This window comes from Cetorhinus maximus, chromosome 6 (genome assembly GCF_964194155.1).
Source record: "Cetorhinus maximus chromosome 6, sCetMax3.hap1.1, whole genome shotgun sequence".
NCBI classification, from domain to species: domain Eukaryota; kingdom Metazoa; phylum Chordata; class Chondrichthyes; order Lamniformes; family Cetorhinidae; genus Cetorhinus; species Cetorhinus maximus.
The window spans coordinates 7,434,751-7,578,929 of NC_135884.1; the positions used below are offsets into that span (position 1 = coordinate 7,434,751).

The 144,179-nt window shown below is 47.4% G+C and overlaps 2 protein-coding genes across 2 annotated transcripts in view; one reads left to right on the forward strand and one right to left on the reverse strand.

The window, feature by feature from the left end:
- Positions 1-51,774: 51,774 nt before the first annotated feature.
- Positions 51,775-109,207, reverse strand: LOC144681501 (uncharacterized). The gene is made up of 14 exons (XM_078543133.1): positions 109,085-109,207; positions 107,375-107,723; positions 102,854-102,935; positions 95,431-95,497; positions 94,882-95,166; positions 92,954-93,016; positions 91,297-91,332; positions 86,735-87,136; positions 80,812-81,108; positions 78,973-79,491; positions 74,762-75,274; positions 66,855-66,944; positions 60,687-60,971; positions 51,775-52,268 (listed from the first exon to the last, which is right to left on the reverse strand). The coding sequence occupies exons 4-14, from the start codon at positions 95,474-95,476 to the stop codon at positions 51,871-51,873; spliced, it is 2,934 nt and encodes a 977-aa protein (XP_078399259.1). The 5' UTR covers positions 95,477-95,497; positions 102,854-102,935; positions 107,375-107,723; positions 109,085-109,207; the 3' UTR covers positions 51,775-51,870.
- A 21,766-nt stretch (positions 109,208-130,973) lies between these two features.
- The window catches only part of hmces (5-hydroxymethylcytosine binding, ES cell specific), a 22,102-nt gene continuing 8,896 nt past the window's right edge, over positions 130,974-144,179 (forward strand). The window contains exons 1-4 of the mRNA XM_078543028.1: positions 130,974-131,201; positions 133,462-133,605; positions 135,117-135,239; positions 137,895-138,047. Coding sequence (XP_078399154.1) covers positions 131,013-131,201; positions 133,462-133,605; positions 135,117-135,239; positions 137,895-138,047 — 609 coding nt within the window. The 5' untranslated portion in view covers positions 130,974-131,012. The remainder of the gene's footprint in view (positions 131,202-133,461; positions 133,606-135,116; positions 135,240-137,894; positions 138,048-144,179) is intronic.

The following is a 144,179-nucleotide window of genomic DNA, read 5'->3' on the forward strand; positions in this document are numbered from 1 at the left end:
CAAGTCCTGTACACTGGACTGAACAAAATGTGCATTGGAACAGGTAAACCTGGGGTCAGCAACAGAATCTCTGTCACATTGTATATTCACTTTGAAATGCATTTATTTCAAATCTCTTTGAGCTAAGAAGCACTTAGCTGTATCAATTAAGACGCTTTGAGGAATCTTAACTATTTTTAAAGCTATAATTAGTGTAATCTGGAGAAAGGATTCAGCTTCCAGTAAAGCATTTACAATCTCAAAATATTCAGTCAACTGACACTGGTTTTATATTGTGAGTGAAATACCCCCACTGTAGAGGAGGATGACAGCGATGTTATGGGAATATTCTCACTTCCGCCTTCCCTCCCAGGCTATACCTCACCCCGATTTGGATATATTTCCTCATTCTTTCATTGTTACTGGGCTGAAACCCTGGAATTCTCTATTTAAAATCAATGTGGGTGTAGTGTTCAATTGTACAATTGTTTGGCGTTTGATTACATGTCTGGTATCTGTTCTCTCTTAAGCCGGGTCTGGTGACTGAGAGAAAGAAATTAAATTCTGGGTGAGCTGTTATAAGCATGAAAGCAGGCATTTTAAAGCATTGGATCAACTCCTGTTGCACACATATGTTATGGAGTGTATCATCTCTGCGTATCTCCAAGACATAAAATATAGCAGTGAGGGCACCATCAGCTTAAGGATTCATGGAGAATTAGGAAAACTATGGATGGGCAATAAATGCCAGCTTTTCTAGCGTCACTCTCAACCCAAGAACGTGTTTTGAAAAGAGTTTCTTTTTCTTTATTATTTCATGGGATGTGGGCATCACTGGAAAGGCCAACATTTATTGCCCATCCCTAATTGCCCTTGAACTGTATGGCTTGCGAGGCCATTTCAGAGGGAGGTTAAGAGTCAACATGGCTGTGGGTCTGGAGTCACATGTAGGCCAATCGGGTAAGGACGGCAGGTTTCCTTCCCTGAAGGACCTTAGTGAACCAGGTGGGTTTTTGTAACAATTGAGGATAGTTGCCATGGTCACCAGCTTTCAGTTCCAGATTTTTTTTTTTTTGGTGAATTGAATTTAAATTCAGCCAGCTGCAATGGTGGGATTTGAACCCACATTCCCAGAGCATTAGCCTGGGCCTCCGGATTGATTCCTCATTCCAATGACGTTACCGCTATGCAACCATCTCCACCCACCCGTGAAGCTGTAATGCTGTTAAGCTGTAAGGCAGTTTTAGGTTTAACCCAGTGGTTCTGTCTCTTGGACACAGGCCAGAAGCAGATGTGATGGTCCATAAAGTCCTCATTCCTGCCTCTAAATCTTCCCCCCTCCCCCCCCAACTTCCCCCATGGCTTTGCCATAAGCTATCTGTACAATCTCCTCCAGCTCTTTGCTGTCTCCTAGATACCCTGCTACCCTGGTTCTGGCCCTAATGAGCAGCTCTTCTCCTCCCTTTGCCCCACTATTGGTGGCAGGCCTTTCACCACCTTAGCCCTGTTCTCTGGAATTCCCTCACTCTTAAGTCTTCCCCCTCACCTTAAAAATCTTTCTCACCATCACCTTTCTCACTCTGTTGATCGCTTTTCATGGTCCCACCTTTTTCTGGTTTCAGCACCCGAAACCTAATTTCTTTCCATTTTTTGAAGCACCTTGGACTGGGTTTTTTTTTTGTTAATGAGATGCAAGTTACTGTTGTTTGCAACAACACTGAGGTATATTGGGCAGCCAAAGGTCTGGAAGCTGTGAGTTTGCTCTTGGCTGCAGTTTTGTTTTTAAACTTAGATTCACCGATGTAGATGTCAGCGTTCAATCTCTGATCTGTGCTGAGTTTGCTAAAGTTAACCGGCATGATAGAGGAGGCATTAAAATTGGGTTCAGTGTATCAAGCGGTAGGGGCAAAAGAAAATTCGGGGAGGGCTCCTACCATTGAGCGTTATCCAATCAGCCCTGCGGTGATTGATGCAGGTCCTGTAGATGTATGGGTGTTGGGCGTGAGTAAGACTAGATCTCTCTGTGATGCCTTTCATTGTTAAATAGCCTGCTGACATTCACTATATTTTTTTAATTCCTTCATGGGACATGGGGCCTCGCTGGCTGGGCCAGCATTTTTATTGCCCATCCTGAATTGCCTTTGAGAAGGTGGTGGTGAGCCGCCTTCTTGAACCGCTGCAGTCCATGTGGTGTAGGTACACCCACAGTGCTGTTAGGGAGGGAGTTCCAGGATTTTGACCCAGCGACAGTGAAGGAACGGCCGATATATTTCCAAGTCAGGATGGTGAGTGACTTGGAGGGGAACTTGCAGGTGGCGGTGTTCCCATCGATCTGCTGCCCCTGTCCTTCTGGATGGTAGAGACCGCAGGATTGAAAGGTGTGGTCGAAGGAGCCTTGGCGAGTATATGTTTACTTAGATTACGTATGAATGGTCACATAGGAGAAGCAATGGAGGGTTGCCGACCTCGAAGGGACTGTCCAATTCAGTAAAGGAGCAAAGAAAACCCTGAGAGAAGAAGAGGGCATTTTGAATTTGTCATATTGAGATTGTGAATTGTTTGAAATTTGGCACTCTTGTGTCTGTCCTGAGGAGCGCAAGATGAAAAACTTCGGCAACATGTCTCACCTTGCAGCAATATTTTAATAGATTTAATAGATAAAGAATGTAACCAGCAGCCTATTCAGTCGATTTGACAGTTAAGTATGTTTCATCAATAGTGTTTCCTGAACGAAAGGGAATGAAATGGGTTCCGCTGTTTCTCTCCTTATTCTGCTGTGACTCATCTTTGAGAACAGACGCATTCTTGTTTGTGTTGCATTGAATAATGAAACGACTGGGGGGAAAGACAGGAATTTTGTATTGTGAAATTACATTCAGATTGACACAAAGCGTTTTTTTGGTTAAAAAAAGGTTATGATCCAACACTGCCACCTAGTGCCATGCATAGCCCAGCTTCATGAGAGGGTTTCTTACTTATTCCATGTCAGCAGGTGCTGTGAATTTCAGGAGGGGTGGAAGGTTGAATGTGCCTGCCTGCTTGAAAACTGGCATTAGATTTGCCATCGGTGCCCACAGTGCTCATGACTAAAGCTTTAGGGACTTTTGTCAAAATGTAGAAACTTCAGTACAGCTGTTAGAAAACTTGGTTTCTGATACTTTGCCTTTCTGATTTTTCTCTCTTGAATCTACATAAATTTTTTAAATTCATTTTGGATTGCGCCGTGTTTTATATCTCTTATCCCGGAGCTATACAGAGATGACGCGCCTGTTCTATGTTCGTACGAACTTTAGTCAGAGTGTTTGAAAATACCTGCTTTCCCATGCTTCTAGCAACTTCTAGCAGATAGGCTTCCAGCCTTGCTTATGTTTCCCTGAATCCATACCAGGCTTAACCAGTCAAGGCACAGTGAGCATCAATAGTAAACAGAACAATTGAACACTACAGCCAAGGCAAATATTTATGGCCATCTCTAATTTCCCTTGAGGAGATGGTGGTGAGCTGCTGCAGTCCATCTGGTACTGATAGGAATGTAATTCCAGGATTTTGAATCAGCAATAGTGAAGAAACAGCAATATAGTTCCAAGTCAGGATGGTGTTTGACTTGGAAGGGAACTTGCAGAGGATGGTGTTCCCATGCATCTGCTGCCCTTGTCCTTCTATGGTAGAGGTCACAGGTTTGGAAGGCGCTGTTAAAGGAGCCTTGGTGAGTTGCTGCAGTGCATCTTGTAGATGCACACTGCTGCCACTGTGTATTAGTGGTGGAGGGAGTGAATGTTTAAGGTGTAGATGAGGTGCCAGTCAAGTTGGTTTGCTTTAACCCTGAATGGTGTCAAGTTTATTAGTGCTGTTTAGTTTCAACACTAAACAGAGTATTCCGTCACAAACCTGACTTGTACCTTGTAGATGGTGGACAGGCTTTGGGGAGTTAGGTGGTGAGTTACTCATCACAGGATTCCAAGTCTCTGACTTGCTTTTGTAGCCACAGTATTTATTTGGTTGGTCCAGTTCAGTTTCTGGTCCATGGTAACCCCCCAGGGTGTTGACAGTGGCATATTCAGCAATTGTAATACCATTGAACATCACAAGGAGATGGTTAGGCTCTATCTTGTTGGAGATGGTCACTGCCTTGGATGTGGGTGTCGTTGGCCAGGCCAGCATTTATTGCCCATCCGATCCCTAATTGCCCTTCCCCAGAGAGCATTTTTAAGAGTCAACCACTTTGCCATGAGTCTGGAGTCACATGTAGGCCAGGCCAGGTAAGGACAGGAGATTTCCTTCCCTAAAGTGACATTAGTGAATCAGATGGGTCTCTTGACCCAGGGTAATGCTCTGGGGACAGGGTTCAAATCCCACCATAGCAGATGGTAAAATTTGAATCCAATTAAAAATCTGGAATTAAAAGCCTGATGATGACCACGAAACTATAGCCGATTGTTGTAAAAACCCATCTGGTTCACTAATGCCACTTTAGGGAAAGAAATCTGCTGCCCTTAGCTGGTCTACAAAAATAGTAAAAGTATAAAACTAAAGGCTCTGTATCTAAAGGCATGTAACATTCGAAACAAAACAGATGAACTGATAACGCAAATAGAAATAAATAAGTGATCTGATAGCCATTTTTGAGACATGGCTCCAGGATGACATGGATTGGGACCTGAATATTGAAGGGTATGTGACATTTAGGAAGGACAGGAAGTTAGGGGAAGTTGGAGGGGTGGCTCTGTTAATTAATGATGGTATTAGCACATTAGAGGGGGATGATCTAAGTTCAGGAAACCAGGATATAGAAGTGGTTTGGGTTGAGATAAGGAATGATAAAGGCAAGAAGTCACTTGTGGGAGTGGTGTACAGATCCCCTAATTGAAACTATACAGTAGGACAAAGTATGAAGGATGAGATAATGGGAGCTTGCCAGAAAGGTACAGCAACAATCATGGGGGATTTTAATGCACATATAGACTGGAAAAATCAGATGGGCAAAGGTAACGTAGATGAGGAGTTCATAGAATGTTTTTGGGACAGTTTCTTAGAACAGCACATCTGGAACCAACCAGAGAGCAGGCTATACTAGACCTGATATTGAACAACGAGATAGGATTAATTGGTAACCTCCTAGTGAAACTCTTTCGAGTTATCAACAGTCACAGATTGCAACTCTTTTGAGTACAATCACAGTTCTTGGTTTCCAGGAGTGGGACATGAACCCACAACCCTCTGATTCAAAGGCGAGGGTGCTATGAACTGAGCCACAGCTGACACCTCCAACCTCCTAGTGAAGGTACCCATAGGTAGCAGCGATCATAACATGATTGAATTATAGATTCCTTTTGAGGGAGAAACAAGTGCATCCATTTTAAACTTAAATAAGGGCAATTAAGAGGGAATGAAAGCAGAGCTAGCTAAAGTGAACTGGCAAATGAGGTTAAAGGATAGGTTAATAGCGGTTCAGTGGCATGCATTTAAAGGGATATTTCAGAATACACAGAATATATAGATTCCAATGAGAAAGAAAAATTCCAAAGGGAGGGCCCATCATCCGTGGTTAACTGAAAAAGTTAAAGGCAATATCAAACTTAAAGAAAAAGCGTATAATTACACAAAAACAGATGGCAGGTCAGAAGATTGGAAAGCATATAAAGAACAGCAAAGAATGACAAAAAGATTAATAAGGAGGGAAAAATTAGATAAAGGCAAAATACTGTAGATGCTGGAAATCTGAAACAAAAACAAAAATTGCTGGAAAAACTCAGCAGGTCTGACAGTATCTGTGGAGAGGAAGACAGAGTTAACGTTTCGAGTCCGTATGGCTCTTCATCAGAACTAAAGAGAAATAGAAATGTGGTGAAATATAAGTTGTTAAAAGGGAGGTGGGACAGGTGGAGCTGGATAAAAGGCCAGTGATAGGTGGAGGCAAAGGAGAGATTGCCAAAGATGTCATAGACAAAAGGCCAAAGGGGTGTTGACGGTGGTGATATTATCTAAGGAATGTGCTAATGGTGACATTAAGGGTAGAAAGCAGGACAAGCAAGTGACAGATGGACCTAGTAGGTGTGGGGTGGGAGGAAGGGATCAAAATAGGCTAAAAGATGGAGATAAAACAATAAATGGAAATACATTTTAAAAATAATAATAGAAATAGGTGAGAAAAGAAAAAAATATATATAAAAACATATATAATAATTGTTAGAAAGAAGGAGATCAAAAAGGGGTGGGGATGGAGGAGAGAGTTCATGGTCTGAAGTTGTTGAACTCAATGTTAAGTCGGAAAGGCTGTAAAGTGCCTAGTTGGAAGATGAGGTGCTGTTCCTCCAGTTTGCTGGGACATTGCTGCAGGCCAAGGGCGGACATGTGGGCATGAGAGCAGGGTGGAGTGTTGAAATGGCAAGCGACAGGGAGGTCTGGGTCATGCTTGTGGACAGACCGAAGGTGTTCTGCAAAGCAGTCACCCAGTCTGCGTTTGGTCTCTCCAATGTAGAGGAGACCACATTGGGAGCAGCGAATGCAGTAGACTAAATTGAGGGAAGTGCAAATGAAGTACTGCTTCACTTGAAAGGAGTGTTTGGGCCCTTGGATGGTGAGGAGGGGGGAAGTAAAGGGGCAGGTGTTGCACCTTCTGCGGTTGAATGGGAAGGTGCCGTGGGAGGGGGTTGAGGTGTAAGGGGTGATGGAGGAGTGGACCAGGGTGTCCCAGAGGGAATGGTTCCTATGGAACGCCGACAGAGGGGGGTGAAGGGAAGATGTGTTTGGTGGTGGCATCATGCTGGAGTTGGCGGAAATGTTGGAGGATGATCCTTTGAATGTGGAAAAATTAGAGTATGAGAGAAAACTAGCTAGTGATATAAAGACAGATAGTAAGAGTTTATGTAGATATTTAAATAAGAAAATAGTTGATAAAGTGAGCATTGGTCCTATAGAGAGTGCATCTAGGGAATTGATAATGGAAAGTTGGGAGATGGCGGATGAACTGAACAGGTATTTTGTTTCAGTCTTCACTATAGAGGACACAAGTAACATCCTGGAAATAGCTGTAAATCAAGAAAAGGAAAGGAGGGAGGAACTCGGGAAAATTAAAATCACCAGGGAAGTGGTATTGAGAAAATTTTTGGGGCTGTGGGTTCACAAATCCCCAGGTCCAGGTGGACTTTACCCTAATGTCTTGAGAGAAGCGGCTGGTGAGATAGTTGATGCATTGGATTAAATTTTCCAAAATTCCCTAGATTCAGGGAAGGTTCCATTAGATTGGAAAATAGCAAATGTAATTCCTTTATTCAGAAAGGGAGGGAGACAGAAAGCAGGAAACTATAGGCCAGTGAGCCTAACGTCTGTCACAGGAAAAATGTTAGAAGCTATTATTAAAGATGTTATAACAGGGCACTTAGAAAAATTCAAGGCAATCAGGCAGAGTCAACATGGTTTTGTAAAAGGGAAATCATGTTTAACCAATTTATTAGAGTTCTTTGAAGGAGTCACATGTGCTGTGGATAAAGGGGAACCAGTGGATGTACTGTACTTAGATTTCCAGAAGGCATTTGATAAGGTGCCACATCAAAGGTTATTGCAGAAAATAAAAGCTCATAGTGTAGGAGGTAACATATTGGCATGGATAGAAGGTTGGCTAGCTAACAGGAAGAAGGGAGTAGCCATAAATTGGTCTTTTTCTGGTTGGCAGGATGTGACGAGTGGTGTGCCACAGGGATCAGTGCTGGGGCCTCAACTCTTTACAATTAATGTAAATGACTTGCATGAAGGGGCTGAAGGAATGGTGGCTAAATTTGCTGATGACACAAAGATAGCTAGGTAGCAAATTGTGAAGAGGATATAAGGAGGCTGCAAAGTGACATATATAGGTTAAGTGAGTGGGCAAAGATCTGGCAAATGGAGTATAATGTGGGCAAATGTGAAATCATCCATTTTGGCAGGAAGAATAAAAAAGATTATTATCTAAATGGTGAGAGATTGAGGAGCTCTGAGATTCTGGGTGTCCTAGTGCATGAATCACAAAAGGTTAGTGTGCAGGTACAGCAGGTATTTAGGAAAGCTAATAGAATGTTATCATTTATTGTGAGGGGAATTGATAACAAAAGTAGGGAGGTTATGCTTCAGTTGTACAGGGCATTGGTGAGATCACATCTGGAGTATTTTTGCACAGTACTTGTCTCATTTAAAGAAAGATGTGAATGCGTTAGAAACAGTTCAGAGGCAGTTTACTAGACTAATACCAGGAATGGGTGGGTTGTCTTATGAGGAAAGGCTGGGCAGGTTAAGCTTGTATCCACTGGAATTTAGAAGAGTAAGAGGTGACTTAATTGAAACCTTTAAGATCCTGAGGAGTCTTGACAGGGTGAGTGTGGAGAGGATGTTTCCTCCTGTGGGAGAATCTAGAACTAGGAGTCACTGTTTAAATATAAAAGGTCACTCATTTAAGACAGAGATGGGGAGAAAGGGTTGTGAGTATTTTGAACTCTCTTCCTCAAAAGGCAGTGGAAGTAGGGTCTTTGAATATTTTTAAGGCAGAGCTAGATAGATTCTTGATTAACAGGGGGGTGAAAGGTTATCGGGGGTAGGCAGGAATGTGGGGTTGAGGTTACAATCAGATCAGCCATGATCTTATTCAATGGCGGAGCAGGCTTGAGGGGCTGAGTGTGCTACTCCTGCTCCTAGCTCATATGTTCATATGGTTTGGCCTACATATGACTCCAGACCCTTAGGGATGGGCAATAAATGCTGGCCTAGCCAAAGACACCCACAGCCCATGAACAAATATTAAAAAATGTATAAGGTGTATTAAGGGGGGGTCTCATTGTACAGCGGGTAGTGTCCCTGCCTCTGAGCCAGAAGCTCCAGGTTCAAGTCCCACCCCAGGACTTGATGGACAAACAGGTTGATTGTCAACCTGCATATCCTTCCAACACACACCAATGGCAACAGCAGAAGAGATTCCTGGTCAGCCATGTGATCGGAATTACCTTGGAGCCTCTACCATCACTATCCCTTGCTCCAAACAACAATATGCGGGTAAAAGTGCATGTTGCCACAGCCACTCGAACTACCTGAGTGAACTGGTGTTTTGGCATCTTCAGCCAGTTGTAGAAGAGCAAGGCATGTCTCCTAAGGAACAACAGAAGATAGAAAATGAAAAGGAGGCTCTTGGTTTATCTCTCTCAGATGGACCTCCAGCCTCAATGTCACATACAATGGCAACGATAAACCTCCAATGTAGCAAATGACTATAATTTTCCAAAGTAGCAGTGCTGTAAGGTTTAGCAGTCATTCAAAGGTGTAGAATATCCATAGGTCAAAAAAATTATTTTTTAATATATATTTCGATCTGTCTCGAGCTAGAATCTGTTTCACAAACAGAAGTTTGCCTTTGATAGTCTGAGCTTTGTTTCCTAATTGTTCTGTCTCTTTCAAACAATCTCCGAACCAAGGATTTTTCACGTTGTTTGGAAGTCATTGATTTTACACTGTCTGCTATCTGTACAATTTTTAATTTGCTATGATTGAGGCAGTTTCAATCGCTTCTGGCAATCGTGCTTGTCCATGACTATCTGCACCCAATCTCCCTGAACCTCTCCTGTCCTTGGGCTGTATCGCAGATCAAAGCCAATTCTTTCTTTTGATTTTACATCTTTTTACCGAAATATCCTTGACTGTTCGCCTCTGAATCAATCTGATAATTGCAACGTGCTGCTCTTTTTTCCAAACTTGCTTAGCCTGTTCTTTGTCTCTCTAGTGGTCACTGACATCAACTGTTTTGTGCGCTGGACGTTTAGTTTGTCCATGTTTCTCCTGTGTTTGAATCTCCTTTACCAATTGCATTCTAAAGGTTTTATTATGTGCTCTCTCTCTGGTTGTAAACACTCTCTGCCCTGACTTTACTCCTTTGAAATGTTGCCTCTGAGCAGGTGGCAAGTTTAAGAACATCACAAGGAATATAATTTAAGAAGATATTAGAAATTACATACAACTACATAGAAATACAGTGTACAGTTTTGGTCTCCTTATTTGAAAAAATAGCCATAATTACGCCAGAAGTGGTTCAGAGAAGGTTCACTCGACTCATTCTTGGAACGAGGGGCTTATCTTATAAAGAAAGGTTGAACAGGCTGGGCCAGTATCCATTGGAGTTTTGAAGAATGAGAGGTGATCTTATTGAAACATATAAGATCCAGAGAGGATTTGATCGGGTAGATACCAGGAGTGCAGCTCCCACAACACTCAAGAAGCTCAGCATCATCCAGGGCAAAGTAGCCCTGCTTGATTGGCACTTCATCCACAAACATTCACTCTCTCCACCACCGACGCACAGTAGCAAAAGTGTGTACCATCTACAAGATGCACTGCAGGAATTCACCAAGGCTCCTCTGACAGCACCTTCCAAACCCATGATCACTACCATCTAGAAGGACAAGAGCAGCAGATAGATGGGAACACCACCACCTGGAAGTTCCCCTCCAAGTCACTCACCACCCTGACTTGGAAATATATCGCCGTTCCTTCACTATCGCTGGGTCAAAGTCATGGAACTCCCTCCCTAACAGCACTGTGGGTGTACCTACACCACATGGGCTGCAGCGGTTCAAGAAGGCAGCTCACCACCACCTTCTCAAGGGCAACTAGGGATGGGCAATAAATGCTGGCCCAGTCACTGAAGCCCACATCCCATCAATGAATAAAAAAAGGATGGTTCCACTTGTGGGAGAGACTAGGGACACAGTTTAAGATTAAAAAGTCTACCGTTTAAGACAGAGCTGAGGAGAATTTTTTTCTCTCAAAGGGTCATTAGTCTGTGGAATTCTCTTCCTCAGTAAGCAGTGGAGGCTGGGTAACTGAATTTATTCAAGGCAGAGTTAAATAGATTTTTGATAGACAACGGAGTCAAGGGTTATGGGGGACAGACCATAAGATCAGTCATGATCTTATTGAATGGCAGAGCAGGCTTGAAGGGCTGAAGGGCCTACTTCTTCTCCTGAGGCCTATGTTACTATGTTCCTATGTACTATACAGCACAGTGATAGGCCCTTTGGCCCAACTAGTCTCTGATGGTGTTTTATGCTCCACATGCATCTCATCCCATTCTATCTTCGTCATCTCCTCCTTTCAGCATATCTTTCTATTCTCTTTTTCCTCACATACTCATTTCCTTTTGAAAGCCTCTAAGTTAGTTACCTGTAGTAGTGAGTTCCACATTTTCACCACTCTCTGAATTAGCCTTATTTCCCTATTGGATTTATTAGTAACTGTCTTGTTAGTGTTTGGAATTCTCTCCCCCCAGCGAGCAGTGGAGGCTGGCTCATTCATTATATTCAAGGCTGAGTGGGACAGATTTTTGATCGATAAGGGAGTCAAGGGTTATGGGGGATGGGCTGGAAAGTGGAGTGAAGGCCACAGACAACTCAGCCATGATCTTATTGAATAGTGGAGCATGCTCGAGGGGCCGAATGGCCTACTCCTGCTTCTATTCCTTATGTTTTTATGTTCTTAGTACCGGGACCCTAGTTTTAGATTCTCCATGTGGGGGCACTGGGCTGGATTTTCCCTCCGGGGGAGGGGGAACTGGGGGTGGGTGGGCGTGGAAACAGAAGGTGGGGCTGTTTCTGGGTTCTGAACTTGCAACGGCGAGAGGGAAACAGTCACTCATTGGCATTGGCATGGGGCACTCCCTTGATTGACACGGAGACAGGTTCAATCAGAGGCCTTCAAGCTTGAGAGGCTGCAATGGAAGGTAAGTAACAGAGAGGGTGCTTCAAAATGGAGGCACCAGGCAAGATGTAATGCCCTTCCCTGAGGTGATTTTGGAGGCAGGGGAACATTTAATTGGGTGGGAGTGTTGCGGGTGGAGACTACACTGCCTTCACGCCTCTGCCTCGATTAAGTCTGGAGTGGATAAGTTTTGTTAATGGCCTTTCTGCCCCAACACCAATTGATGCCCTAATTAACCCAGCAGAGGCTGGGCAGTCATCAGACAGGAAGCCCAAAAAGCAAACCAACCACTGGCCAGCAGGGCTAATATTTGGTCTCATCTGCCTTCGTTCCCGTCAATGGCAAGAGCTGAAGATCCAGCCCATTGTCTCCACATGTACCCTCTCCAATCCATTCATTACTTAAAAGGTTCCTATCAGATCTCTCCTAAGTTTTCTCTCTTCTAAGGAGAAGAATCCCAACCTGTTCAATCTTTCCTGATAGCTGATGTAATCTCCCAGTCCCTTTGGGTACATTCCTTGAAAACCTTTTATGCACTTTCTCCAGTACTTCTTTACTCTTTCTCATCACGTGGAGACTAGAACAGGGCACTATACTCCAGGACTGCACTACAAGTTTAACATGACTTGAATCATTTTGAAGTTTACATCACTAAAAATAAACCCCAGTGTTCCCTCAGCCATTTTTTTATGCAGAGAAATGCGATTCCCAACAGCAAGCTGGTGTTGAGGTATAGATTCTTCGACAAGGAAATCAAATAGTTTCCTGGCTAGGTCCTGAGTTTTAATCTCCAGGGACATGTGTCTTTAGGTGGGGGTGGGAGGTTAAAACTGGCACATCAGGAAACTGGCTCTAACCCACCAACTTCCGCAATTCAATGCAGTGTAATAGACTACCAGTGGGCAATGCAGGTTGGCATTTATTAATGTGATAGTGACAAGGGGTGTGGGGAAGCAAGTTTCCCAGGCTCACTGGAACTCGCCAGTGAAAGCAAGGTGAACGGCAACTGGGATGGTGAGGGAGGGGGTGTGCGTGTGCTGAAGCCATGCCAGGGAAATGTGCAACAGGCTTTCAGTCCTCACAGCTGCCTTCTTACCTGCTTGTGGGAAAGGGTTTGTTCACAGTCCTTATGCTGAGAGGTTTCTTCAGCGCTTTGAAGGTTTGGAGGTCTGATCTATCAGTTGAGCCTCAGAGCAGCTTTCACTGCCTGACATTGGACCTCAGAAGAGAACAGAGATGAGCTGCAGCAGCACCAGCAACAAGACCTCTAACTCCACGGGTGCAGCAGAGAGGCAGTGTAGCCCAAAGGAGGCCATAGTGGACATACAGAGCCTACAATGAGGGGAGGCGACGATGCAGTGGTATTGTCGCTGGACTAGTAATGCTTTGGGGACCCTGGGTTGAATCCCGCCATGACAGATACTGGAATTTGAATTCAATAAAAATCTAGAACTAAAAGTCTAATGATGACCACGAAATCATTATCGATTGTTGTAAAAACCCATCTGGCTCACTAATGCCCCTTTAGGGAAGGAAATCTGCCACCCTTACCTGGTCTGGCCTACATGTGACTCTAGACCCACAGCAATATGGTTGACTCTTAAATGCCCTCTGAACTCAGGATGGGTAATAAACGCTGGCCTGGCCGGTGATACCCACATCCCATGAACGAATAAAAAAGAAACAAGCAGAGGATCTGTTTCCCCCACATGTCTGAACAACAGTGTCCCAGGAGACTCAGGGCATTGAGTCAGGTGGTAGCGGGCATTTCCTGGCTACTGGAACAAGACAAGCTGCAAACCTTGCTTCACCAGTGACTACCAAAGTCACCACTACCATCAACTTTATTACTGTACCTCTGGATCCTTCCAGGACCCCAGTGGAGACATTTGCAGAATCTCCCAGTTGGCAACACATAAATGCATGATGACTTCTTTGCCAGGCCTGCCAATTATGTCAACTCTGTCCACGATGATGTGAGTCAGAATGAGTGGGCGCTTGAGTTTCTGGCTCCCTACAACTGAAGGGCATCGTCGACTGCACGCATGCAGCAATGAAGGCATCCATCAAGCACCCACGGGTGCTGAGCCATAAACCTGCAGCGAGTGTGCAAGAAAGATCTTTAGGAAGGATTTATGAAAGGCTCCCAGGCAGCTGCTACAATGTTTACTCCCTGCGACAGTTTAGCCTCCGAGATGCCTTTCAACCTTGAGTCACCGCTGGCTGCCCAAAGACAAGGGATAGCCCTTAAAATGTAGTTGATGACACTTTACAGAAACCTGAGGAAAGAGGCCCAGGTGAGCTATATAATGAGTATTATTCCACCATCAGGTTGTGTTGTTGAACAAGCTATTGTTTGTTTTTATTTATTCTTTCATGGGGTGTGGGTGTCACTGGCAAGGCCAGCATTTATTGCCCATCCCTAATTGCCCTTGAACTGAGTGGGTGGCTGGGCCATTTCAGAGGGGCAGTTAAGAGTCAACCACATTGCTGTGAGTCTGAAGTCACATGTAGTCCAGACCGGGTAAGGACAGCAGATTTCCAACCTTAAAGGACATTAGTGAACCAGATGGGTTTTTATGACAATCAGCAATAGTTTCATGGCCACTATTACTGAGACTAGCTTTTAATTCCATATTTTATTAACTGAATTTAAATTCCACCAGTTTCATGGTGCGATTTGAACCTGTATCCCCAGGCTATTAGTCTGGGCCTCTGGATTGCTAGTCCAGTGATGTTATCCTTACTCCACTGTCTGTATTGGTGTGTGGAAGATGCCTGGACATCTCTGGAGACTCCTTACTGCACGCACTGGACAGGGTGTCCAGACTGGTCATGGTGTGTTGCACTCCGCACAGCATTAAGCCGCAGGTGGTTTGGAGCTGTCGGAGGAACAAGTCACAGAACACAGAGAATGTTCAAAGGAATCTGGGGAGGGGGAAAACAATAAGGAGGAGCTGGACAAGGAGGCAGAAGGTGCTGTGAGCATTGCACCATTGGTTGCTCCCCCAGAAGTCCTGATTATTGCACAGTTGACGAGTACATCCAACTAATAGCCACATGCCAAAGCCACTGTTGCCACTCCCCGCCACCACCCACTCACCCCAGCCCTCACCAGTGCCACTAACACGAAAGAGGAGTCCTGCAAAAAAACCAAACATTCCTTTTGTAGTCCAACATTGGTCACTGTCAATTCAAGTCTTCCCATTCCCCCTGACAGGCCCTCCAGTTTCGAGAGCCCGCACGCCACCCTTAATCAGGCAGGGAACCTGCCTCCAACACAATTAAAGGGGCCAACTGGTCAAAAATGTTTAGTTGTGCCGATTGAAGTCCAGACAAATATACCTTGGTAGGTCCCCCTGTCCCCTCATGGAATTTAACCCTTTATTTTATTCCCCCTTTCAATGTAGTGGGGAAGCCGCGCTGTCTCCCTGACTTCGGGCTTCTGCAAGGCATTCTCCGGGGGGCACTCTCTGCACGGGCCTGGACACCGGTCGCCATGATGGCCGTCGGCCAGGTCAGGTGCGACTCCGCCAGCTGGTGGCGGTAGCGCTGGAAGGCACGCGGCGAGTGGACTTTTCTGTGCCCGGGGTTCCCTCGGTGGACTCGCTGTGGGGGAGGGGAGGGAGGGAGGGGGCAGGGCCATTGTTGGGGGGTGCGAAAGCAGACAAGCGGGCCGGCTCTGAACTGTTTGGATTGGGAGGGGCGTGGGGAGGAGCGGTGAGCTCTCAACATGTTTGATTTTCTTTTTGTGCCCTGAAAATAACTTTTTTTTAAACTTAATTATTGGGCCGGAGCTTCCTCGGAGCGGCACTCTGCGTTCGGGTTGCCACTCCAGGCCCAATTGCTTACCTCAATTTTCCTTTGACCCTATCTCGCCCGACATTCCAGCTCAGGCCGGGCAAGATCCAGGCAGAGCAGCGCGTCCCCGGGGCCCAGCGTCAAAGTGCAGCATCGTTGAAGTAAAGGAGGCCACACACCCCTTTTTTTACTGAACCAGCTGCGGTAAACCAGGTAAATTTAAAGGTCCTTGACAGGCCCAGCAGTGTCTAAGGTAAGCAGATAGAATTTTAGGGGTGTGGGGGATCAGAGGTCGGGGGGTGGGGGATGGGGTCGGATGTCGGGGGTGGGTGGGTTCAGAGGTCTGAGGGTCTGAGGTCAGGGGGGGGTGGTGTTGTCAGGCCTCAGGTCGGGCCTGGGGGGGGTGGGGGGGGTGAGGTGGTGGTTGTTGGGCCTCAGCGTGGGGTGGGTGTTGGGCCTAGGGGGGATGTCGGACCCCAGGGTGAGGGGTTGTTGCGCCTTGGTTCGAGCCTGCAGTGGGGGGGAGGGGTGGGGGAGGCAGTGAGGGAAAGTGTGTTGGGCCTCAGGAGTGGGGGGGGCGGGGCCGAGCCTGAGAGGGAGGGTCGGGCCTTGCGGGGGGAGGCGGGGCTCGGGCCTCGGGTCTTGGGTCCTGTCCAGTCAGGCCTGAGGGTAAGGGGTGGGGGTGGGGGTGAGAGTCGGGCCTGCCGGGTGGGGGGGAGGAATCCTATGTGGGTGGGGGTTGTAGTGGGTAACCCCGGGGGAGGTGGGGGGGTGGTGAGGGGACTCCTGTTGGGAGGCTGTAGTCAGGGAGTGGAATGAGTCCCTTGGGGAGCATTGGGGATGTGGACTCCCATGGGTGGGATAGACAGGGGGTGAGGGAGACCCCTGGGGGGTTGGGGGTGTGGAGGTGGGGGTGCCCCCTGGGAGGTCGGGGATGTGGAGGGGGGGGTGCCCCCTGGGAGGTCGGGGGTGTGGGGGGGGGGGGTGCCCCCTGGGAGGTCGGGGGTGTGGGGGGAGTCCCACGGTGGGGTTGGTGTGGGTCTGTACAATAGTTACCCAGAAGTTAGAAGTAGTTTCAATTCTTCTCACTTTTTCCGGATAACTATTGATGTAACCCAGTTGGAACCATCCAAAGTTTGCGATTTAAATCACATTTCCGTGTGGTTCCCAGTGCAGGGCAATTGCCTAAGGGAAGTTTTCACTTCTGGGCAACTGCCAGGCAAACCCTACCAGTGAGCCTCCGGGGAGGGTTCCCCAGCTCATCCTTGGGGTACCCCCCAGTCCGACGCCAGGGAGCCAGGAAGTGAAGGCCCTTTATGTTTAGTACCAGTGCAATAGCCAATGAATTGGAACATTCATGCGTTCATTCTGCTTTTTCCTGTGTTAAATCTAGGGCATTTTACATCTCCATTCATTACTGTTGCAGCTCCCACGCTGGTATCTTCCCTGTCACAAAGACCAACTGATGGATTCAGGTTATTATAATTAGTGTACACTAGTTTTCCAAAAAAGACTCTTGACCCTAAACACTTGACTTATTCCTCTCCGTTTATAGTCTTCTTGCCGTCTCTATCATTAGCACAATCAGCTATGGCTTGGTGGGTAGCATTCCTATCTGTGTGTTCAAGCCAAGGGTTCAAACCTCACTCCAGAGACTCGAGCACCAAGCCGACACTGTTAATCCAGTGTTTTGAGGGAGTGCTGCATGTCGAAGGTGCTGTCTTTCGGATGAGATGTTAATGCAGAGCAACCACTTGGCAAACTGAGCAGTGTGATCCTAGCTGATGTTACCACTGGACAAGTCCAAACCCTGGGTGAAACCTGGCTTGATAGATCCTAACTTTTACTTTTGTTTAGAAACATGGAGGATGGCAACTGAACAGAGTCACAGAATCTGCTTATATACATTAACAAAAGAATAAAACATTTATTAAAGAAGAAAAATATTAACTATATTACACTACTCCTTCACGCACAACCATACCTTTAAAGATATACACAGGTTTGGAAGAATAACACAAGCTACAAAAAAATCTGTCTTATACGCTAATGTTCACAGTAAGTAGACAGTCCGTGTAAACCAATAGGTGATCTGTGGTCAGACGCACCACACTCTGAAACCAAGTGACAGGTGCCACCCAAAAGGAGATGCTATGGATTTCTCATCAGCTCTCCCCAGATGCTCATCACACTGTGAGACAATTGGTCCCATGGATACTCTGTCTTTCACACAGGGGCTTCCAATCTCCACTCTCAAAGAACTTGCCTTGGAATCTTCTCCCAAGCGATGCTTTCTCTCGGATGTCTCCAACAAGAATCCAACTCCAGGCTTCAATCTCTCCCTCCGATGTTCCTCTCCCTAGAGTCGCCACGTCCATTCAAGCTTTGCCTTTCACGCACCCTCTCAGACACTCAGCCGTGCCAGCAGAACCACCAGGGCTTCACCGGCCCATGGAAAGGAGTCACCAACCTTTGGCCATCTCCTCAGATCTTCTGGCTTCTCGCAAGCCCTCTCCGCCTTAATTCTGCTCCCGGCAGCTTTCTCTCTTTAATTTGGAGCCTTTTCCTCTGCTCCTTACTTTAACTTGACTGAACAGGATCTGATTCTGATTCCTGTTCCTGTTCCTTGACTTAACTGCCTTCCTCGGGCCTTCTTCTATCCCGCTCCCTGGTTTCTGGGACTTTCCACTTTTCTCCTGGGAAATCTGCTCTCTGCAGCTCCCACTCATGTGTCCAGCTTCTTCTGTGCCTCTCTGTGTAGTGGCATTTTTCTTCTGAGTCCTCTGATCTTCTTTATTCCTTGTTCCGCTTTTGTTTGTGTTTCTTTTTCTGCACATCCTGCGCTATGTGGGAAATCCTCGACGCTCCTGGTGGTCTGGATGACCGTGTGTACAGGAGGTGCCTCCAACTGGAGCAACTGGAGCTTGAGCAGCAGCTGGGGGCACCACGGTGCATTCACGAGGCTGAGAGGTTGGTGGAGAGCACGTTCCAGGACGTGGTCACCCCGCAGCTTAAGGAAGTGCGAGCAGAGAGGGAATGGGCGACCGCCAGACAGAAGAAGGGGACCAGGCAGGTCGTGAGGGAATCCCCCCGAGTGCATCTCCCTCGTACACCAGTTCTTGGCCTTGGAAAATGGTGAGAGTGACGGTTCCTCTGTGGAGGCCAACCAGAGCCAAGGCCATGGCACTGTGGGTGGCCCAGCTGCTCAAGGCAGGAGGAAGAAGTGTGGAAGAGCAATGGTGATAGGGGATTCATTCGTGGGGGGAGTAGACAGGCGCTTCTGCGGCCATAGACGTGACTCCGGGATGGTATGTTGCCTCCCGGGTGCCAGGGTCAAGGATGTTACAGAACACCTGCAGGACATTCTGAAGGGGGAGGGTGAACAGCCAGAGGTTGTGGTCCATGTTGGGACCAATGACATAGGAAGAAAGAGAAATGAGGTCCTGCAAGCAGACTTTAGGGAGTTAGGTAGGAAATTGAAAAGCAGGACTTCAAAGGTAGTGATCTCCAGATAACTCCCAGGGCCATGCAGTAGTGAGTATAGGAACAGAAGGATAGACCCAGGGCCACGCAGTAGGAACAGAAGGATAGAGCAGATGAATGCATGGCTGGAGAGATGGTACAGGAGGGAGGGCTTTTGATTCCTGGGGCATTGGGACCGTTTCTGGGGAGGGTGGGACCTGTACAAGTTGCAGCTTTACAGGTTACATCTGAATAGGAATGGGAACAACATCCTCGCGGGGAGGTTTGCCAATGCTGTTGGGGCTGATTTAAACTAAATTGGCAGGGGGATGGGATCCTGAAAAGTAGCTCAGTGGGGAGAGAAGCTGAGATGGAACTGGAAGTTAAAACGCTAATAATTGAGTCTGGAAGGCAGAGGAAACATAGGCTAAATAAGAAAGAAGTGAGTTTAGCAAGGCTAAATGGAATATATTTTAATGCAAGGAGCTTGAGGAATAAGACAGACAAGCTGGGGGCACAGATAGGCATGTGGGAGTATGACATCATGGCTATGGCCGAGACTTGGCTAAAAGAAGGGCAGGATTGGCAGCTCAACATTCCTGGTTATAGGGTATTCAGACAAAATAAAGAGGGGGTTAGAAGAGGAGGGCTGGTTTACAATATTGATCAAGGAATCAATTATAGCAGTGGGGATGGATGATATCTTGGAAGCATCATCAAATGAAGCCATATGGGTAGAAGTAAAACACACAGAAAGGGCACACACATGCTGTTGGGTGTGTACTATAGGCCCCCAAACAGTCAGGGAGAGCTAGAGGATCAAATATGCAATCAAATTTCAGAGAAGTGTAAGAATAATAGTGCAGTAATAGTGGGGGATTTTAGCTACTCAAATATTAACTGGGATAGTTTTAGTGTGCAAGGAGGGAGGAAGCAAATTCTTAAGTTGCATCCAGGAGAACATTTTTAGCTAGTACATAGAAAGTCCAAAAAGGGAGGGGGCAGTTCTGGGCCTAATATTCGGAAATTACCCTGGGCAGGTGGAAGGCGTATCAGTCGATGAGCATTTTGGAAATAGTGACCATAAGTCCATTAGATTTAGGATAGTTCTGGAAAAGGATAAGGTTGGGCCGGGAATAAAAGTTCTAAACTGGGGAAAGGCTAAATTTACTAAGATGAGATGTGTTTTGGCCCAAGTGGACTGGGAGCAGCTACTTGCAGATAAAACTGTCAGAGCAGTGGGAGGAATTCCAGGAGGAAATAGTGAGAGTTTGGGGCAAATGTGGTCCCGTAAAGACAAAGGGGGGGGGACCAAGTCCGGAGAACCCCGGACATCAAGGGACATAAAGGTTAGGATTAAGCAAAAAAGAGAAGCCTTTGGCAGATACCGAGGGCTCAATATGGCAGAGTCCCTAGAGGAGTATAAAAAGTGCAGAGGGGAACTTAAAAAGGAAATTAGGAAAGCTAAGAGAGTGCATGAGAAAGCATTGGTGGGTAGAATAAAGGAAAACCCAAAGGGTTTTTTAAAATATATAAAGAGCAAGGGAATAACTAGGGGAAGAGTAGGGCCAATTAGGGACCATAGAGGTAATCTTTGTGTGGACCCAGAAGACGTGGGTACAGTCCTCAATGAATACTTTGCACCGGTCTTCACAATGGAAAAGGGTGATGCAGGTATAGACATCAGGGTGGAGGGCTGTGAAATATTAGAGGAAATTAACATAGAGAGAGAGGAGGTACTAGTGGGGTTAGTGGCCTTAAAAGCAGATAAATGATGAGATGTATCCCAAGCTGTTGGGGAAGGTAAGGGAAGAGATATCAGGGGACCTGGCAGTAATTTTCAAATCCTCCCTGGCCACTGGAGAAGTGCCGGAGGACTGGAGGACGGCTAACGGTGTCCCATTATTAAGGAAGGGAGGAAGGGATAAACCAGGAAATTACAGGCCAGTTAGTCTAACCTCAGTGGTGGGGAAGTTACTAGAAAGAATTCTGAGGGACAGAATATATCTACACTTGGAGAGACACAGATTAGTCAGGGACAGTCAGCATGGATTTGTTGAGGGAAGGTTGTGTTTGACAAATTTGATTGAGTTTTTTGAGGAGGAAACCAGGAGTGTTGATGAGGGTAATGCATTTGATGTGGCCTACATGGACTTTAGCAAGGCTTTTGATAAGGTCCCTCATGGCAGACTGGTCAAGGAAGTAGGAGCCCATGGGATCCAAGGCAAAGTGGCACGTTGGATCCAAAATTGGCTGAGAGGGTGACGGTAGAGGGATGTTTCTGTGACTGGAAGTCTGTTTCCAGTGGGGTTCCATAGGGCTCGGGGCTGTTTGTGGTGTACATGAACGACTTGGACTTAAATGTAGGGGGTATGATCAAGAAGTTCGTGGATGACATGAAAATTGGTAGGGTGGTAAATAGTGAGGAGGATAGCCGTAAACTGCAGGAGGATATCAATGGACTGGTCAGGTGGGCAGAGCAGTGGCAAATGGAATTCAACCTGGAAAAGTGTGAGGTAATGCAGTTGGAGAGGGCTAACAAGGCAAGGGATTACACTATGAATGGTAGGACCCTGGAAAGTACTGAAGATTAGAGGGACCTTGGTGTACATATCCATAGATCCCTGAAGATAGCAGGGCAGGTAGTTAAGGTGGTTAAGAAAGCACATGGGATACTTGCCTGTATTAGCCAAGGCTTAGAATACAAGAGCAGGGAGATTATGCTGAAACTGTTTAAAACACTGGTTAGGCCACAACTGGAGCACAGTTCATCACATTATAGGAAGGATGTGATTGCACTGGAGAGGGGGCATTACCTGGATGTTGCCTGGGCTGGAGGGCCTGAGCTATGAGGAAAGGTTGGATAGGCTGGGGTTGTTTTCCTTGGAGCAGCGAAGGTTGAGAGGGGACCTGATAGAGGTGTATAAGATTATGAGAGGCATAGATAGGGTGGATAGGAAGGTAATTTTTCCATTAGTAGAGGGGTCAATAACCAGGGGGCATAGATTTAAGGTAAGAGGTAAAAGGCTAAGAGGGGAGTTGAGGAGAAACTTTTTCACCCAGAGGGTGTTGGGAGTCTGGGACTCACTACCTGAAAGGATGGTTGAGTCAGAAACTCTCATAACATTTAAGAAGTATTTAGATATTCACTTGCGTTGCCATAGCCTCCAGGGCTATTGGCCAAGCGCTGGAAAATGGGATTAGTGTAGTCAGATCTTTGTTGACCTGTGTGGACACGATGGGCCGAATGGCCTATGCTGTAGACGTCTATGAGTCTAAATCTACTGATATACATCCATATATACTGACATATGTATACATTTCCGTGTATTTACATTGCAGTCTTTCCCAAAATTTCATATTATATTCCTCACTCTGTTTATGTGACTGTTTTACAAATCTGTACATCTCCATGATTATTCCAAAACAGTGAACCAGTAAATAATATCAAAGAATGTAGTTTAATCCAGTCCACTCTATAATGATTATTGATAGTGTAAATTGCGTATAAAATCATCTAGTAACGGTTGCAGGTACACACAGCATTACGTCATGTGAGCCATATCACACATTATAACGCGCACTTTTTCTAGTACGACTCCTGTGAAAAGCGTAGAGCGATGAGAATGTACAATCAGTATCATAATATTCTCCTTTATCATGTAAAATAAATCTGTAATTATAAATGCAGAGTTATACCAATGCACACTATTCATTTTCGAAAGTTAATTGAGGATGTCGGGGCTGGTGCAAGGCTGAAGATTCGCCTAGGGTGCCTATCACTACTGCACTGACCCCGGTTAATGGGGTATGGATAATGTAAACGATCACATGGCACTAGTCAAAGAAGGGCAGGGCAGGTCTCTGGTGCCTTAGTCAGTGTTCATCTCTCAATCAACATCACTAAAAACAGTTTAATTAGTCACTTATCTCATTACTGTGTGTGAAAATTGACTGCCACTTCACCCTACACTGCAACAGTGGCTGCATTTCAAAAACTACTTCATTGGCTGTGAAACACTTTGGGACGACCTGTTCTTGTGAAAGTTTCTACATAGAGCCAGGGAGTTATTACGGCACAGAAGAAGGCCATTCAGCCCATCAAGCTGGCTCTCTTCAGAGCAATGCAGCCAGCCCCATCCCCTGCTCTATCGCCGTCGTCCTTATCTAAGTGCCATGCAGAGTATAGCAGGCGACTATGGTCTTCCAGCCTTTCTGATCATTGCAACAGTGGATGACCTGGTTGTTGGAGTTCTGGTTAACCCAGTCTTTAATGTTGCCTAGCTGCTTCCTTCACTGTTGGTCTCTACCTCTTCTTCCATTAACCCTTCCAGTGGTAATTATGCACTCCAACCCTTCTGCATGGATAACATGCCCGAAGAGCTCCATTTGCCTTCTTGTTACATTATTTAAGAGTTCGCTTGCTCTTCTGGCTTTATTCCATACTTCTTCATTAGTTCTGTTCTCCACCCAGCTTACCCTTAGGATCCTTCTTAAGCATCACATTTCAAAGCTGTTAATTTTCTTTCCTTCCTCTTTCCCAATGGGCTTCACATCCATAATTCATTACTGACCAGACATAACATTTCAGCACATGGATTCCAGCCCTGTAGCCGGTCAAGTTTACTTCCCTCAATTTTCTTTTGAAATCATTGATTTCCAGGTTTCCACCACCATCCTCCGCGGCAAGTTCACAGCCATTACCACGAGCTGCGTAAAAGAGTTGCTCCTCACATTTCCCCTGCATTTCACACCCAAAATGTTAAACCTGTTTCCCCTTAGCACCTTGTACCATCAATTCATGGGAACAGTTTTCTATCGTCTACCTTGTCTAAATCTGCCACGATCTTGTATATAAATGCAAGTTCTTTCTATGGTAAGAACTATCTCATTCACACTATTGTTAAGTCTCTTTTTGTGACCTTCTGCTCTTCACTAAGCCTGTGAAGAAACACACTGCCTGAGGATATCGTTGTTACTTCTGCTTTCATTACCATTTTGATTTCTCCATTCTGCCCATTTCGGGCACGGTGATTCTCCCTGCAGGAGTGTCAATTCTGACTGAAAGTAGGGTGATTCTGTTGGTCAAGCTCAGAGCTACACTGAGTCACCCTTTATTCTTTTCATGTGCTATGTCCATTTTGCACTGCCTTGTTTATCACTGCATCCACCATGGCATCTTATATTTAAACTAAAGTGCTGGCTTTTCATTGTCTTCATTCAGCCTGCCTGCTTGTGACTTTGACGGTGCACAAAAGTCTACTTTCTATTTGAGCCTCAAGCCCCTTTGGTAAAGAAAACCTGAGCTCAAATTGTGTTCTTATGTATCCAGCCTGCAGTACAATCCCACTTGGGCTCCAAACTCACTTTCTCTTTTCAAGGCGATGACATATTCATTAAAAGTCTCACCCGAGCCTTGGTATCGTGCATTGAAGTGCAGCCCTTCACAGATTCGCCTCGTTACTGGTTTTAGCAGTCTTCATTCGTTCTAATTGTATCTGCTTCATATTCTGAAATTTGCTCACTTACCACCAAATGTCATTTCTCAGATTACGTGGGGGATTATGAAGGTTTGGATTATGACTTCTCTGCTGTTCTTGTGCTGTGTGGAGCTCAGAACCATGTTTGGAATCACTCCAGTCCTCTGACAGGTTACCTTCTGGACATGATAGAGTTGGTAGTTTCAGCTGATTCATTCCTGTGGCATTTGCACCAATTCCTTCTAACACCTTGTAATCTTCACAGGGAGTGGAGGGATTCCATCTGTTTTCAGTTTCAATCCAATTTCATTGCATTGGTTACAGTACTCGATAGCTTTTAAACAGTTACATTCATTATTCTTGATAAGGCTACATGACCTTACAGTTTTTTGTTATTATGTCATGCCGGGCACGGTGGTGCAGTGGTGTCAATGCTGGACTAGAAACCCAGTGGTCATAAATTCATGGCAAATTGTTTAATTGAAGTCAATATATCTGGTTACTTGTGAGCTCCTACTGAGAGCAAATAGACCAACACAGCTGTTGGATTGTACAAAGTCCACAACTGGTTCACTAATGTTGCTCAGGGAAGGGAATGTACCCCTCGTACTCAATCTAACTCCAGTCGCGCACCACATAGTTGATGCCTAATGCCCTCTGAAATGGCCTGGAAAGCCATTTAGTTGCCCTGCCAGTATCACCCATATCCTGAGAACATATTCTGAAAGGAACCTTAACTATGAGCCAAATTTGCCATTTGAATAAATTATATAGTAAAATCAGTTGGAACAACGTCTTTTTCAATGTCTTGAATCTCAATATAAACAGGCAAGATGGAAACCTTTTCTATCTCATTGACGTCAAGCTGGCAATGGTAAATTGGTTTGGCCATTCTTAATTGGATTTCTAATGATCATTAGTGACCAAGAAAAGAACTGTACTTAACTTGATAAAAGCAAAAAACTGCGGATGCTAGAAATCCAAAACAAAAGCAAAAATAAAAATACCTGGACAAACTCAGCAGGTCTGGCAGCATCTGCGGAGAGGAACACAGTTAACGTTTCGAGTCCGTATGACTCTTCAACAGAACTAAGGAAAAATAGAAAAGAGGTGAAATATAAGCTGGTTTAAGGGGGGGTGGGACAAGTAGAGCTGGATAGAGGGCCAGTGATTGGTGGAGATAGCCAAAAGATGTCATAGACAAAAGAACAAAGAGGTGTTGACGGTGGTGATATTAGCTAAGAAATGTGCTAATAGGTGACATTAAGGGTAGAAAGCAGGATGAGCAAGGTACAGATAGCCCTAGTGGGGGTGGGGTGGGGGGAAGGGATCAAAATAGTCTAAAAGGTAGAGATAAAACAATGGATGGAAATAACATTTAAAACATAATGGAAATAGATGAGAAAAGAAAGATCTATATAAATTATTGGAAAAAAGGGGGATCGGAAAGGGGATGGGGATGGAGGAGAGAGTTCATGATCTAAAATTGTTGAACTCAATATTCAGTCCAGAAGGCTGTAAAGTGCCTAGTCGGAAGATGAGGTGCTGTTCCTCCAGTTTGCGTTGAGCTTCACTGGAGCATTGCAGCAGGCCAAGGACGGACATGTGGGCATGACTTCGTTTTGAGAAAAGCCACCAACAGAGCTGGTCTCAGAAGTGGACAGTTCAAACTGAGGCAGTGAGAACAGAATTGAAGCACATTGACCAGGTAATACGCAGGTAATGCTGAACTACATTTAGACTGTGCTATACCTGACATGGGAGTGATAAGCATTTGCATCATACCAAAAACATTCCATGCTCTTAACACTGGCATTTAAATAAGCAGAAAATTCATTTCAGACTGCAGAGAAATAAGGACATGTGGGGGGGAAAATATTTCCAGTCAAGGAGTTTAAAAGTGCACAGATCCTGAATATACTGCCTGAAAAATTGGCCGAAGCAGATTCAATGGTGATATTCAAAATAGAATTGTATAAATACTTGGAAGAAAATAATTTACAGGACTTTGGGAAAAGGGGGAGGAGAATGCAGTTAAGGTCTCATTAGAAGCTGTAAGGCCATATAAAAGTAAAAAGTATTTATATTGTACACCTGTCAATCTTCCACATAAATACAGTCAGTAAGTATTGTAAGAAAATGAAAGATAGTAGTGAGGAGAAAACTGGTGAAGAGGGAAGAAGCTGGTCATTATGACTTGCAAATTATTCTAAATGGTTACAGCATTATCTTTTTGCTTAACTTATGTTTCTTCCACAAAGAAAAAACAATGATAGTTCATGTAAATATTTGGACAGGTTTTGGACAGACTGTGGTGATTTAAATATACATGTAAGCAGAGAATACTTTGGTAACAACAGGTGCTGTTACAGGAAAAGAAGGGAAGATGAAAATTTGTTTGCTTTTTTAAGTTTTATATATTTCATAACATCTACTATAAAATCCTTACCCTGAAGCAATGGACATAAAACAAATCAACGGCTGCTTTTCCAATATAACATAATATGAGATCATCGTAAACTTACACAGGGCAGAAGTAGGTCATTTGGCCAATTCTTCCTGTGCCAATTCTTTGGTAGATGGAGGGGCCATTTGACCTGCAATTTTTTTTATTGAAAGAATAGCTGACACAGTCTTGCATGGTCTCTGAATTCCCAAACATTGTAAATGTAGGTTTGCTAATTTGCATGTTCAGTTGCAATTGGATCAAACTTCGTAGCTGTTATTAATTTGGGGCGATAAGTGTCAAGTAACTTACAAACTATATGGGTCCGAGGAAGTGACCATCTCCAACAAGACAGGGTCTAACCGCCTCCCCGTGACATTCCATGGCATTATCATTGCCATCAGCACCCCGGAGGTCACCATTGATCAGAAACTTAACTAAACCAGCCATGTAAGTAATAAAAACAGAAATAGTTAGCAGGTCAGGCAGCAAATGCGGAGAGAGAAACAGAGTTAACATCTCAGAACAGCCATTTAAGTGCCATGGCTAATAGTACTGGTCAGAAGTTGGATATTCTGAGGCACGGGGATTATCTCCTGACTCCCTAAAGCCTCTCCAAGGCACAAATTACTCTCCAATTGCTTGGTTGGGTGCAACATCATCTGAGAAAAAGCAGTACATGGACTCGATGGGTTGAATGGTCTCCTTCTCTGCCGTAGCAACTCTATGACTTGGTTGGAATCCGCTCCACTGGCTTAAATGTCTACTCCCTCCGCCATCTTTGTACAGTGGCTGGAGTGTGTACCATCTACAGGAGGCGCTGCAACAATTCCCAAGGCATGTTCAACAACATCTCCCAAACCCATGACCTCCACCACCCAGTAGGGAAAGGGCAGCAGGCGCATAGGAACACCATCAGCTCAGAGTTCCTCTCCAGGTGACACACATCCTGCTGAATCGCACATATACTGTCCCATCATCATCACTGAGTCAAACTCCTAGAAATCCTTTTCTAATAGCACTTTGGGGGCATCGGCAAAAACAAGGCCCACTACCATCTTCTCAAGTACAACTCAGGATGGGCAATAAATGTTGTCCTTATTGATGATGCCCATGTTGCTAAAATGAATAAAACTTCTGAGAGGCAACAGTGACAAATCAGGTGCAAATGTGATAGAAATTTTCATATAAACAGAGGTTACACCTAAAAACTTAATATCCTTAAAGATGAGGGTTATCTGTATTGAAGTGAACAAAAAGGGAGAGAGACAAAAAACAGGTAACTATAGGCCAGTTAGCTTAACATCCATCATTGGGAAAATGTTAGAGTCTATAATGAAGGATGTAATAGCAGAGCATTTAGAAATGCATAATCTCATCAAGCAGAGTCAGCATGTCTTCATGAAGGGGAAATCATGCCTGACAAATTTATTAGAATTCTTTGAGAAGGCAACAAGCAGGATAGATAAAGGGGAACCAGTAGATGTAATATATTTGGATTTCCAAAAGGCATTCGATAAGGTACCGTACATAACGTAATAAGATAAGAGCCCATGGTGTTGGGGGTAGTATATTAGCATGGATAGCGGATTGGCTAACCAATAGAAGACAGAGAGTTGGGATAAGGGTGGTATTTTCAGGATGGCAGTGTGTAACTAGTGGAGTGCCACAGGGATCAGTGCTGGGGCCACAATTATTTACAATATGTATTAATGACTTGGATGAGGGAAATGAATGTACTATCACCAAGTTTGCAGATGACACAAAAATAGGTGGGAAGGCAAGTATTGAGGATGACACAAAGAGTCTACAGAGGGATATAGACAGGTTAAGTGAGTGGGCAAAAACCTGGCAGATGGAATATAGGATGACACAATGGGCCGGATTTTCTGCACCCACCCGCCGCCAGGATCTACCGGTCCTGCCGCAAGTCAATGGACTTCTGGTTGGGGCATCACCTCGCCCGCAGCGGGTCTCGCCCGCAGCGGGTCCCACCCGCGATGGGGCAAGAAAATCCTGGCCAAAGAGTCTACAGACGGATATAGACAGGTTAAGTGAGTGGGCAAAAACTTGGCAGATGGAATATAATGTGGGAAAATGTGAGATTATGCACTTTGGCAGGAAGAATAGAAGAGCTGAATATTATTTAAATGGAGAAAGACTGCAGAAAGCTGCAGCACAGAGAGATTTGGGAGTCCTTGTGCATGAATCCCAAAAAGGCAAATGGAATGTTGGCCTTTATTTCAAAAGGAATGAAGAGTATAAAAATAGGGAATTCTTGCTAAAACTATACAAAGCACTAGTTAGACCACACCTAGAATACTGTGAACAGTTTTGGTCCCATTGTCTAAGGAAAGATATACTGGCATTGGAGGCAGTCCAGAGAAGGTTCACTAGGTTGATCCCGGGTATGGGGGGATTTTCTTATGAGGAGAGGTTGAGTAGGTTGGGCCAGTCCCCATTGGAGTTTAGAAGAATGAGAGGCGATCTTATTGAAACATATAAGATTCTTAGGGGGCTTGACAGGGTAGATGCTGAGAGGTTGTTTCCCCTAGTGGAAGAGTCTAGGACCAGAGGGCATAATCTCAGAGTAAGGGGGCACCCATTTAAAACAGAGATGAGGAGGGATTTCATTTCTCAGAGGGTAGTGAATCTGTGGAATTCTTTACCGCAGAGGGACGTAGGGGCTGGGTCGTTAAGTATATTCAAGGCTGAGATAGACAGATTTTTAATCAGTGAGGGAATCAAGGGTTATGGGGAATAGTCAGGAAAGTGGAGCTGATGGTTATCAGATCAGCCATGATCTCATTGAATGGCGGAGCAGACTGGATGGGCCGAATGGTCTACTTCTACTCCTACGTCTTATGGGTCTTATGGTTCCACTTTTGACATCCATTGTCAGCATCAAGGGATTACTTGAGGGAAGTAAAGCTCTTTTTCTTGTTGTAGCAACAGAGGGACCGATTCTGACACCCACATTCTCTTTGATGTCACAATGTGTACCACATACTCAATGAACGCTATATTAATACATCAAGCTAACATAATCCTTCCAATGTTCACTGAAAATACAACATTATGAAAAACACAATAGGGAATTATAATACCAAAAAATTTTGACACAACTTGTTTGGAATCAAATAGTGAACACACATTTGTGGATAAGGCTTCCCTAAAAATTTCCAAGCAACAGCATAAATTCCGATTTTATCACGATCAACCTGCCCCTACTCCCGGTCGGAGGATCACGCTGTTTTTTTGAGAGGGATTAAAGCCGAAGGGCATTTTGAGTTTTAAGCATAACAGAATCCGCTTTGAGCCTTGGTTAACGCTTCGAGTCCATGTGACTCTTCTTCAGAGCTCTGAAGAAGAGTCACATCGCCTCGAAATGTTGGGCAGAATTTCGCCCATGTCGGGTGGGCTGAGTGGGCGGGCAGGGGCAGTGGGGAAGCCGACCGCCGACCGCCGCCCGCGATCAGGGCCAGACCAGGATTTCACGCTCTCGAGCAGCAGCGCTCAGCGCTGCCTGTGTGGGCCGGGGGAGTGCGAGCGGGGGGGCGAGGGTGAACTTTACGCCTTCACGCGAGTGCGCACTTCACAATCTCCCTGAGGCACAGAGCTGCCTCAGGGAGACGATGAGTTATAAAAAAAAAAGTAAAGAAAATAAAAATGTCACGAAACATGTCCCCTCATGTGACTCTGTCACACGAGCAGGGACATGTTATTAATTAGGCTTTAAAATCTTTACTTTAGTTTTATTTGCTTTCGGAAACCTCATCCCGCCTGTGGATGAGGTTTCCTAAAAAGTGCAAAGGCCTCTTGGCCTTTACACCTCCCTGCCAACTGGAAGGTTGGACAGGTACTGAAAAATTAAATTTTGATTGAATTTAATTGATAATTTAATGGCCTTAACAGGCCTTTTAATTGTCGGCGGGTGTGCTGCCAACTCCGGCATGCGCCCGCCGAATGAAATATCATGCGACAGCGCGTTGACATCGGGATGCTTACCCAATGTCAACACGTGTCATTTTACGCTTGAGTGGGTCGGGAGCGCACCTGCCCGCCGAGTTAAAATTTTGCCCATTAACTCTGTTTCTCTCTCTACACCTGCTGAGTTTTTCCAGTGTATTTTGCTTTTACCGCTTTGAGTCTTGTTTTACCATGACAAAATTTCAATTTTTTTAAAAATTGGGCTGGGCTGCAAGGGCATCTTCTTACGAGCAGCCCCCCAAGTCAAACCCCTTCTAACCTGTGATGAATACCACCAAATTTGATTTCAGAGAATAACACCAGGTCTGATTTCAAAGAATACCACCGAATCTGATTTCAGAGAATACCACCGAATCTGATTTCAGCGAATATCACCGCATCTGATTTCAGAGAATACCACCAAATCTGATTTCAGAGAATACCACTGAATCTGATTTCAGAGAATACCACCGAATCTGATTTCAGGGAATACAAGTTCAGAAAATGATCAAATGAGCTAAAACATTAATCTTTCTTATTTCTGACAGAGAAAAATACGTGGAATATAATACCCACTCAATCATACTAGAGGAATTATTATCAATGATTTATCAGTATGTAGATTAAGAGATTAAAAATAGAGATTTGCAGAAATGCACTAAAAGTAGCCAGAGGATCAAGTATTATTAATAACTCACAGATATGAAGGAAAAAAACCAACCACTGATACATTTGTCTCAAAGTTAAATGTAGGCATTTAAGGATGTCTTTCTGCATTAATGAGTTCCAATATACATTTTTAACATTCCCTATCACTATCCTCTGTGTGATATTTTGAAAAAGCTTCTTCGTGCCTTCACCACCTTGATGTGGTGGAGAGGCTTGTGTGCTCTGACCATCCTTGGAGCGATGTCATTGGGAGCTTTGTTGCGAGCTCCTTACTCCTGGTAGGGCCACCCATGGGAGGTGCCAGACAAAGTCCTCAACGGCAAAACAGGCAAAGGAAGACCGTGCGTCTCACCGGCTGCAAAGGTGGTAGAAGGCTGCAGAGGCAAGGCGGTTCCGGCCATTGTGGTTTGACTCATCACCAAAATCTGACCACCAACCCGTCAAGACCGAGTGGACAATGACAGTGGCCCAATATCCCCACGTTAAACAAAGTCACGCACAGTCCATTTACCAAGTCCTATGGAATGGGTGACAGAGACAAGGCTGTAAAGCTTGGAGTCCCTAGTCAAGGATCTGCACACAGGCAACAGATGCAAGAAGGTGGTTGGATACCTGAGCTGGGAAAGAGGTGTTCTTGTGCAGCAGCACTTGTGACTGAGCAGCCCTCTTCAGGATACCCTCTGTTGATCCCAAATGAGGAGAGGCTAGAGAAGGTGCCCTAAAAATAGGCTGTCCTACTCTCTCCTGACTGGGGAACCATACCCTGTGGGATCACCATCCTTCTGACCAGAGAAAGAAAACTTTAAATTTTGCAACCTGGAATGTTGGAACACACATGGATAACCTCAAGAGCGACCGTCCGGGAAGAAGAGCTGCAATCGTATCACGTGAGCTATTGAGACCCAAATTGACATCGCCGCCCTCAGTGAGACCCACCTTCCTGGGGAAGGGGCAGTTGAAGGAACAAGCAGGGGGATACACCTTCTACTGGAAAGGAAAGATCGACAGTGACCCTGTTGTCCATAGAGTCGGTTTTGGCATCTGAAATAGGATCTTGGATGCACTGCCAAAACTCCCCAGTTGTGTAAATGAAAGACTCATGGCGCCTTGCCAACAGCTCAGCTGTAATCAATATGCCGCCATCATCAGCGCTTACGCCCCGACCCTTGGCTCCGCTAAAGATGGAAAGAAAAGTTCCAACCTGACCTTGATGAAGTCCTCAATGCCATCCCAAAGAAGGAAAAATGATCCTTCTGGGGCACATTAATGACAGGGTTGGCTGTGGCACTAATGTCTGGAGCAGAACCATTGGGAAAACTGGATGGGACAAGGCAATGCAAATGGCATCGTCCAGCTACCAAAATACACTGAGCTGAGCATGGCCTCATTATAACAGAGGCATCCTAGGCACTGGCATCTCCTGGATCGCTCAGCATCTAAGTGATGTCTGCATCACTCAATCCATGCAGTGGACTGATGCCTGCTGGGCAGATAATCAACTTGTCCGATTGGTGACATCACAAGGCCCAAAAGTCCAAGGGGAAGAAGATTGATGTGTCGACCCTAAAGCAGCGTGACCAAACGAAAGTACGAATTAGGAGCAGGAGTAGGCCCTTGAATCTGCTCTGCCATTCAATGAGATCATAGCTGATCTGATTTTAACCTCCCTCAACTCCACATTCTCACCTATCCCTGATAACCTTTCACCCCCTTATCAAGAATCTAACTCGCTCTGCCTTAAAAAGATTCAAAGACTGCTAGACTAATACTTGGAATGGGAGGGTTGTCTTATGAGGAAAGATTGGACAGGCTAGGCTGCAGTTTAGAAGAGTAAAAGGAGACTTGATTGAAATATATAAGATCCTGAGGGGTCTTGACAGGGTGGAACCATTTTCCCTGCCAGGTCCTGTTTTCTCAACTCTCAAATGGCCAATGTTCCCGGGGAGGGCAAAGAAAACGCTTCAAAGACACTCTGACGCTCTCCTTGGAGCATGGTAGCATTGGCATTTAAGATCGAGTGGAGCTTGCTACCAATCGTTCAGAATGGCGAGAATTTGTCCATCAGGCTGCATCACATTTTGAGTCACAAGGCCTTAATGATGAGGTGGGGCAGCAGCAGAGAAGGAAAGAAAAGGAAGCAAATCCTGCACTCTGGATCCCACAATAGACAAGGATGACCTAAGTTGAGGAAACCAGGGTGTGGAAACGGTTTGGGTAGAGGTGAGAAATGGTAAAGGCAAGAGGTCACTTGTGGGAGTTATGTACCGGCCCCCTAATGGTAACCACAGGGTAGGGCTGAGCATAAAGAAAGAATAATCGGAGCTTGTCAGAAAGGCATGGCAATAATCATGGGAGATTTTAATTTACATATAGACTGGAAAAATCAGATGGGCAAAGATAGCCTAGATGAGGAGTACGTTGAATGTTTTCAGGATAGATTCTTGGAACAGCATGTTCTGGAGCTAACCAGAGAGCAGGCTACACTAGACCTGGTATTGTGCAATGAGATGGGAGCAATTAATGATCTCATAGTGAAGACGCCCTAAGTAGCAGCAAGCATAATCAGTTTGAGGGAGAGAGGAGTGGGTCTGAGACTAAGTTTTTAAACTTAAATAAGAGCAATTATGGGGGCATGAAAAGTGAGCTGGTGAAAGTGAATTGGAAAATTAGGTTAAGGGGTAGGTCAATAGAGATGTAATGGCAAATATTTAAGGGGATATTTCAGAATGCACAGAATAGATACATTCCGATGAGTAAGAATAAGTCCAAGGGACTGACATACCATCCGTGATTAACTAGAAAGGTTAAAGATAGTATCAAAATTAAAGAAAAAGCATATAATTGTGTAAATATAGGTAGAAGGCCAAAAGATTGGGCAGAATATAAGGAACAGAATAGAATGACTAAAAGACTAATCAGGAGGGAAAAATTAGAGTATGAGAGAAAGCTAGCCAGAAATATAAAAACAGAGAGTAAGGGGAGAATTTTCTCCCCATCGGGGGAGGCTGGGCAGGAGCGGGCGCGGGCGGGCGTGCAGCCAATCACCGCCCGTGATCAGCTGCGTGCCACCATTTTAGGTGTGCGGGCCAATTAAGGCCCGCCCAGCGTGACACGCACCCGAAAGCGCTTGAGCACTCCCTGTTGTGGGCGGGGGGAGTAGGCTGAGTTGGGGCCAGCGCTCTTTCGCGCATGCACTTGGAAGAGACCAGATTGATTTTTAAAAATTTAAATAAAGAAAGGAAAAAATTTTTAAGACATGTCCCCTCATGTGACAGTGTCACAGGAGCTGGGACACATCTATGAATTTTATTTAAATTTTTTATTGAAGTTTAAAAACCCTCATGAAGTCCCTGCCACCACCTGCTGTGGATCAGACAGGGCGATGTGCTCACCAGATTGTGATCCCGGGGCTACTCTAAAGCTACGTACCACTGAGGTGTGAGTGTCTCTGCACGGGGGGGAGGGTGTGGGTGAGCGTTGTGACGGGACTTCAAGGAGGGTGACTCCAGATTCCTCTTCAGAGGTTTCTTCGGGTCTTGATTGGAGGCCCTGAGTCATGGACTCTGTCGGCTGTTTCCCAGATGTGCCTGGGAAAGCAAGGAGAGATAATTAGTGCCTGGCAGTGGCCTGTGAAACAGGACACATCACTCACAGCCTGGTTATCTGATGGATGTTGCACTGCTGGATCCTGGCTTGGTAGAGCAGCGCCGACCTCACCGTCAGCACAGGACCGGTCCAGATCCTCGCCGGCCAGCTGGATGGCTCTGTTTTCAAAGTCCGTGAGGACATTGATTTTGGGCATTCTGCCACCGGTCTGCAACCTCTCCCTCTTGTTGTGTGCCAGCTTCCTGCATGGATATAGATGCAGAAAGTGTAAGCAGGATGCCTGCCAGGCCAGATGATAAGTATCCTTACCTGCGTGGTCCCATGGACGGGATGAGAACAATGAAGGTGAGTGTGAGAGAGTGAATGGTGATGCCCCTTGAGCTGGCAGCGAGTGAGGGCCCTGTGGATCACACATGAGTTTGTGAGTGCGTGAGTTGAGAGTGATGAGATGAGTGACTTACCCTGGGGGAACGGAGGAGATCATTCATCCTTTTGCAGCACTGGGTGGCTGTCCTCTTTTTCAGGGCGTTGGCACTGACCACCGCTGCCAATGTCTCCCAAGCCAGGTTAGTGCTGTTGCTGCCCATCCTGCAGCCAGAGCTAGGTTAGAGGGCATGCTGGTGGGCCTCCATGGCATCCAAACGTTGCTCGAGAGACACGTCGCTGAACCTGGGGGCTGCAATCTTCTTCAGTTTCAGGGCCATGTTGTCCGTGCAGCAGTGGTGAGCTAGAAGCACTGAGATGTGTTCTTGTGGCTGGACTTTAAACACGGTGCCCAGGGTGTTACAGCGGCGGAGTGATGGCAGGCGGGCGAATGAGAGCCCACCTGCCATGGAAATGGTACGTTTCCCACAAGTGCATAAATAATGAGGGGGTTCAGGATGATACGATGTGTAAACCCACCATCACGGCCCACGGGTAAAATACCCGCCCGCTATCCCACTTTGTGCAAATGTGTGAATATTCCGCCCATTCTCTAAATGGTGAGAGATTGCAGAGCTCTGAGATGCAGAGGGATCTGGGTGTTCTAGTGCATGAATCACAAAAGGCTAGTATGCAAGTGCAGCAAGAAATTAAGAAAGCTAATAGAAGGTCATCATTTATCACAAGGGGAACTGAATACAAAAGTAGGAAGGTTAAGCTTCAGTTGTACAGGGCATTGGTGAGACCATATCTGGAGTACTGGGTACAGTATTGGTCACCTTATTTAAGGAAGGGTGTAAATGCATTGGAAGCATTTCAGAAAAGGTTTACCAGTCTAATACCTGGAATGGGTGGGTTGTCTTATGAGGAAAGGTTGGACAGGATAGGCTTGTGTCTGCTGGAGTTTAGAAGAGTAGGAGGAGACTTGATTGAAACATATAAGATCCTGAGGGGACTTGACAGGGTGGATGTGGAGAGGATGTTTCCTCTGGTGGGAGAATCTAGAACTAGGGGTCACTGTTTAAAAATAAGGGGTCGCCCATTTAAAACAGAGATGAGGCAATATTTTTTCACTCAGAGAGTTGTGAGTCTTTGGAACTCTCTTCCTCAAAAGGTGGTGGAAGCAGAGTCTTTGATTATTTTTAAGGCAGGGGTGGATAGATTCTTGGAAAACAAGGGGGTGATAGGTTATCGGGGGTAGGTAGGATGCAGATCTCAGGTTGCTATCAGATCAGCCATGATCTTGTTAGATGGCAGAGCAGGCTAGAGGGGCTGAATGGACTGCTCCTGCTCCTTGTGTGTATGTTCGTACGTACCCTGTGGGACATCCTTCCCCATGTGTCCAAAGATGTGAGTCGGAAATCAGCCTGTTCAGTCAAATGGCAGGAACTCGTGATCTTGAGTGGACGTCACCCTCGAATCGAAGGGCAGCTGATGACGACAACAATTTTGAAGCAGACAAACGAATAAATCCAAAAATTTTCCAACATAACGATAACCTCTCTTGCTTGATATCACTCCAGTGAATCTTCATTACCCTTTCCATGGCTTTTCACAGTTACAAAATTGACCAACCTCAAACATGATTGGAGATTAGAAGAGTTTTCCCTGAGCACCTAGTGGATATGTGAAATAGATTTTCAACAAAAGCACACTAATTAGTACATTCTTTCAAAAAATATGAGCTGGATAAATGTATGAGGAAGGTTGAAGGTTATTTGGATAAGAACAAGTAATGATGAACAAATACTCAATGTAGCACTATGGTTCTCATATTGCTGAGACAATGAGGGTGTCATTTTTTGAAGGGAGCGACCAGTTGAGTTATAAATAGTTTGGTTATGAAGTTTAAGGAAGGGATAAATATATCCAATAATATGGTAGCAGACAATACTGGCAGCCAATATCAAAAAGTTAGTATACCTGTGCAAAATCTAAATGCAAGACTCATTATTGGGCCCTGGAAAAATCATACATTAATATGTAGGAATACTAGAACAATTATACAGCTTCAATAACTTCTATTAATATTGTGCTTTTAACACAGTAAAACATCCTAGGGTGTTGTGGCCTTTATTGCAAAGGGATTGGAGTGCAGGAATAAAGAAGTCTTGAGTCAGCCATACAGGGTTTTGGTGAGACCCCATCTGGAGTACAGTGTGCAGTTTTGGCCTACACATTTAAGAAAGGATATATTTGCATTGGAAGTGGTACAGCAAAGGTTCACTAGATTGGTCCCTGGGATGAGTGCACTGTCCTCTGATGAGAGGCTGAGTAAATTGGGCCTATATTCTATGGAGTTCAGAAGAATGAGAGACAATCTCATTGAAACCTACATCATTCTGAAGGGGCTTGATAGGGTGGAGAGATTTTTTCCACTGGCTGGGGAATCTAGAGCATTAGGGCACAGTCTCAGGATAAGGAGCCGGACATTTAGGACTGAGATGTGGAGGAATTACTTCACTCAAAGGGTTGTGAATCTTTGGAATTCTCTACCCTAGAGGGTTGTGGATGCTCCATCACTGAATACATTCCAGGCTGGGAAAGACAGATTTTTGGTCTCTCAGGGAATTAAGGGAAATGGGGAGCGGGCGGGAAAGTAGAGTTGAAGCCCAAGGTCAGCCATGACCGTATTGAAAGGCGGAGCAGGCTCGATGCGGGGTACAGTCCACTCCTGCCCCTATTTCTTGTGTTCCTGTGATGTACCTTTAAGGTGTTATCTTGAACTGTTGTCCATCACTACCCACCTCAAGACAGTATGTGATGTATTAGTCACCTGACACAGAACAGAGCAGTAATCATTGAGGTCAAACATGTCTACATAGCGTCCCAGTTCACTTTATCTGTATATAGCCTTATCTTTAAATAAAGTACCTACATTATTATTTTACCAATTCTTCTCATATGTGTGGTATGTTTGTGACAAATAGAAGAATGCACCTGTTGGCAGCGCTGGTAGTCATTGATTTTTGAAGATACGAATTGAGAAATATACAAGACTCAACCCTTTTGCATGCGGCTGAGGAACTGGGTGGAAGTAAAACAACTGTCAAATAACACGGTGTGTAAGTGATTCAGCAGACATCCTACACACCACACTTTCGTTCTGGGACGTCGCACTTCACTCCAGCCAGCAGGCATCGAGTCCTGGTAGGATTGTTCAAATTCGGGAAAACTTGAGTAGTATAAGTCTACCTGCTGCAAAGTTTGTGCAGGAACAGGCATTAAATAGCCGACTCTTCAGGAGGTCAGGGGGCCGAGTAAACACTGGAGACTGGACCAGGAGAGAAGAATCCATCCAGTAAGAGCTTCCAACAGCTCCTAACGTCTAGAGGAAGTCTACAAAAAAATATGCTTTTTTCACTGTTTATCTTTTCAAGCCGGCAGTTCCTTTTTATACTAAAATCACTGCATTGTAGGCGAATCTTCTGTAAAGCCCAGGACAGCAACAACAGCTCAACAGTGCCACCCACTGCAAGTTGTGGCCATTTGTGGTACTGCAAGTCAGGGAGCCACAAGGAAACTAAGTCCTGAAGGGCTGTGAAAACTCCTGAATATTTGTTCCTTAGATTAAAATAATGGTGATTAAAATTGCTATAGGCAGTGAAAGCCTCCACAAACTGAACACTTCAGGTCTAATGGGTGATGACCTTAAAAATCCAAATTAAATATGCTCAACACTTGAAGATCAATTATGAATGAAGCTCAACTTCTGAATACATCTTCTGGAATTCATTTCTTTTAGGCAACACCCAACGGAGAGCATTGATCAATTCATAAGTGGATGCAGAGGCAAGGGGCGGGATTGTAGCGTCAGAGCTAGCCAACACAATAATTGAGTTTGTGATAGCATCTACACAATGCAAGTGTTCCAAAAAGCGCTCTTGGGCCAACCAAAGGTAATAACGTGGAAGCACTATTCCAAAGCAGATGCAAGTACTAAGCTATACTACTCGGGTAGACAGAGTCTATACTGCAATGCAGGCGGTACAGCCTCACACATGGCACCCAGAAATTGCCCAGCTTCCCACGATGTATGCAAGGCATGAGGCGCCAGAGGATGCTGGGAGCCCCAATGCAGGAAGCAGAGGCTGGAACAAGTGGTTCAACATCATGAGAAGCCACAACTACCGGCCAGACAGGCAAAGCATTCTAATCAGCCATGAACAGGTAACAAACATCATCCAAATAAGATCCATGAGATTTCTAGCCAAGGACAATGGTACGAACAGAAACCTTTGCCAAGAATCAGGTTATCTGCCCACAAATGCAGGGCCAGCATAAATTATATGCAAAACTGGATGCCAGTGCAGGTGCAAATGTCCTTCCACTGTGTACACTGAAAGCTTTGTACCCACAGAAATGGCAAACAATGGTTCAACCAAAACTGCCAAACTCACCACATAGAATGGCTCAGAGATCCCATCCTTGGGATCCAGTACACTCAAGTGTCGCTGGTCACCCCAGATATTTTATACAGTGGATACTATGGGTCCAGTGATACCAGTTGCAGGGACCTGTCCTTGGTCACTATCCATGGTATCATCAAGGCAATGATGAAGACCACAGACCACAAGGAGTGCCAATGGAAACTTTGTGCTTATGCAAGGAAAAGACAACCTAACTCTGCAATGCAGGTCAGCAGCCAACAGGTTACATGAGGTGCTCTAAAATATGTATTCCCATTACAAACTTCCAAGCTTTATCTTGCTGTAGAACCACTGTGGAATGATTATTCAGCAGACAAGTTTGGAGACCCCTTCCGAGGCTCACTTCTCAATAATCCCAGGAGTACAAGAAGTATTAATCGAAAAACGAAGGAAGATGAAAGATGCCCATGATCGCATGCAGTTAAGTGAAGTATCCCAACCTAAATGGCGGACAAAAAGTTCGAGTGTGACACCAAGCCCACGGCACATTTGATCCAGCAGAAATCGTCAGCATATGCCCAGAACCAAGATCATATCAAGTACGAACATCAAAAGGAATGACAGTGCGGCAAAACAGATGCCAAACCAGAACAATACCACAACCAGAAACATTGAGTAAACATTTAACATTTCCACCCCTCCATCATTTTCACGTGGTCCATCTCTGACACTTCCCTTCCATTCCTTGACCTCTCTGTCTCAATTTCTGGTGATAGACTGTCCACCAATATCCATTACAAGCCCACCGACTCCCACAGCTACCTTGACTACAGCTCCTCACACCCCGCTTCCTGTAAGGACTCCATCCCATTCTCTCAATTCCTTTGCCTCCGTCGCATCTGCTCTGATGATGCCACTTTCAAAAACAGTTCCTCTGACATGTCTTCCTTCTTCCTTAACCGAGGTTTTCCACCCACGGTGGGTGACAGGGCCCTCAACCGTGTCCGGCCCATCTCCCACGCTTCCGCCCTCACGCCTTCTCCTCCCTCCCAGAAACATGATAGGGTCCCCCTTGTCCTCACTTATCACCCCACAAGCCTCCGCATTCAAAGGATCATCCTCCGCCATTTCCGCCAGCTCCAGCATGATGCCACCACCAAACACATCTTCCCTTCACCCCCCCCGGCGGCATTCCGCAGGGATCGATCCCTCTGGGACACTCTGGTCCACTCCTCCATCACCCCCTACACCTCAACCCCCACCCACGGCACCTTCCCACACAACCGCAGAAGGTGCAACATCTGCCCTTTTACTTCCCCCCTCCTCGCCGTACAAGGGCCTAAACACTCCTTTCAGGTGAAGCAGCACTTCACTTGCACTTCCCTCAATTTAGTCTACTGCATTCGTTACTCCCAATGCGATTTCCTCTACATTGGAGAGACCAAACGCAGACTGGGTGACAGTTTTGCGGAACACCTTCGGTCTGTCCGCAAGCATGACCCAGACCTCCCTGTCACTTGCCATTTCAACATACCACCCTGCTCTCATGCCCACATGTCCATCCTTGGCTTGCTGCAATGTTCCAGTGAAGCTCAACGCAAACTTGAGGAACAGCACCTCATTTTCCGACTAGGCACTTTACAGCCTTCCGGACTGGATATTGAGTTCAACAACTTTAGATCATGAACTCTCTCCTCCATCCCCACCCCCTATCCGATCCCCCTTTTTTCCAATAATTTATATATATTTTTCTTTTCTATCTCTACCTTTTAACCTATTACGATTCCTTCCCCCCACCCCACCCCCTCTAGGGCTATCTGTACCTTGCTTGTCCTGCTTTCTACCCTTAATGTCACCTATTAGCACATTTCTTAGCTAATATCACCACCGTCAACACCTCTTTGTCCTTTTGTCTGTGACATCTTTTGGCAATCTCCACCTATCACTGGCCCTCTATCCAGCTCTGCCTGTCCCACCCGCCCTCCCCCCCTTAAACCAGCTTATATTTCACCTCTCTTCTATTTTTCCTTAGTTCTGTTGAAGAGTCATACGGACTCGAAACGTTAACTGTGTTCCTCTCCGCAGATGCTGTCAGACCTGCTGAGTTTTTCCAGGTATTTTTATTTTTGTTTTTGTTTTGGATTTGCAGCATCCGCAGTTTTTTGCTTTTATACTACACTGAGTAATCTTATTGCTAGTAGAACACGGTATAAGATGCAAGTCAAACACATCATCCCTACCGACAGCCAACATTCTGAAAGCATCTGGCAGACTCCAACCAAGATCACCGTAATTAAGTCTGGACATATTGGCGGCTTACTTACATGTTTCAGAGATTTGTAAAGTTATTGCTTTGTATAAATGGTATATTCAAAAACAATGTAATTTTCTTTCACTGTCATGTAAAAGGTTTTGATTCGTTAGGGATAAAACCTCTAGTTTAGAAAAAAGGGGGATGTTGTGCTGTGATGTACATGTACCTTTAAGGGACCATATCTTAAACTGCTATCAATCACTACCCACCTCGAGATTAGTGTTAGTCCTATGACTCTGCACACAGGGCAAAGCAGCAGCTGTAGAGGTCAGACATGTCTACATGGCCTTCTAGTTAATGTTGTATGTAGATAGTCTTATCTTCAGATAAAGAACCTACATTATTGTTTTACAAATCCATGTAGTTTAATGGTACGTTTGCCAGAAATAGAACATAACACAGAGAACTTCACAGGAGTTTTACAAAGCAAAATTGACACTGAGCCTCATAAGGAGCTTTTAGAGATAACTAAGAATTAGGTTTTAAGGATCATCTTAAAGGAGGAGAGAGAGGTAGAGAGGTGGAGAGGTTTAAGAAAGAACCAGAGCTTAGAATCTTGGAAGCTAAAAGCACAGCCACCGATGTTAAGCAATTATGATGCTCATGAGACCAGCATTAGAGGAGCACAGATATCTCTGAGGACTGTGAGACTGGAGATGATTACCGACATAGGAAGCCGCAAAGCCCATGGGAGGATTTGAAAAGAAGGCTGAGAATTTTAAATTGAGGTTTTGCTTACCCGGGAGCTAATGTCAGTCAGAAGCATAGGGGTGATGCTTAGCAGGACATGATGTGAGTGAGGACAAAGGCAGCAGAGTTTTGGATGACCTCAAGATGACTGGGGTAGAATGTAGGAGACTCACCGGGGCTACATTGGAATAGTCAAGTCTAGGGGCAAGAGAGGCAGGGGGAAGGGTTTCACCAGCGAACGGGCCTGACAGTGTTATGGAAATGGAAATAGACAGTCAGAGTTGTTATGATCTCTGTGGGGGCCTTTAACATTTAAAGAGAAATTCAAACATGCAGTGATTAACTGAAAGAAATTATGGCACAAGAATTCATGTTTTTAAACAAAACAACCTTTACTGTGTGTTAAAATACAAATAAGACACGCACTATTAATTTAACACTACAGTTTGTCAAGACTTAGGCCCTGAACTTCCATTTCCCGGGGGAGGGGGAGAGGGGTGGGGGCGATACCCCAGAAGAGAAGCTGGGGTGGGGGGATCTCCTGGAAGTCTCCATGCAAGGACCGCACGGGAATTGCCCAGTTCAAACTTCTGATGGGCAATTACCCTGCCCTGGGATTTAAATTAGAGACCGGGTGGTTCGGACTGTCTGAGCAGAATAGTTACCCAGAAAAAATTAGAAGGACTAAAACCACTTCTACCCCCTGGGTCACTATAGTACTGACCACTCCCCACCCCCCCACCACAAACACCCAACTACCCCCTCCATACCCCCCTCTATCCCCCCCACAACTACTCCCCTACCTACCAACTACCCACCCGATCGCTTCGACTGCCCCCTCCCCTCAACTACAAACCCACCCATAGCTAATTCCCCCACCCCCAATTACCATCCCAACACCCCCCTCACAACTACCCCCCTTAACATACCCAGCTAACACCCATCCCCCCAGCTAATCCACCCCTCTACTAACCCCCACACCCTGACTACCCTCCCAACCCATCCCCACTACATCCCCACCCCCGACTACCTTCCCTACCCTTAACTACCCCTGCATCCCCCCAATTACCCACCCACACCCCAACTACTCACCCACCTCCCAACGGTCCCTCCGCCCCCCCCAACTACCTTCCTGGCACCCCTGAAAACCCCCCAGCCCCTACTAACCCCCACCCCCTAACTACCCTACACCCCCATCCCCAACTGCCCCAACCCCCCTGACCCATCCTACCCCTCCCATCCTACCCAAACCCCACCCCAAACCCTGACCCATCCTACCCACTTACCTTACACACTTATCCCCTCCCCGGCTTCTTAAAGTGGCTGGAACCATTAAGTCTACCTGCTTTACGGCAGCTAGTGCCGTAAAAAAGGGGGGGGAACAGCTTCACTCCCCCCCAATTCTGCGGCCCTGCACAGACGTTGTCTTAGGCACCAGTAGGTGGCACGTTTCTTAGCAGGCCCGAGAAGCACGGTTGGGTGAGAAACGCACAGCTCCTGACTAAGGTAAGTAAAAAAAGGGGTGGAGCGACAATCCGACTGTGATTGCCAAGCCTCGGAAGTTTTGGCCCTCCAGAGTATAAATCTACTTCCCCTTTTCACTTCCTAATTTGGCCTAAGAGTCCCTTTACACTTTAAGGGCAGAATTTTTCACTCATTCAGGCGGGCAGGCGAATAGGCCAAACTGCCTTTGCATTTTTATTTTTTGCGAAACCTCATCCAGTTGCGGGATGAGGTTTCGTCCGGTGATTTTTTAAAAAAAAAACATAAAAACTTTTTAAGCTCATTTTTAACGTGTCCCCGCTCGTGTTGACAGATTCACACGAGGGGACGTGTTTTCCTTATTTTTCCCATTCTTTATTTGTAGCGTTAAAAAATCTCCAGCTCCCTGAGGCAGCTCTGTGCCTTCAGGGAGCTTTCACCGAGCGCACCCACCACCCCCCCCCACGCATGCGTTCGCCCTCCCGCCGCTTCCCCCACCACCCAGGCAGCGCTGAACGTTCCGGCGCCCGATTCGCAAGGACTGGCCGTTAATTGGCCAGCCGGCTTGAAATCACGGTGGGGGTCCCGACACCCATTACTCTTGTTGAAATAGCTATGCCTGGAGAAACCATTGCATCATTGACAGCTGTGGCTCTCTGATTCCTGCAGTCGATTTTACAGAGGACTGAATTTTACCCTCAGCCTGGAGTCAGCACAGCCGGAAACGGGTGTAAAACCCACTCCGTGTTTACACTGCGAACATGATCTTACGCTGGGTGGCCAATTAAGGCCAGGCCGGCATGAAACACGACTGCCGGGTGTGTTTTCCATATGCGGACTGGGAACGCGTTAGGTGCCGGGTCCAATAGGGATTCAACAGGGTGTTCAAAAACAGAAGAGGCAGCCCGGTGTAGGCTGCCAGGAGTTGTAGGGGAGACTGAGGGGGCTGTTTGGAAACAATCCAACAAATGACCTGCTGTGCAGTCATGGCCTCAGCGCCTGGTGGTCAGGGAAGGCGGGAGGGCAAGTCGGGTGGGCACTCTGCCCCCGCCCCTTCCCCCCCATTTCTCAGATGAGTGCCTGGGAGTGCTGGTGGGGGAGGTCAGTGCCAGGCGGCATATCCTAATGCCCAGGGACAGCAAGAGAAGGCCACCCCACCTGACCAAGGAGGTCTGGACAGAGGTCACCGCCCAGGTCAGTGGGCACGATGTGGTGCACCGCACGTGGCTTCAGTGCCACAAAAAATTCAATGATCTTCTGTGGTCAGTAAGGGTAAGGGCAGAGATGGCATGGACCTGTGTGGAGAACTTTAGATGGGTGACCATTGCTCGCAATGTTCAGGGGTCTAAGGGTGTGTACGCCAACTGGCACTGAAGCCCTGCCCTGCCAAGGCTGGGATGTCAGCACGACTGGCCTCAGTGCTTTGCAGGGTGAGATGTGCCACAGTGACATGGGCCACCTAATACCCAGGTGGGCGGGCAGGAGGGTAAACCAGGAAAGGACCTTCAGGGAGACAGAGCAATAATGAGGGTATTTTTCCCTGTCAGGAGAAGAGCAGTCGTAACACTGCAGAGCGCCGCAGAACAGGTGGAGGAGCCAAATCTGTGCATCCTCGCGAAGCACGAAAGTGATGCACTGGAGCTGGAACGCCACTGGGCAGCTCGTTCCTCCGGGCGCGGTGAGGAGGGGGTCTCGGGTGAAGGTAAGAGTGCAGGTGACAGATGCATGTGTGGTGGGTACTGGAAACATAATGGGCTCCTCTCATCAGGAACTGGATTGTCGGAGCCAGAGAGCCCATTGAAGCTCCAATGCAGATGGCACCATGCAGCAGGTCTACACTGTCTCCTCAGCCCGCCTACCATGCACAGTGACTATGGGGATTGAATGTACTGATCTTTTGCCTTCCTCCCACAGATGCACCATCCACAGAAGCTGCCGGAGACCCCAAGGACCCCCCATTGAGCTCCGAGGAAGACATCGCCCCTGCACCAGTGTCACACTGTCTCTCTGAACCAGGCGCCAGCGCAGATACTCACACGTCGGTGGGCATGAGTTATTCAGCTCCATGGGTAATGCACAGCGGTGAGGGCACATCACACTCACATGAGGGGCAGGCAGAGGCAGAGAGGTCCCAGGAAGCCGACAGTGGGAGCACAGCTGGAGACCAGGACCATGTTGCATATGAGGCAGGTGATGAGCCTCTGGAGATGTCCTCAGGCAGCAGATGCTGGACGTCCAGTGGGATGCGCGGGGAGAACTGGTGGAGATCCATGAGGGTCTGCGTGCCATGGTCACCATCATGGAGGAGTCTATGTGGAGCATGGGTTCTGCGTTGACCCTTAACACCAAGCGCACAGCCTCCTCCATAGACACAGTGGCGACTCTCATGGAGAAGCAGCTTCAGGAGTAGACTCAGGGTTCCTGGGGTTTGTGCTTGGACCTGCAAACCCTCACTCAGGCAACGACCCCAGGAGCTCACTGACAGTGTGAGAGACAGATTGAGGCACCCAGTCTCTCTGCTAGGTCCCTGTCCATCAATGGTGAGCAGGGAGGTGCAAACACACCTCACACTGGCAGACGAGCTGCCTGTCACCTCTAGGGGCTTCTCTCAGGGCGCTCTGGGTGAGGGCACCAGCTCCTCCACCCCTCTGCCAGTGGCCGCTGCACCTGATGATGCCACAATGACTGAGGATTGCCCAGACATGGGACTGGATGCAGCCTCCCAGGCAGAGCCTGCGTGGGCCCCAGCGGCCAGAAGGTCATCAGGGCCACCAGGACAGCAGGGTCAGCAGCTGCCCCCAACGCCACTGCCAACAAGGGTGGCAGGAGGGGCACCAAGACGCAGCACCTGCAGGTGTAAATTGAAAGCACCTTCAGCACAACAGGGGTGTGTCACAGGTGACATTATTTGCGTTAATTATTTTGAAACTTGTGTTAGGGATGGACTTTTTGTTTGTTCTTTGTTTGTTCGTGTGAAGTAACAAACATTTATTTGACTTAAATGGGCTGAGTTGTCTGGGTGGTATCAATAGGTGCCACATGCAGCACAGGCTTGTAAATGTCTGGTGTTGTGTGGTGCTGGCGAACTGGGTTGGGTTCTCGTTTATTGATTGTTAGCGAAGGAGACGGTGCCATTGGCTTGATGGGGCATTGATGCCATCGATGCCTAGCTGAAGGTTCATTGGATCAAAGCATCGCTGGTGTCCCTGCCTCCATGAAGGTTCCTATCCTCTGACTCGAGGTCCTCACTCTGCACCTCTTCAGGCTCTTCCTCTAACCCATCACTTGAGTCATCCTCCATGGCCTGTGGAGCTGCCTCGCTTCCCTCAGCCTCCAGTGGGTCCTCCCCTTTGCCAGAGCCAGGTTGTGCAGGGCGCAGCATGCAACGACTATGAGGGAGACACTTTCTGGAGGATACGGCAATGCTCCCCATGACCGGTCCAGGCATCTGAAGCTCATCTTCAGCAGCCCGATAGTCCTCTTCACCATCGCCCTTGTGGAGGTTTGACTCCTGTTGTATCTCTCCTCGGCCTCAGTCCTTGGGTGATGGAATGGGGTCATCAGCCACCTCTTCAAGGGATATCCCTTGTCACCCAGGAGCCATCCATCCACTCATGCAGGAGCCAGGAACAGCCTTGGTACCTGTGAGTGCCACAAGGTGTAAGCATCGTGTGAGCTCCCAGGGTAACGGGCACAAACTTGGAGAATCTGTGTCCTGTGGTCACAGATGACCTGATTCATTGAGTGGAACCCCTTTCTGTTTACGAATGCTGCAGGCTCACATGCTGGTGCCTCGATGGCCATGTGAGTGTAATCTATTACACCCTGGACACGGGGAAACCCAGACATCACAGTGAAGCCTCGTGCTCTCTCTGTCTGGCTCACCTCATCTGTCCAGAAGTGGATGAACGTGCGGGTGCGTCTAAAGATAGCATCAGTCACGAGATTTTGGTGCGACTGTGTGCAGCTGATTGAGAAACGCTGCACAGATCCCCCACTGAGCCCTGAAAGGAACTGGAGGTATAGAAGTTGGGGGGCCCTGTGACCTTCAAAGCCACCAGCATGGGGTGTCCACCCACGCAGTTGGAGGCAATTTCCTGACCTATCATGTGGCATATTGCTGTCACTGTGTCCCTGGAGAGGCGGAGTCTCCTGCGGCACTGGACCTCGGACATCTGGAGGTATTTGGAGCGCTGCCTGAACACTCTAGACGCTGGGCAGTGGCATCTTCAGCGTGCCCTCCCGCATTGGCCTCCCTGCTGGCCCTGCACCAACTGAGCCCGTGCCTCTCCTCTTAAAGGCCTATCCCTGGGACACTACCTGTGCCCACCTGGCCTCCTCTCCCTCCTGCCCCTCTCTTCCTCTTCAGAGGAGGTTCCCCCAGTGAAACACACTGTCCCCATTAGATGGGATGCAGAGGAGCAGTGCCTTGAAAATGAAGGATCACCGGGCTGCAATACTCAGGGGAACCTTCCAGGGAAGATGAGGATCTGAGATTCTGAAAGACAGGCTTGACAATCGAACCAGATGCCAAGAAACTCTGGGACAACTCTGTACTCACACAGCAACGAACAGGCGATGACAGAGAAAATGCCGCTGCTCCGGGAGCCTTTCATCCCACCCCTGGATGAGGAAATGGTTTAAACATGATTTCTGCCCACCCGTCTTGCCCTTGCGATGGGCTAAATTTCACACGGGCAATGTAAAATCGCGGTCAGTAGTCTTTTCACAGAATCACAGAATCACAGAATTACAGAATCACAGAATTACAGAATCACAGAATCACAGTGCAGAAGAGGCCCTTCGGTCCATCGAGTCTGCACCGACACATAAGAAACACCTGACCTACCTACCTAATCCCATTTACCAGCACTTGGCCCATAGCCTTGAATGTTATGACGTGCCAAGTGCTCATCCAGGTACTTTTTAAAGGATGTGAGGCAACCCGCCTCCACCACCCTCCCAGGCAGTGCATTCCAGACCGTCACCACCCTCTGGGTAAAAAGGTTTTTCCTCACATCCCCCCTAAACCTCCTGCCCCTCACCTTGAACTTATGCCCCCTCGTGACTGACCCTTCAACTAAGGGGAACAGCTGCTCCCTATCCACCCTGTCCATGCCCCTCATAATCTTGTACACCTCGATCAGGTCGCCCCTCAGTCTTCTCTGCTGCAATGAAAGCAACCCAAGCCTATCCAACCTCTTTTCTTTTAATTCATTCACGGGATGTGGGCTTCGCTGGCTGGGCCCAGCACTTATTGCCCGTCCCTAGTTGCCCTTGAGAAGGTGGTGGTGAGCTGCCTTCTTGAACCGCTGCATTCACTTCCTGATGTTCATCTCGCTACCGCCCATTTGATGCTAAAAGAAAAATTCCTGAACATGAAATTCCTCGGGCAGGGTTTTCGGTTCAGCGAGCGGGGGCGGGGCCTGCTCGCCGACGCATAAAATGACGCGCGGTGTCACCAGGCGGGCGTCCCAACGTCACCGCGCGTCATTTAGGTTTTCAGCTCGGCGGGCGCGCAGCCCAGTCTGCTGCGTGCCTGCCGAACTGTCAAAGGCCTATTAAGGCCATTTAAAAACTAATGAAACCAATAAAGTGAGCTACCCGTCCAACCTTAAGGTTGGGGGGGTGCAGGCGAAGAGCCCAGGCGGCCTTCGTATTTTTCAGGGAACCTCATCCACGGGCGGGATGAGGCTTCATGAAGCGTCTATAAATTGAATAAAATTTTTTTTAAAGATTCATTGACATGTCCCAGCTCATGGGACACTGCCCAACCCCACACAAACCTCCCCCCCGACCCCCCGACGAGGGGAAAATTCTCCCCCTAGCTTTGTTTTTGTCACTACCCCAAAGACACTGAAGACTATTCAGGAGGAACAGAAATACCTGGAAAAACTCAGCAGGTCTGGCAGCATTGGCGGAGAAGAACAAAGTTGACGTTTCGAGTCCTCATGACCCTTCAACAGAACTAAGTAAAGATAGGAGAGGGGTGAAATATAAGCTGGTTTAAGGTGGGGGGGGGGGGGTGGGGGGGGAGAAGTGGGAGGGGGGGTGGTTGTAGGGACAAGCAAGCAGTGATAGGAGGAGATAACCAAAAGATGTCACAGACAAAAGAACAAAGAGGTGTTGAAGGTGGTGATATTATCTAAAAGAATGTGCTAATTAAGAATGGATAGCAGGACACGCAAGGTACAGATAGCTTTAGTGGGGGGTGGGGTGAAATAAGACTAAAAGGGCATAAAAGTTATAGATTTAAAAATAATGGAAATAGGTGGGAAAAGAAAAATCTATATAAATTATTGGAAAAAACAAAAGGGAGGGGGAAGAAACGGAAAGGGGGTGGGGATGGAGGAGGGAGTTCAAGATCTAAAGTTGTTGAACTCAATATTCAGTCCGGAAGGCTGTAAAGTGCCTAGTCGGAAGATGAGGTGCTGTTCCTCCAGTTTACGTTGAGCTTCACTGGAACAATGCAGCAAGCATTGGGCAAGAGAGCAGGGTGGAGTGTTAAAATGGTAAGCGACAGGGAGGTCTGGGTCATTCTTGCGGACAGACCGAAGCTGTTCAGCAAAGCGGTCGCCCAGTCTGCGTTTGGTCTCTCCAATGTAGAGGAAACTGAGAGACCAAACGCAGACTGGGCGACCGCTTTGCAGAACACCTGCGGTCTCTCCGCAAGCATTACCCAGACCTCCCTGTCGCTTGCCATTTTAACACTCCACCCTGCTCTCTTGCCCACATGTCTGTCCTTGGCTTGCTGCATTGTTCCAGTGAAGCCCAACGCAAACTGGAGGAACAGCACCTCATCTTCTGACTAGGCACTTTACAGCTTTCCGGACTGAATATTGAGTTCAACAACTTTAGATCTTGAACTCCCTCCTCCATCCCCACCCCCTTTCCGTTTCTTCCCCCTCCCTTTTGTTTTTTCCAATAATTTATCTAGATTTTTCTTTTCCCACCTATTTCCATTATTTTTAAATCTATACCTTTTAGTCTTATTTCACCCCACCCCCACCAGAGCTATCTGTACCTTGCGTGTCCTGCTATCCATTCTTAATTAGCACATTCTTTTAGATAATATCGCCACCTTCAACACCTCTTTGTTCTTTTGTCTGTGACATCTTTTGGTTATCTGCTCCTATCACTGCTTGCTTGTCCCTACAACCACCCCCCCTCCCACTTCTCCCCCCCCACCCCCCCCCCACCTTAAACCAGCTTATATTTCACCCCTCTCCTATCTTTACTTAGTTGTGTTGAAGGGTCATGAGGACTCGAAACGTCAACTTTGTTCTTCTCCACCGATGCTGCCAGACCTGCTGAGTTTTTCCAGGTATTTCTGTCTTTGTTTTGGATTTCCAGCATCCGCAGTTTTTTGTTTTTAACTATTCAGGAGGAATTCAAAGGAATATTATTTGCTAACATGGGGCAGGGGAGGGGGGGATTAAGGATTGGGGGAAGCTTTTCTTTAGCTTTATCCTATTGGGCTGGCTTAGTCTGGCTGAAATCAATTTCCTCCATTTTGATTTTGGGTTTTGGGCCTTCTGCATCTTGGATGATATTCATGACTTTTAGCGTTGTAAGCTGTTTGCTAGTTAAACATGCCATCACAGTATTTGGGATAATGAACTTATGTAGATTAAATAACCCATATTTCTTCTGCACACATTTCTCAAGCAAGTGGAAATACACATTGGAAGGCTGAAAAGCAAGATGCCTCTGTCGACAAGGGCCATAGTATGTTCGAACATCCTGTGTCTTCAATATCAAGTCGGAGTTTTCCGCATCAAGGAGCTGCTTGCTACATCCGTAGCATTTCTTGGGCTTATATTTCAACTTGCCACGGATGACAACTTCAAACGTTTTTGTCTGCTTTTCTGAAATTCAAAATAGGATAGGATTTCGGTAATGTGTTCATATAGCAGAATGGTTCACAGAAATACAGAGGGGTTACAACCGGCCAACCAGCCTAATGTGCCCGTGACACCATTTAACCTCCTCACCACATTTCCTCAGATTGCTCCCATGTCGCTTCAACCGCTATCCTTTAATTCACAGAATCAATCAGAATTGTTATGGCGCAGAAGGGAGCCATTCGGCCCATCATGTCTGCACTGGGTCTCTAAATGAGCCTTATGACTTAGTGCCACTCTCCTGCCTTTTCCCCGTACCTCTGCACATTGTTTCTATTCAAATAATCATCTAATGCCTTCTTGAATGCCTCGATTGAACCTGCCTCCACCACACTTCCAGGCAGTGCATTCCAGACACGAACCACTCACCGTGTGAAAACATATTTTCTCACATCGTATTTGCTTCTTTTGCAAATCACTTTAAATCTGTTAAGTCATCCACCTATTCAAGCTAACCTTGAACGTTGACAGAGTTAAGCCTCAACTGTGATGAATTACACAGCTTCACAAGTCTGTGCAAAGAAGTTTTCTTGCCCTCTGGTTTTTATCTCTTATTTTAAAGCTTGTTTGTACCCCTCAACTATTGGAAACAGTCTGCTTCTTTCGACCCTGTCCCCTACTTTCAGTTTTGCCAGGGCAGGAACTCTCGGCTCAGAGATCTACCAACCCAGCAGCAGCAGGTGGGAGCAGGGCGGAGAGGGGGAAGACTTCACCGGGGTCAGGTTAACAGGCCTGAGCAAGGGAGTCTGGGGGGCTTGGTTTCAGAGGCCAAGGGGTGGGGGGTAGATTTGATGAGGTATCATCTTGGTTTGGGGAGGAAAGATGGGTTCAGGGAACCCCGCAAAGGAGGTCCTCCTCCCTTGCCCGACACCAGCCCACGCAGCTAAGGCTACTGAGCTAGCTGTTGGCATGGGCCTACCATTGCTGTAGGTGAAATAACACGTGGGGGCAGGGGTTTGGCCCATTGCTCTTAAGTGCCCTCTGAAATGGCCTACCATTTCAGGCTGCCCAATGCCCTCATCGCCTCCTGTAAATCTACATACAGGTTGGGCAGGGTGGGGTGGGGGGAGGGGGGAGTTCGGGGGTGGGGGGGTGGGGAAGGGGGAGTTCGGGTGGGGGCGAGCGGGGGGCGTGGTTAGGCAGCTGGATTTACCAGCCCCCACCATTTTCAAACCCATCAGCGAGGGAGCATAAAACCCAGCCCACAGATTTATACTATTTCTGCTCTCTGCTCATCATTTCGAACTTAAGCCCAAATAATGACTCATTTAAATATATGAAATTTGGATTGCCTTCCTTTCAGACCCGCAAATGATGTTCAATTATGTGAGGCGGGTATGGCAGATCTGGTGTTTGTTCCGATACAGGGGGTGAGGGGATTTTGGTAAAGGGCAGCCATCATTTCAATATTGCCTGACAGAAAATAGGACTTAGCTCCAATAAGGATTCATGCTCAGATTTTGAATAAAGCCATCCTATTTCTTAGCAGCAATAGAATACCTGGTGATAGTGATGGGAATTTTTTTTCATTCATTCATTCATTCATGATAACATCATAAGAAATGGCAGCAGCAGTAGGAGAATGTGCGAGTCACAGGCAGGACCAGCATTTATTGCCCATCCTTAATTACCCTTGAGAAGGTGGTAGGTACACCCTCAATGCTTCCATCGTGCTTGGTTACAACTGAGTGCCTTGGTTGGCCATTCCAGAGGGCCCTTAAGAGCAACCTGAAGGATCTGGAATCACATGTAGGTCAGGCCAGGAAAGGGTGGCAGATTATCTCCCCAGAGTTAACCAGGTAGGCTTTTACAACAATTCAGCCATTTCATTATCATTTTTAGTGAGGCTAGCATTTGATTTCAGATTTATTAATGAAATTCAAACTCCCTCAGCTGCCATGGTCAGATTTGAACTCATGTTACGGAGTATTGGTGTAGGCTTCTCACTTAATAGTCCAGTTTGATACGGTCCACCAGTCTTTGGGACATACCGCTATATACTTGACATCACACCGACACTGAAATTCATAAACCAAATTATTCATTTGTGTGGTAGACAGCACCCTGTTAGCGGTGAATACCACTCATGTTGCTATTGCATTGGGTAGCAGCATGAAAAAAAGCAACAACTTCACCCCGTTGCTCAAATTTTTGAGGCCCTTTACCCTTCCAGGGAAGTTTGAGGTAGACTGGGGTACTTTGCAGGAAGAAAGTGGTGGCCTTAGGCCCATTCATGAGTTTGCATGATGCACAGTGAGCAATAATCTGATTGGTGCAGCCATTATCCCACAGGATAGCTATGATGTGCCCTATTCCAGCATCAAGCTTGCACGGTGACTGAGGCCCTATTTACAAAGTTGCCAATGAGGCCAATCTTACAGCGGATGGAGCTATAGGAATCCCAATGTGTATATTGGCCAGTGAAGGTTGGCTCGAGGTAGACAGGAGGAGAGAACCCATTAGTGGATTTCTCAGCTTGCATATCAAGGAAAGGGAGCAAAAGGTGAATTTGAGCACAGGATGGAACCCACTAAGGTGTATCAAACACCACGCCCCTTCGGCAACAGGCAGAATACTCACTGTACTCAGCCAGCCTGTCATTACAAAACACAGAGTATAATGTCCAACATTAGATGTGATTCTGCGATTGGACAGAACTTACTAAACAATCCTGACTGTAATAGGCATTACACTAACAACCAATTCAAGATTATCAGACGGGATTGCAATATGGCTCACTTACATTTTTCGAAGCCACATATTTTCATATACAGGGCCCTGTCCTCTGCAGGCAGAAAAAGCATGTCAAACAAACAATCAAACAAAAGCATGGGGAACAACGCTTTCCTGATGCATTCCCTATGGCAATGCCCAGACCAATCAGAGTCGACCTGCTTTTCTGGAACTTAAACAAAAGCTTGGAGGATAAATGTTCCCTGATGCATTCTCTATGGCAACGTCTCAACCAATCAGAGTCCATTTGCCAACCAATCAGCATCCTTTTCTCATGCAGCATCAATTACTGTGCCCTTTAAAATTTGGTATTCTTGCATCTGTCCTGATGAGTGCAAGATGAAAAACTTCGACAGCATGTCTCTTTATTCAACAGTACTCCAGTTCGATACTAACTAGCAGCTAACCCTATTTAAATGTGTCACAAGAAATTAAACTTGTTTCATATTTAGTTTTTCATTCTGTTGCTTTTTTCAGGTCTTTCCTGAGTAGAAATTGGCTGCCTATCTGGCTAAATGTGTTGTCTAAAGAAGTTAAGGAAAGGATCAAACTTAAGGAAAAAGCATACAACTCTGCAAAGATGAGTGGCAGGACAGATGATTGGACAGAATGTAAAGAATGGCAGAGAATGACTAAAAGGTTAATCAGGAGAAAGAAATTAGAGTATGAGAGGAAGCTAGCTAGAAATGTAAAAATGGATTGCAAGAGTTTCTACAGGTACTTAAAAAGGAAAAGAGTAAGTAAAGTGAGTTGGCCCTCTAGAGAGTGACAGTGGGGAGTTAATAGTAGATAATAAGGAAATGGTGGAAGGAATTAACAAATATTTTGCTTCTGTGTTCACTATAGAGGATACAAAAAACATTCCAGTGATAGCTGCAAATCAGGAGGTGGACGGGAGAGAGGAACTTGGTGAAATTGAAATCAATAGGGAAATGGTACTGAGCAAATTGATGGAGCTGCGGGCTGGCAAGTCTCTGGGTCCCGATGGACTCCATCCTAGGGTCTTAAAAGAGGTGACTAATGAGGTAGTTGATGCACTGGCGTTAATTTTCCAAAATTTACTACATTCTGGAAAAGTTCTAACAAATCGGAAAGTAGCAAATATAAACCTTCCATTCAAGAAGGGAGGGAGGCAGAAAAGAGGAAACTATAGGCCAGTTAGCTTGACATCTGTCATAGGGAAGTTATTAGAATCGATCATTAAGGAGGTTATAGCTGGGCACGTAGAAGAGCTCAAGGCAATAGAGAAGAGTCAGCATGGTTTTGTGAAAGGAAAATCATGTTTAACCAATTTATTGGAGTTTTTTGAAGGATTAACATGCACAGTGGATAAAAGGGAGCCTCTAGACATACTGTATTTGGATTTCCAGAAGGCATTTGATAAGGTGCCACATCAAAGATTATTATGGAAAATGAAAGTGCATGGTGCAGTGGGTAACATATTAGCATGGATAGAAGATTGGCTGGCAGAAAGCAGAGAGTACGCATAACTGGGCCTTTTTCTGATTGGCAGGATGTGATGAGTGGAGTCCCACAGGGGTCTGTACTGGGGCCTCAACTTTTTACTATTTATATCAATGACTTAGATGGGGGGAGTGGAGACATGGTAGCTAAATTTGCAGATGACACAAAGATAGGTAGGAAAGTATGTTGTGAAGTGGACTTGAGGAGGTTGCAGATGGATATAGATAGGTTGAGTGAGTGGGCAAAGATCTGGCAGATACAGCAAGTAATTAAGAAGGCTAATGGAATGCTATCCTTTATTACGAGAAGGATTGAACATAAAAGTAAGGATGTTATGCTTCAGTTATACAGGGCATTGGTGAGACTACACCTCGAGTACTGTGTGCAGTTTTAATCTCCTTATTTAAGGAAAGATGTAAATGCATTGGAGGCGGTTCAGAGGAGGTTTACTAGATTGATACCTGGAATGAGTGGGTTGTCTTATGAGGAAAGGTTGGACAGACTGGGCTTGTTTCCACTGGAGTTTAGAAGAGTGAGGGGTGATTTGATTGAAGTATACAAGATCCTGAACAGCCTTGACAAGATGGACATCGAAAGGATGTTTCCTCTTGTGGGTGAGTCCAGAACTAGGGGGCACTGTTTTAAAATTAGGTGCCACCCTTTTAGGACAGAGATGAGGAGAATTTTTTTCTCTCAGAGGGTTGTGTGACTTTGGAACTCTCTGCTTCAGAAAGTGGTGGAGGCGGGGTCATTGAATATTTTTAAGGCAGAGGTAGATAGATTCTTGTTAGGCAAGGGAATCAAAGGTTATCGGGGTTAGATGGGAATGTGGAAATCGAAACGCAAGAAGATCAGCCATGATCTTATTGAATGGCGGAGCAGGCTCGAGGGGCCGAATGGTCTACTCCTGTTGCTATTTCCTATGTTCTTACAACAGTGACTACACTTTCAGTAATTTCGGATTGGATTTGGGGTAGGGCAGGGTTGTCACCTCCCTGGTGTGAGGGTTAGGGAAGCAACCCCGCGTCCCCTTTGCCGGCTCTCCCCACAGCCATTTAATGGCTTGAAGCAGGCCCTTCTGCCATCATCTGGGGAGGAAGTCTCACCTCTGAAAGCTGCTGGCCAATCAAATGCCTGGCAGCACCCGAGACCAAGCAGCCCCACTGGGAGCGGTGGCCACTGTTGGGACTACAGCCAGTCTACAACAGTGATCATCAACGGAGTACCAGCAAAGTTAAGCTGGGGATGGGGGAGGAGTCTCACCAGGGCAAGGCTGGCAGGGCCCCAATGGGGAGGGTGAAGGGGTGACGGCTGGGCTGGACAGGACAGAGGAGGAGAGGAAACCCTAGGGTGGAAACAATAGGGGTGTTTTCCAATGAGCACAAGGGGCCCATAAAGGAGGTAGAGGTCAGGGGTTTGGAATGTTCTGTCAAAGGAGCTTTGGCAAGTTAGGACATCTTCTATTCTGCTTCCTTTGTCCCCAAGCTCTAAGAACCATAGAATTGATCACCTCCCTCGGTCTTTCTTTCCCCCGGTAGACGTCAAGCTTGTTGTCATCTGAACACTACTCCTTAATTTATTTTGCCTTCTGCCCTACTTTCTTCAGTCTAGGTGGTGTTCTGTACATTAGGCGTAAAACTCTCACCGAGTTTTATCAAGTACAGGATCTGCTCACTTTGGTAATATATATTTATCATATTAGCTCCTTACAGTATTGAGAATGATTACAGCAAAAATCTAGATTTAGATGAAGGAAGCTCTTCAGTCCATTTGATCTCATCCTTTCAGATTAGCCAAGCCTAATGTCTTCCTGTTGCAGCATCCAGCTATTTTATTAAGATAAGCCCAAAGTTCTCCCTTCACCCATGATTGCTGGTGCTGCCTTCAGCCACTCAGGCCCTTTCTCTGGAATCTCTTCCCTAAACACTGCCCCCTCTCTTCCCATCCTAAAACCCACCCAGTATCTCACCTAATATTTGCAGCTGGTGGAACTTAAATGCAATTAATTAAATAAGCCTGGGTTAAAAGACTATTCTCATAATGGTGACCTTGAAACTACCAGGTTGTTATAAGAAAACTCGTGCGGCTCCCCAGTGTCCTTTAGGGAAGGAAATCTGCTGCCCTTACCCGGTCTGGCCTGCATGTGACCCCAGGCCCACAGCAACGTGGTTAACTCTTAACTGCCCTCTGACATGGTCTAGCAAGTCTCTCAGTTGCATTAGGGATTGGCAACAAATGCAGGTGATGTTCACATGACTGAATAAAGAGAAATCCCCCATCTTTGTCTCTGCGAAATGTTTTGGGACATTTGCCAACAATATTCCAGCTTCCTCCCATGTAACCTCGCCCATCCACTACAATTCAGGCCAATTTATACCAGGAATGTACCTCAGCCCCTTGTGGTAACAATCAATCAACTAACACCCTCATTAATACAACAGAGTAATGTCATAGGAAAGAATGGAGTCAGAATGGAGCCTTGTTACCGAGCCAATTAACCCCAACAACACACAGCTCACGTCGTGATATGGTTAGCAAGGGCTGACGGGAAGGAGTGGGTAGTCTATTTTTTACAAGATATTTTTAAAAGGGTGGGAGGGAAGTGGGAGTACTATCTTCAGAGGAGGTGTCAGCTGTGGCTCAGTTCATAGCACCCTCGCCTTTGAATCAGAAGGTTGTGGGTTCATGTCCCACTCCCGGAAACCAAGAACTGTGATTATACTCGAAAGAGTTACATGCGATCTGTTGATAACTCGAAAGAGTTACTATCTTCAGAGTGTGCTCTTTGAGCATCAGGAGCAGCCCCTCCCCCGCCCCAAGATAGTAACTCCGTTTTCCTTCCTACCCAACTTGTCTCCAAAACCCACACTCCCTGACCCCCCCACCCCCCCACCCACCTCTAATCTGGCCAAAACCGCCCCGCCCAATACGTCGGATTTACCTCACTCCGGAATCCCTTGGGCTGTCTCCTTGGGACTGGTTGCAGTCCCGGCAGCACTCGCTAATGAGCTCTTGCCGCTGCCAGGAGCAATGGGGCTGCTGGGCAATCCAATTGGCTGGCAGCTCCCGAGGACGGGACTTCCTCCCCAGTGAGGGGCAGAAGTCGCACAGTGAGCCAATTTAATGCTGGCGGCGTATTTATGGCTGCGGGGCTGGCTTGCACAGTGCGAGTCAGCTTCCAGCCGAATTTCCTTCCAGAGTGGAGGGGGGGGGGAACGAGCATGTAAAATGCATGCAACAGAATGGTTCCAGCACTAAATGTGGCCCTTCAGCCCATCCTGCCTGTGCCAGCTCTCTGCAAGGCCGGTTCACCTCGTGCCACTCTCCTGCTTATTCCCTGTGGCGCTGCAATTTTTTTTCCTCTTCAGGTAATGATCCAATTCCATTTTGAATGCCATGGTTGAATCTGCTTCCGCCGCACTCTCAGTGCATTCCAGATCTCAAACCACTCACTGCCTAAAAAGGTTTTCCTCCTGTCACCGTTTCTTCTTTTGCCTGTTGTCTTAAATCTGTGCTCTCTGATTCTCAATCCTTACAACGATAGGAACAGTTTCTCTCTGTTTTGTTCATATGAACTCATTTTAACATTTATTGGGGGTGGGGGGAGGTCGGGGGAAGGCTTTTTGGTAATGTCAGTGGAGTAGTAATCCAGAGGGCCCGAGGCCATGGGCCTAAATACCACCACAGCAGCAGCCAGAATTTGAACTAAATTTATAAATCTGGATTTGAAAGCTGGTTTCAGTGACGTTGACCATGAAATTATCATCAATTGTTATAAAAACCCATCTGGTTCCCTAATGTCCTTTAGGGAGGGAAAATTGCCATCCTAACCTGGTCTGGCCTACATGTGGCTCCAGACCACAGCCATGGGGTTGACTCTTAACTGCCCCTCTGAAATGGCCTAGCAAGGCAGACACTCAGTTCAAGGGGAATTAGGGATGGGCAACAAATGCTGCCCTTGCCAGCGACACCCACATCCCATGAAAGATATTATATAAAAAATATTATCCATTAAGATCCCTAATAACAATCCCTGGCTTATGGTAAACAAAGAAACCCTTCCTCAACTATTGGAAAAAGGTACCAATTTACCAAGGTAATGAAGCAATTTGATAGAAGGCCATGTTAATAGAATCAAAGCTAAAACATGTTGGGTTATTTATTATGCTTGTATATGAGACCTACCTTTAAGCGCATCAATTTTGTGTATCAGAAACCTCCATGAATCAGAGCAGATATTTCCCTTATTTAGGGCATCGATGAGATTCCTTATTGTTGGACTACATTTTCCTTGTTTTCTCCAAGCCATTAACATTTTCAAAGCTCTATCTTTGAGACCAGTCTTATCTCGTTCCATTCGCTGCAAAACAGTTTTACTAATTCCCAGGCCTGTTGCTAGATTCTTCCAATGGTTGCCCAGGTTTCCTGCTAACCTTTTGAACTGTTGGGTTGTCACTATGCTATCCAAATCTGAAACAGAACAGACATCATATAATCAAATGCCTGAGTAAGTAACACTAACAAGATAATATCAACTATAATAGTATTGCTGAGAAAAGAGACGTGTCAAAGCTTTTCGTCTTGCACTCATCAGGACACTTCGCAAGAATACCAATATACGGGGAAAACAACAATTTATACTGTATGTGAAGAGAGTGCTAATTGGTTGGCAAGAGGCATTGCCATGATGAATGCACCAGTGATGATGACTGACGCAGTTAACTGCCAAGCATTGTTTGAAATTTAAACCAGACAGCTTGAACCTGATTTGTCAAGGCATCGCTCTGAGGAATGAGTCAGTGACAGCGACTAGCTGACTCCTGTTGCATTCTTCATGGCAACGCCATTTGCCAAACTAATTAGCACTCTCTTCACATACTGTATAAATTGTTGTTTTCCCCTTATATTAGTATTCTTGCAAAGTGTCCTGATAAGTGCAAGATAAAAAACTTTGACCTGTCTCTTTTCTCAGCAACACTCAAGTTCGGTACTACCACATGACTAAAATAGACTTTGGAAGTACTTCCAGATGTCAACGCAAGGGTCATTAGAAACTCAGTGGTTAAAAATATTCACAATATCTGAAGTGTAGGTAACATGTTGTCACCCAGCACAATATTACATCAAGTCGGTTTATGTTTATAATTGTCCATAAGGAGTGATTCTTTGATAGACTGAGTTCTACTTCAACCACAAAGCATTGAATTCCTGATATTGATATTGATGCAATGACTACAATGGATACAGTCAGGAAACAATCAATACAATATTATAGTTAAGTGGAGCAGCTGATTAATTGCCAGAAAACAGCAGAGATCACCTCATACAAGAGATGCATGCCTTATAACATTAATCAGGGCCCGAGTGGTCTCCTAGGCTAGTTTTGATCATCTACGGGGAGTTGGAGAGGAATTTTCCAAGAATTTTTATTTTCCTATGATCGGTGTTTGTGTCTGACTTCACTGCGGAAGACTTAGAAAACTTCCCAAGTGAACAGGAGGGAGGAACTTCAACAATAACCATCACAAGGGAGAATGTGCTGGGAAAATTGTTAGACCTCAAAAGGCTGACTAGTCCCAGGACCGGATTGCCTGCATCCCCCTGGGTTCTGTTAAGAAGAGAAAGCAGAGATAGTAGATGCATTGGTTATAATCTTTCAAAATTTCTTAGGGCAGTGTTTTTCAGTCAGCGTGTGGGGGCGGGCCCGACACACCGATGCACGTTGGGGGTGCGTACCGACGTCATTACGCAGTCCCGCAATATTTCGTTCGGCGGGCGCACACCGGAGTCAGCTGCGTGCCCGCTGATATGTAAACGGCTAATTAGGGCCATTAAGAATGTAATTGATGTAAGTGTTAACGCTGCCGTCCAACCTTAAGGTTTGCGGGGCAGGCGAAAAGGCCAAGCGGCCCTCACTTTTGTTAGGAAACCTCATCCACAAGCGGGATGAGGTTTCCTAAAGCTTTTAGAACCATAGAACCATAGAAAAGTTACAGCATAGAAGGAGGCCATTAGGCCCATCTTGTCCATGCCAGCCCGAGGACACCCAGGTGCCCTTTCTAATCCCACCTTCCTGCACCCGGCCCATAGCCCTGCAGCTTACAGCACTTAAGGCGCAGATCCAGGTACTTTTTAAAAGAGTTTAGAGTTTCTGCCTCTACCACCAACTTGGGCAGCGAATTCCAGACACCCACTACCCTCTGTGTAAAAAAGTTCTTCCTCATGTCCCCCCTACACCTTCTGCCACATATCTTGAAGCTTTATTCAATAAATAAAAATGTTTTCCTAAATATCAAAACATGTCCCACCTTACATGACACAGTCACATGAGGGGACATGTTTACTTGAATTTTCCATCCATTTATTTGACAATTACAATAGCCCTTCAATCTCCCTGAGGCAGCTCCGTGCTGGCCCCGAGTCTCCCTCCTCCCCCCCCGCACGCACAGGTAGCGCTGTGCGCTATGGCTCGCGTATTACGCTGGGCGGGCCTTAATTGGCCCGCCCACGTAAATGGTGGCGCAGAGCCAATCGCGGGGAGCGACTACCCCCACCGAGCCCACCCGCCACCTGAAAAATTCAGGCCTTAGATTCTGGAAGGGTCCCAGTAGATTGCAAAATAGCTAATGCAACACCTTTACAAAAGAAAGGGGGGTGGGGGGCAGAAAGGAGGTTACTCCAGGCCAGTTAGCCTGACATCGAAATATCATAGGGAAATTGCTAGAATTCATTAATAAGGAGGTTATAGAAGGGTACTTAGAAAATCATAATGCCATCGGGCAGAGTCAACATGGCTTTGTGAGAGGGAGATCATGTTTAATTAATTAATTAAAATGTTTTGAGGAAGTAGCAAGTAAAGTGGATAAAGAGGAACTTGTAGTGTGGCCTTCTTTGATTTCCAGAAGGCAATTGATAAGGTGCCACATCAAAGATTACTACACAAGATAGGATTACGTGATGTAGGGGGTAACATATCTGCATGGTTAAAGGATTGGTTAGCTAACAGGAAGCAGAGAGTAGCGGTAAATGTGTCATTTTCAGGTTGGCAAGCTGTAACGATTGGGATGCTACAGGGATCAGCGTTGGGGCCTCAACTATTTACAATCTGTGACTTTGATGAAAGGACCAAACGTATGGTAGTTAAATTTGCTGATGACACCAAGATAGGTAGGAAAGTAAATTGTCAAGAGGAGGTAGAGGGTCTTCAAAGGGGTATCGACAGGTTAAGTGATTGGACAAAAAATTTGGCAGATGGAATATATGTGAACTTCTCCACTTTGGCAGGAAGAATAGAAAAGCAGTGTATTATTTAAATGGAGAGAAATTGCAAAACTCGGTGGTCCAGAAGATACACAAGAGCACAAGAAGTAGGAGCAGGAGTAGACCGTATGGCCTGCAGTGGGTGCTCCGCCATTCAATACTATCAAGGCTGATCTTGGGCTTCAACTCCACTTTCCCGCCAGTTCCCCATTTCCTGAGAGACCAAAAATCTGTCTATCCCAGCCTTAAATGTGTTCAATAACGGAGCATCCACAACCCACGGGGTAGAGAATTCCAAAGAATTTGAGTGATCTTTTGAGTAAAATAATTTCTCCTCATCTCAGTTCTAAATGATCAGCCCCTTATCCTGAGATTGTGCTCCTGTGTTTTAGATTCCCCGACCTGCGGAAACAATCTCTCAGTATTTACCCTTTCAAGCCCTTTCAGAATCTTGTACGTTTCAGTGAGATCACCTCTCACTCTTCTAAACTCCAAGGAAAATAGACCAAATTTGCTCAGCCTCTCATCATAGGACAACTCCCTCATTCCAGGGACCAGTCTAGTGAACCTTTGCTGTACTACCTCTAATTTATTTTCTTAAATGTCGAGACCAAAACTGCACACAGTATTCCAGGGGTAGCCTCACCAAAACCCTGCACAACTCTTGCAAGGCTTCTTTATTCCTCTACTCCAATTCTCTTGCAATAAAGACCAACATGCCATCTGTCTTCCTAATTGCTTGCTGTACCTGTATGCTGACTTTTTGCATTCCTTTACGTGCACATCCAATTCTCTTTGAACATCAACACTTCCAAATTTCTCAACTTTTAACAGAAATTCTGCTTTTCTATTCTTTCAACCAAAGTGAATAACTTCACACTTCCCTACATGATAATCCATCTGCCATCTTGTTGCCCATTCACCTAAACCGTCTGTCTCTTTGCAGCCTCTCTGTGTCCTCCCCACAGCTTACCTTTCCACCTAGCTTTGTATCATCAGCAAACTTAGGGACATTACTTTCTGTCTCTTCATCTAAGTCATTAATATAGATTGTAGCCAGCTGAGGCTCCAGCGCTGACCCTTGTGGTATTTCATTCACTACCTGGCAACTTGATAAAGTCCCATTTATGCCCACTCTCTGCTCCCTGTCTGTTAACCAATCCTCTATACTTGCTAATATATTACTTCCAATTCCATACACACTTATCTTGCCTATTAAGCTTTTGTGTGTCACCTTATCGAATGCTATTTGGAAATCAAGTTATACTACATCTATTGCTTCCCCTTTATCTACCCTATGAGTTACATCCTCAGAAAATTGCAATAAACTTGTCAAACAGGATTTCCCTTTGACAAAACCATGTTGACTTGTTCTAATTATGCTATGCTTTTCTAAGTGCATTGTTAACACTTCCTTAACAATAGATCCCACCATTTTCCCAACAACTGATGTTAGGCTAACATTGTAGTTCCATGTTTTCTCTCTCCTTCCTTTCTTGAAAAGCAGAGCAACATTTGCCAACTTCCAATCTAATGGGACTGTTCCCAAATCCAATGAATTCTGAAAAATCACAGCCAGTGTCCGCTATCTCTGTAGCTATCTTCTTTAGAACCCCAGGGTGTAGGCCATCAGATCCCAGAGGTTTGTCGCATTTTAGTCCCTTATGTTTCTCCAATACTTTTTCTCTGTTGGTATTAATTTCCCTAATTTCCACACTCTTTTTACCGTCCTGTTTATTATCTATATCTGGAATGTAATTTGTGTTTTCTACTGTGAAGACAGACACAAAATATTTGTTCAATACCTCTGCCACTTCCTCATTCCCCAGGACAATTTCCCTTGTCTCTGATTCTAACAGACCAAAGTTTACTTTAGCTACTCTCTTCCTTTTCATATACTTATAAAAGCTCTTACAATCTGCCTTTATATTGCTGGCTAATTTGCTCTCATATTCTATTTTTTTCACTTTTTATCAACTTTTTGGTGGCCCTTTACTGGTTTCCAAGATTCTCCCAATCCTCAGGCTTGCTCCTTTTCTTTGCAACATTGTTAGCCTCTTCTTTAATCTAATACTATCCTTAACTCCCTGAGTGAGCCACTGATGGGTTTTTCTCGCCGAGTTTTTGTTTTTCAATGGAATGTATTTTTGTTGGACATTTTGAATAGTTTCTTCAAATGTTCAGTCATACCTTTTAGTCTATTTACCCAATTTTCCTCAGCCAGTGCTTAACCCTCACACCTGTGGTATATGAATCACAAATAGTTTGTACACAGGGAGAGCAAATGATTAGGAAGGCAATTGGAATGTTGGCATTTATTGCAAGAGGAATGGAATATAAAAGTAGGGAAGTTTCACTGCAGTAGTACAGGGCCTTGGTAAGACCACATCAGAGTACTGTGCACAGTTTTGGTCTCTTTATTTGAAAAAAGATATAATTGTGTGAGAAGCAGTTCAGAAAAGGTTCACTCGACTCATTCCTGGGATGAGGGGCTTATCTTATGAAAAAAGGTTGAATATGTTGAGCTTGTATCCATTGGAGTTTAGAAGGATGAGAGGCAATCTTATTGAAACATATAAGATCCTGAGGGGACTTGATAGGGTGGATACCGGGAGGATTTTTCCTCTTGTGGGGGAGACTAGAACTTGGGGACCCAGTTTAAGAAGAAGAGGAATCCCTTTTAAGATGGAAATGAGGAGGAGTTCTTTCTCTCAGAGGGTCATTATCCTGTGGAATTCTCTTCCCTTTAAGATGGAGATGAGGAGAATTTTTTTTCTCTGAGAGGGTCGTTGGCGTGTGGAATTCTCAACCCCTGAAAGCAGCAGAGACTGGGTCATTGAGTCTATTCAAGGCTCAGCCAGACAGATTTTTGATAGATAAGGGAGTCAAGGGTTATTGGGGACAGGCAGGAAAGTGGAGTTGAGACCACAACCAGAACAGCCATGATCTTATTGAATGGCGAGCAGGCTTAAAGGGCCGAATGGCCTACTCCTGCGTCCTATGTTCCTATTAAGGTTGATGTCTGTTCTTTTTCTTCCTTTCAGGATACTCCATAGCTTCTAGAGAATGTTGTGATGCACAAGCTGGATTTACCAGTAGGTTGTTTCTTGTCTGTTTTCTTTTTTACGTATATATGTTCTTTCATTTTTGATGTTGAGGCTTCTTGACCAAAGTCTATTTGCCCTGTAAAAAGAAAAAAAACATTTATGTATTGGACGGACTCTTGTAACATTGATAATAGGCATTATCTGCTGCCCTTGTCTGTCTAGGTGATAAAGGTCGTGGGTTTGGAAGGCGTTGTCGAAGGAGCCTTGGTGAGTTCCTGCAGTGCATCTTGTAAATGGTACACCCTACTGCCACTGTACATCAGCGGAGGGAGTGAGTGTTTAAGGTGGTGGATGGGGTGCTGATCAAGCGGTGTGCTTTGACTTGGATGGCGTTGAACTTCTTGAGTGTTGTTGGAGCTGCACTCATTCAGGAAGGTGAATATTCCATCGCATTTCTGACTTGTGCCTTATAGATAGTGGACAAGTTTTGGGGAGTCAGGAAGTGAGAATTCCCACCTCTGACCTGATCTTGTAGCCACAGTATTTATATGACTGGTTCAGTTCAGTTTCTGGTCAACACCCCAGGGTGTTGATAGAGGAGTATTTAGCGATGGTAAAGGCCATTGAATATGGTTTACTTTGTGTCCAATTCTAGCTCAAGGCTGTGATGTGGTCCGACAAACAATCAGAATATTGGGGATCAAGGTGAAGAGACAACTTCCTATGATGTTTCATTCATGATTATTTTTTTCTGATTTTGAGAAAGATACTTACGCTGCTGAGATTTTTCTTTATTATCAGCTGCCAACTCAAAATTTCAAGGCCAAAATTTTCCGTTTGGCGGGCGAGCAGGCGGAGCAGGAGTGGACAAAGGTGGGCACGAACCCAATCAGTGCCCGCAATCGGGGCCGCGCCGCCATTTTGCGTAGGCAGGCCAATTAAGGCCCGCCCAGCGCATTCCCGACTCCCGTGGATAGCGGGAGTGTGCGGGCTGGGGCAGGCGTGCACAGGCCGCTGGGTCCAATGGCGACTGGGTGACCTGTTTAAAAGAAGGCCTGGCAACCTCCTGTAGGCTGCTCGCAATGGCCGCCTGGAGATCCAACCGCAGGGGGTCTGCTCGGCAGGGCACGCTGGAGGGAAGGGCAGAGGAGCGGGGCAGGCTGCAGGGTCTGCCACAGGAGCGGGGCAGGCTGCAGGGTAGGCCAGCAATGTGCCCCTCACTTTTCTGATGATTGCCTTGCTGCCCTCCTTGAGGAGGTGGCAGCATGGCAGGAAGTGTTGGTCCCCCAGGATGGGAGGAGGAGGCCCCCCCCACACGACCAAACGTGCCTGGGAGAAGGTGGTGAGCTCCTGCAACATGGTGCGGTGCACCTGGATCCAGTGCCATAAGCACGTCAACGATTTGTTGCGCTCTGGAAGGGTGAGTCCCATGTTGGCATTGGGCATTTAACCCAGCAGGTAGGCTTAGCCTTTGAGCACCCCCCCCACAAGTCTTACTGTCATGACGGCATTGAATCATGTTGGGCATTTCTCATATGCTGGGTGGGCAAGCAGATAGTGCCCATGCTTACATCAGCCTGAGTGGTTCATGAGGAGATGGGTTCTCCCCACACCATGTGTTGGTCTTAGTCGCACATCACTAGTCTGGGGGCAACCTGCAGGAGATGCATCTAGGCGCATACTCAGAACTCCAACGCATATGTTATTCACGGGGATGAGATGGTGGAAGGGGAGCCTCAAGGTCTCATGGCCAAGAGCCATCTGCTGGCCTCGGCGCCGCACCCTAGTTGCGACTCCATGCTATGGGAGCTAAGACCGTGTGTTTCCTAAAGTGATAAGACCATAAGGCCATAAGACATAGGAGCAGAAATTAGGCCATTCAGCCCATCGAGTCTGCTCCGCCATTCAATCATGGCTGATAAGTTTCTCAACCCCATTCTCCCGCCTTCTCCCCATAACCTTTGATCCCCTAACCAATCAAGAACCTATCTATCTCAGTCTTAAATACACTCAATGACCTGGCCTCCACAGCCTCCTGTGGCAATGAATTCCATAGATTCACCACTCTGGCTAAAGATGTTTCTCCTCATCTCTGTTCTAAAAAGTCTTCCCTTTACTCTGAGGCTGTGCCCTCGGGTCCTAGTCTCTCCAACTAATGGAAACATCTTCCACACGTCCACTCTATCCAGGTCTTTCAGTATTCTGTAAGTTTCAATCAGATCCCCCCTCATCCTTCTAAACTCCATCGAGTATAGAACCAGAGTCCTCAAACGTTCCTCATATGTTAAGCCTTTCATTCCTGGGATCGTTCTCGTGAACCTCCCCTGGACCCTCTCCAGGGCCAGCACATCCTTCCTGAGATACGGGGCCCAAAATTGCTCACAATATTCTAAATGTGGTCTGACCAGAGCCTTATAAAGCCTCAGCAGCATATCCCTGCTTTTATATTCTAGTCCTCTCGAAATAAATGCCAACATCGCATTTGCCTTCCTAACTACCGACTCAACCTGCAAGTTAACCTTAAGAGAATCCTGGACTAGGACTCCCAAGTCCCTTTGCACTCCAGATTTCTGAATTCTCTCCCCATTTAGAAAATAGTCTATGCCTCTATTCTTCCTACCAAAGTGCATGACCTCACACTTCCCCACGTTGTATTCCATCTGCCACTTCGTTGCCCATTCTCCTAACCTGTCCAAATCCTTCTGCAGCCTCCCCGCCTCCTCAATACTACCTGTCCCTTCACCTATCTTTGTATCATCTGCAAACTTAGCCAGAATGCCCTCAGTTCCTTCATCTAGATCATTAATGTATAAAGTGAAAAGTTGTGGTCTCAACACTGACCCCTGCGGAACTCCACTAGTCACCGGCCGCCATCCTGAGAAGGACACCCTTATCCCCACTCTCTGCCTCCTGCCAGACAGCCAATCTTCTATCCATGCTAGTACCTTGCCACTAACACCATGGCCTCTTATCTTACTGAGCAGCCTCCTGTGCAGCACCTTGTCAAAGGCCTTCTGGAAGTCCAAGTAGATAACATCCATTGGCTCTCCTTTGTCTAACCTGCTCATAACCTCCTCAAAGAATTCTAACAGATTTGTCAGGCATGACCTCCCCTTGATGAAACCATGCTGACTTTGCCCGATTTTACCATGCACTTCCAAGTATTCTGAAATCTCATCCTTAATAATGGACTCTAAAATCTTACCAACGACCGAGGTCAGGCTAATCGGCCTGTAATTTCCCGTCTTTTGCCTCACTCCCTTCTTAAACAGGGGGGGTTACATTAGCAATTTTCCAGTCCTCTGGGACCCTCCCTGACTCCAGTGATTCCTGAAAGATCACAACTAACGCCTCCACTATCTCTTCAGCTATCTCCTTCAGAACTCTGGGGTGTAATCCATCTGGTCCAGGTGATTTATCCACCTTCAGGCCTTTCTGTTTTCCTAGCACCTTCTCCTTGGTAATGGCCACCATACTCACCTCTGCCCCCCGACTCTCTTGAACTTTTGGGATGTTACTCATGTCTTCCACCATGAAGACTGACGCAAAGTACCTATTCAGTTCCTCCGCCATTTCTTTGTTCCCCACTACTACTTCTCCAGTATCATTTTTCAGCGGCCCAATGTCCACTTTTGCCTCTCTCTTATCCTTTATATATCTAAAAAAACTCTTGCAATCTTCTTTTATATTACTGGCTAGTTTACCCTCATATTTAATCTTCTCCCTCCTTATTTCTTTTTTAGTTGTCCTCTGTTGGTCTTTGTAGGCTTCCCAATCCCCTGTTTCCCACTGCTCTTCGCCGCATTGTATGCTTTCTCTTTAGCTCTTATGCTGTCCCTGACTTCCCTTGTCAGCCATGGTTGCCTCGTCCTTCCTTTAGTATGCTTCTTCTTCCTAGGGATGAATTTTTGCTGTGTCTCCCAAATTACTCCCAGAAACTCCTGCCATTGCTGTTCCACTGTCTTTCCTGCTAGGCTCATCTCCCAGTCAATTCTGGCCAGCTCCTCCCTCATGCCTCTGTAGTTGCCTTTATTCAACTGTAATACCGTTACATCTGATTCCAGCTTTTTCCTCTCAAATTGCAGGGTAAATTCTATCATATTATGGTCACTTCCTCCTAAGGGTTCCTTCACCTTAAGCTCTCTTATCAAATCTGCCTCATCACACATCACTAAATCTAGAATTGCCTGTTCCCTAGTGGGCTCCACCACAAGCTGCTCCAAAAAGCCATCTCGTAGACATTCCATAAATTCCTTTTCTTGGGATTCACTAACAACCTGATTTTCCCAGCCTACCTGCACATTGAAATCCCCCATGATCACTGTAACCTTGCCTTTCTTACACGCCTTTTCTATCTCCTGGTGTATCTTGTGCCCCATATCCTGACTACTGTTCGGAGGCCTGTACATAACTTCCATTATGGTTTTTTTACCTTTGCGAATCCTCAACTCTACCCACACAGATTCTACATCATCTGACCCTACGTCATTTCTTGCTATCGATTTAATTTCATTTCTTACTAATAAAGCAACCCCACCCCCTCTGCCAACCTGCCTATCTTTTCGATAGGATGTATATCCTTGGATATTTAGCTCCCAGTCCTGATCCCCTTGCAGCCATGTCTCCATGATGCCCACCACATCATACCTGCCAATTTCAATCTGCGCCACAAACTCATTTACCTTATTTCGTATGCTGCGTGCATTCAGATACAACACCTTCAGTCCTGTATTTCCCGTCCCCTTTCTCATTGTCGTCCCTTTATCTGATGTGCTTGAAGTTAGATTCCTAGCCCTTTCCAAACACTCTGTCCTATTTTGTGTTCTGGAGACTCTAATAGCCTCTCCTGGGCTCTCCTTTCTTTTCAGTTTTTTCATAATTTTCCATGAAGTTGAATCCACACCCCACCCCGCCCCACAAGCTAACCTGCTGCTTTGTTTTCCATTAGTCATACTTCTTGGAGTTTTACCCTTCCCTCCCCCCAACTTTCTAGTTTAAAGTCCTGTTGACCACCCTATTTACCCTTTTCGCTAGAACATTGGTCCCAGATCGGTTCAGGTGGAGACCGTCCCAACGGTACAGATCCCTCCTGTTCCAATACAGATTACATTGCCCCATGAAATGGAACCCCTCTTTCCCGCACCACCCCTTTAGCCACGTGTTTACATCCCTTATTCTCGCGTCCCTATGCCAATTTGCACGTGGCTCGGGTAGTAATCCGGAGATTATAACCCTTGAGGACCTGTTCTTTAATTTAGTTCCTAGTTTCTGATAATCCCCAAACAGGTCCTCTTTCCTAGTCTTACCTATGTTATTTGTCCCGACGTGGACCACAACAACTGGATCCTCCCCCTCCCTCTCCAATATCCTTTCAAGCCGGTCAGAGATGTCCCTCACCCTGGCACCGGGCAGGCAACATACCATGCAGGACTCTCGATCCTGCTTACAAAGGATGCTATCAATTCCCCTAATTGTAGAATCCCCTACAACTACCACTTGTCTTTTTGTTCCCCCCTCTTGAATGGCCTCCTGTGCCACGGTGCCGTGGTCAGCTGGCTCATCCTCCCTACAGCCCTGTTCCTCATCCACACAGGGAGCAAGTACCTCATACCTGTTGGACAAGGTCAAGAGCTGAGGCTCCTCTGTTCCTGAACACAGGATCCCTCTACCTACCTCACTTGCAGTCACACCCTGCTGACCCTGACCACTGACCGAACTTGTGGTACTTAATCTACCGGGTTTGACCTCCTCCTGAAACAAAGCGTCCAGGTAACTCTCCCCCTCCCGGATGTGCCGCAGTGTCCGGAGCTCGGACTCCAGCTCATCAATTCTGAGCTGGAGTTCCTCCAGCAACCAACACTTGCTGCGGATGTGGTCAGTGCGGCTCGCAAAGGGATCTGCCAGCTCCCACATCATACAGCTACAGCACATCACCCGCCCAGCCATCTCGACTTAGACAATTCATTTATTAATTAACTTTGATTAAAAGTAATGGACGCAGAATGTGTCCAAGGTGGCCGTTGGGAGGGGGTTGGGTGCAGGCATACTATCTTTGTGTGACTGATCAGCAGTAGCGTGGACAGGAGGCAATGGAGGCCTGAGATGGGCCACTGTGGCTGGGGTGCGGTGTGCGCGTGCAGAGTCCATGTGCGATTGGTCGCAATGAATGGTCTTCTCTGTTTTTCAGGGGGAAAATGCTCACAATGTCTGTGAGCGTTCGTGGACTGGAGGCGGCCAGGCCCAGCTGATGATTTTGAGCCGATTCAAACAGGAGGCCCTGGAGCTTGAGAGGCGCCATGCGCCCAGGTCCACAGGTGAGGTGAGGCTGGGGTGGAATGGCCAGGTATTTGAGGTCCACAGTCACATCCGCTCTGTCCTCCCACCATCCAAAGCACTGATGATTGTTTGAATTGTTATTGTTGCAACATTGCTCATTCACAGACTGATAGAGTCAGACGTGTGGGTCATAGACAAAGGTCCCTCAGCCCTTCAAAGATGCGCATGTCAACCACCTTCCAAAGTCACCTTACCCCATTTCCGACCACTATCCCCATGGCTTTGTATGCCATGGCATCGCAACTGCACATCCAAATACTTATTACATGTTAGGAGGGTTTCTGCATCCACCACCCTTTCAGCCAGTGCGTCCCACATTACTGTGTGCAAGAGTTCCTCATCACCTCACCTGTCAGCCTCATGCCCCTTACCTTAAATCAATGCCACCAGGTTAGTCATTCCTCCGCCAAGGGGAAAAGTTCCTTTCTGTCGACCCTATCTATGCCCCTCATAATGTTATAAAGCTCAATGTCCCCCCCTCAATCTCCTCTGCTCCAGGGGAAATAACCCCAGTCTATGCTACGTCTCCTCATAAGTCCAACTCTCCAGCCCAGCCAGCATCCTGGTCAATGACCTCTGCACTCTCTCCACTCCAATCACATCCCTCCTGTGAAGCGCAGTTCACAACTGCACACTGATGCAATGAAACTCATGTCAGAGCCTCATCCTTCCTCCATGGAGAGGGGCTTCCAGGAGAACAAGCAGCTTCTCCTGGGGTTACGCTCGGACCTGCAAGCCCTCACAGCGCCAGTGGCCACAGCTGGTCATTGCCAATGTGGGAGATGGTGTGGGCTTCAAGCATCCCAACTCATTTCCCATCCATCGAGGGTGAGCAGGGAGGTCCGGGACGACCTCACATCATGGGAGCAGCAGCCTGTCGTATCTGCGGGCACCTCTCAGGGCACTCCGGATGAGGGCAACAGCTGCTCTGCCCCTCTCCCAGTGACCACTTCATCGGGTGAAGCTGCGACGACTGGGGAGATGCCAGCTGTGGAACTGGCAGCTCCCTCCCAGGCGGGGCCAGCACTGGCTCCACGGGCCAGAGGACGTCCACCAAGATCATCGAGCCCAACAGGACAGCAGAGTCAGCAGGCTGTCTCACAAGCCACTCCAAGCGATGGGGCAGCACCAAGACGTAGCACCTGTAAACGTAAGCATAAGGCACCTTAGGCACACCCCGGGTTTCTCACTGGTGCTTTTGTGTTGGCCCTAGATTAGGGAACTATTATTTGTTTATGGCTGAAAAACGGTTTTCTTTCATTGTTTATGACCTTATGATGGCGAAAATTAAAACCAGATGTGTTACCATGGCTGAGGATAGCTCCTTTGTTCTGCATTTGCACGTTTTACATACATGTCATGAGTGTTTGAGTGGACATTGAGGTTTATGTCCAAAGCCCTTAGTTGAAGCAGATGAAGTGGCAGATGTAGCACTTAAGTGCCGACTATGGAAGTGCCAGGCAAGGCTGGTCCTCCTGATGCATGTGTGTGGAGCTAGCTGAAGGCTCATTGGTTTAAGGTCATTTTACTTGCCGATATGCGGCGCCCGCCCCCAGCAAGTCAAGCAGAAAATTCTGCCCCATGAAAATAGTCTTTGAAATGCAAGATAAGACTTACCTTTTTGGTTGCTGTCTTTTGTTTGCTTGCTTTCTTTCTTGGGTTTTGGCTGTCTTGCCTCTTTCTTCCTCATCGTTGGTGAAGATATTTTCTGGGATGCCTTCCCCACGAATTGTTTAGTATCTTTGCTGATGTTCTTTGGTTTCAAAGGAGGCTCATAATTTAAACTTGTCTCCAACTTCTGTGCATGAGGATCTGATGTGTGCATCTTCTCAACAGAAGGCTCTAGCTTGTGTGTTTCAATCCCTGGAATCTCTAATTCCTGAACCTTCTTCAATTCCGTTGCGGCCGGCTTGACATCCAGGATTTTCATCATTTTCTTCCCTGGGATCTCAAGTTCCTGGATTCTCTCCATTTTTATCCCAGGACTCTCTAATCCTTCCATTACTTTTACTCTTGAAGCCGTTAAGTCTTTGGATACTTTCTCTCTCTTCCGAGTCTTTGATTTCTCACTTTTCCCACGCTGCTTCTCTTGACACTTTTCTTTTTCATTTACTTTCTTGACTTTGTTCCCTGGTTTGTTGAAAGCGAAGGGAAACATTTTGTTAAAATTAATTGATATGAAACTGTTAAGTTTGTTGAGGTAGGGGAATTTCAAATCTTGCACCATGAGCAGAATTCCCTGGGCTATGTCCCTGCCGGAAGGGCAGGACCATTCGCAGGTCAGGAACTCATTTTACTGATTAGCAAGTGGGCCGAGGCTCTGTCCCTGAGCCACAGTATTATCATCACCTTTCCCAACCAACCACTGATGCACCCGTTCTACAAGCGCTCACCACCATTTGGATTGTTGAGGCTGCAACAAGTACAGGAATGGAGGTGAGACCGGGGAAGTCTGATCCCCAGGATCTCACCCCTACCTGGAGGTCCAGCTGCAGGGTCTGAAGGGCTGCAGTGAGTCCTCCAAAGGAAGGGAGAAATATGGATAGAAACAGAATGGCAGTGCATTATATAAATGGCGATAGATTGGGAAATGTTGATGTACAAAGGGACCTGGGTGTCCTTGTACACCAGTCACTGAAAACAAGTATGCAGGTGCAGCAAGCAGTTAGGAAGGCAAATGGTATGTTGGCCTTCATTGCGAGAGGACTTGAGTACAGGAGCAAGGAAGTCTTACTGCGGCTGCACAGGGCCTCGGTGAGGCCACACTTGGAGTATTGTGTGCAGTTTTGGTCTCCTTACCTAAGAGAGGATGTGCCGAGATGGCAAGATTGTCGTATGTGGAAGGATCGAGTCGACTAGGCCTGTATTCGCTGGAGTTTAGAAGAATGAGAGGGGATCTCATTGAAGCATTTAAAATTCTGACAGGGATGAACAGACTGGATGCAGGGGTGATATCTCCTCTGGCTGGGGGGTCTAGAAGAAGGGGTCACTGTCTTAGGATACAGGATAGGCCATTTAGGACTTAGTTGAGGAGAAATTTCTTCATTCAGAAGGTGGTAAACCTGTGGAATTCTCTACCACAGAGACTGAGGTGGCCAATTCACTGAATATATTTAAGAAGGAAATAGATAGATTTGTGGACACTATAGGCACCAAGGGATACCGGGAGAGTGTGGGAGGATGGCGGTGATGCAGAGGATCAGCCATGATCATGGTGGAGCTGGCTCGAGGGGCTGAATGGCCTACTCCTGCTCCTATTTTCTATGTTTCTGTGTAACATTAACTGCGGTTGAGTTGGTAGTACTTTCTCCTCCTAGTCATAAGGCACTGGCTTCAAGTCCCACTTAAGGACTTAAACATAACAATCAAGGCTGACCCTCCAGTGCAGTACTGCAGGAGTGCTACACAGTTGGAGGTTCCATCTTTTGGATGCAACATTGAACCAGTTCCACGTCTACCCTCTCTGATGATTGTAAAAGATCCCATGGCCACTATTTTGAAGGCGAGCATGTGTGTTATCCCTGGTGACCTGGCCAATAGTTATCCCTCAATCCACATCACAAAAAACAGATTATCTGGTCATTAGAATATTGTTGTTTGTGGAATCTTGCTGTGTAAAAATTGGTTGCCCTATTTCCTACACTGCAACAAGGACTACATTTCAAGAAGCACTGCATTGGCTGTAATGCACTCTGAGATGCCCAGTGTCATGAAAAGTGCTATATAAATACAAATCTTTATTTTATCCTTGTTAGCAGAGCTGACACAAGTATCACCAGCATCGTAGCCATCACTTTGCTTTGAGATATTTTCACAAAGTTCCTATCCCCAGGAGGATTGCAGCACCTGCAACAGCACTGTGACCTGGACATTATTTAAATGGGTCCTAGACACCAATCCTTTCCTTGATAATAGGTTTATTTATACAATGCAGCACCACGTTCTATCCACCACACCAGTGTCCCAGCAGTCTCTCTTTATACTCTTTTAGTAAAACAAAAATCAATACATGAGAGGGGATGACAGCCCTTAGTTGAAGCAGATGAAGTGGCAGATGTAACACTTAAGTGCCGACTATGGAAGCACCAGGCAAGGCTGGTCCTCCAGATCCATGTGTGTGGAGCTAGCTGAAGGCTCATTGGATTAAAGTTTCCCGGGTGTCCCTGCCTCCTTGGTGTAGCGGGTCAGCGTTTCACCCCACATCATTTCCCTGTGCCTCCTCAACCTCATCGTGTGCAGCTGGATCTACTGCGTCAACATCTTCATCGTCCACTGCATCCCCCCTTTCCAGCGCAAGATTGTGCAGAGCGCAGCATGCAACCACTATCACCGAGACACGATCTGGGGGATACTGGAGTGCGCCCCCTGAGTGGTCCAGGCATCAGAAGTGCACCTTGAGAAGACCGATAGCTCTCTCCACCACAGCCCTTGTGGTGCCCTGGCTCCTGTTGTAGCGCTCCTCAGCTTCTGTTCTTGGATGGCGGAGAGGCGTCATGAGCCACCTTCTGAGGGGAGAGCCCTTGTCACCCACCAGCCAACCATCCAGCTGGGCTGGAGTACTGAAGATCCCCGGCACCTGGGAGTGTCTGAGGATGTAGGCGTCGTGGGAGCTGCCTGGGTACCTTGCACAGACTTGTAGAATCTGCATCCTGTGATCACACACTATCTGCACGTTCATGGAGTAGAAGCCCTTCCTGTTGATGAAGGCACCGGGCTCACCTGCTGGTGCCTTGATGGCCACATGTGTACAGTCTATAGCACCCTGGACACGGGGGAAGCCAGCAATGGCCGCGAAGCCTCTAGCTCGCTGTGTCTGACTTGCCTGGTCACAGCGGACGTGGATGTAGGTCAATGCCCACCTGAACAGAGCGTCTGTAACCTGCTTGACACAAGTGTGGACAGCTGATTGGGAGACACCACAAAGATCACCCACTGAGCCCTGGAAGGAGCCAGATGCATAAAGGTTGAGGGCAACTGTGACCTTCAGAGCCACTGGCATGGGGTGTCCACCCATACAGTTGGTGTAGATCTCAGGGCCAATCATCTGACAAATGTAGTGTACTGTCTCCCTTGAAAGTTAGAGCCTCCTTTGGCACTGCACCTCAGTCATATTGAGGTTGCTGATTCACCGCCTGTATACCCTGGCAGCAGGATAGTGGTATCTTCTGCGGCCCCTTCTACCTTGGACTTCCTCTTGGCCCTGCGCCCCTTGTGCCTGTGCCTGTACTCCCAAAGGTGGCTCCCCTGGAGGCTGATTGTCCTCTCCTGGCCTCCTCCTTATTCTAGCCCTCCCTTCCTCCTCAGAGGAGCTACCTCCAGTGGACATGTCAGAACCCATACCCAGGCTAAAGGGAGGCCTCTGGAAAGCTGCAGGCCCGATAAAGATTCCTGACTGCAGAGTGCTGACCTGAAGGTTCAAAGTACACAGAAAGCAGCTGGAATTCGTTCTGAACTGCTACAGATCACACAGGCAAGTTTAAAAAACTTTCTGCAATAAATACTTCACAGACCAGATTGATAACCCCACTGAGCCCTCTTATCCCGCCCGCGGATGAGCTTTATTAAAAAGTCTCTTACCCGCCTGCCCGTTGCGCCCGTGCGCCGAGCTGAAGATCGCACGGGCGCCTGAAAATTGGCATCGATTCCCGATTTAAGGGCCTTAACGAGCCTGTTAATTAATGGCGGGCACACGTCGAACTTCATCGCGGGCCCAGTGAAATATCGCCGCGCGTCATTTTACTTGCCGATATGTGGGGCCCGCCCCCAGCAAGTCAAGCAGAAAATTCTGCCCCATGAAAATAGTCTTTGAAATGCAAGATAAGACTTACCTTTTTGGTTGCTGTCTTTTGTTTGCTTGCTTTCTTTCTTGGGTTTTGGCTGTCTTGCCTCTTTCTTCCTCATCGTTGGTGAAGATATTTTCTGGGATGCCTTCCCCACGAATTGTTTAGTATCTTTGCTGATGTTCTTTGGTTTCAAAGGAGGCTCATAATTTAAACTTGTCTCCAACTTCTGTGCATGAGGATCTGATGTGTGCATCTTCTCAACAGAAGGCTCTAGCTTGTGTGTTTCAATCCCTGGAATCTTTAATTCCTGAACCTTCTTCATTTCCGTTGCGGCCGGCTTGACATCCCAGATTTTCATCATTTTCTTCCCTGGGATCTCAAGTTCCTGGATTCTCTCCATTTTTATCCCAGGACTCTCTAATCCTTCCATTACTTTTACTCTCTTTCCTGAAGTCACTAAGTCTTTGGATACTTTCTCTCTCTTCCGAGTCTTTGATTTCTCACTTTTCCCACGCTGCTTCTCTCGATACCTTTCTTTTTCCTTTACTTTCTTGACTTTGTTTCCTGGTTCGTTGAAAGCGAAGGGAAACATTTTGTTAAAATTAATTGATATGAAATTTCATCGTGTGCCCGCCCAGCGAAATATCGCCGCGCGTCATTTTACCCGCCGATATGCCCCCAGCAAGTCCCACTTAAGGACTTAAGCATAACAATCAAGGCTGACCCTCCAGTGCGTACTGCAGGAGTGCTACACAGTTGGAGGTTCCATCTTTTGGATGCAACATTGAACCAGTTCCACGTCTACCCTCTCTGATGATTGTAAAAGATCCCATGGCCACTACTTTGAAGGCGAGCATGTGAGTTATCCCTGGTGACCTGACCAATAGTTATCCCTCAATCCACATCACAAAAAACAGATGAGCTGGTCATTAGAATATTGTTGTTTGTGGAATCTTGCTGTGTAAAAATTGGTTGCCCTGTTTCCTACACTGCAACAAGGACTACATTTCAAGATGTACTGCATTGGCTGTAATGCACTCTGAGATGCCCAGTGTCATGAAAAGTGCTATATAAATACAAATCTTTATTTTATCCTTGTTAGCAGAGCTGACACAAGTATCACCAGCATCTTAGCCGTCACTTTGCTTTGAGATATTTTCAGGAAGTTCCTATCCCCAGGAGGATTGCAGCACCTGTAACAACACTGTGACCTGGACATTATTTAAATAGGTCCTAGACACCAACCCTTTCCTTGATAATAGGTTTATTTATACAATGCAGCACCACATTCCATCCACCATACCAGTGTCCCAGCAGTCTCTCTTTATACTCTTTTAGTAAAACAAAAATCAATAAATGAGAGGGGATGACAGCCCTTGGTGGAGCACTATAACAAAAATCAAAACGTCAAAGGTAACTTGAATAACTAAACCAAAATATCATTCCCCAAGGTGGTGATGCACCCCAGGCCCCACAGCGCCCATTAATTGCCGAAGGTCTCTAGCGTACCGGTAGACACTATGTGCTCCCTCTCCAGGGCCACCCATCCACAAACATGGTCGTGGTAGGGGGCAGACAGTCAGGTCAGACGATTCCCTCGACTGCCTGCAGCCTGGACCTGTTGATGACCACCTTGGCCAAGCCCAGGGGCAGGCTTACGAGGAGGTCCTCCTCCCTCCCCACCCACTCCGCACCAGATGAGTCTCTCTTTATAAGTGCTCAAGGTACTTAATTAAACAATACCCTTCTTCTGTTCATCCCAACAATATAATTACCATACCATTAACACACTAAAGCATCTTATCAGAGCAACTCATAAGGTAAACACCGTCTAGCTCACATTTGGCTGCTTTATCTCAATTATAATTTCTGTGTTTCCCTTACCTGGTAGATCTTTAACTTCATCCTTCCTGAGTTCCTGTCCATGCCCTTTGTCAGGTTTATTCAAAATGTTATGAATTAACTTACTAATAAGCTTGTAATCACTTTTGCTTAGTGCCTTTTCCTTTAACACTTTCCTTTCGAGTTCATGTAGTTTTCTGCGTCGGTGCTTCACAAATTCTCTCCTCAGATCACTTAGGGTTGTCTGTGGTGCAGTTCTCATATCAATGCACAGATAATCAATATTCTGGAATTGTAACCGCTTTTTTATGATTGGGAGCATATCATCAATAGCAAATCCTGAAAAATAAAAAAAGGAGACAGAGAAAATCCAGAACAGACTTTCAGCACAGACTCTTCTAAATATATTGATATAAATGTTCTGGTTTATCAACCCCAGTGTAGAGCTAAAGCTGGTGGGTGGGCTACTATAAACAAGAAGCACATGAGTTTACAATAAGAACATAAGAACTAGGAGCAGGGGTGTCACGTTCAGTCCCTCAAGCCTGCTTCACCACTCAATAAGATCATGGTTGTTCTTCCAACTCAACTATACCTTCCAACATGATCCCTTCATTCCCTTTGTATCCAAAAATCTGTTGATGCCTGTCTTGAATATACTCAACGACTGAACATCCACGGCCCACTTGGGTAGACAATTCTAAAGATTCACAACCCTTTGACTGAAACAATTGCTCTTCACCTGAGCCCCAAATGGCCAACCCCCTATTCAGGGACTGCCACCCCCTTGTTCTTGATTCCTAAGACAAAGGAAACATCATAAATAGTATATGTAGCTAGGGAACATAAGAACATAAGAACTAGGAGCAGGAGTAGGCAATTCAGCCCCTCGAGCCTATCTCTATTTGCGCTGTTAACTCATTAGTTTTATTCCGAATGCTACATGCATTCTGATACAAAGCCTTTAAGTTTGTCATATTGTCAATTTTTCCTATTCTTATATGATTCTTTGGTGCAACATGGCATTCACACACTCTGTCCCTTCCATTCACTTATTGGTAACAATCAGCCTCGTCACTAACCTGCACTCTTACCCTCTCCTTAAACTTTGATTTTTTTATATTTCTATGCAACTGAACCCTCTCCCCCACTATTTAGTTTAAAGCCCTATCTACAACCCTAGTTATGTGATTCGCCAGGACACTGGTCCCAGCCGGATTCAAGTGGAGCCCATCCGAACGGAATAGCTCCCTCTTTCCCCAGGACTGGTGCCAATGTCCCATGAATTCAAACCCATTTCTCCCACACCAATCTTTGAGCCTCACATTTACCTCTTTAATCTTATTGACCCTGTGCCAATTAGCTTGTGGCTCAGGTAGTAATCCGGAGATTATTACCTTTTTGGTTCTGCTTTTTAATTTAACCCCTAGCTGCTCGTATTCCCTCAGCAGAACCTCTTTCCTCATTCTACCTATATTGTTGGTACCTATGTGAACCACAACAACTGGATCTTTCCCCTCCCACTCCAAGTTCCTCTGCAACCCAGATGAGATATCCTTAAGCCTGGCACCAGGTAGGCAACACAGCCTTCGGGACTCTCGATCCTGGCTACAGACAACAGTATCTATTCTCCTAACTACACTATCCCCGATTACAACTACATTTCTCTTTTCTTCCCCCACTTGAATGGCTCCCTGTACCACAGTGCTATGGTCAGTTTGCTCATCCTCCCTACAGTCCCCGCTCTCATCCACACAGGGAGCAAGAATCTCAAACCTGTTGGATAAGGGCAAGGGCTGATGCTCCTGCAGTGCTACTTCCTGGATCCCTCTACCTGCCTCACTCATAGTCACACCCTCCTGTCCCTGACTACTGGCTAAATTTAAGGTAGTTAATCTAAGGGGTGTGACTGTCTCCTAAAACACAGTGTCCAGGTAACTCTCCCCCTCCCTGATGTGTCGCAGTCTCTGAAGCTCAGACTCCAGCTCATCAACTCTGAGCCGGAGTTCCTCGAGCAACCAACATTTGCTACAGATGTGGTCACTAAGGACCACAATGGGGTCCACCAGCTCCCACATCATGCAGCTACAGCACATCACCTGGCCATGCATCTCTGTTTTATTTAATTAGTTTTTCAATTTGTTTTTAAATTTCCTACTGGTCTTTAGTTTATCAATCTGTAAAATGTTTCTCCTATTTACCTTTAATCTGAAAGCAAGTTAGAATAGAGACTCAAAATACACTTTTTAAAATCAACTGGAACTCGCGCTCGCTGCTGAGTTGAAGCTGAAGTGTTAGGCCTCCGATCCTGGGCCCCAGTAGTCACCTTTAATCTCAAATCAACTTAGAATAGGTCGTTCAAACTAGCAGTTACTTACCAACCAATGAACCTATGGTTTTCCTGTGATGTCACTCTTTGTTTTTCTGCACTCAGCGACAATGACTGCAGAGGACATTCTTCCCAAGCTGCTTCACGGCTATGGTGACTGCAGAGGACACTCCTCCCAGACTCATAAACTCATAAATAGTATGTAAATCACTGAGGATTTAATGAAAATCACTGAGGATTTAACTGACTTTATTTTTATTCATTCATGGGATGTGGGTATCGCTGCCTAGGCCAGCATTTATTGCCTATCCCTAATTGCCCTTGAGAAGGTGGTGGTGAGCTGCCTTCTTGGACCACTGCTGTCCATGTGATTTAGGTACACCCACAGTGCTGTTAGGGAGGGAGTACCTGAATTTTGACCCAGCGACAGTGAAGGAACAGCTGATATATTTCCAAGTCAGGATGGTGAGTGGCTTGGAGGGGAACTTCCAGGTGGTGGTGTTCCCATGTGTCTGCTGCCCTTGTACACCTTTATTTTAATTCTGTAAATTATGGAGACCAGTATTTTGCGATGTATTGTAATTATTTGTGAGCTAAAGTGTTCATAATTGTGCAATCAGGTTTATTATTTTATACTTTATTTGTATTTTAATGAATGCTGATATTTCTACTTTTCCATCTATCTATCTCTCTTAATCGATCGATCTATCATCAATCCCAATTATAATTTCTCCTGTCTCTGCCTCTAAGGAACCCACATTTATTCTTGCTAATGTATTTCTTTTTACCTGTTTATTGGTGCTTTATTAATCTGTTTTTTTATGTCTCTAGCTAGTTTACTCTCACTCTATTTTCTCTTTTTTATCAATTTCTATGTCATCCTTTGTTGAATTTTCAAATATCTTCCTAATCCTCAGGTTCACCACCTCAATGATAAAAATATACAACTAAGGACAGAGTGTGTGACTTTCAAATGGGAACTGAATTACTTCAGCATGCTCTGCTGTACTTATTCCTGCCCTCTAACCACGTATGTCTCAAGGCTACATTTCCTGGGGCAGAAACCTAATTGGAGGGATTCGAACTTGGAGTTCCGGGAAAGACGGCCACAGATTTGGGTGGGTGGCAACACATTCAAGCACCTTGGAAAGAAAAGGGTGGTTGGAGATGGGGCACAGTTTGCGAGGATGGAGGGGTTAAGGGTTGTCTATTGAGTAGAGGCGTTATAATGGCAGATTTAGAGGACAACACTTAAGAGAGACCATTTACCATAGAGGCTAACATGGGGACCAGAAGAGAAACTAGGATGATCAGCAGTTTAGTAGGAATCAGATCACAGAAACAGGGGCCAGGATTTTCCCATCGGCGAGCGGGACCCGCCCCCAAATCGCCGACGGGAAAATGAGGCGGGATGATGTTGGGAGGAACCCCCGACGTCACCTTGGTCCATTTAAATATCCAGGAAGGCGGGCGGACAGCGAAATCAGCTGTCCGCCAACTGAGGCCATCAACAGGATAATTAAGATCATTAAAGGCCCTGCCCGTCCAACCTTAAGGCTGGCGGGCAGGCCAGGAGCCCCGGCGGGCTTCTGAAAAAACATGAAACCTCATCCACTGGCGGGACGAAGTTTCACGTTCGTGTTTAAAAACTTTAATAAAGTTTCAGTTCTTCTTATTAACATGTCCCATCTCGTGTGATAGTGTCACATGAGGGGGACATGTTAATGATGTCTTTATTTTTCTATTTTTAGAGTTTTTTAACCTGTCACTAATCTCCCTGAGACAGCACTTAGTCTCAGGGAGCAGAGCGTGACAGAGTGCACTTTGACAGATGGGGAATCCCTCCCCCCTCCGCATAGGAAGTGCATAGCACTTCCCGTCGGGCAGGCCTTAATTGGCCCGCCCACTCAAAATGGCAGCGGGCCCTGTTTTGGAGGCAGGGATCGGCTGTCCGCCCACCGCCGAGCCGATGGGGCCCGCCTGTCAACCTAGGGCAAAATTCTGCCCAGGATCTCATAGACAAGATGAGTTCTGAAAGGGCATGAGGGGAGATAGGAGAGAAACTAGAGAAAGATGCGAGTTCAAGGCTAGGGCGGGAGGGAGCAATAAAGAAAATTTGGCCAGGTGGTCTACTGGAAGGGAGGGACGTAGCAGAGAAAACTGAATGGATTGTCTTCATCTTAGTGACAAAGAAGTCCATGAGCTTCTCTCACTTGCCGTTGGAGGTGAGGGTGGAGAGGACAGGGAGAAGAGTTTAATAAGCTAGTGTAAGAACTGATTCCTTTAGTATGAAGTTCAGGAAATTGTAAGATAACCCGCTGTTACAATTGTCTCATTGTTTGAAAAACATCAATTAACCACGACCCTCTATTTCCTGTCCTGTAACCAGGGTCCTTTCAGCGCTGTCCCATTCCCTTTTATACCATTGCATAGATCTTGGCTTTGCGTGACATTTCCAGGAGTAGAGATGGAAAACAGGCGGCAGATTCAACATGACCCATTTTCCACCATCACAGAAAGTCAAGATCCAGCCACTTTATTAACTAGCCCCCAATGCAGCATTTGACTAAACGCCTCTTGAAAATTTATATAAGTAACATCCACTGCACCTTCTTTCTCAGTGTTTCCTCAAAGACCTCTATTCAACGAGACTTAGAGTGCCAGCATGTCCATAATTAACCCATACGTTTCTGGTATCTTTTAGTGTCTATTTTCTGTGTCTCTGTGAAGCCTTCAGCAGTCACAACCAGATTCCCCCTTCATCAAGTGGTCCTACACTTGGTCTAAATATTTTTTAATATGCATATAAAAGTCCTTACTATTTCCTTTAATGTTATCTGAGAGACTTTTTTCATACTTTTTATTGGCCCTTCTCATTACACTGTCAAAATGTCTCATCTTTTCTTCAGCATTGTTAGCCCTAGTTGAATCATTTACCTCCCTTTTAAGGTTTAGTTTGGTTCTGTTGTTTTTTTTTAAAGATATTCTTTCAAGGGACGTGGGCTTTGCCGGCAAGGCCAGCATTTGTTCCCCATCCCTTATTGCCCTTGAACTGAGTGGCTTGCAAAACCGTCACAGGGGACAATTAAAAATCAACCACATTGCTGTGGGTCTGGAGTCACATGTAGACCAGACCAAGTAAGGACGGTCGATTTCGTTCCCTGAAGGGCATGAGTGAACCAGGTGGGGTTTTGTAATAATCAATACGTGGCAACCATTACTGAGACTAGCTTTCAATTCCAGATTTATTAATTGAATTTAAATCCTACTAGTTGCCACAGTGGGACTGGAACCCATGTTTCTAGAGCATTAGCCACTGAGCTACTAACCCAGTGACATTACCACTATGCCACCATCTCCCTTCTGCTGCCCACTACCAGCCCCCACCCCCCTCTAACTCTCATGTGGGAAGAGCCGCCTGCAATGTTAAGGGGGCTACACAAACGAACACTATTGATGAGGTGGAAACAGCTGAGTGGGAGATGTCAAATAGATATTCTAGAAGCCAGATGGATGAGGTCAAATGGGCTGATGGACTGTCCTCACTCAGAGTTACCTTTCCAAACTGTAAAGCTTAAACCTTTCTTAGTTCTTAGTTCCTTTGCTTCTGTGATTCAAGCCTCCATAAGGACCTACCTCCACAAAAGAATTCCAGTGCACTTCTGTAAGATCCACCTTCGAAATAGTTGGTGAAAGAAAGCTTCACTGTTGTTATGTTTCCAGGTGAAAGCTCGTCCCCCATCGCATCCCGTAGCTTCTGGTGTAAAGGACGGAGCTGCTTTATCCCTTCAGATCCTCCTTTCACAAACTGCAGGCTAAGATTCAGGAGAGCAGCATACGATAGTGCCTGCAGCCGGAACTCTATACATCCTCTTGCAATTTTCAGAAGATTAGACTCCATGGAATTAACAATTTCGAGAAATCTCAAGTGTAGTCCGATTTTAGTTTCGAATATTTCTTTAAATAGATTGTCCATGTCTTTTCCCGCTACTTTTTGGGCCTTAAGAGCCTTAGCTATGGTAACTTTAATATGAACATCTGTGGATGAAAGAAGACTAAAGCTGACGCTTTAATAGCATGAATTACTGCACAACAGATGGCTCCCCCTTATTCGCTCCCTTCTTATCCTTAGAAATCAGGGTATATTTTCTTTTCTGGACCTCCACTGGGTTCCTGAGTGATGTGTCGCTCCCTCTTAGGGTGAAAGGGCAGCATTCTGCTTTCTAAGCACTTTTCGCAGCGTAGACCTAACTCCTGGCAAAGCCTGCCATGAGGAGAGTGAGGTGGAGATGGTAACACTTAGTCACCAGCTATAGGGCCTTCTGACCACAAAAGTGCAGCTTTGCCTGAGTGCAGGGAGGCTGAGTGTTTAATTCTGGGAATTTGTTGAGTGAGGGAATTTGATGCAGTGAGGGAAGCAGTGCTGTGTGCTCTTTTACAAAGATGAGCTCCAAGGGAGGGAGCCAAAGATGGTGAGACCTGAGACATGAGCCTCAGGGGCATTAATTAGGTGATCAGGTAGGTGATTGGTGAGTTTTCAGTTTATTTTCTTTCTCTAAAAGGCAACAGTAGTTTAAACTGGTACTGGGGAAATATGAGTAGTGCATTAAATTTATGGCATAACTAGTTAAACTCCATTACACAGCTACAGAAAGTCATTGAGTAATATTTCTAAACTTGGAACCTAATTAGTTAAATAAAATAAAATAAAGATGGCAAGGCAGGGTGATGTGTTGCAGCTGTAGCACGTGGGAGCTGGTGGGCACTTTTGTAATCCACGGAAACCACATCTGCAGTAATTATCTGCAGCTCAAAGGACTTTGACTCGGAGTTGATGAGCTGGAGTCTGAGAGGAGGCAGAAGTTACCTGGACACTTTGCTCCAGGAGGCAGTCACACCCCTTAGGTTAGGAACTGCAGATTTGGTCCGTGGTCAGGGAGAGGAGGGTGTGACTGTCAGTGAGGCAGGTATGAGGATCCAGAAGGTAGCAATAGAGGAGCACCAGCCCTAGCAATTGTCCAACAGGTTTGATGTTCCTGCAGCTTGTGTGGACGAGTGCAGCTGCAGGGAGATTGAGCAAACTGGCCATGGCACCATGGTGCAGGGGGTCATTCAAGTAGAGAGGGTGAAAAGGAATGAGTTGTAGTAGGAGACAGTATAGTTCGGGGGATAGGTACTATTCTCTGCAGCCATGGGAGTGTGGCCCCGAAGGCTGTGTCAGGGGTCGGGGCATTTCTAGGGACTGGAGAGGAACTTGGAGTGGGAGAGGAAGGATCCATTTGTTGTGGTCTAACTGGGTACCAACAACACAGGTAGAACTAAGAAAGAGGTTCTCTTTGTGAGCAGCTATGGGCTAAATTACGAAGCAGAACCCCAATTGTAATAATCTCTGGATTACTACGTGAGCCACAAGCAAATTGGCATAGGGTAAGTAAGATCAGAGAGTTGAGTATGTGGCTCAAAGGGTGGTGTGGGAGAAATGGGTTTCAATTCATGGGGCACTGGCGCCAGTACTGAAAAAAGGGGGAGCTATATTGATGGGACAGTCTTCACCTGAACTGTGCCGGGATCAGTGTACTGGCAAATCGTATAATTAGGGTTGTAGAGAGGGTTGTAAACTAAATAGTGTGGTTGGCGGGGGGGTAGGGTGGGAGAGAAGGGTTCACATAAGCAGAGGTTTGGAAAGTTGAAGAGTAAAGGGTAGTGATGAGGAAATAGTAAAGGGTAGTGATGTGATTAATGATAACCAGATTATAATAGCAAGGAACAGAGTGTACAATCATAAGAGAGAACCAGCAAATAAGGTCAGAGTAGGGAAAAATGGTCAAAAGACAGAATTAAAGGCTGTTTTTCTGAAGCACGCAGCATTTGAAACTAGATGGTTTAATTGTTAGCACAAATAGAAATAAATAGTATGATATGGTAGCCATTACAGAGACACGGTTGCAAAGTGACCATGACTGGGACCTGAATATTCAAGGGTATTTGACATTTCAAAAGGACAGGAAGAAAGGAAAAGGAGGTGGATTAGCTCTGTTAATAAGGGATGAGATCAGCACAGTAGTGAGAGAGGATCTTGGTACGGAGGATCAAGATGTCAAATCAGTTTGAATGGAGATAAGAAATAGTAAAGGGAAGAAGGCATTGGTGGGAGTAGTTTATAGGCTCCTGGCAGGAGCTACACTGTAGGACAGAATATAAATCAAGAAATAATGGGGGCTTGTAAGAAAGGCACTGCAATAATCATGGATGTTTTTAATCTTCATATAGGTTTGGAGGAATCAAATTGACAAAGGGAGCCTGGAGAATGAGTTCATAGAGTGTATTCAGGACAGTTAGAAAAATACGTTTTGGAATTAAGCAGGGAACAGGCTATTCTAGGCTGGTAATGCGTAATGAGACAGGATAAATAAATTACTTTATAATAAAAGATCCTGTTGATAAGAGCGATCATGATAGAATTTTATATTTAGTTTGAGGGCGAGAAATGTAGGTCTGAAATTAGAGCCTTAAACTTAAATAAAGGCAATTACAGGGTTATGAAGACAAAGTAGGCTAAAGTGGATTGGGAAGCTAGGTTAAAAAGGCAAGACAGCAGAGAAGCAGTGACAGGTATTTAAGGAGATGTGTTATTATTCTCAATAAGGATATATTGCATTAAGAAAGAAAGACTCTACGAGAAGGATGCACCATCCGTGCTAACTATGGAAGTTAAGGATGGTATTAAATTGAAAAATAAGATGTACAATTCTACAAAGATTAATGGTATACTGGAAGATTAAGAATATTTTAGAAACCAGCAAAGGACAACTAAGAAAAAGTAGAGGGAGAAATTAGAGTATGGGAAAAAAAACTAGCAAGAAATATGAAAACAGACTGTAAAAGCCACTATAAGTATATAAAAAGGAAAAGTTACAAAAGTGAGTGTGGAGGATGAGACTGGGGAATTATTAATGGGAAACAAGGGAATGGCAGAGACTTTGAACAAGTATTTTGTATCTGTCCTCACACCAAGAGACACGGAAAGCCTCCCAAGAATAGTAGAAAAGCAGGGGGCAAAAGGGAGGAGGAAGGAACTTAAAACGATCACAATTGCTAGAGGAGGTACTAGGAAAACTAATGGACTAAAGGTGCCTGGACCCGAGGCCTGCATCCTAGGGTCTTAAAGGAAGTGGCTACGGAGATAGTAGATGCATTGGCTGTAATCTTCCAAAATTCCCTCGATTCTGGATTGGAAAACTGCAAATGTAACACATGTATTCAAGAAAGGAGAGAGACTGAAAAGCTGGAAACTATAGGCCAGTTAGCTTAACATCTGTCCTTAGGAAAATTCTAGAATCCATTATTAAGGAGGTAGTAGCAGGTCATTTAGAAAATCATAATACAATCATTCAAATTCAATTTGATAAGGTGCCACATAAAAAGTTACAAGATAAGAGTTTGTGGTGTTGGGAATGATATATTAGCATAGATAGAGGATTGGCTTACTAGCAGGAAACAGAGAGTTGATCTAAATGGATCATTTTCAGGTTGGCAAATATAATGAGTGGAGTGCCACAGGGTTGGTGTTGGGGCCTCAACCATTTACGATCTATATCAATGACTTGGATGAAGGGACTGACTACAGTGTAGCCAAATTTTCTGATGATACAAAGATAGTTAGGAAAGCAAGTTGTGAGGAGGATACAAAAAGTCTGCAAAGGGATATAGATAGGTTAAGTGAATGGGCAAAAATATGGCAGATGGAGTATAATGTGGGAAAATGTGAGGCATCCACTCTAACAGGAAGATTGAAAAATAGAATCATATTTAAATGGAAAGAGACTACAGAATGCTGCAGTGCAGAGGGATCTGGGTGTCCTTGGACATAAATCACAAAAGGTGAGCATGCAGGTAGAACAAGGAATGAGGAAGGCAAATGGAATGTCGGCTCTATTGCAAAGGGGTGGAAATTAAAAGTAGGGTAGTTTTGCTGCACAGCACATTGGTGAGACCACACCTACAGTACTGTGTAAAGTTTGATCTCCTTATTTAAGGAGGGATATACTTGCATTGGAAGCAGTTCTGAGAAGGGTCATTATGCTGATTCCTGGAATGAGAAAGTTGTTTTATCTGGTTGGTGCTTTTTGTAAGGTAAAAAAACACAGCGCCATCTAAGCAAGCAAATAACAGATGTTCCCAGCCGGTTTGCTACTTACTATATCCATCGTCATTCGGGTTAGAGAACGTCATTTCTGAGGGACAAAAAGAAGTTAAATGTTATCGATGACGTTTTTTCATCAAAATAATGCAAGTCATTGATATAGATCATAAATGGTTGAGGCTCCAACACAAACCCTGCGGCAGTCCACTCATTACATTTGCCATCCTGAAAATGATCCATTTAGATCAACTCTCTGTTTCCTGCTAGCAAGCCAATCCTCTATCTATGCTGGAAATCTATGCCGATTTCCAGCGTCTGCAGTTTTTTTGTTTGTATCTATCTATGCTAATATATCATCAAAATAATGGCAGTTGTAACTTTACTTATCCTACTTAGGAGCACATCTCAGTAATTTGGGTGTGGGGCGCAACAGCATTCTGCAACATTTTCCATCCACTAATTGTAATGAAAGAGAAATCCTGTGAGGCCCATTGACCTCTACATTCAAGTTTCTAATCTGTGCTTCCAGACCACAAATTGTCGCTCCAGAAATGTAAATGCACAGCACAAAATCAAACCAGATTTGTGAATATGCACGCCCAGGTGCCATTTAGATGATACTGTCTCTCTATGTTGTTCCCCGCAAAACGAATGACGTCACACTTGCTCATATTAAATTAATCTACTGGGTTTTACAGTCCCACCGAAGTCCATGGACTTTTGAACTGCTCGCCACATTTTATGGCCACACCCCCGCCAAGCTGGGGCCATAAAATTCTGCCCCATGTGTCCGTCCATGCTATTATCATCGTTGTTTACTACATCTGCCAAGTTTTACATATTCCACACCATCAAAGTTTTACTTCCTATGCCCTTTCGAGAGCAGGCCGGTTATACATAGCAAGAAAAACAATGGTCCCAATACCAATCTCTGTGGTCCCTACTGCACAATACTCCCCAATCAGAAAAACATCCATTCACCACTGCTCTCTGCCTCCTAACACTTACCAAATATGTACCCAAGTTGCCCGCGTCCCTGTAATCCTGTGTCCTTCTAGTTCTCCGATTAATTTGGCTATTTGGTGTATTATCCAATCCCTTTGAAAATCGAGAATATGACCGACATCGACTGCACTACCTTCATCAACCCATTTTATTATTTCATCAAAGAACTCAATCAAGTTCGTCAGAAGTGATTTGCCTTTAATCGTTCTGTTGTCCCTTATTAACCCGTGCTTCTCCATGTGAGAATTAATTTTGTCCTCGACAATGATATGGAATGAAACTTTCATCCTTCGCTCTAAAGTCTCTCCCAGAATTTTTGTAGGACAAAGCTTTGCAGCTGATTGCCCAGTCCACTAACACCAATCTTCTCTTGTATGACATGATTGAAGCCCACTGTCTGATAAAGCTTGAAATAAATAACATTGATTGATGATATTTGTAATATTGTGCATTCATTTTCTTGCCTATGGTATCACTGTACCATAATTGTTAGAATAACATTTTGTTGGATGGGTGGGTGGGGGGTGGAGGCGGGGCCTCAATTATCTACCAATTCTTACTAAGCAAGAGGGATGGGGTGTGTGCCCTCCATTATTTTTTTGGGGGCGGGGGTTGGGATGAAGGTTTAACTGTATATCCTTACGAAAAATCTGAATAAATTATGGATAAAGCTAAGAGAACACAAACATAAGCTAATAGGTTCTTACCTTCAGCAAGATTACATTTGCAATGGCAATTCATTATTTCTTGACAACATTTGCATCTCAAATCTGAGGACAAAAGAGTTTTTATTAACGGTCAAATTCTCTGAAAGTTCAAGCGTACAGACCCTTAGTTACCTGGTTAGGCTTAAGGAACTGGGTGTATTTAATTTATTTTGTCATGGGATGTTGGTGCCGCTGGCAAAGCCAGCATCTGCTGCCCATCCCTAATTGCCCTTGAATTGAGTGCCTTGCAGAGGACCATTAAGAGTCGACCACATGGCTGTGGACCTGGAGTCACATGTAGGCCAGACCAGGTAAGGATGGCAGATTTCCTTCCTTAAAGGACATTAAGTGAAACAGTTGGGTTTTTACAATAATCGATAACAGTTTCACGTGTCACATTACAGAGGGGAGCCTTTAATTCCAGAATGAAGCAGAAACTTTGGGCGGAATGGTCCCAGATTTGCATAAGTGCGGTAGACGCAATGACGGCTTTTCACACCGTATCGTCTCAAACCCGCCACGTTAATTATGCATTCCCAGGGAGCACGCTGTTTTCACGGTGGGGCGGGCTCTCACTCGTCTGCCACACCATCACCTCGCCGCTTCAGCATGCCGGGCGCCATATTTAAAGTACAGTCGCGCGGACACCTCTCAGTGCTTCCAGCCCAGGGCTGCTGCAAAGAAGACATGGCCCCGAAAGGCAAAAGGACTGCAGTGCCCCCCAGGTTCAATGGTGCAGGCTGCGCTTATAATGATATGCAGATGTATTACAATGAGGACCCTGACATCCAATGGCTGGAAACACAGCCTGCCATTGGCAGGTAAAGCAGACTATCACAAACTTGTTTTGCAATGTCATGAAACCAATTTTTGGCTTTCTTACCATATTGTCTGTTCATGCCAAGAAACCCACCTGACGCCAGCAGGTGTGGAAAATCCCTGCCTCTAAACTCCACTAGCTGGCCTGATGGGATTTGAAACCATATCCCCAAAGCATTCATCTAGGTGTCTGGATCACTAGGCCAGTGATGTTACCATTACACCGCCATTCTCCCCCCCATTTATTGTCGAGGAGTGTAGAATAGGGGAGACCTGATAGAGGTTTATAAAGTGATGAAAGGACTGGAAAGCATGCCTATAGATAGATGTTTCCAGTTTGACAGATTGGGGAGGTCCAGGGACATGAGTTTAAACAATGATCTGGCCACGATGGTCCTATCATTATGAATGTGGACAGGCTTGATGGACTAGCTGCTATTTGCTGGCCATCATTTCCGTATGTTTGTATGAAGTTGTGTTGTATGAAGTTTCTCGGTTATATTAAAGAAAGTGCTGGCATTAATAAAGAAACAGGTAATGTTTTTCAGAGGTTTCCCATAGCACTTCACAGAGCCAGACTCATCTGTGCCACTCGAAAATTACCAGTTCTGTGGCAATTGGTGCTAATTTTGTGCCAAGAGGAGTTCACATTGGGAAGAGCTTCTTCAATGAAACTGACAGGCTGGGGAGGCTTTGATCAGTGAAACTGAAGAGATCCAGCCATAGTCATTGGGAGACTGCTGCTCAATTCTTCTCTTAGAGAGTGCTTTCGCTGCTTGACAGGTGTTAGCAAACTTGTTGGAGGACACTTCACCTGCCTTGCACCTCACTCACCTTCAGCTGCACATCCCTGCTGTCAGCTTTTAACCATGGCATGGTAGCTCCATCTTGCACCCCTGAGGGTCAAGAGCAGAGGCCACAACCACCGTCAACTATTCCAGCAGCAGCACCTGCTGCACCCTCCTCTACTGCATGCCCCTCCACAGGGCAGATAGGACTGAGGTCCAGCTGGAAGGAGGTGAGGGCCTATAGGTAGAGGATCAGCTCTCTTGACATGTCTGAGCACCAATCATTCAGGAGGCTCAGTATTCTCATGGAAGAAGACTTACCATTGAAATTATTGCCGTTATGATCAAGAAAGGCCCAAGCGTCGGGATCAATATTGGCTCTATCAAGAATATGGATCAGGCTTATGACTGTCAGGCATTTTTCTCGACATTTCCAAGCCCTTAACATTTTAAATGCTCTATTTTGGTTATTGATCCCATCGGAATAAAAGTTCTCAACTTCATTTCCCTGAAAGCCCAGATGCTCAATCGCTAAGCTCTGCCAGTTGTTCCCCAGTTTCCCGGCTAGTTGCATCAACTGTTGGTCTGTTACAAGGTTGGACAAATCTGAAAAAGAAAGGAAGAAAATATTTCTGATGCAGGGTTAAACTTTTTATTGGTGCAGCCAAATGGGGAAACCCCCAAAGAAAATTCCCAGTGCATAAACAAGTCTTCAATCAGACCTGTGGTTCCAAAAAAAAAAGCATTGGTGCTTATTCATTTTAGCTCCTTTTTATATTTCCTTTAGGATTCAATTGTTCAGGCACCAATTCAAACCCAAAACTGTGAGAGATGCCAATAAACTTTGTACATTCAGTCATCTTACTGTACCTTTTCTTTCTGAATTGTTCTCGTCTTGCTGTTTATCCAAAGGCATGTTGAACCCGTATGCTTAGACCTAAAGAGAAAAAACAGGGACAATGTTGTTAAACCACTTTAGAACAATTTTTTTCAATAATAATTGCCGTGTATTTTTTTTCCGAAGCATTGGGGAGATGGTGGTGTAGTGGTAATCGCACTGGACTAGTAATCCGGAGGCCCAGGCTGATGCTCTGGGGACGTGGGGAAAAAATGTCCCCCCACCCCGTCATGGGAAAGTGCACGCCTCCGATCGGCGCCCCCAAATTGGGGCGACCCGCCATTTTATGTGGGCGGGGCCAATTAAGGCCCGCCCAGCGTGACTTCTGCCAGGAAGCGCTATGCACTCCCTGTGCGGGCAGGGGGGCTGGATTCCCTCATCCGGGAGTGCGCTGTTTCACGCATGCACGCGAAAGAGCGACTCATCTCCCTGAGGCTAAGTGCTGCCTCAGGGAGATCAGCTCAGAATTAAAACTTTTAAGGTAAATGTTTAGAAAATTTCCCTGACACGTCCCCTCACGTGACACTGAGTTGGGGCATGTCCATCACTTTAACTCAAACCTTTATTAAGTATTTAAAATTCCTCATGAAGCCTCATCCCGCCCGTGGATGAGATTTCAGGCTTTCCCTTAAGCCCGCCAGGGCTCCTGGCCTGCACGCCAACCCTAATTATCCCCAATTATCTAAATTGTTTTGTCAATGGCCTCAATAGGCCATTGACAGGTCGGCGGGAGCACAGCTGTCTTGGCTGCGCACCCACCAACCTGAAAATGGAAATGACGCGCGGTGACGTTGGGTGTTCCGCTCGGCGTCTTCCTGCATCATTTTACACATCGGCGAGCGGGACCCACCACTGCCTCCCCACCCCCCAAACCCCCCACCCCACCCCCGCTCACCAAGCTAAAGATCCTGCCCATGGGTTCAAATTCCACCATGGTAGAGGTAGATGTTGGGGTTAAATTCTGGAATCAGTCTCAGTGATGGTGACCGTGATAACTATCATCAATTGTTGCAAAAACCCATCTGGTTCACTAATGCCCTTTAGGGAAGGAAATCTGCCGTCCTTATCTGGTCTGGCCAACATGTGACTCCAGACCCACAGCAATGTGGTTGACTCTTAACTGCCCCTCTAAAATGGCCTAGCAAACCGCTCAGTTCAAGGGCAATTAGGGACAGGCAACAAATGCTGGCCTTGCCAGTGACACTCACATCCTATAAAAGAATAAAGAAATCAAAACAGGGCAGGAGTTGTATGATTAATGTAAGTTAGAAAAGGCAGTTGACGATCTCCTCTACTATTTTAATGGAGGTTCAACCTCATCTATATTAATTGGCTCGGAAAATTCAAGGGGAAATCAAGAACAAGGGGGCATGATCATTTAGAAAGAGATCATTCAGGAGTGAAATCAGGGGGTACTGTTGCCAAACAAAGGGTCGTAATCCGGAATTCTGTCTCCACCAAAAATTACAGATATTGGGTCAATTGGAGCATCCAAGTCTGAAATCGATACATATTTTTTAAGAAGGATATCAAAGGTATGAAGTAAAGGAAGAATGAGTTGAAGTGAAGGTCAACTATTGTTTCATCGAACAACTGGACAGACTTGAGGTGCTGAGTGGCATCCTGTTGTTCCGATGTTACAGTCCATGGCTGCGCTAATCTGCCAAGCGGACAAGTGGTTCTTCTATAACCAGGATTGAAGTGGAGTATTTCTTTAGAGCAGCCCACACTAAGCCTCAGAGCCAAATAGTGACCTTAACCCTTGTCAATGTTCTCCACCTGCAAAACGTGAATCAAAGCTCGTTTAAAAACTCTATCTCCTGGAATTTCTTCAGCGTTTCTCTGACAGGAGATTATGGGAGGCCCCCAATGAACAGCTGTGTCCAAAAGCCAAAACTTGAAAACAAGATTCAGAGCAGCACATGGGAAAACAAAATAGAACCAAAATGGAGGAGAGAGTTCACAGTCTGAAGTTGCTGAACTCAGTGTCAAATCCAGAAGGCTGTAAAGTGCGTAATCGGAAGATGAGGTGCTGTTCCTCTAGCTTGCTTTGGGCTTCCCTGGAACATTGCAGCAGGCCGAGGACAGAGATGTGAGTGTGAGGGCTAAGTGGTGAATTGAAATAGCAAGCGAATGGAAGCTCAGGGTTATGCTTGCAGACTGAGCAGTAATTAACAATGATGTTTTACGCTATGGGCAGAATTTTACGTTCGTTGGTCGGGGCAGGCGGCCGATTGCCACTGGCGCAATGGGCCGCGCCGCCATTTCCTGCGGGCGGGCCAATTAAGGCCCAGCCAACGGGTTAGCGACTCCTGTGGAGAACGGGAAAATAGTCGCGGGGGCGGGCGGCCTCAGACTGCCGGTTCCAATAGGGAGCCGGCCGTCTGTATAAAGAGTGGCCAGGCAGCCTGTTTGAGGCAGTGTACCACGGCCACTCAGAGAGGTAGAAATGGTCCAAGGAGGGCAGAGGAGGAGGAGGTGGAGGAGGAAGGGGGCAGGCTGCAGGAGAGGCCAGCAGGGGGGGGTCACTGTGCACCCAGATTCTCGGACGCATGCCTTGCTGTCCTCCTGGAAGAGGTGGGCCAGTGACATGATGTTCTGTATCCTGAGGATGGGAGGAGGAGGAGGGCCCCCCATGTTACCAGCCAGGCGTGGGAGGGGGTGGGCGAGGCAGTAAGTGCCCATGATGACGTCAGATACACTGGCACACAGTGCCGAAAAAGCTTCAATGATTTGCTGCGCTCCGGACGGGTGAGTACCATGTCTGTCTGGGCTATTTGAGGCAGAAGGCAGCCTTAGCCTTTGCCCTCCCCCCCACCCCCCACCATGTATGGCTGCCGTTACTGCATAGGGCATCCGTCACATGCTGGGTGGGCAAATGGGTACTGACAATGCTTACATCAGCCTTAGTGGTTGAGGAGAAGAAGGTCTTTCTGCGCAGCATATGTTGGTTTTTGTGGCATTTGAGTAGTTCGGGGGGCAAGCTGCAGGGGAGGCCGGTAGACACATACTCAGAACTCCAACACGTCACATTGATGGTAATAACGTGGTCCAAGGGGTGCCTCAAGGTCTTTTGGTCAAGTCTCATCTGCTGGCATCGGCGCCGCCCTCCTTGGAGCATTTCTACCTCTCTGAGTGGCTATGGTGCACTGCTTCAAGCAGGCTGCCTGGCCACTCTTTATACAGGCTGTCAACTCCCCATTGGAACCGGCAGTCTGAGCACGCCCGCCCCGGTGACTATTTTCCCGTTCTCCACAGGAGTCGCTAACCCGCTGGCCGGGCCTTAATTGGCCCGCCCGCAGGAAATGGCGGCGTGGCCCCATCGGCCGCCCATCCGACCAACGAACGTAAAATTCTGCCCAGAGTGTAAAACATCATTGTTAATTACTGCTCATTCCGCAAGCATAACCCTGAGCTTCCATTCGCTTGCTATTTCAATTCTCCACTTAGCCCTCACACTCACATCTCTGTCCTCGGCCTGCTGCAATGTTCCAGGGAAGCCCAAAAGCAAACTGGGGGAACAGCACCTCATCTTCCGATTATGCATTTTACAGCCTTCTGGATTTGACACTGAGTTCAGCAACTTCAGACTGTGAACTCTCTCCTCCATTTCATCCCCCTTTCCATGGGTGCTAGGAGCCGTGTGCTATTCAAAGTGATGGACACCGAATGTGTCCAAGGTGTCCGTTGGGGGAAGGGGTTGGGAGCAGCCGTACTATCTTCTGGGGACTGATCACCAGTAGTGTGGACAGGAGCCGCTGGAGGCCTCAGATTAGCCACTGTGGTTGGGGTGCGGCGTGTGCGTGCAGAGTACATGAGCGATCAGCCCCAATAAATCCTCTTCTCTGTTTTGCAGGCAAAAAGTCACCACAATTCCCGGGAGCGCCTGAAGACTGGTGGTGGGCGCGTCCTCCTCCAGCACCTCACACCCTTCGAGGAGCTGGCCATGGAGCTGGGCAGGAGGCAGGAGGACAGGGTGAGGCTGGGGTCCAGTGGGCAGGAATTTGAGGTCCACAGTCCCATCCACTCTGTCTGCCCACCATCCAAACCACTGATGGTTGCTGCAATCGTTAATGCTGAAACACTGCTCATTCACTGACTGAGACATTCTGACGTGTGGGTCATACAGGAGGACTCTCGTCCCCTTGAGGAATAGCGTCTCCACCACCTTCCAAAGTCGCCTTATCCCATTTGTGACCACTATCACCATGGTCTAACACGCCATTGGATCGCTGCTGCACAGCCAAAGACTTATTCCATTCTAGGGGGTTTGGGACCTCCTGCACCCTTTCAGCCAGTGTGCCCCACATTACTTCGTCCAAAAGGTCCTCAGCACCTCAGCTGTGAACCTCATGGCACTCAACTTAGATGAATGCCACCACGTTACTCATTCCTGCACTAAGTGGAAATGTTGCCTTCTGCCCACCCGGTCTATGCCCCTCCTTACGGAATGAAGGGCAATAATATGACCTCTCAATCTCCTGTGTTCGGTGGAAAATGTCACAACTGTTTGAGATGTTTCCTCAGCTTCGCAACTATCCAGGTCACAATGCATCCACATCAGGTACCCCTGCACTCTCCCCACTCCTATGGTTCATAACCTGCCATGTGGCATTCCTGAGGCCATCTGACCAGCCTGTCTGCATATGCGTTTAACGGTTGGGGCTCATCTAGACTCTTTTCCACCTCACCAATGTTCGTCTCCTTAGGGTCTTTAAGGGTAAGCGACTTATGAGGCTGGGGGGGGGAAGGGATGAAAGGTTGAAGTGAATGCACGCTAACTGATGCACTGTCCTTGTTGTTAATTTCAGCATCACCACCAGAGCGACCCACATGTCAACACCGCAGTCCCCCCTCCACACCTGAGGGCCAACATGTGCAACTTGCGGCACATCATTTCAGCCAGCCAGGCACCAGCGCAGACACACACACCTCGGAGGGGACTTTACCGTCAGCTAGTGTCCAGGGTCACAGTGGAGAGGGTACATCACGATCGCTGGAGGAGATGGTCGGGGCAGAGAGCGCCGATGGCTCCAGCAGCCGGAGGGCTGCAGGGGACGAGGCACATGCTGAGTCCAGCACTGATGAGGTGCCTCTGGAGTTGTGTCCATTGCAGCAGCTGCAGGAAAGGCAGCAGGAAGTGCGTTTGCATCTGGCAGGGTTGCAGGAGGGAATGGTTCAGTTGCTGTCTGCGACCGAGGAGTCTAGGCAGAGAGCACACGAAGAATCCGCCCTCAGGGCAGAGCATCAGGATTCCTTCAATGAGAGATTGGCGACTCTCATAGAGAGGGGCTTCCACCAAATGCATAAAGATATGATTGGGTTACGCTCTGACCTGCAAGCCCTCACAGTGGTTCTGGCCACAGGTGATGTTTTCCATTGTGGGAGATGTTGTGGACACCAAGCGCCGGCACTCGGTGCCCATGCATCTGCGGTGAGCAGGAAGGTAGATTTGGACCTCACTTCGGCGCAGCAGCTGCCTGTCATCGCTGCAAGCTCCTCTCAGGGCGCTCTGGATGAGGGCAGCAGCTCCTCCGCCCCTCTGCCAGTCAACGTTGCTTCCGTTGAGGCTGCGACAACTGGGGAGGTGCCAGTTCAGGAACTGACCACTCCCTCCCAGGCGGGGCCATCACAGGCTCCACGGGCCAGAGGATGCCCGCCAAGGTCATCAAGGCCAATAGGACAGCAGAGTCAGCAGGCTGTCTCACAAACCACTCCGAGCGGTGGGGTGGCACCTAGACGTAGCACCCGCAAGCGAAAGCATAAGGCACCTTAGGCTATGTCACTGGTGATTTTGTGTTGGCCTTTTTGTAACATTGTTGAATAATCATGTGGGCTTTAATTGTGGACAGAATAAAATCCACCTTTGTTACCATGGCTGAGCGTCTTTTCATTGTGGTGCTTTTTTCATTTTCACATAATTATCATGAGTGTTAGATTGGCATTGATGTTTCTGTACTAAGCCCTTATTTGCAGCTGATGAGGTGGAAGAGGCAGCTCCTAAGTGCCACGTGTAGAAGTTCCAGGCAATGCTGGTCCTGCTGATCCATGTGTGTGGAGCTAGCTGAAGGTTCTTTGGATTAAATTGTCCCGGGTGTCCCTGCCTCCTTGGTGTAAACGTGGGTTGGCGTGCTGCCCCTCATCATCACCCTGTGTTTCCTCATCCTCTGAGGCACTGCTGGATTCATCACGTGCAGCCTCATCCAGGGCGTCAAGGTCTTCATCGTCAACTGCATCCCCCCTTTCCAGCGCAAGATTGTGCAGAGCGCAGCAGACTACCACAATCAGAGAGACGCGATCTGGGGGGTACTGGAGTGCGCCCCCTGAGCGGTCCAGGCATCGGAAGCACATCTTGAGAAGACCGATGTCTCTCTCCACCACAGCCCTTGTGGTGCCGTGGCTCCTATTGTATCGCTCCTTAGCTTCTGTTCTTAGATGGCAGAGGGACGTCATGAGCCACCTTCTGAGGAGACAGCCCTTGTCACTCAGAGCCAACAATCCAGCCGGGCTGGAGCACTGAAGAGCCCCGGCACCTGGGAGTGTCTGAGGATGTAGGCGTCGTGGGAGCTGCCTGGGTACTTTGCACAGACTTGTAGAATCTGCATCCTGTGATCACACACTATCTGAACGTTCATGGAGTGGAAGCCCTTCCTGTTGACAAAGGCACCGGGCTCACCTGCTGGCGCCTTGATGGCCACATGTGTACAGTCTATAGCACCCTGGACACGGGGGAAGCCAGCAATGGCCGCGAAGCCTCTGGCTCGCTGTACAGGACTTGCCTGGTTGCAGCGGAAGCGGATAAAGGTGGATACCCATCTGAACAGAGCGTCTGTAACCTTCTTGACACAAGTGTGGACAGCTGATTGGGAGACACCGCAAAGATCACCCACTGAGCCCTGGAAGGAGCCAGAGGCATAGAAGTGGAGGGCAACTGTGAGCTTTAGAGCCACTGGCATGGGGTGTCCACCCACACAGTTAGGGGAGATCTCAGGGCCAATCATCTGACAGATATAGTTCACTGTCTTTCTTGACAGTCGGAGCCTCGTTCGGCACTGCACCTCAGTCATATCGAGGTAGCTGCTTTGCCGCCTGTAAACCCTGGCAGCAGGATAGTGGCGTCTTCTGCGGCCCCTTCCACCTTGGACAACCTCTTGGCCCTGCGCCCCTTGTGCCTGCGCCTGTCCTCCCAAAGGAGGAGGCGGATTGTCCAGTCCTGGCCTCCTCCTTATTCTATCCCTCCCTTCCTCCTCAGAGGAGCTGCATCCACTGGAGAGCTCAGAACCCATAGCCCCAGGCTAAATGGAGGCCTCCGGAAAGCTGCAAGGCCGAAGAAGAACGCTGAGATAAAAGCAAAGAACTGCGGATGCTGGAAATCCAAAACAAAAACAAAAATACCTGGAAAAATTCAGCAGGTCTGGCAGCATCTGCAGAGAAGAGCACAGTTGACGTTTCGAGTCCTCATGACCCTTCAACAGAACTAAGTAAAAATAGAAAAGGGGTGAAATATAAGCTGGTTTAAGGGGGGATTGGGACAAGAAGAGCTGGATAAAGGGCCAGTGATAGGTGGAGATAACCAAAAGATGTCACAGACAAAAGGACAAAGAGGTGTTGAAGGTGGTGATATTATCTAAAGGAATGTGCTAATTAAGGGTAGAAAGCAGGACAAGCAAGGTACAGATAGGCCTAGTGGGGGTGGGTTGGGGTGAAGGAATCGAAAAAGGCTAAAAGGTTGAGATAAAACAATGGATGGAAATACATTTAAAAATAATGGAAATAGGTGGGAAAAGAAAAATCTATATAAATTATTGGAAAAAACAAAAAGGAGGGGGAGAAAACGGAAAGGGGGTGGGGATGGAGGAGAGAGTTCATGATCTAAAATTGTTGAACTCAATATTCAGTTCGGAAGGCTATAAAGTGCCTAGTCGGAAGATGAGGTGCTGTTCCTCCAGTTTACGTTGAGCTTCACTGGAATAATGCAGCAAGCCAAGGACAGACATGTGGGCATGAAAGCAGGGTGGAGGCAAGCAACAGGGAGGTCTGGGTAATGCTTGCGGGCAGACCGAAGGTGTTCTGCAAAGTGGTCACCCAGTCTGAGTTTGGTCTCTCCAGTGTAGAGAAAACCACATTGGGAGAAACGAATGCAGTAGACTAAGTTGAGGGAAGTGCAAGTGAAATGCTGCTTCACTTGAAAGGAGTGTTTGGGCCCTTGGACGGTGAGGAGAGAGGAAGTGAAGGGGCAGGTGTTGCATCTTCTGCAGTTGCATGGGAAGGTGCTGTGGGAGGGGGTTGAGGAGTAGGGGGTGATGGCGGAGTGGACCAGGGTGTCACGGAGGGAACGATCCCTACGGAATGCCACCGGGGGGGTGAAGGGAAGATGTGTTTGGTGGTGGCATCATGCTGGAGTTGGCAGAAATGGTGGAGGATGATCCTTTGAATGAGGAGGCTGGTGGGGTGATAAGTGAGGACAAGGGCGACCCTATCATGTTTCTGGGAGGGAGGAGAAGGTGTGAGGGCGGATGCGTGGGAGATGGGCTGGACACGGTTGAGGGCCCTGTCAACCACCATGGGTGGAAAACCTCGGTTAAGGAAGAAGGAGGACATGTCAGAGGAACTGTTTTTGAAAGTGGCATCATCAGATGCGACAGAGGTGAAGGAACTGAGAGAATGGGATGGAGTCCTTACAGGAAGCGGGGAGTGAGGAGCTGTAGTCGAGGTAGCTGTGGGAGTCGGTAAGCTTGTAATGGATATTGGTGGACAATCTATCACCAGAAACTGAGATAGAGAGGTCAAGGAAGGGAAGGGAAGTATCAGAGATGGACCATGTGAAAATGATGGAGGGGTGGAAATTGGAAGCAAAATTAATACATTTTTCCAGGTCCCGACGAGAGCATGAAGCAGCACCGAAGTAATCATCGATGTACCGGAGAAAGAGTTGTGGGAGGGGGCCGGAGTAGGACTGGAACAAGGAATGTTCCACATACCCCATAAAGAGACAGGCATAGCTGAGGCCCATGCGGGTACCCATAGCCACACCTTTTATTTGGAGGAAATGAGAGGAGTTAAAGGAGAAATTGTTCAGTGTGAGAACAAGTTCAGCCAGATGGAGGAGAGTAGTGGTGGATGGGGATTGTTCGGGCCTCTGTTCGAGGAAGAAACAGAGAGCCCTCAGACCATCCCAGTGGGGGATGGAGGTGTAGAGGGATTGGACGTCCATGGTGAAGAGGAGGCGGCTGGGGCCAGGGAACTGGAAATTGTTGATGTGATGTAGGGTGTCAGAGGAATCAGAGGATGTAGGTGGGAAGGGACGGGACAAGGGGAGAGAGAAGGGAGTCAAGATAGCGAGAAATGAGTTTCGTGGGGCAGGAACAGGCTGACACGATCGGTCTGCCGGGACAGTTCTGTTTGTGGATTTTGGGTAGGAGGTAGAAGCGGGCCATCCGAGGTTGGGCGACTATCAGGTTGGAAGCTGTGGGAGGAAGATCTCCAGAGGAGATGAGGTCAGTGACAGTCCTGGAAACAATGGCTTGATGTTCAGTGGTGAGGTCATGGTCCAGGGAGAGGTAGGAGGAAGTGTCTGCGAGTTGACGCTCAGCCTCCGCGAGGTAGAGGTCAGTGCGCCAGACAACAACAGCACCACCCTTGTCAGCGGGTTTGATGACAATGCCAGGGTTGGACCTGAGAGAACGGAGTGCAGCAAGTTCAGAGAGAGACAGATTAGAATGAGTGAGAGGAGCAGAGAAATTGAGATGACTAATGTCACGCTGACAGTTCTCAATGAAAAAGAATGCTGTCTGCAGACTGGTTTCAAATTACACAAAAACCTCTTGGACATTGATGAGAACTGCTAACAATCACACAGGCAAGTTTTAAACACTGCCACCAATTATAACTTGGTAAAAAAAAACATGAACAACCCCTCTGAGTCCACGTATCCCGACATTGCAAATGTTTTCTTAAATAATCTCCTACCCGCCTGCCCGTTGCGCCGACCCGAAGTTCGCACGGGCCCCTCAAAATCGTACACAATCGGCAAGTTAAGGGGCTTAACGAGCCCTTCAATTAATGGTGGGCGAACTGATCGCGCCCACCCACCGAAATATCGCGAGGACGCGCGCTGACGTGTGGGGCTACGCCATCCGCACGTCAGCCAGAAAATCCTGGCCTACATATCCAAAAACTGTCCAAGCTGTGAGGCAAAAGCAGCATTCTGCTCTGGTATTGTTCCTACCACACAAGGCGGTTTGAAAGCAGTGGCTGCTTTCTTGCCTCAGGGCTTCTGGCTCCAATATCCTCAGAGAACTCCCAGCCGAAAGTGGGATCCAGCATCCAGGCCACCCGCCAAAATCCAGGATCATGAGTCAGGGATCAGTGCGGCTTTCCTGGAGAGGGGAGCTAGAAGCCCAGAAATAGTGAGCTAAGTTGTATGTTGGCGGCAGCAGCAGAGACAGCTCTGGGAACTAGGAAGGGGCAAAGCCGAAAGGATCAAAACGAGCTGCCTCGGAGAGCAGGGCAGGGACTTTCCCGTCGGCGAGCGGGGGAGGGGCCCACTTGCCGATGCGTAAAATGACGCGGGGTGACGTCTGGCGGAACTCGCGACGCCACCCCGCGTCATTTGCATCTCCAGGTCGGCGGGGGTCGCAGCCAAGTCAGCTGCGCGCCCGCCGACCTGTCAACGTTCAAAAAACAACTGGAGCAATTAAGTGGACCTGGTGGTGGGCAGGCCGGGAGGGCAGGCAGCCACCTGAAAAAGCACGAAACCTCATCCAGGGGCGGGGTGAGGCTTCATGACTGAATTTTTAAAAATTAACATTCACTTTAACTTAAAGTTTATGTCCATGTCCCAACTCAGGCGACATTGATCACGTGAGAGGACGTGGATGGTCAATGAAATTTTCGACAGGATAGCTTTTTCCCTTTGGGAACCATTCTCCCTGAGGCAGCACTCAGTCTCAGGGAGATCGGAGTTCTTGCTCGCGAAGGAGCGCACTTCCGCATTTGGCATTACCCCCCACGCCCCCACCCCACCCACACAGGGGTCGCATAGCGCTTCCGTGCAGACGCCCTGATCAGGGTACCGCCCGCCCATGCCCACTCCCGCACTTCCCCCCACCACCCCCCTCCCAACGGGGGGAAAATTTTGCCCCAGGAAAATTTCCCTTTCTCCTTTAAGAAACTATAAGTTAGGGACTTCACTGGAGCTTATGTTAACCGCTGCTAACTTCTGTGCCAAGCGAAATGAAACATGAAAATCACCGAGTAAACTTAAAGGCTTTTTGTGGGCGTGTGCGTGATACTTGTGGGCATTTCTTGGCACCGAACGTTTAACAGGTCATACCGTTTCTTTCGGTTTGGACGTTTAAAGTCTTTGTCACTGAGCGGGATCTCTCGCTGAGCTCGGTGAGCCGGTGGCGGACGTGGAGTTGGGAAGTGCATGTGATTAGGTTGGATGATGACGTGCCAGAACCTTGCTGCCTCCCCACCTCCGCACCAAGTAAGTTCTGGGCAGGAACTATCACAGCCCCTGGGTTAAGCTGGGGGGCCATCGGACTGGTTGACCTTGCCACCCCACCCACAATTGAGACCCTTCCGTGGCCAATCGATGACCACGTAAGGGCCTCGCCCTGCCACCACTGGTATTAACCCAGTGACCGGGGGGCCTGTCGCCATGTGGTGTGCACGGCAGGTGAACCTGCCTGGGCTGCTTGTCACCCCTGGGGTGGGGGCCAGGGGTGGTCCATCAATCAAAGGCACCCAAGTACCAGCAGGGATTGGACATTGGGAACGGCGGACGGGGGGGGGGCGCTGAAAGCTGCACCCTGCCCTTGCTGCCCGATTCTCCAGCGCCCTTCAGCCTGCGGCACCCTCCCCCCCCACCGACCCTGAGAACCGCCCGGCCCCTGCCCACACATTGCTTACCTGTGGCCTGGGTCCTCCCTCTGTGATCCCGGGACTCCGGTCCCTGTGCATCCGGCAGCCGTCAGGGCCTCCCCAGTGGCACCAGCTCCGATTGGCTGGCAGCTGTCAGTAGATGAGACTGGGGGGCCCCTGATTCCAGGGGGAAGGCCTGCCGGTGGACTTGTCACTGCCTGACTGGCTTGCGGGTTTTGGCAGGCCTCCTCAAAATGAGACAACGCAGATCTTTCGCAAGCTCTCCAGCTGACAGGCAAGCCCTGTGGCTCCTCAACAAGATTCCAGACACTCTTTTAGTTCTCAGCTCCACTCACTCTTACTGTGCACCAAGCCATTTAACTCTCCGTAGTCTGGTCTGTAATTTTAGAAGTATATAGAAGCGTTGCTGTTTTAAAGTTGTTAATTTCTTTTTTTATGCATACAATTGCCTGGTTATTTGTGAGAAACCTGAATCATATCTTTTGGTCGGGGACAGGTTAGAACTCTGAATTTTCGTTGGACTCAGAGCCTGTCGCAAAGATTTGGCACTTTTGAGTTCAGAACCCATTACAGGGATCAATATTTCTCACCGTGCAGCTTTTTTTACTCAATCATGGGATGCGGGCATCGCTGTCTGGGTCGACGTTCATGGTCCATTCCTAACAGACCCTGAGTAGGGCAATTAGGGACGGGCAATAAATGCTGGCCTAGCCAGCGACGCCCACATCCCATGAATTAATTTTTTAAAAATGTTGCATGGGAGTACGAAAGCTTGAAGGTGACTGTTGAGCACATTCATTTTTCAATTAAAGATTTACATACCTAGAATTTGGAAAAGCCTTAAATTATATTTTGGACAGGATCTTCCGGTCGGCGAGCGGGGGGGGGGTGGGGCCCACTCGTCAACACGCAAAATGACGCGGGATGACCTCGGGTGGAACTCCCAACGTCACCCCGCGTCATTTCCATTTTCAGGTCGGCGGGGGTGCAGCCGAATCAGCTGTGCGCCCGCCGACCTGTCAACGGCCTATTGAGGCCATTGAAAAACTAATGTAAGGTCATTAGTGGACCTGCCCGTCCAACCTTACGGTTGGCGGGCAGGCTGGGAGCCCTGGCGGGCTTCAGAAAAAGCATCAAACCTCATCCACACGGGGCGGGATGAGGTTTCATGAGGTTATTTAAATTTTTATTAAAGGTTTCAGTGAAAGTTATGGACACGTCCCAACTCATGTGATGGTGTCACATGAGGGGACACGTCAGGGAAATTTTTTTATCATTTGTATTAAAAGTTTTAATTCCGAGCCGATCTCCCTGAGGCGGCACTTAGCCCCATGGAGGCCTGTGCGCTCTTTCACGCGCGTGCACGAGAGAGCGCGTTCCCGGCTGAGGGAATGCTTCCTAACTCCTGAGCAGGCGTCACGCTGGGTGGGCCTTAATTGGCCCGCCCACTTAAAATGGCGGCGTGCCCCCATTGGGGGGGGCACCAATCAGAGGCGTGCCTGCTTGCACCCACCCCCGCACTTCCCCCCCACCACCCCGCCACCTGACGGTGGGGGGGAATTTTTCCCCATGTCTCTGGGTCTGGACCGGAAACATAACCACTAGGCTACCACCCTGTTAACTATCTAACTCAACCCCCCCTAAAACCACAAACCAATTAATGAGGTAAATTTTTATGCTAACTTAGCACTAACTAGCAAAAATCATTACCCATTAAATTAAATATCTGTAACTCACCCCAGCTGCTTTTCCTGATCAACAATTGACCAAAACGTATTCAAGACAAAACCTGGCACGAACAATCTCCATCTTTATCATTTTACCACATCTGCTCACACAGAAGAGTAAGGAAATGACGTAGACTGATGTATTCCGGAAGTTTGATCATGTAACATTTACCCACTGTTTACAAATGCTGCCGATGTTTATCTTATTTGTATGTATCATCACCAAGTTCCTGTTTAAAATATCTGACTTCTGGTTTTGTAGTGAAATGAATAATGTAAGTTAAAAATTAAAGAAAGGACACAAAAAGTTAATAATTAACATTCACCCGGAAGAGTGTCCCCTGCGATCACTATCGCTGAGTGAGAAAAAACCAAGAATGGCATCACTGGAAAACCGTGAGTTCATTCACTGGTGAATTCACTGTTAGTTTGAACTACCTGTTCTGAGTTGATTTCAGATGAAAGATGACTACTGGGGGCCCAGGATCGGAGGCCTAACACTTCAGCTTCAACTCAGCAGAGAGAGCGAGTTCCAGTTGATTTTAAGAAGTGTATTATCCATCTTAACCTGCTTTCAGGTTAAAGGTAAATAGGAGAAATATTTCACAGATTGATAAACTAAAGACCTGTAGAAAATTTAAAAACAAATTGAAAAACTAATTAAATAAAATAGAGATGCAGGGCCAGGCAATGTAGCTGTATGATGTGGGGAGCTGGAGGATCCCATTGTGGTTCCTAGTGACCACATCTGCAGCAGATGTTGGCTGCTCAAGGAAATCCGGCTCAGAGATGATGAGCTGGAGTCTGACCTTCAGGCACTGTGACTCAGGGAGAGGGAGACTGTGTTTCAGGAGACAGTCAGAATCACAGAATCACACAGTGCAGAAGAGGCCCTTCGGCCCATCGAGTCTGCACCGACACGTGAGAAACACCTGACCTACCTACCTAATCGCATTGACCAGCACTTGACCCATAGCCTTGAATGTTATGACGTGCCATGTGCTCATCCAGGCACTTTTTAAAGGATTTGAGGCAACCCGCCTCCACCACCCTCCCAGGCAGTGCATTCCAGACCGTCACCACCCTCTGGGTAAAAAAGTTTTTCCTCACATTCCCCCCTAAACCTCCTGCCCCTCACCTTGAACTTATGCCCCCTTGTGACTGACCCTTCAACTAAGGGGAACAGCTGCTCCCTATCCACCCTCTCCATGCCCCTCATAATCTTGTACGCCTCGATCAGGTCGCCCCTCAGTCTTCTCTGCTCCAACGAAAACAACCCAAGTCTATCCAACCCCACTTCATAACTTAAATGTTTCAGCCCAGGCAACATCCTGGTGAATCTCCTCTGCACCCCCTCCAGTGCAATCACATCCTTCCTATAATGTGGCGACCAGAACTGCACACTGAAATAGTGCCAGATGGGGTCTCTGTTTAACGTCCAGTTAGTCACCCTTAAAATGTAATTGAGTAGATAATTCATTCAAACGCAAATTAGATTCCATTTATTTCAGGAAACATTTTGGGATTATGGAAGATTTGAGATTTAGCACAGACCATGTGATAACTGTAACAAACGTGTGGAGATGATGGCGTAGCAGCAATGTAACTAGACTAGGAATCCAGAGGCCCAGGTAATGGTCTGGGGATATGGGTTCAAATCCCACCATGGCAGCTGGTGCAATTAATAAATTTGGAATGCAAGGCTAGCCTCAGTAATAGTGATTATGAAGCTATCTTTGATTGTTGTAAAACCCACCCTGGATCACTCATCCCCTTTAGGGAAGGAATTCTGCCATTGTTACAGGGTCTAGCCTAGATGTCATTCCAGACCCCACAGCAATGTGGCTGACTCTCAACTACCCCCTGAAACGGCCTAGCAAGCCACTCAGTTCAGGGGCATTTAGGGATGGGCAATGAACGCTGGCTTTGCCAGTGATGCCCACATCCCGCGAAAGAATAAAAACATGGAACTTTGGCCCTATGATTCCCAAAGATCTCCGCCACTGGGATTTGCCTCACGCCGTAGCTGGCTCTGTCATAGACTAAGGATTCATTGTTCCATTGTTGTTGTATCGTGTGACTGTTGGGATGGTAGGAGCTGCACCAGATGGACATGGGTTGTTGCTTTGACCAGGAAATTCTAACGTTCTTATGAAAATCGTGGATGAGGCAAACACCCAAAATTCCGGCTAATTGCCAAATTCGTTGGGGTCTCCGCTCCCAGAGCTCTAAAGACCAAGTTGTGCCCCCCCCAAATTCCCACCTGTCTTTCCTTCCCCATGATCCAAAATGCCCAGCTGGGAGGTACAAACAGGTCTGGTCAATCCTCAGGCAGTGGGAAAATTTAAATTCCATAACACAGCAAAAAAATAAGAAACCTCCCCCATGTGCTAATGAGATATCAATTCATTCCATCAATATTTCATTAGAACAACCAGCTCGCTGATGATTCTTTATTAAAATGCACAGCCTTTTGCTCAGTCCTAATTCATCATGTTCATGGGATGGGATCAGGGTGGCTGAAAAAGTGCTGCTCTGGACCGTTTGAATAATATTGATTCTCTCTAAGTAGTTTTGGGCGCCTGCCAGAGAATTATTTTAGCTCTGTTCATCAGTCGTTAAGTAGCTTTAAATGATTAAAGAAAGAAAGGACTTGCATTTACATGGCGCCTTTCATGACCTCGGGACACCCCAGAGTGCTTCACAGCCAATGAATTACTTTTGAAACGTAGCCACTGTTGTTGCTAACTTGGACCCACGGACAGTAATGTAATAATGATCAGATTCAGTTTTAGGTGATATTTGAGAGACAAATATTGTCCATGGCACCAGGAGAATTCCGCAGCTCTTGCTTAAATAACATCAAGGTGTCTCTCACATCCACCTAACAGGACCAGCGAGGTCTCCGATTATTTGCTGAAGTCTCTGGAATTGGTCTTATTTTTTTATCCTTTGATGCGACGTGAGTGTCACTGGACAGGCCAGCATTTGCTGCCCATCCCTTATTGCCCTTGAACTGAATGTCCATTTCAGAGACCAGTTCAGAGACAACCACGTTACTGTGGGTCTGGAGTCACATGGAGGCCAGACCAGGTAAGGATGACAAGTCCCCTTCCCTAAAGGGCATTAGTGAACTAAATGGGGCTTTTACGACAACTGATGAGGGTTTCACAGTGACCGTTACTAAGACTAGGGGCAGGTTTTTCCCCGCCCCCGCTCGCCGATGCGTAAAATCCACAGGCGGGATGAGGTTTCATGAGGGTTTTTAAATCTTTATCAAATGTTCAAATAAAAGTTATGGGCACGTCCCAACTCGTGTGACGGTGTCACGTGAGGGGACATGGCAGGGAAATTTTTTTTATCACCCATTATGTCAGCTTCTTGAATTGGAGCCGATCTCCCTGAGGCAGCACTTAGCCGCAGGGAGATCTGCGCGCTCTATCGCGTGCATGCACACAAAAGAGCGCACTCCCGGCTGAGGGAATCCCCTCCACCCCCGCCCGCCCAGGGAGCGCACAGCGCTTCCTGGCGGACATCACGCTGGGCGGGCCTTAATTGGCCCCGTCCACGTAAAATGGCGGCACGCTCCCCCCCCCCACCCCCGACCGGGAGCGCCGATCCCGCACTTCTGGCCCCCCACCCTCCCCCCACAAACGGGGGGAAAATGTTGCCCTAGCTTTCGATTCCAGGTTTTATTAATTGAATTTAAATTCCACCAGCTGCCCATGGCAAGATTTGAACACATGCCCCCCGGAGAGTTAGCCTGGATGACCAGCGATATTACCATTAATCCACTGCCTTGAAGCCTCAACGTCCTGCCTTAGAGGCAAGGAAGCTACCACAGCAGCTGCGAAGGAGTCACGAGCTGTGTTTCTTTTGCTCGCAGGCTACGGGAGGGTGTCCGACATATCTGCACAAATCTAACCCTGGCCTCTTCAACATCACTGACCTTAATCACTCCAGGATTGGTGGCCATCCCTTCAACTACCTCAGCCCTAAACCCTGCAATTCTCTCCCTAAACCTCTCCGCTCTTCTACCTCTTCTCCCCCCCTTTTAAGACGCTCCTTAAACACTATCTCTTTGGCTAAGGTTTTAGCCATTTGCCCTAATATCACCTTATATGGGTTTATTGTCAAACTTTGATTTATAACACTCCCTGTGAAGGGCCTTGAGATGTTTTGTTACATTAAAGGCATTATGCAAATACAAGTTGTTGTTGGGCAGATTATTGCAGCTCTGTGGAGAAATGGCAGGGGGAAGGGTCTAACTGTACACCAAACAGCCACAATGGGCTGAATAACCTCTTTTTTTCTGTCGTATCACATTCTATGGGTGGGATTTTACAGCCCCGCCCACCGCCAGGATCGTCCGGTCCCGCTGAAGGTCAACGGGTTTTTGGCTGGGCCCCCGAATATCCCACCACGACGGGATTGGAAAGCCCCAGCCAAGGATTCGATGGTTCTAGTAACTTTCTCTCTTCTCCCTTCCTCCTTCTCTGTGCCCTCCTCAGGTTTACTCTTCCACCCACCCCCCACCACCCCGACTCCGCTGCTTTTAGTTATCCCTGCCTTATCACAGAATGGTGACAGCACAGAAGGAGGCCTTTCGGCCTGTCCCGCCTGTGCCGGCCCTCTGAAGGAGCAACTCACCTCGTACCACTTCCCCTCTCTTTGCCCCCCCTAGCCCTGCAATTTTCTTCCTTTCCAGATAATGATCCAATTTCCTTTTGAATGGCTCAGCTGAGTCTGGCCCCCACCACCACACTCTCAGGCAGTCTGTGCTGGATCCTAACCACTCGCTGGGAGAAAACATGTCGCCATTGCTTCTTTCACCAATCACCTTAAATCTGTGCCCCCCACTCCCCCCACACCCCGGGTTCTCGATCCTTCCACTAATGGGAACAGTTGCTCCCTATTTACTCTGTGCAGACCCCTTGGGCTGGGTTTTACCCTCCCCCCACCGATGGGGTTTGAGGGGCGGAGGGGGGTGGTGGTGGGGGGTGCCTGTAAAATTTTCTCCTGAGATAAGGGGTGGAAGTGTTGCCCTAAGCCAATTAAAACTGCTCCCCGCGTTAAATGGCTGTGGGGCAGCTGGCTTTATTGTGGGCAGGCTCCCCACTCCCCCACCTCCCCCTGGCCGACATTTTAACCGGGGAAAGGGGGATGAACATGCTCGTCCCCCACCCACCCTCAAATCTCAACTCATCCAGCCTCCTTGACTGGCTTCTTTCTTACCTTCTGTTCCTATTCTTGCAGATTTTATTCCCTTTCTGGCTCCTGTTGACATTCCTCAACAATGGAACTCGGAAACAGAGGGGTCCCTCGGGGGTGGGGGGGTGCCGGAGATGCATAAAAAGTATTTTTGCCTCTTTAATTATTTTCTCTTCCACCTACCGGAACAGTCAGAAACTCCTGGGGTTCTTGGCTGAGTTTTTTTCACCCGCTCGTGAGTAAGTTCTAGGAACTCGAGGCAGCGCAGTCACCGAGACGCTCATCATCCGGGAGGCCCAACTGGTGCTTCTGGTGCACAGCACATGCGCATTATCTCACCACCTCGTTTTCTAATATATGGTAAATACCTATATTTTGTATTTCAGTACACGATGAGTGAGCGACGGTATCAAAAGGGCTAAGATGCCCGTGGTGTTTTACTCTGCCAGTCACGTCGATAATTCATCATTCCAAAACAAGGAGAATATGTGGCAAATATCCCAAGCAATGTACATTAAAACTCAATGTAGAGATTGGGGCGGAGTTAAGATGAGCTACAGGAAATTCAGTGTTCCTGCACTCCACGAGTCACCGGACTTCCACCATCCACCGCCAATCATTCAGCCACAGCCACCAATACTGGCAAGTAAACCCAGGGAACGCGGTTGAACATTTAAGTATCTGTAAAGCGTTTTTAGAATAGCCTGAGGTCACAAGAGGCGCAATCAACACAAGGACTGTGAATTCCAGCTTACGCTGGCGTTTGACAGCAGTACAGAGCACGATCCCAGCAGAATGAGGCAGGAGCTTACAATCATCCCGGATTTTCTCAACCATGCCGGATGCCGCTGCTGGCCCTTGAGCTGCAGAAAAATAAGGGAAAAACGACTTTAGAATACACTTTCGTTCTTATCATTCATCAGGAACGCTTTCCAAAATAATTACATGAAGCAGTGATTCAATGGCGTGCAGAGCTTTCTCCGCCCTCGCACCGCCCCCTGCAAACAAGCAGCTAACTTAACCCTTTGTGCCAACTGTTGATTTTTTTTTTGTTCACCACACAGCTTTTGTTTTGCTACGTGCGTATATTGTTAAATTTTAAGTTGCTAAATTTACAGATATGGTTGGACAAATTAACCCTTTGGGCTCCTAACCAGAGCCACAGTGGATTTTTAATTTTTTTTTAAAGTTTCTAAAGTTTCTTAAGTTTCTAACTTAAATTTTAAGTTTCTAAATTTAATGATACGTTTGGACAAATTAACCCTTTGGGCTCCTAACCAGCGCCACAGTGGACTTTTAAGTTTTTTTTTAAAAACTGATGGCAATGGCTTTTCCAGAGCCACTTGAGTACTGACCCCCACGGCCAGAGATAGAAGCTTTTTTACAAATTCAAAAGCTTTGCCTTTCAAAGACTTGTTCTTGACCGTTCAGGCCGTTTGCTATCTTTCGAGACAAAGGGCAGAATTTTCCATTCATCGGGTGGGTTTTTGTTTTTTGTTTTTCAAATGCAGTTTTTATTTAACCTGTAACAGCTTCGGGAAACCTCATCCCGCTCGTGGTTGAGGTTTCCTAAAAAAAAAGGTAAAGGCCGCTTGGCCTTTTCACCTGCCCCCCCGCCCCGCCAGCCCTCAGGTTGGACGGGACGGGCAGTGTAAATTTGTAATTAATTAGTTCGTTAATATCCTTAATAGGCCTTTCAATTGTCAGCGGGCGCGCAGCAGACTCCAGCGAGCACCCGCCAAGCGAAATACCGCGCGACAGCGCAATGGTGTCGGGACCATCACGCCTAACGTCATCGCGCGTCATATTACATTCCGGCGTGTCGGGCGCGGACCCGCACGCTGAATGGAAAATTCTGCCCAAAGTGCTTGAGAACGAGAGATGTGGAAGTTAAGTGACTGCAAGTGTTCATTTCTCTGATGTGAAATCACCATTGAAAACTACCAAACTTGGGCCACGTTGTTTCTGACCATAGAACCATAGAACCATAGAAAAGTTACAGCACAGAAGGAGGCCATTCGGCCCATATTGTCCATGCCAGCCTGAGTGCACCCAGGTGCCCTTCCTAATCCCACCTTCCTGCACCTGGCCCATAGCCCTGCAGCTTACAAGCACTTTAGGTGCAGATCCAGGTACTTTTTAAAAGAGTTTAGAGCTTCTGCCTCTACCACCAACTTGGGCAGCGAATTCCAGACACCCACTACCCTCTGTGTAAAAAAGTTCTTCCTCATGTCCTCCCCTACACCTTCTGCCACTTATCTTGAATCTATGTCCCCTGGTTCTAGAATTCTCCATCAAGGGAAACAATTTTATCCTGTCCACTCTATCTATTCCCCTCATAATTTTGTACACCTCAATCTAGTCACCTCTCAGCCTTCTTTGTTCTAAGGAGAATAACCCCAACCTCTCCAATCTCTCCTCGTAGCTACTGACATCGGAATTGATAAAATAAATTGACACGAGTGGCTATTTCAACCATTCAAAGGGAAATTTACCTGAGGTGTAAGGGGATAAACACATTTTTATTTGAAAAGAAGAATCTAATGGAGAAACAGACTCGGTGGTTCCTGGGCATCGAAAAGATAAAGGACAGAGTTTTCCGCTTCCGCCAGCAATGGCGATCGTGGCGGGCGGGAGCGGAAAATTCAGAGCGAGGTCAAAAGTCGGATTTCCGCTGGTGGGAAAGCGGGATTTACCCCTCAGCACTTTCACAGCAGCCTCTAACGGCAGGTCCCCATTCCCACTGATCCATGTCGGGAGCCCCATTTGCATACATTAACATATCATGAACGCTCATAAAAAGTGCATCTCGCCAGTGTCACCTTCTCGCTCCTAATTACCTGCCACTCCAGTGGGAAATGATAGACCGGTCTAATTAATGACTGGATATGAGTGGCGTGTACCTGCCCACCTTCACTTCGCTTGTGACCTCGAGGTACGTACAACATTGCAAACCTACCTGCAACAGAGCTGCTGCCATCTTTCACTGCCACTCAGGCTCTTCTCTGCTGCCAAAGCTGCTCTCTCAGGCTAGACTGGCGGGGCGCAGGCAGGCAGGGCTGCTCGCACTGGGTGCTGTGGGGAACAGGCAGGGCTGCTCACATTGGGTGCTGTGGGCACAGACAGGGCTGCTCGCACTGGGTGCTGTGGGGCACAGGTAGGGCTGCTCGCACTGGGTGCTGTGGGGCACAGGCAGGGCTGCTCGCACTGGGTGCTGTGGGGCACAGACAGGGCTGCTCACACTGGGTGCTGTGGGCACAGACAGGGCTGCTCGCACTGGGTGCTGTGGGGCACAGGCAGGGCTGCTCGCACTGGGCGCTGTGGGGCACAGGCAGGGCTGCTCGCACTGGGTGCTGTGGGGCACAGACAGGGCTGCTCACACTGGGTGCTGTGGGGCACAGGCAGGGCTGCTCGCACTGGGTGCTGTGGGGCACAGGCAGGGCTGCTCGCACTGGGTGCTGTGGGGCACAGGCAGGATTGCATTCGACCAGCATGGAGATGGAGATGTGGTTGGGGGCTGGGGAACAGCCAGAGACAAGAGGGTGAAGGGAACAGGGAAGAAAGGGGGGATGGCAGGCAGAGGGATGACTGGGGGGGTGAGGGAGCTGGAGCCCAACATGGAAGGGATGCACACAGACTCGGGAGCGGGGTGGTGGGGCTTGGCATGACACGAGAGGGAGAAAGTGCACACAGACTCAAGAGTGGGGGAAGGGGAGTTAATGTTGCACAAGAAGGAAGAGGTACACAGAGACTCATGACTGGGGGAAGGAGAGTTCTGAAGGAAGCAGGCGGATGAGTGTCAGTCAGTCATAGCCCTGGGACTGAGGCCAAATGGCTGTGGTGTCAGATTAAAGTCTCTGTTTACCGCACTGTCGGGATGAAATTTCTTTGTTATTCATTCATTGGGTGCGGGTGTTGCTGGCAGCATTTATTTCCCTTGAGAAGGTGGTGGTGAGCTGCCTTCTCGAACCGCTGCAGTCCATGTGGTGTAGGTACACCCACAGTGCTGTTAGGAAGGGAGTTCCAGGATTTTGACCCAGCGACAGTGAAGGAACGGCGATATATTTCCAAGTCAGGATAGTGAGTGGCTTGGAGGGGAACTTCCAGGTGGTGATATTCCCATGTGCCCTTGTCCTTCGAGATGATAGCGATCGGGCGTTTAGAAGGTGCTGTCTAAGGAGCCTTGGTGAGTTCAGGTAGTGCATCTTGTAGATGGTACACACTGCTGCCACTATGCGTCAGTGATGGAGGGAGTGAATATTTGCAGATGGGATGCCAATCAAGCGGGCTGCTTTGTCCTGGGTGGCGTTGAGCTTCTTGAGTGTTGTGGGAGTTGCATTCATCCAGGTAAGTGGAGAGTATTCCATCACACTCCTCACTTGCGCATTGTAGATGGTGGACAGGCTTTGGGGAGTCAGGAGGTGAGTTACTTACTGCAGGATTCCTAGCCTCTGACCTGCTCATGTAGCCACAGTATTTATATGGCTAGTCCAGTTCAATTTCTGGTCAATGGAAACACCCAGGATGTTGATAGCTGGGGATTCAGTGATGGTAATGCCTTTGAATGTCAAGGGGCAATGGTTAGATTCTCTCTTGTTGGAGATGGTCATTGCCAGGCACTTGTCTGGCGAATGTTACTTGCCACTTGTCAGCCCAAGCCTGGATATTGTCCAGGTCTTGCTGCATTTGGACATGAGCTGCTTCAGTATCTGAGGAATCACAAATGGTGCTGAACATTGTGCAATCATCAGCGAACATCCCCACTTCTGACCTTATGATGAAGCAGCTGAAGATGGTTGGGCCGAGGACACTACCCTGAGGAACTCCTGCAGTGATGTCCTGGAGCTGAGATGACTGACCTCCAACAACCACAACAATCTTCCTTTGTGCTAGGTATGACTCCAACCAGCAGAGAGTTTTCCCCCTGATTCTCATTGACCCCAGTTGAGAAACAATAATGATGCAGCCACCCTCTCTGGAGAGGACTGGAGAGCCCCAGCTGAACGGTCCAAACATCTAAATCACATCTTCAGAATGCCAATTGTTTGCTCTAATCTGGATCCTGTGCATGAATATACCTCATTGTATCTTTCCTCCGATGCACTTTGTGACAACAAATGGGTGTCGTTAGCCAGGTCTTCAGCGGTTACCTCTCATCACCCAGCAGCCAACCCTGTAAGAGCCTAGGGCCTTCAAAGATCAGTGGCACTGGGGAAGAACTCAAGATGCATGAGTTGTGAGAACTCCCAGATTACCCAGCACAAACATGTGGGATCTGCTTCTGGCTGTCGCAGATCAGCTGTACGTTGAGTGAGTGGAGGCTTTTTCTGCCAATGAGGATCAGTGACTGCTGCCAGGGAGCTTTTAAAGCCACATGTTTGCAATCGATGGCACCCTGCACTCTTGGGAAGCTGCAGATCGCTGCAAATCCCACAGCTCCAGCAGCCTGGTTTGCTTCATCCACGGTGAACTGGATGTAAGGGCGTGCCTTACTGTAAAGGCCATTGTTGGCTTCCCTTTAACATTGTGTGGACAACTAGGAGATGCTGCATAGGTCCCCAGTGGATCCCTGGAATGAGCCACTTGCAAATAAATTGAGCGCAGCACTCACCTTTAGAGCCTCTGGCAATGGATGGTCTCTCAGACCCTCACAAGGAATCTGGCGGATATGAGCCACCACATACCCAACAAGCGAAGGCATTGGCAGCACTGCCTTATGCTCATCTCCAAGTATGAGAGGCATCTTCTATAGACCCTTGGAAGTGCAATTCCATATAATTGGTCTCCCCCCCACCCTTAGCATCTGGGCTGTCATGAGGTCACTCTGGCCCATGTCGCTCAGGCCGAGGCTCTTTCCTGAGCCCTGCCAGACTGCGACGGACCCTTCTTCTCCTCCTCAGTCTCATCCAAGCCATCGAGAAGGCAGCGTCGCCTGTTTGTCCTCCTTGTTTCTATGGACAGATAGATGAGAGACATGATTGCACCTTGCCCTGCAACGATCACCCTCCATCGCCAATCCAGGCAGCCATTGTGGAGCCCTGTGGCTGATCTCATTCCATACATCCCATCCCCGGGTCCACCCTTGCAGCTGAGGCACGTCCTGAAGGATCAAAGGTGGCTGAGCAGCCCCCCACCACCCCACCCCCAACCCCTGACCCCTCCTGACACCCAACCCCCCGACCCCCTCCCCCTGACCCCCCCCCCACCGCCCCCCCGACCTCCCCAACATGACAGCACATTCGCAAAGAGGCTTGGATCTGGGTGAGCGTTGCCATGTGCTGTTACCATCAGTCAAGGCTCTGTCAGGCTGCCTCTTTTTGACTAGACTACAGTCCAGCACTAGTTTAATGACTGAAAGCATGTTCCCTGTGAGTCATGAAGATTCCAACTACAATGTGTAGGGTTTTTTGGAGCGTGTTGTATATGTCCTGCAGCTGTTTGATAGTTTGGGATGTAGTGACTGAGGGGAGTGGAATGTAGTGACTGAGGGGCGTGAGATGTAGTGACTGAAGGGCGTGGGATGTGGTGACTAAGGGGATATTGGATGTAGTGACTGAGGGGAGTGCGATGTAGTGACTGAGGGGATTGGGGTGTAGTGACTGAGGGGTGTGATATGTAGTAACTGAGGGGAGTGGGGTGTAGTGACTGAAGGGCATGGGATGTAGTGACTGAGGGGAGTGGGATGTAGTGACTGAGGGGAGTGGGATGCAGTGACTGAGGGGAGTTGGATGTAGTGACTGAGGGGAGAGGGATGTAGTGACTGCGGAGAGTAGGATGTAGTGACTGAGGGGAGTGGGATGCAGTGACTGAGGGGAGTTGGATGTAGTGACTGAGGGGAGAGGGATGTAGTGACTGAGGGGAGTGGGAGGTAGTGACTGAGGGGAGTGGGGTGGAGTTACTGACGGGAGTGGGGTGGAGTGACTGAGGGTAGTGGGATGTAGTGACTGAGGGGAGTGGGCTGTAGTGACTGAGGGGAGTGGGATGTAGTGACTGAGGGGATTGGGATGTGGTGACTGAGGGGAGTGGGATGTAGTGACTGAGGGGAGTGGGCTGTAGTGGCTGAGGGGATTGGGATGTAGTGACTGAGGGGAGTGGGATGTAGTGACTGAGGGGATTGGGGTGTAGTGACTGAGGGGAGTGGGGTGTAGTGACTGTGAGGAATGGGGTGTTTGATCCTTCATCCCTTTTCACATTCCTCTGCATGGATAAATGGTCAATCCAACCAACTCAAATCTTTGTTCCCAGCCCTAATGGACCTTCACAGGAATGTGCACCATGAGTTAAGATGCCCAAATCCTTCAATTTTCATTTGACTCATGTCAACATCTCCCAGCTGAGCCTTGATCTCCATGTCTTCAACTGGTAATTATTTGGGTGCCCCTCAATCAGCCCAAAAGTGCAGTAGTCGACTCGTCTCACAAGGGCCTCAGATGCCTCCCCTAGTGATTTTTTTTCCAAAGTTATTTATTAACTGCATCACCCCATTGGGCTGTTGACATGATGGTGTTATACTTCCATTGTGAGGCCAGCTTCCAAGCTCTCCCTGTTACTATCCAAATCCCTTCTATCTCTCCGGTCACTCCCCTGCATCCCCCTTTAACCCTGGAGCCCATTACCATTGGTGTCGATATCCATGTTTTGCCCGAACCGTTTACTGTCAATGTCCCAATGCCCCACATAGACCTCACCTCTCCCCATCTTGAGGCCATTTGCACCGTGATGTAGACGGACCCCTCTCCATGAGGCCTTCGAGTACCCCCCACCCCCTGACTTACCAATTCCCCAGTTACAGAGTGCAGATGCCCCCCGCACCCCCCCGTCACTGACACTCTGGAGCCGAGTACCGAACCACCCACCCCCCAGGACCTCAACTATGAAGGACTGACCATGCCCTGCACACCACGGCCGACAGTGCCCAGGCAGGACTCCCCACTGCATGGACCAGGACCAGGGCACGCGTGCCAAGTTTAGCCCTGTACCATGGCCCACACAGCCCCAGGGCTCCCTCGGGTTTCTAACTCCAACAATATGGCCCCAGTCCCAGGGCTGACTTGCTCCCCGCTCTTCATTCAACTCCCCGAGTCACGAGTCTGTGTGCAATCTTTCCCTCCCGGGGTTCCTCACGTCCACCTCCGATCATGGTCTCTGCCTCCCAGCCGCTCCCCTGCCTTGGTCCAGTTAACACCCACCCCCCCACCCCCGACCCTCCAGTCATGCCTCTGCCCTACCGCCCCTCCTCCACCCCACTTCCCTTCGACGCTGAGCAGCCTTCGTGTCGACTCAGGGCAGCCCTGAAGGTGGGCGAAAGCTGGGTGTAAAAACCTCGGAGTGGCGCGTGAGGGTCCCCAGGTGCAACCACTTATACCCAGTTGCGAATCAGGCCGGTCTAATTACCCACGGGCTGGGCCGCTTAACCTGGAGGGAGAATGTGACTCCGACGAGTCGTGTGTTTGATGAGCAGCCACGATATGGGAATGCGTGCAAATGGGTCAGCGGGAAAGTCCGCCCGCCCACCACTAGCCCGCCATGAAAGCCGGGAGGGGAAAATCCCAGCTCCTTTTCCCGACGGTGGGAAACAGGCTTTGCCAATCGGGTTAAACGTTGTGCTCCCCACCTCCCCCACCCCTCCCCCCACCACCGCCCGCCGGGGTTCCCGCCCACCACTGGGGCCGGAAAACCCTGCCCTTGGCCACCGATCGGAAAGAATGGTCAGTCACACGTTATGAGAAGAAGGGACGGAGTGAGTGGGGCCCCAACTCCCGAGGAGTGACAATCGCCATTGGATCGACACCCTGCCCCTATTTCCTTACACAATGCCGGAGCTCCGCATTCCTGGCCTGGTCGTCAGGAATGCAGGGTGCACCTGTCCTCAGAGTCCTCCCTTCGTGGTGCAGGATAAGAACATAAGGAATAGGAGCAGGAGGGGATCACACGGCCCGTTGAGCCTGTTCAATACAATCATGGCTGATCTTGGGTTTCAATTCCCTTTTCCCGCCCGCTACCCATAAGACCATAAGATATAGGAGCAGAAATTAGGCCATTCGGCCCATCGAGTCTGCTCTGCCATTCAATCATGGCTGATAAGTTTCTCAACCCCATTCTCCCGCCTTCTATCCCCATCCCTTAATTCCCTGAGAGACCAAAAATCTGTCTATCCCACAGCCTTAAATGTGTTCAATGATAGAGCATCCACAACCCTCTGGGGTAGAGAAATCCAAAGATTCACAACCCTTTGAGTGAAGAAATTTCTCCTCATCTCAGTCCTAAAAGATCCTTTTCCTGAGACTGTGCCCCTACATCAGGGGAATCCAAGCTATACCCTCTTTCTACAGCACTATTTTGGTAAGTCTTCATTCACAAACACACTCCAGAGCGTTGAGGCATTTAAATAGCTTTTTAGTGCGTTAGTGAATGAGTGTGAGTGAGGTAGATGGATAGGGTGGGTAGGGAGACAGGGTGGATGGGGTGCCAGGGTGGGCAGGGTGATAGGAGGGGGAGGGTGGTATGGTCGGTTCAGGTTGGGTCAGCTGGGGAGATAGTCAGAGGGTCGGGGGTCTGGAAGGACCGGGGGAGTTGTGGTGGGGGTCAGTGCAGAGACAGGGGCGGGGGGGGCATTGATTAGATATATAGTTACCTAGGAGTTCGACATTTATTTTTCGGTCTAACATTTCCTGGGTAACCATCCAAGTAAGCGAGTTGGGACTGTCAAAGTCTCCGACTCGAACTCAGGGTTGGAGACATTTTCGGAGGGTCCTGGGGAGCAGGGGGATTGCCCATCGGAAGTTGAAACTTGCTGGGCAATTCCGACGGAGTCTTTGCATTGGGACGTCTGAGGGGTCCCGTAGCGCATCTTCCAGGGTACGTCCAGTCTCCGACCACTCAGAGACCAGAAGATCCGGGCCAATATTTCTGGGGTTGGATTAAACTTGATAAAAGGAACAGTGCTGTGGAAACATTTTTGAAATTGACAATGGGAAGAGGTGCTACAAAGAGAATATTTTTCCGGTTTTAAGAAAAAGAGGCTAATGGTGAATGAGCAGACCTTTCCTTTCATAAACCTAATGTCATTCGCTTGGGGGCAATGCCTCTAAAGTCACAAATGTCTTTAAGATAAGTCGTCCTGTTTCGCAGTAGAACATGATCCATTGCCAGGAAAATGAGATCTGTGGAAAAATTATAATGAAATGAATGAATGTTGTACCAGATTTGGTTTCTTGGTGCATTGCTGTGTGAACAACAATGTACACAACATTTTACATGGAGAACACCCCAGAGACGTAAGGTTGAGTTCAGGGGTTATAGATTACCCAAAAAAAGGGGGTCGAGCTCATGACTGAATTTAGCTTAATTGTTAAGTGTTATAGAAGCAATAGTTTAACAATGATGCACAAAGCTAAATAGATAGGAAAAGCATATTGACCCCTGACAGGTGAGGACAGTTTACCTATCCCAGAGAACAAACGGACAGATGAAGCCTATCCGTGCAGTTGGGAGTGGCAGTCTGCTGTTTGTCCTGTTTGCAGGCTCCTTCCTTTTTATCCTCTTCTCAAGGTAACCAAGGTGTCGGAATCTTTCTCTTCCAGTCTGATGAAGACTGGCCAAAATGGATCACTTTGAAAAACTCTTTCTTGTACAAAGTGAATTTTCTCCCTCTCAAAAGCCTGTTTTTAACCTTTTCTCCAAACCTCTAACACCAAGAAGGACAAGGGCAGCAGATGTACAGGAACACCATACTCTGCAAGTTCCCCTCCTCCATCCTGACTTGGGAATATTTCGCCGTTCCTTCGCTGTCGCTGGGTCAAAATCCTAGAACTCCCTCCCTAACAGCACTGTGGGTGTTCCTATACCAGACAGGCTGCAGCGGTCCAAGAAGGCAGCTCACCACCATCTTCTCAAGGGCAATTAGGGATAGGCAACAAATGCTGGCCTAGCCAGCAATGCCTACATCCTGTGAAATAACTTTTCAAAAAGATGGATCATGAAATCCAGCCTTATCAGGATTGTCTATGCTGGAGACATGTCCTTGGCAGAGATAACAATCCTGTCCTGTGTTTTATAGCCAGCAAGCTACTGTGGATGCTTTCTTCATAAGATTTCTATAATATTCAATACATTTCTTAAGAACATAACATAACATAAGAACATAAGAACTGGGAGCAGGAGTAGGCAATTCAGCCCCTCGAGCCTGCCCCGCCATTCATTATGATCATGGCTGATCTCATTTCGGCCTCAACTCCAATTTTTCGCCTTCTCCCCATAGCCTTTCAACACGTTACTAATTAAAAATCTGCCTATCTCCTCCTTAAATTTATTCAGCGTCCCGGCACCCACTGCACTCTGAGGTAGTGCATTCCACAGATTCACGACCCTTTGAGAAAAGTAATTCCTCCTCATCTCTGATTTAAATCTACCATCCCTTAGCCTAAAACTATGGCCTCTCGTTCTAGAATGCCCCACAAGGGGAAACATCCGCTCCACGTTTACTTTGTCTATCCCCTTTAGCATCTTATATACCTTAATTAGATCTCCTCTTATCCTTCTAAACTCTAGCGAGTATAGGCCTAAACTGCTCAGTCTCTCCCCATAAGACAAGCCCCGCATCTCTGGAATCAATCTAGTGAACCTCCTCTGAACTGCCTTCAATGCAACTACATCCTTCCTCAAGTAAGGGGACCAAAACTGTGCGCAGTGCTCCAGGTTATCACATAGCAATTTTTTAGAGTGTGCAAAAATGTTGAATAGAAATACATAAAGGAAGGGGCAATTGACAAGGAAATGAAATCACTGAAACTGCAGATTAACCCTTTTGAGTACTTGCATGTTAGTTAACTGCCAAAACTGATTTCTTTCTAGTGATTAGACAAGGTAGCTGAAAGATGACCAAAGGTGTGAGCTTCAAGAAGGTTTGTAGAGGCACAGAGAGATGTGGTCAGGGTCAGGTGAATGAATAGACAAGCAAATTTGATAAACGGACTTTCATTTATTCTTCCTGATGGTGGGATCATACTGTGCACAAATAGGATTGCCAACTGTGATTAAATGTACTCCTGGAGGTTTCATCGCATGACTTGCCCCCATGCTGCAGCCATTAGTCGGTCAACACATCCATCCTTGTGACGCACTGCCTTCCAACGTCAATTGTAAAGCAAAAAGACTCATTAGCCAATTGGGACGATGATTGACTGTCGGCCAAACGGCCTCCCACCCCGCCCCCCACCCCCCCCCACCCCTCCACCTCCGTTTTCAATATTTTTATATCTGGTAAAAAGAAACGTTCAAAGAAAATGACCCCAAAAAAAAAAATGAATGTCCCAATTATTTTTCTCCAGGGCTGTACACAGCGGTGTCCCGGAGGTTAATCTTCAGCTCCCGGAGACTCCAGGCCAATCCTGGAGGGCTGTGCACAAATTGGCTGCTCTGCTTGCCCACATGACATTGGGGACTGCCCTTCCAAACTAAAAGCGGCTAAAAGTGCTTTGGGACATCTTTGAGGGTCTTGGGGAAAAAAATGCTCCACTTAAAGTCAAATTCTGTCTTTCGTGGATAATAAATAAATGAGGAGAAAGGGGGGAGGGGGGGAAGAAGTGAAGCATAAAAGCATTGATAAATAAACACAAGAGGGAAATAAAGAAGAGGGACACCCCAGGACAAGAGGTTTTGCCATGAAGAAGCCAAAGGGACATGGTAACACAGAAAGAGGGAGAGCCAGCTGACCTCACCAATATGGCGGCTGGGCGGGGCCAGCACGCACGGGGAGGGCGGGGAGAGAGGTAAGGCGATGACGGCACGCGCCCGCAGCCAGGCGAAGCGTCTGTGCGTCAGACGTCCATGTCACGTGGGCCGGCGTCCTTCAGCGGAGTGGCGACAATGTAACAGGCGCCCAGCTCAGGTGTGTGTCCCTTGCTGGGAATGTAGCGAGTGGGATGTGTCCATTGGCGGCTCAAGGCGGGAAATGGGAACACTGGAGAATGACAGGAGGAGAGGAAGGGACACAGAGAGAGAGACAGAGAGAGAGATGGTTCCTCAGTGAACTTGTTCATGCTCAGATTCTCTCTGTTGCATCCACTGAGTTGTGAACCCGGCCAGTACCGCTTTAAATTGCAAGTCTGAGCAAGAATGTTCAACTTTGTTTTTTAAAGGAGGTATTGAGCAATGTTTCCTATTGGGATTGGGAATGGGAGTGGGAGTGGGAATGGGAGAGGGAGTGGGAGAGGGAATGGGAGAGGGAGTGGGAATGGGAGTGGGAATGGGAGTGGGAATGGGAGTGGGAATGGGAATGGGAGTGGGAGTGAGGGGGTAGTAAGAAGTAGTAAGGCCCTAGGAGGAGACATGTGCAAGAAACCAGTGGGTCGCTTTTATACTGTGGGTTCCATCCCACCTCTCTGCCTCTCTTTCCTCCTCTTAAAGATACCCCTTGTCGAAACCTGCCCCTTTGACCAGTTAATTTCTCCCATGTGGCTGGTGTCACTCATGAATACTCCTGTGAAGTGCCTTGGGACATTTGGTGTTAAACGTGCTATAGAAATAAGCTGCTATTGCTGTTCATTCGTGTGAGGTGTCCTCCTAACAGTGGAACGAGAACTTGGAGTTAATTATAAATTGTGTGTGGACGTGTTTTGTGGGGAAGTAGTTGATATTCACATAGATTGTTTTCTTCACGTTTGCCAAAAGTTTTCTGAAATTGAAAAAAAAACCCCCAGAAAATGCTGGAAAAACTCAGCAGGTCTGGCGGCATCAACAGAGTTAATGTTTCGAGCCTGCCTGACCCTTCTTCAGCGCGCTCGGACCGACTAGAAACGTTAACTCTCTGTTTTTATTTCAGATTTCCAGCATCCGCAGTATTTCGCTTTCGTATTATATTTTAAAAAAAGCTTCTGAGCTGTTTTGGTCCAATATGGGAGACGCTGATTTGTTTTCACTCTCGCAATTTGGTTATGAAGGGTGGGTAAAAGAAAGTGAAGCCCGGTGTAAATCTGTGATTCGTGTTTGCTCACTGACTGACTTTTAGGATGTTCGGTGGTGCCCTGCATAAATTTAAGCTGTTAGAACGTTTTAGTTTAGAAAAATCACAAAGTGAGGGTGCTGAGTAAATCAGTGTGGTTTTTCGGAAAGTGTATGCTAATCTGCGATAGTGTTTTTCAGAAACATTTGTGAATTGCTAGTTTCATTCTGACTGCTGCCTTTCTATTTATTTTTCAGTTTCCTCTCCTCTGTAGGTGGTGGTTCGTGCAACAGGCTCCTACGCTCAAAATAGTTGCTTTTCGTTCATTTGCTATTCTAATGTACACTGTCATTGCCAAACTTCATTCTGTTCTCACAAATTGACTATCAGGGCTCATTTGTGGGGATCAGGAGTGAGGAGATGCTGATGGAGATTTTTTCCCCCCCTCCCTTCTCTCCAGAAGGGCACTGAGGTCAACTACCATGCCCCTGTACCAGGGCTGAGACCAGCTGTCGCTGCGGTGTGTAGACCGGATTTCGACGCTACAACTCGCCTCATCTGTGTAGCTTTCTGCCAGACTGCAGGTGCATTTTTCAAACGGTTAAAATCTGCAGACTTCATGTCAAAAATACCCCTCGCATCCTGTAGCTGAAGTGGTAGAAATTGGCAACGTGTAAGGAGGCAATCGGGCCTTCGTGTCTGCAGCTGACAAGTAGCCCTCCAGCCCGTGCCCGCGTTCCAGCTCTCAGTTCATAGTTGCTGTCGGTCACTTCAAGTGCCCGTCTGACTTTTTAAAAATGTTAATGAGCGTTTCCTGCCTCTACCACCCTTTCAGGCGATGAGCTCCAGATCCCCAACACCTTCTCGGTGAAAGAATTCCCCCCCTTCGAATCCCCTCTGGACCTCCCACCTCTCACCCCTGAACCTATGTCCCCTGTTTATGGAGTGGGAGGGTGGAAAGATCCAGTCGTTGTAGCCCACGTAGGAACCAGTGACACGGGTAGAACTTGGAATGATGTCCTGCAAGTGAGTTTGAAGAGTTGGGGGGGGGGTCTAAACCAAAATGCAGAAGATCAAAGGTAATCATCCTTGAATTGTTACCTAAGCCCACATGCTAATTGGCATAGGGTCAAACAGATTAGAGACTTAAATACATGGCTCAAAGAGTGGCTTGGGAAGAAGGAGCTTTGATTCATGGGGCACAGGAACCAGTGCTCCAGGGAAAAGAGAGTCGCTCCATTGGGATGGGACCAGTGTCCTCGTGAATTGTATAACTGGGACTTTGGAATAGGACCTTAAACTTTTTTTCATTCACCAGGATGTGGGTGTCGCTGGCTAGGCCAGCGTTTATTGCCCATTCCTAATTGCCCTTTTTCATAGGGCATTTAACCATCAAATGTAGGGTGGCAGATTTCCCAGATGGGCTTTTATGATAATAAAAGTCATCATTAGACTTTTAATTCCAGATTTTAATTGAATTCAAATTCCGCTATCTGCCAAGTTGGGATTCCAACCCGAGTCCCCAGAGCATTACCCCTGGGTCTTTGGATTACCAGTCCAGTGACAATATCACTGCGCCACCAGCTCCCTTATCGGTGAGGAGAATTCAGGTGAAGGTGGGTTTAGGAACCCAAAGAGAAAAGTTGAGACAGCAGAATAGTGTAGCGACGCAGATAAAAACAAACAGAGCGGGACAAGAAGAGACCGAGAGTTTAACGGTAATTGTGCATCAGCGAGTGAGGCCCATGCAGGGAATAGCGATTTAAAAAAAAAACGAAATTAAAGGTTTTTTATTTGAATGCGCGGAGCACCCACAACAAGGTAGATGAGCTAGTGGCACAAATGATGGCTTAGATCTAATTGCCATCACAGAGACATGGTTACAAGGTGGTCAAGGTTGGGAAATAAATATTCCAGGGTGCGCAGTATTTAAAAAAAGACAGATAAAATGGAAAAAAAGAGGGGTAACCCTGATAGTAAAGGACGACATAAGGGCGTGAGTGAGGGAGGATCTTGGCTCAGAAGATTGTGGATTAGAATCAGTATGGGTGGAGATTAGGAATAGCAAGAGTCAGTAAACGCTGGTGGGAGCACTTTATAGGCCCCCTCACAATGATTATGTTGTTGGGCAGAACAGTAAGTGGAAGTTGTTGCTCATTTGCACTTTATGGATGCGTGTAATTCAGTTTTTATAATGGGGTGGGGGAGATGGATGGAAAGTACGATAACCTTCAATCCATGTTGCCCAAACCTGACATTTTCCAGCAAATTGAACATCGTTTTCCCGGTGGGAAAAAGTTGGGAAACTTTTGCACTGGTTTCGAAATCACTTTCCCTTGTTGATTTTCGCTGAATTATAGTTTAGAGCTCTAACCTTTGTTTCCCTCCGAGTTTGCAATCCGATGTGATTTCATCCTGGATGCTTTGAAATAGGGACAGGGAGCGTCGTCATCTCTTCCTCCAACCCCACCTCTTCCCAGGGGCTTGACCCTGCCAGGTTCCCTCACCTCCCTTCGTCGCTTCTTCCTAGATCTGAAGCCCGTTGCTTCCAACTTTTCGTGGCACACCCCGAATTAAGATGATGAAGAGTTTTATGTGGATGTTGATCATCAACCAGTGGATGCACTCAAAGGGCCCAAGATAGCATTATAAAGTGGTCTGAATTTTGCGATTAGACTGCACCCTTCGCTCATGCTGTGGCGGACGTGATTAATTTGACCTTGTACCATCTCTTTTACAGGCTTAAAAATCTAAGGATTTGTACCAAGCGCTACTCGTGGCCGACATGTGCGGGCGCACTGCGTGCTCACTGGCTGCCGATCAGATCAGACGTGCCTGCGCCTATCGCGATGGGCAAGGGAGGAGAAGGGACCCTGAGTGGAGAGACGGGGACCGAGACAAGTACAAGCCCTCGTTCAACAGATGCCCGCATTCTAACAGCCCAGTGCTGGTGTCCAGAAAACACTTTCACAAAGTAATTCCTGTCCCGGTTTATCTAATGTATTTCTTAGCGCTCGGGGAATGGAAAGACTTTTACAATTTATTTGATTTTGTTTGTGCTGATGACAGTAAATTGAGTCATTGCCCCCCTCCTCCCCTCCCCTCCGGGTTTCTGCGTTGCATTCAATCCATAGTGAAAAGAACTTCGGGGCAGTGGGGAGAGGAAATCCAGCTTGTTACTTTCTGCCACATTTCCTTTCCTTGCTGGGGTCCAGTTCCTCAGGTACGGACTGGCGCGTGGTCCCAAGTGCACTGGCAGGGGTGCATTCCCAGGCTCACCTGACTGGGAATTAAACACAACTGCAAAAGCAAAACATTGCAGACACTGGAAAGCTGAAATAAAAACAGAAAATGCTTGGAATATTCAGCAGGTCAGGCTGAATAACTCCGCGCTTAACCTTTCAGGGTGATCAGGACCTTCCGTCAGGTCCGGTGAGTTTAGTTTTTTTCTTATTCCGGCAAGGCCCCAACTTTGACCCATGCCCGTGAGAAGGTGATGGCCCCTTATTGATGGTGCTCCCACACGGCGTTAGGGAGTTGCAGGATATTGGCCCAACGATATGGTACATGTCAGGATGGCGTGTGACAGGGAGGGGAGCTCTGAGGTGGTAGGGTTCCAATGTCATTGTTCTACTTGCCGCTCTTGGTGTTAGAGGCTGCGGGGTGAAGGGAGATGTTGTTGAAGTGAACTCAATGCACTGCCGCAATGTGTCCTGTAAGATGGGACATTGGGTGGGGTGGCAGGGGCACCAAGATAAACTGCTCCCTCCTGGGTGCTGACAAGTGTCAGGAAGATATAATTCTCATAATGTTATTGGAATTTATTGTAAAATAGAGTAATAGTAGGGGGTGTGTGTGTGTGTGTGACTTAATTGGATTAAAGGCAGCTGGTCTGAAGGCTTTGATGTAAACATGGGGGAAGTTTAGAATGTAAGGTATAAAAGGACATTTGCATTTTTAAATCAGACTAGATTGTTTTCAAAGGAGGAGTGAAATGCGTCACCTAGCCAGGTGAAGTTTAGAAACAGTGTGTTTATTTTTCCCAAAGATTACTGGTAAAACTTAGTGCTCAGAGAGGTTTTTATTATCAGGAAGACAGAGAAACAATGGGAATTTGCACTCAAAGGGGAAAATCTGAAGGCTGGTGTGTAAGGGTATGCAGCTTTAGGATTCAACAAGTGTGAAAAGTCCTGCAGCCTGTGTGCACCAACCTGCTGCCCCCAGGGACTGAAGTGGAGAGAACTCACTTTGAATTCGACTCTTCAGGGCATCGTTTACTTTGCCCGGGTCTTTTAAAATCAATGTGACTTACTGTTGCCTTAATGAAGGTGCAACTGGGAATCAGATTAACTAGGGGCTTTAAAAGATATTGTAGCAGTAATTTGTAGACATATTTATGTTCTTACAATTTTCTCTTTTTATTAATAAATGTTTAATAATTTAGTTGTATAAAAACCTCCTAAGACTCAGTGGCCTTATTATTCCTGAATTCCAAGCCCACATCTCGAAACATACAAATTGAAAATTAGTTGTGACAGTTATTTCAAGTCTACATCTGGGATTTGAGCAGCTCAGCATTTACCATCTGCTGTGTCATAACACGAGCTTCTCGCATGTTCTTATACCTGCGCCCATCCAGGCGAGTGTTGAGTTGCTCCTTCACACACTTGACCTGAGCTGGGCGGATGGTGCAAAGCCCCTGAGGGCTCTTGGCATGAGCGGCAGAGGTTCCAGTGCCTGGTGTTGACAAGGGCTGCGTCTGTACACCTTCAGCGCAGTGGTTCCACCACCCCCCTCACTCCACCCAGAGACGTTGATGTTTGGGTCATAGCTGCAGGCGAAGTCCTTGTCGATCAAGAGGAGGTGACTGCGCTTTCCCACTCAATTTATCGGGTTCATCCTCATGATTTTCTATGGTGGGATTTGAACACTGCGATCTGAGTTTGTTAGTTCAGTACCCTTTAACGTGAGATGCTGCAGTTGTCCAGGTCCCAGCTGCACTGTAACACGTACCCTCATTGTGTGTTTGGATAGTGAGTGTTAGCACCTCTTTTTTTTTTTAGCTGCAGGGCCATCGCAGCCAAATCCGAACTTCTTGTAATCCAGAATCAGCTCGTGTGCTCTTTCCATCAGGAACACCCCCACCCTCCGGGAGCAGGAACTGAGCCCACACTGAAGATGGGGGCAGGATCCGTTGTATCTGGCCGACTGACTCTTTCTGTTTGCGTTGACAGGATGCGGAGAGCGCGGAGCCAATCCTAGCGGCTATGCGTTGGGGACTCATTCCATCCTGGTTCCGGGAGAACGATCCCTCGAAAATGCAGTACAACACCAGTAACTGTCGCAGTGATGGGATGATGCAGAAGAAGTCGTATAAGGTGTGTGACCTTCAGTAAACACTCGCCAATGATCTACCCCAAATCATTTTTTTTTTTTTGTTTTTGTTTTTGGTATTCTTTCCACGGGATGTGAGTGTTCGCTGGCAAGGCGAGTGTTCGGTTGCCCATCCCTAATTGCCCTTGAATTGAATTGCTGTGGGGTCTGGAGTCACATGGAGGCCAGGCCAGATAAGGACGGCAGATTTCCCTCCCCAAAGGACATTAGTCAACCAGTTGGGTTTGTACGATCGTGGTCTTGATCGCGATTGCCATTAATGATGGCAAGCCCGTACATTCCAAATTTATTCACTGAATTTAGATTCTATCAGCTGCTGTGCTGGGACGTGAACCCATGTTTCCAGAGCGTTAACCATGGGCCTTTGCGTTACTAGCCTGGTGACATTATCACTACGCCACCATCTCTCCCTAAATTCATTATCATTGTGTCAGACAACTAGCTGGATTACGTGCCATAGAGAAACAGGCCACTCGGGCTAGGCTGCTGCTTATGCTCCAGACAAACCACCTCATCTAACCCGCCCTATCCCTCGTGTTTATCCAGCTTCCCCGAAACTCGTATATGCTATTCACCTCGACCGCTCCTGATGGGTAGTGAGTTCTACATTCTAAATTGGGACTCAATTCCTCGGAGAAGAGAAGGTTGCGAGGAGGTCATGAGGGTTCCGGACAGATTAGATAGGGAGAAACCGTTCCCATTGGTTTTTTTTTTTTATTCGTTTACGGGATGTGGGGCGTCGCTGGCTGGGCCAAGCATTTATTTATTGCCCACCCCTAGTTGCCCTTGAGAAGGTGGTGGTGAGCTGCCTTCTTAAACCGCCGCAGTCCACCTGGCGTAGGTACACCCAGAGTGCTGTTAGGGAGGGAGTTCCAGGATTTTGACCCAGCGACAGTGAAGGAACGGTGATACATTTCCAAGTCAGGATGGTGAGTGGCTTGGAGAGGAAACTTCCAGGTGATGGTGTTCCCATCTATCCGCTGTCCTTGTCCTTCTAGATGGTAGTGGTTGTGTGTTTGAAAGGTGCTGTCTAAGGAACCTTGGACATAAGAGCTCAGATTTAAGGTAATTGTCAAAAGAAGCAGTGGCGACATGAGGAAAAACTTTTTCACACGGTGAGCGGTTGGGATCTGGAATGCACTGCCTGAGAGTGTGGTGGAGTCAGGGTCAACTGAGGCATTTAGAAAGGAAATTGTATCGTTATCTGAACAGGAAGAATAAAGGGATATTGCCGGGGTGGGGTGGCGGGGAAGGCTGGGGATTGGCAGTAGGTTAATCACTCCTCTGGCAAGCCAGCACAGTCACAAAGGGCTGAATGGCCTCCTTCTGTGCTGTAATTATGGAGACCCCCCGCCTTTGAAAGTTTGAAACGAGAATATTGCATGTCCTGAGACAGAAACTTCAGAAACGTCTTCAAAATCGGGGCGTTTGGATCCAGACTGCGCAGCCCTCAGCTGTTCGACACCTGTAACCATCTTAACCTGTTCTTCAACAGGATCCTTTCATTAAAGGGCAGCGCTGTGTGGTGTTGGCTGATGGATTCTATGAGTGGCAGAGGCTTTTTGGTGAAAAGCAGCCCTTCTTCATCTACTTCCCACAGACCTGCGAGAAAGAGGAGGTACGAAAGAGATTGCGTTTCTGTCGGGCCTTTTACAAACTCAGGACGTCCCTAGCCTCTTTATAGCCAGTTTAGGTAGCTCTGAAGTATAGTCTGCTGCAGGGAATGCGGCAGCCAACTTGCGCACAGCAGGATCCCACAGAGAGCCTGGTGACAATGACCAGATTGCCCTTGTCCGTTTCTTTGTAAGTGATGTTGGTTGAGGGATAAATAGGGAGCAAGGCTCTGGGAACCCTGAGGGAGTAAATGTGTCCGTCCGGTTTTGTGGGGGGGCGGGGGTGGGGGTGGGGGGGTGGCGGGGGGTGGCGCGGCCTGGCACTGATGAGAAATTCCATCTGGACGGGGTTCAGCTCAGGCGGGAGTGCTGCACCGGCCTCTGCCCCAGGAGCGTAGTCGGGGGCCTTGGCGCTGCGTTTTTAAGGTTCTCGATGCTGGGCGCTACCCGGGGACGCCTGTGTCGTGCCTGTTCTTCTGTCGACATGTAGCCCGCTCCTTCGTCCATCCAATATGTCCCTGACTCTGGTCAGCGTTGGCGGCCCAGGCCGTCCCTCCTGCCAGCCACCACACGACGCCAGACTGGTGGAGGTGCGGATTCTTCCCCTGACCGACTGGTAAAAGGCAGCTTCTGCAAGAAGGCATGGAGACCCCCACCCCCGACCTCACCCTCTTCCCCCCCCACCCAGGCTTATAAACAAGGATCTGTGCGTCACAATCGAGGCCGTTTAGCTGGTGCACGTCATTTGGGAAGAGGTTCGATGTACAGATATTTCTGCGGCCTCCGAAGGCTTGAAGTGGCTGCCTGGATGCGGAGGCAGACCAGCACCTGACTGCCCTCCCTAAAGCAAGAGATTCAGCACCGTGACACAGACCCAGTGCACCCTTTTGTCCCAAGGGACGTTGATGAGCTTCTCCCGTAACAGGAGGACAAACTCGGGGAGGGACCCAAGTGGCCCGTTTCGTGTATGACCAGTGCTCGACCCCACTACGTGTTCGAAATATAATCCTTGCTCTAATCGCCTCCATTACCGCAAAACAAACATTGCCAAAAGGCAGGGATGCATTGATCCGCCCCGGCCTCTCTTACCCTATCTCTTTGTAAATTACTTAATTCTGCTGAGTGCGTCCCCGGCAATCGGCTTTTAACCTGAATCAGTTATTTTACTTGATTAAATTAATGGAGTTCCGATGGTGATTGCTCCAACGTCAGCATGTTTCCAAGAGGATAATCAGAGTGTAGGAGAGAGAGATCTGTGATTAGCTCAATGTGTTTAATTAGCCAAAGAGAGAGAGAGAGAGAAGACTTGTGGAAACAGCGAATAAAGATTGTTGTCACTATTACCTGCCCATGATTCATGTAGACATGTGGAAATCTAACTTGTTTAAAGACTGCCTCTCCTCCCAACACCTTCCCCTCACCGTATGTTTTGATCCGTGACTGCACTACGTGGTGTGATTTGCGAATCAGGATGTCCCTTTTCTGCCCTATCTTTCCATTAAATTGAATTATCTCCACGGAATCACACAGTGCAGAAGAGGCCCTTCGGCCCATCGTGTCCACACCGACACGCGAGAAACACCTGACCTACCTACCTACCTACCTACCGACTCCCCCAGAAATGTCACGAGTCGGTAGTGAGCAAACTGTCTCTCCGATATCAGAATGGGTGCAATTCTGTCGTGGCTAAAGCACAGAGTAACATGGGGAGAGTTGCTCTATTTGGACTGCGCAGTGACCCGATCCACATTGGCTTTATGCAGCTGTGGGGTGGGAATGGTATTATTTCCCGATTTTTTTTTTAAGCGATATTCTCCTTGTGAAAATAAAGGAGAAAAATCGTACGTTTAAAAATTGCCAGCTATAGTTCCTGGAAGCAGGTTCATATTTAGTATGTTACACTGGACCGCAGTCCTGGTTGAAAGCGCGGCAGCCATTTTAGTACAGAGTAAGATCCCACGCGCTGCCTCTTTGTCTTAATAGAGTCATTATGGCACGGAAGATGGTGGTGGGGTCCGTATTAACCCTGCGTCGAGCAATCTAGTCAGTCCCATTCCCTCGCTCGATCCCAATAACCCTGCAGGTTTTATTTCCCTCGAGTGCCCATCCAGTTCCCTTTTGAAATCATTCATTGTCTCTGCTTCCACCCCCGTCGTGTACAGCGAGCTCTGGTCATTATCACTTGCTGCATTTTTTTTTTAAAAAAGTCTTCCTCATATCACCCGCATATTACTTGCCCCAAAACTTAATCTGTGTCCCCTCCAGTCCTTGTATCATCAGCCAATGGGAGCGACTTTTCTTTGCCTACCTTATCTAAACCTGTCATAATCTTGTACACCTCTAGCAAATCTCCTTTGCTTCAAGGAGGACAACCCCAGCTTTTCCAACCTAACCTTGTAGCTAAAATGCCCTCATCCCTGGGACCGTTCTGGTAAATGCCCTCTGCACCTTTGCCAGGACCCTCACATCCTCCCCTAAAGTGTGGTGACCAGAACTGGGGCGCAATGCTCTAGGTGTGTCCTAACCAGAGCTTGATCAAGGTTCAGCACAACCTCCCTGCTCTTGTACCCAGTGCCTCTCTTTCTGATCTTTTTTCCTGCCTGTCTTGTGCTGATTTGCCAGGTCGCCGGAGGATTAACACCCGTGTATTGTTGTTTCAGGGCGACGGTGAGGAGTGGACAGGTCGGCGGCTGCTCACTATGGCGGGGCTCTTTGACTGCTGGAGACCTCCGTGTGGAGGAGAGGCGCTCTACACATACACCGTCATCACAGTGGAGGCTTCCAGAGCTATGGACTGGATCCACGACAGGTGTGTAAAGGGAGCAGCCACGTTTGTTGAACGTTAAAACCTTAAAAAAAAACAAGCGATTTTTTTTTTTGGCGCGAAGGGGAGGGTCGAGTTCTGTCACCTCTCCGTCAGTGCATCTGCCCAAACACTGCCGCTTGAAAAGTATTTTGCAACAACTGTAACCTGAGCCCCAGACCAGCTAATTCTGCGTAGACCAGAAACTAGCTCTGCGACTATTTAGTACTGTACAGCTCCGGGCAGTCCCTTTGCATGCGTATTAATCTCTAATGTACTGGTTATTAATTATCTTGTGTATTCTCAAATCTAAATTAATCAAAAATCCCTTCCAGACCCCAATGTGTAAAAAAAGAAACTCTTGAAACATGGAAACAGTTTAGAATTTTATTTGAGGCATGAAGTGTCCTGTTTGCAAACTGATCTGATTAGGAGCTGAAGTCAATTGAATTCCAAAAACCGCTGGTGCAAGTTCCTTTTAGCCTGGCTTTTGTGACTCGCCGTCATTTCCAGGTCGGGCAAGTGGGGAGATGGTGGTGCAGTGATAATGTCACTGGGCTGGTAAACCAGAGGCCCAGTCTGATGCTGTGGGGACCCAGGTTCAAATCCCACCCTGGCGGCACTTAAATTCAATTAGTAAAATTCTGAATTCCAACCTCAGTAGTGGTGACCATGACGACTGTTATCAGTTGTCGTAAAACCCACAATGCAGTAGCAACACCAGTGGCGTTTGCCACTAACAGGATGCTGCCGTCAAGCCAAAAAGGCGTTCTGCCTATCACACGAATGAGTAACGTGGCATGTGAATTTCAGTGGCAGCACGATGCTCGGCGTGTAGGCTGTACATCTCGAGGACTGGCAGATCTTATCAAACTGCATGTCCCAGCCACTGTTGGCAACGGGCAAGATAACAGACCGCACCCAACCAGTCCGCGTTTGCAAAATTCAAAACGGTGTCCCACGTTAGATGTGATTCCGCGATAGGACAGCGCATGCTAAACAATCCTCGGCGCGCTAACAATTACGCTGGCAACCAATTTAAGATTGTCAGCCGGGCTCAGTGTGGTGCGTTTGCGTGGACTGGAATCCACAGGGACCTGTTCTTTACAGGCAGGAAGAACACTTACACGTATTGCACCTGTTTCAGCTAAACAAAATAAGTGGCAGCCGTTCGCTGGTTTATCCCTCAGGGCAAATGCCTTGACCTATCAGAGTCGAGCTGCCTGGTTTAAATTTCAAACAATGCTTGGCAGTTAACTGTCAATCACCAGCAACTGGTGCATGCTCCGTGGCAACGCCACTACCAATCAGAGTCCACTTGACAACCAACCAGCGCGCACTTCTCATTCAGCATAGATTGTTGTTCCCCCTTTACATTTGGTTTTCTTGCGAATTGTCGTGATGAGTGCAAGATGAAAAGCTCCGACAAGAAACATCTCTTTTCAGCAGCGCTCAAGTTCTGTACCACCAAACGACTAAAGAATAAATTTTTTAAAAAGCAGGAGGTTTTAACTGGCTCGCTTTCTGTAAAATTGATCCGTACTCTGGTGTTTCGGTCCAAAGCTTTTGCTATTCAAAATTTTTCTCTTGTCAGAGCTCCTCCACAACCCTCCTGCTCTTGTCTTAACTCGCAGCAAGTCTTGTTTCCCTCTTACCCCTGCGCGCTCTCACCCGCGTTGGCAGTGTTTTGATTTTAAAATTCTCACCCTTGTTTTCAATCTTCCCATGGCCCCTCCCTCGGTGATCTCCTCCAGTCCCCCCCCACAACCCCCTCCGAAATATCTGCACTCCTCTGAGACTGGGGCTGTTGAGCATCCTCAGTTTTCGTTGCTGTGCCTTTGGTGGCAACAGCTTCAGTTTTTTTTTTCCCTCGTTCATTCGTTCGTTCGTTCGTGGGATGTGGGCGTCGCTGGCCAGGCTGGCATTTGAAGCCCATCCCTAATTGCCCTTGGGAACGGAGTAGCTTGCCAGGCTGTTTCAGAGGGCGTTGGAGTTACATGTAGGGCCAGACCAGGTAAGGACAGCAGATTTCCTTCCCTAAAAGCAGAGTGCCAACCCAGGTGGGTTTTTACGACAATTGATAATGGTTTCATGGTCATCATTAGACTCTTAATTCCAGAATTCCCCCTCTAAATATCTCTACCCTTTTTTGTTTAAGACGCTCCTTAAAACATAAGCTTTGACCAAACTTTTAGTCACTTGTCCGAATGACCCCTTGACTCCTCCTTCGACTTGGTGTCACATTTTACTCTTGTTTCCTCTTAACACCTAACCCCCAGTCCTCCATGCCCCCAGTTCTCCCCCCGCCTGCCCCGGCAGTGGTAAAGTACAGTAGCTGGGAAACGAGTATATGTGAGTATTATCTAGAATTCCTCTTAGCGATGTCTGACAGCTCACTCAGAGCCCGGATCGTCGTGGAGCTGACCCGGGAAGGTATCACCGCTCCATCCCATCCCACCCTCCAGAGTGGAAGCAGAGACCCTGTTCCACTTTGTGAGTCAGCGCTGCCCCTATGTTTAGTTTGGGCGTAAGCAATCCTGCTGAATTTTAATTAGAAGACTTTAAGAAGTCAGCCCAGGAACTGTGTCAGGTGGAGTAAAGTTGGGGAGGGAGGGAATACAGGAGAGGAGAGGCTAATGGAGAAGTTGGCAGCTGGAGAGGTAGGTGTAAGGGGGGTGGAAGATGTAAAGGAAGGAGTTCAGAGGGGGGAAAGGGAGGGAGTCCAGGGGAGGAAGATGTGCAGAAAGGGGAAGGAGTCTGGGGGGAGGAAGGAGTGTGGAGCGGGCCAGGAGTAAGGGTGGAGGAAGGATAGAGGAAGCAGTGAGGTTGTCTGAGGGAGTCAGGAAGGATGAAGGAGTAGGGCTGGAGGAAGAGGTAAGGCTGGAGGAAGGAGTTGGGAGGGGGGGAAAGATTAAGGGTGTCGGAAGGGGGAGAGACTAAGTGGGGTGGGGGAGGTGACGGTGGGAGGACTAAGGGGGGGGTGCGGGGGGGTTCCCAGAGGGATGAGTTCCAGTGGGGGGGCTCTGGAGAGGGGCATGTCCAGATGAATGTGCAAGGGGACCGAAGTGAGGGTGGGTGTGGTAGGAGGGAACGGTGAGAATGACCAAGGGCAAAGTGAGGCAATGGGATGGGAGGGTGAGGGTGGTTGGTGGGGACTCGGAGGCAGACACGCACCCTGGGGGTGGGAAGGAGGAGGTCGGGGAGGTGAATGTGGATGGGGGTGGGATTTTCAAGAAGGCAGGGAACGTGCTTGTTCACCCGGACATCCCAAAGGAAAAGGCTTGTGGCTGGCAGGTCAATGAGGGGAGGTGGAAGGTGATGCCGGGGGGTCAGCTGTGACGGGGGAGAGCAAATGGGTGGCTGGAGGAGGGTACAGGACAGGAGAGCGAAAATAAAATTGAATTAGCACCATGCTGTCCAAATCGAAAGTGAAATGAGAGTCGTGGTGGGCGAGATCAGGTGCTGCATGGGGGTGCGATCATTGGAGATGCAGGTCAGCTCAGATGGTCAACTGAAAAAGAACCCGACAGGCGGCATTGAAAATGCTCAGGACACTGAGATAAATGAGACATGGGAAGGATCTGTGCGTTTGGGAGAGAGCTCGTATGAGACTTCCATGAGCTTCATCATCTGACTCGGACCTCACAGATGCCTCTTCCCCAGCAGTCCCTCCGAGTGCCGGGAGCTCGGCTGAACCTGCCTCTCCCTGCTGCGGACACGTGTCCATGCAGTGACCACCAGATTGTGAACTCGGGCCTGCTCTAGATCTAGGTCTCACCGAGGTGTGTGTCTCTGCGCTGGTGGAGGGTGTGGGTAAGCGCTGTGACGGGTCTTCCAGGCTGCTTATTTCCAGCTCTTCACTGGAGGAGGTGTCCTCTTGGCTGGAGGTGAGGACCTGGATGGAGCTGAGGGACTGGTTGGCTGAGGGTGTCGGTTGCTTGGCAGAGCTCCCTGTGAACCAAAGTAGAGATAATTAGTGCATGGCAGCAGATTCAAAAGCAGGAGAGAGAGACACTCACAGTGGTGTTGAGAGAGGGATGATCCTCAGGTTGGTGCTCATCACTGACCTCACCGTCGCTGCAGGCATAAGAACATAAGAAATAGGAACAGGATTAGACTGTTTGGCCCCTCGAGCCTGCTCCGCCATTCAATAAGATCATGGCTGATCATCTTGTGTTTCGATTTCCATATTCCCATCTAACCCCGATAACCTTTGATTCCCTGGTCTAACAAGAACCTATCTACATCTGCCTTAAAAATATTCAATGACCCCCCCGTCCACCGCCTTCTGAGGCAGAGAGTTCCAAAGCCGCACAACCCTCTGAGAGAAAAAATTTCTCCTCATCTCTGTCCTAAAATGGTGCCCCCTAATTTTAAAACAGTGTCCCCTAGTTCTGGACTCACCCACAAGAGGAAACATCCTTTCGACGTCCACCTTGTCAAGGCTTTTCAGGGTCTTGTATACTTCAATCAAGTCACCCCTCACTCTTCTAAACTCCAGTGGAAACAAGCCCAGTCTGTCCAACCTTTCCTCATAAGACAACCCACTCATTCCAGGTATCAATCTAGTAAACCTCCTTTGAACCGCCTCCAATGCATTTACATCCTTAAGTAAGGAGATTAAAACTGAACACAGTATTCGAGGTGCAGTCTTACCAATGCCCTGTATAACTGAAGCATAACATCCTTACTTTTATGTCCAATTCCTCGTAATAAAGGATAAAATTCCATTATTCTTCTTAATTACTTGCTGTACCTGCATAATAACTTTTTGTGACTCATAAACTAGAACACTTAGATCTCTCTGCACCTCAGAATGATGCAGCTATTCTCCATTTAAGTAATATTCTGCTTTTATGTTCTTCCTGCCAAAGTGAACAACTTCACATTTTCCCACATTAAACTCCATTTGCCAGATCTTTGCCCACTCACTCAATCTATCTAAATCCATCTGCAACCTCCTCATGTCCACTTCACAACATACTTTCCTACCTATCTTTGTGTCATCTGCAAATTTAGCCACCATGTCTTCACTCCCCTCATCTAAGTCATTAATGTAAATTGTAAAAAGTTGAGGCCCCAGTACAGACCCCTGTGGGACTCCACTCGTCACATCCTGCACGGTCCACATCTTCTCCAGTCAACGCGATGACACACCCCTCAAAGTGAGTGAGGGGTCTAATGTGGGCCACTCCACACCCCTCCCTGCACCCTTTGGTGTGGGACCTCTCCCTGCTGATGTGATCCAGCTCCTCCTGCATGAAAACAGATGGAGAGAGTGTGAGCAGGACACATGGCACTGAGTGGAATGTTTGTGTGGTGAGCGGAGCCATGGACAGGAATGCTTTCTACCCTTAATGTCCCCGTTAGCACATCCCTTAGCTAATATCACCGCCGTCAACACCTCTTTGTCCTTTTGTCTGTGACATGTTTGGCAATCTCTTCTTTGCCTCCACCTATCACTGGCCCCCTATCCAGCTCTACCTGTCCCACCCCCCCTCAACCAGCTTATATTTCACCTCATTTCTCTATTTCCTCAGTTCTGTTGAAGAGTCACTCGGACTCGAAACGTTAACTGTGTTCCTCTCCGCAGATGCTGTCAGACCTGCTGAGTTTTTCCAGGTATTTTTGTTTTTGTTGTGACGGGAATGAGGACGTGAGCTCGAGAGGATATGAGCCTGATGGAGATGTGAGGGTGTGAGTGAGAGTTAGCGATGATGTCCCTTGAGGTCTGAGGACCCCTGTGGATGTGTGGAGGGTTTGAGAGTGTGTGAGTTGCGAGTGATGAGAAGGGTGAGTCACCCTGGCGGAACAGATGAGACCATTCCTCCTTTAGTGGCACTGGGTGGCTGTCCTCTTTTGCAGGGCGTTGGCGCTGACCACCACGGCCACCGCCTCCCATGCTGGATTGGTGATGCCGCTGCTCCTCCCGCGGCCAGAGCGGGGTGAGGGGGACATCATGACGGGCCTCCACGGCGTTCAAAAGGTGGCTCGAGGGATGCGTCGCTAAACCTGGGGGCTGCAGTCTTTTTGTGTTCCGAGTCCATCCTGCCTTCTGTGCAGCAGTCACGGGCTGAAAGCCCTGACGGGTGTGTGTGCGCTGCTGGGCTTTAAACATGGGGCGCCCGGCATGATGCAGCGG

Excerpts from the sequence above, each read along its gene's own strand:
- LOC144681501 (XM_078543133.1), bottom strand. The coding sequence starts at position 95,476 with ATGCCTTTGGATAAACAGCAAGACGAGAACAATTCAGAAAGAAAAG. Across the intron at positions 95,167-95,430 it reads GAACAATTCAGAAAGAAAAG|ATTTGTCCAACCTTGTAACA; the intron begins GTACAGTAAGAT and ends TTTCTTTTTCAG. Across the intron at positions 87,137-91,296 it reads CCCGAATGACGATGGATATA|ATGTTCATATTAAAGTTACC; the intron begins GTAAGTAGCAAA and ends TTTCATCCACAG.